The sequence below is a fragment of the Calonectris borealis genome, chromosome 3, assembly GCF_964195595.1.
Source record: "Calonectris borealis chromosome 3, bCalBor7.hap1.2, whole genome shotgun sequence".
Taxonomy (NCBI): Eukaryota; Metazoa; Chordata; class Aves; order Procellariiformes; family Procellariidae; genus Calonectris; species Calonectris borealis.
Genome location: NC_134314.1, coordinates 53,524,964 through 53,657,894, shown reverse-complemented (window position 1 = coordinate 53,657,894; position 132,931 = coordinate 53,524,964). Strand labels below are relative to the sequence as shown.

At 40.9% G+C, this 132,931-nt stretch overlaps 1 protein-coding gene across 2 annotated transcripts; it reads left to right on the top strand.

Annotated features, from left to right (window-relative positions):
* The first annotated feature begins 28,995 nt into the window (after positions 1–28,995).
* On the top strand, positions 28,996–132,414 carry LAMA4 (laminin subunit alpha 4). 2 transcript variants are annotated; one of them, XM_075145694.1, is made up of 38 exons: positions 28,996–29,650; positions 52,730–52,831; positions 64,451–64,575; positions 68,594–68,674; positions 73,783–73,997; positions 78,063–78,158; positions 79,474–79,625; positions 79,767–79,877; positions 83,318–83,429; positions 86,683–86,850; positions 87,625–87,818; positions 89,774–89,890; positions 91,874–92,022; positions 94,075–94,216; positions 95,300–95,396; positions 96,186–96,302; positions 97,336–97,521; positions 102,388–102,527; positions 103,743–103,916; positions 104,980–105,122; positions 105,457–105,619; positions 107,722–107,855; positions 108,996–109,167; positions 111,286–111,417; positions 112,491–112,633; positions 115,806–115,941; positions 117,074–117,211; positions 118,742–118,875; positions 120,186–120,350; positions 121,035–121,188; positions 121,919–122,112; positions 123,572–123,761; positions 124,635–124,790; positions 125,627–125,786; positions 126,809–126,939; positions 129,271–129,364; positions 130,377–130,496; positions 131,953–132,414. In XM_075145694.1, exons 1-38 carry the CDS (start codon positions 29,450–29,452, stop codon positions 132,096–132,098), a joined length of 5,484 nt encoding a protein of 1,827 aa, XP_075001795.1. In that variant the 5' UTR covers positions 28,996–29,449; the 3' UTR covers positions 132,099–132,414. The 2 variants fall into 2 exon arrangements, with proteins under 2 accessions (XP_075001795.1, XP_075001794.1); XM_075145693.1 differs by having other exon boundaries at positions 96,186–96,305.
* The last annotated feature ends 517 nt before the right edge of the window (positions 132,415–132,931 follow it).

Genomic DNA, 132,931 nt, shown 5'->3' with positions numbered 1-132,931 from the left:
GCGCACACACCCCATGCAAGTTAGCATTTCACCCTGACGTGGGTGGCAGGTGAAGAAGGAGGCATTTCCTGCCCGTGCGGTAGCAGGCGAATGAAACTTGCCTGCCGGATGACTTCGCTGGTCGGCAGCCAGCGCTGGCTCCATGGCTTCGCTCTCACACACTCGCTGCAGAAAGGCAGACCGTCGGTGCGAATGATGGCTGTGCAGCCCCGGGCCAGCCCAGGAGGGGGTTTATAGCCTCATTTGGAGAAGCTGCCGGTCACTGGTGATTCCAAAGTTCTGCGGTTGCCATCAGCCCTCAGCCTTCCTCCACCTCCAGATACCCACAGCAAAATTAGTACTAACTCGCTGCCAAAACCAGAGCCTCACAGACTGCTGCCGTCAAAGCCGAGCAGTGGAAACTGCTGAGGGAGGCAATGATGTTTTACACACTTTGGTGCCAAAATTTGGGTGCCTAATATCTAGGATTGGGAACGTAGTCTCCGTTTTCTGCCACCTTGCAGAATTAGGCATCTCAAAAGGGCAGCCCCAAAAACCTATGTGCCCCTGCCTGGAGAGGATGCCTACCCAAGGGCTGTACTGTGGTTTTCATTCAACTGTCTCAGGGTAAATGAGCAAAGAGGCGAGGGGAAGCAGAGGCTACGGACCACAAAGAGACTACACAGCAGCGTCCCTTTCCCACCAGGCCCCCAAAGTCATACACTGTCAGCGATTTCTCCTTTTGGCTTCATGCATCCTCCCTTGCCTTCTGTATAATCATAAAGCACATTTGGATGTACAGCACAGACCTGCAACACCGTGCATCGGTAGCGCCACAGCATGGATATATGATCTTACCGCTTACGCTGCACCTTGCTTCTGTCTCCCTCAGCATGTGCAGAAGATTACACCTCCTGCAAGAAAGAAGTTATGGAGTAATGGCTATTTGTATTAACAGCTAAAAAAACAAAGCTGTGAGACTTTGCTTTGGCTCACATCAGGTTTTCCTCAACGTGTTCCCTTGTTGCAGAGAAGGTCAGCTTCTGTCACTAAGAAATTAACTCTACCACAACTTCAGCTGCAGGTTGTGGCCTAAGAACAACCACTGTAATTACTTAGGCTGTGATGCAAATTTAATGTCAAAAAGCCACCTCCATTCCGATACCTCCTATTCTTTAGTTCTGCTATTCTAGACATATTGCTGGCCCATCTTTCTATGCCGGTGCTGGGAAGTATGTCTAAAGACTGCTTTATATCCAGAAAACTTGAAACAAGTGAATTTTTCACAGTTTATATTTACTTAAGTTTGCTTCACTCATTTACTTTTTGTCTTTATAATCCCTTGTTTTTTAATTTGAAACTCAAAAGTGTTTATTTTCCGCCCTTTTTTAATGTGGTCACACCAGACCGTAGTGGAATACTGCCCCAGTTAGTTGCCACAAGATATGTATTATAGAAGATAGGACTATTGAATTTTCATCTGTCTGTGCATTTAGCGTCCACCTTCACTAACTTCCACTACTACTTCTCTTTTGCCAGGTCCCATGGACCACTGGCAGCTGCAGAACAGTAATACCTTGCTCTACCCACAGGAAAGCAAGATTTGGGGAGGAAAAGGGCAGTCTTTCAAGCATCACCGGGAAGCTTATGTCAGCTGTAACCCAGAGGTAAAACAGCTGACAGAACAAGGAGAGTTTACTTTAGAAATCCACTTAGACCTCTTCTGGATCTGTTCACTCCTGGCTCTTTGCTAAGACAGCTGGACAGCTGGCATCGGTATTTGACACTTTCCTCAATAGTTATAAAAATATTTCTGGATTATAAATGTCATAGGATACTGTTTTCAGAGATGTTTCTAAATCCATCCCTTTTGTACTTACCAGCCTGGGATGTCTTGCAAACACCTTTCCCTGTACAAAACACAATTTAGTTCTATATGGGAACTGCTAGCTATGAACAACTCAGTGTGACTGAAGAGCAGCTGGTTTTCATTACCAACATGAGCCTGATAAACACTCCAGTTAACCCTAGCACATGTGATCTATACAGGTCACAGTAGTTATCAGCAGTCTTTTTCATTTACAGAAATAATATGGCCTATCCATACTGCAATGGGTAGGATGTGAAATGAAATTCTCAGAAAAACCAACTCAGCTGTTCTCAAAACTGAATCTTTTATGAGTTTGAGAACTTAAAAAGAATAAATACAATATCAATTTTTAATAAGCAGCTCTCTCACTTTAAGTGAAAGGTGTTAGCTCTGACATGGGACATGCACATGCACAAGCTACGCTGAAACAACTTTTTAAGACTGCAAAGTCAAACGTGAGTCACCTGAATTCAGCGCATTTCTGCATATCTGTTAGGACACTGCTTCTAATTACAGAAGTGGATAACAAGCTTGTCTATGCTTGTCCAGTACACTGGAGGATGGTGTTCACTTAATGAGCGTCCCACTGATAATTTGTTTTCTCCTCATTCTTCACTATCTGGGCCTCAGTTTCATGTACAGCATGCTGTTCAGCTGTTCATTTTCCCGACGGGTTTTTCCACGGGCTTGGCACAGCATCGCAGTGATTCATAAGCAGCATCCTTACATGTTGTGGGAACGTGGCTGTATTTTACAAAGAGGAAGCTGAAACAGAAAGATACCACAGGAAAAGTACCCAATGATTTTGCAACATTTGTAATTGGAAGGTAGTTGCATAAGTAAATTTTTAATGACAAAATTCCCTAAGAATCAGGAGGCATCAAATGTTGCTGGTTGATGGCAGCAGCCCTTTGGCACAGGGCACTGTAGAAGCAAAAAATTAAGACAAGCTGAAAATTTGACCAGAAAAATTCAAGGAAGAAAAACCCATCGAGGACTATTTGATACAAAGATGACAACGCTGGCTCAGAAGATTGTTGAACACTAATTTTTGGAGACTGGGAAAATACCACAGAGAAGTATTACTACGTGACAATCTTGTTCCTATATGCTTTCCAACATGCCTGCTTTTGGCCACTGTCAGAGACAGGATACAGGAGGAGATGGATTATTGGTCCTGGTCTGGCACAGCCATTTCTATCTCTGCTCTTAAATAAAACCTGGCTTAACAACCATTCTGAGTTTGGCCTAAGACTCCATGTGGCTCCATAAAGCAGTATGAGCCTTTAGGAGGTTTTTAGCACACCCAGTAGCAATATGTTTGGCAGAAAGTGGATGTTGTATTTTAAGATGTCACTGGAATTCAAAGAGGTAGCCAAATACTTCTGGTTGTTAAGGTCTTAGCCTAAATGATGTAGGTGATTAACAGACTTTGACTTTCAGAGTTGCTCAGCTTCCCCAGTGACACTTCTAATTTTGAAAATATTAGCCATTGGCTTCCTACAAAATCCCATAAAAATGCAGTAGCTTTCAATCACATAACTGGAAAGAGAAACCAAAAAAGGTGTACATGAAAATGTCAGCAACTCTTCATGCTACCTGACACATCTTTTCAGCACTCCTAAGAAAATAAAATTAATGGATCTAACATATGTAGCTTCTTTTAGGTAGGTCATCCTTATCTCAAATTTTTCCTGTCAGAAGTCACTAGATTTTTTTTATTGTTATTATTTTTTATTTCTTCATTTGTATGCAGCAAACTCTTGTCATCTAGCTATCAGCATGAGTCACACAAGGAGCTGAGAATCCATCACCACATACTGGCAGAGTGATCTGTTGCCATTCTCTTTGAATGTCAGTGTGTTACCTCATGTTTAGGGAGAGATGATTTTGATGTTAAATTTCTCAGTCCATTTTGAAACATATATTTAGGAAAAACATCTGTGCATTTCTTTGTCATACATCCTTAGAGCCTTTGAAAAGCAAGGGCATCAGGAAAATTTTCCACAAATAGCTCTCTACTCTCTGCAGATTTATAAGTACAATGCAATAAAAGTCTGACTTGAAGTGATTTTCTAATGACTCGATGCTGTTTCTGTCATTGCTGGGAAATGTCACTGTCAAAAGCATGTTGATGGAAGGATTTGCTGGCTTCGAAAAAAAGTTAGTCAGAAAAGGTTTGTAAGATTCAGAATGGGATTTCGGGTCTGAGAAGTCTCCATCCCAGAACAACACTCTCCTGGGAGTGAGGAAAGGACAGTAAGGAGACAGTAAGGAGTAAGAACAGGAAAGGTCCCATATCCTGGGTAAGACCTTGGATGTGATTACTGCCTAATGCAGCCTTCTCTCCTTATAGCAGCTCCATACTGTAGAATCATTACATAAGCATGGGGCTGAGGAGGCAAGCAGACTTTACAGTTTGCTGGTTCCAACTCGGAGAACCCGTAGCAAGTCCCAGTTCCTGACCACAAAAGGGAAAACTACATCAAGGGCCTAAGCCTGGCATTTAGGTGGCCCAGATGAGTGCCCTGACTGGTAGCTTGTTGCTTGCTTGGGTTGATCTGAGTAAGGGAGAGAGGTTTTTGTGGAAAGGGGTTTGGGAAGAGTTGATTTCCTTTTACTTTTGAAAGCCTCTGAACTGTTTCTGTTTCATTTTTGCTCTGAATGGCAAACATTCAGAAACCACAAGAAGTCCTGCAAGATGAGAGAAGCATCCCCCCTTCCACCGGCCTCCCTTCTGCCAGATTTCCCCTTGCCTCCTGGGATCCAGCAGGACATGGCAGCTCCATGCTGGTTTGTACATACAGAAACCTCTTATTATTGCCTGTTCCGGTACACACGTTGTGGGTACACACACTAATTTCAGGTCAGGTTTTGAAATAAATTATAACCCAGTCTAGTATCTTTCACATAATTTCCACCTGAAAGGACGGATCGAGACATGGCTTTCTCCACCAGTAGGAAGAGTCTAACTTTCTCATGTTATAGCCAGCAACTCTTACATGTAAGTCGTTTTGGAACAAAGGCAAGAAACCAGGTCTCCTCAGCTGGGCACACTAATCCCCAAGGACTCATCTGTACTGGTAAAGCGAACAGGGCATGGACCCAGCCTCTGGAGCATGATCATTCATTCCCTTAAATGATTATAATGGTTCCTGGTCGATTTTGGCTCACTCGGCACAGTTTAGAGGATAGCACAAGATAAGGACTGTTTTCAATAAGAAGTTTTTGTGCAGTCTCCTTATTTAAAGGGAAAAGACAAGTCTGTGAATGCAAACTCTTCATTGTGCTACTTTGCTTTGGGGACAGGACTAAGACCTGGAGGGTTCTTTTTTGTCTAGAGATAGCCTGTGACCCATGTGATTTGGGGTGAGGGGAACAGTTGGCCTACAAAGTACTAAAATCTCTGCACCACCTGATAATTAAGGCATTCTCCTGCAAAGTGGGACCTTCAGATATGAGTCCCATCAGGTACAGGAAAGGTTTAAGCTTGGACCTGCTGTGAATTCCCTGACCAAGCCAGGGAGCCTGTGCACATACAACCCGTAGCTTCATTTCAAATATGTCCTGCAGTCACAACATTTGCATTGGATTGTGCCATGCTGAGCCTGAACGCAAGGGGGTTTGGCAAGCGCTCCCTCACGGAGCGGGCAGTATGGGATTAGGGCACACAGAGCTGGGGCAAAGACAAGTCTAAGTCAGGGCAATATAAATGTGTTAATGCCTCACTTTTACTGCCTACAACAGTGAATCTTTATTGGTGCTGGCGCCCAATGCTGTTGCATTATGACCGGACACTATCAGGCAATGATTTAATTTTCTGCCCACATTAGAGATCAGCGTGAATTGCTAAAACGGAGTATGTTACAACTCTGCTTATGAGCCCTATGTTCATTCTTCCCCAGCTTATCCTGACACTTGAACATAGTCTGAATATCCCGATACTTCTGAAATATGACATTTATAAACTCTGAAGAACCAAACTGTGGGCATAATTCCCCCACCTACTATGCTCTCACACACATGTTGGAGAAGAGCTTTCTTTGTGTTGGTACAATAATCGACTTCGCAATTACCAGCAGCACAGCAGGCTTGTCTAATTGAAGAGATAATGTCAGTGGAAGAGCTTCCTGATGTAAAATATTGTAAACAGAACTGCGTAGAGAAAATAGTCATTCTGACATTTTTTTAATGATAGCATTTTATGCCATAACTCTGCCACTGTTACATTAAAGCATCAGCATAAAGAAACAAAGACTAGATGATGCTGATTTGTTTTACAAATTGGCAATTTACTGAAATGCTGAATCTCTAATTAAAAAAAAAAATCAAATTATTTGTGTCAGTGGTATCCCTATCTCCAATAAATTTCATTTGGAGCAATAAGAAAATTCAGCAGAATAAGACTTTGGTACTGCAGAGCTTAAATATATGTCCTTATCTTACTTCTTTATTATCAATAGTGCTATTGAAATCAATAGTAATCAAGCTGAGCCCAGGCAAAAGCTTTTGCAGAATTGAGAATAAGGTACAATTTAAGGTACAGCTAGCAGTATCAGCCTGACTCTGAAAAAGCAGATGTCATCTGCTTTTATTAAGCTTTGGTAAATTGCCTCCCTTTCATTTTTGGAAGTTATTTTGACAAACTGACAATCTTCTCCTTAATTTCTGAGTTATGTCAAGCTTATGGAAACACACACTAATGCTGTCACTTTATGAAATTTTGTCTTCCTGAAAGTTTCATGTAATCCCAGTTTTACAAGATGTTACCCACTGCATTTCAAAAATAAATCAAGCTAATTCTGTACAATAGAGGCGTAGATCATAGAATCATAGAATAGTTTGGATTGGAAGGGACCTTTAAAGGTCGCCTAGTCCAATCCCCCTGCCATGGGCAGGGACATCTTCAATTAGATCAGGTTGCTCAGAGCCCCATCCAACCCAACCTTGAATGTTTTCAGGGATGGGGCAACTACCACCTCTCTGGGCAACCTGTTCCAGTGTTTCACCACCCTCATTGTAAAAAATTTCCTCCTTATATCTAGTCTAAATGTAACATCTAGTAGATGAAAGTTTGGTCTTTAATTATGTAAAAACACATTTATTTTATTGTTCACTAATTGTCCTTTTGCCATCTGCTTTCCCATCTACACATTTCTCTTTCTTTGTCAGGCATCTCAATTGCAGGTTCTCTGGGGTCAGTAGCTACAGACATTGGCCTCACAGGAAAAACACCATTTAATGATATACAAGCTTAAATGTACAAGCTGATCTCTATGGCTTTGTCCCTCTTCTTAGTAATGTAATCCATCAGTGACAGAGACTTCTGCTTATTGCAAAATATATGCATGTAATGCAGCAGATGAAAGATAAGAACCCATTTATTACCTATTGAGTGGGCGATGTTCTGAATGAAGAGGGCCTTGCTGTTCAGAAGAGAGGAAGACTAGCTGTTGCCCAGCTACCTCTCTTCAAGAGGAACAGTGGAAGGAAATGTTTACTTAGGTGTCTGTAACTCTTTCTTGCTGTTCTGCACCTGTTATGGTCACTGCCCTGCTGGGATTATACTTACAGTCATATTACTATTTATCTTTCCTAAAATAAAGGCCAGGTGCTGAAGCTGATCATTGCAAGGACCCTCTCCATACCCTTTTTCTGTGTGTGTGTGTATGTGTTCAGGTGCATACTTTCACGACAATACTGTAGAATCACATAATCACAGAATAATTAGGTCTTGAAGGGACCTCCAAAGGCTATCTATCTGGTCCAACCTCTGCTCAGCGCTAGGTTACCTACAAAGTTAGATCAGATAGCTAAGGGCCATGCCCAGTTGAGTTTGCAATATCCCCAAGGATGGAGATTCCACAACCTGTCCTGGCAACACCTCCCAGTGCTCAAACACCCTCATGTTGAAAAATGTTTTCCTTATGTATAATGGAATTTCCCTTGCTGCAGCCAGTGCCCACTGCCTCTCACTCCCACCACTGTGCACCTTTAGGAGGAGTCAGGCTCTGCCACCTCCCTAACCTCATTTTGGCAGTTGAAGACAGCAGCTTGCTTTCCCTGGCAGAACAAAACCTGCTCCCTCAGTCTTTTCTCATGCCACATACTCCTCCTAAACATCTTCCTCGGCTGGATTCGCTCCAGTTTGACAGTATCTTTCTTGTACTGGGAGCCCAAAACTGAATGCAATATTCCACATGCAGTCCCATGAATGTCAAATAGTGGAGAAGGGGTAGTAGTCATTCCACTCAATCTACAGCCTGTGGTAATGTAGCCCAAAATGCAGACAGCCTTCATTGTCGCGAAGGCTGACTCATGTTCAACTTCTTGTCCACCAGGACCCCAAGGTCTTTCACTGCAAAGCTGCTTTCCAGCCAGTAAGCTGCAGTCCCATCTCCTTGCAGCTCCATGAAGAGCTCAGCATTGCTTGATGTCGCTGAAGTTTTGAGTGACAGACCTGGGGAGTAGAGCCAAGATGAAACACTTGTTCCCCTTCTCCCTGCACCATAAGCAATATCACAGGAGAAGCCAGGAAAAATGTCTCCTTCTGTAGAAGATCACAGTGCTTTACAGAGGAAGACCATGGGAAGACCTGGTAAAAAGATTTCCTAGCACTGAGTTAGGAGGTCCTCAGATTCATGCAGGAAGGACCTGCTTCCCAGAATCCAGAGGTCTTGGGGGTGGGAGCTGACCAAATCTATATGAAGAAGCTGACACTTTTCAGCACTGACATCTCCGACACTTCTTAGGTGGTGAGGATGTCAGTAGACTATTTTGTAGCAGATGTGCATATGTGACTGCATATTACACATATTTGTAATGCAACACAGGTTTAAGAGAACAATATCGAACAAAACAAGAACAGCATAAGTTATTATCAATATACTATTGCAAGATGAGCATATTTAATTGTGATACATTGGAAAACAGAAAAAAGGTCATCGCCTTCTAAGAGGACTTATACCTTACTCTGATACTCCCTTTTTGTGCTCAGCCCAGGTTGCCACATACCCATCTGTGCAAGCTTGGGAATAGCCAGGGAAATCCCCACACTGTAAACTTCCACTTCCAATGTGCGGTGCTGCTGGACTTGCTGCTAGCATGTGCAGTAGCCGTGCTAATCACAAGAGGGAAATAAGACTGAGAAAGATTTTGCTGAGAGCTGTATGTTCTGCCAGGGAAGGACACTACTACCCCCACAAGGTAAGAGCCATATAGGTTTCCCAGCCTAAGGTATAATTAGTTTCAACTTTCTTATACTTGCAACAATCAAAGAAATGCTATGGCACTAAAAGGGACAGAAGACACAGCTGAAATAACTCATCTGAAGCCACACAAGACCAGAAAGGACAAAGAACTGAACCAGTGCCAGCCCATGTGCCAACCACTGCACCATCCTTCCTCCCAAATCCTTTTGCTTCCCTTCCACCAAGCTTCCATTTCTGTGTTTTGTGACTTGTTTTGTTCCTCAGGAGAAACAGTTGCATATGCTGATAGAAAAATGAGGGGGATGAGGTTTTTTTCTTCTTTTTTTCTCATTGACATTCTTTGATTTTTTTCTCCAAAAACTAAAAATCTTCTCTCACCTCTGCCTCCAAACCCAGAGAAGGTGAACAGAAACTGCAGTTGGTAATGCTCATTGCTTAATGCAGATCCTATTTCCATTTCTCTTTTCCTGTCTGAAATCAATCTCTTTTTATAGCTTCTGACTTCTGTGCAGCTTGAATTATCAGCACTAACCAATCACTGAAAATTTTCGAGTTGAAAGGTGCACACAAGATTTTTCACAATATTCATTTCACTGCAGCTTTGATATTGTCTGGTCCATTGAGCACTCACTTTCCTCAACAGAATGTTGATATAGTAAGTCCCCCAAAGCCCCTTTCTAGACTTCCTAACAAGCTAAATAAAGAAGGGGAAAAGTAGGAAGAACAAACAAGTCGCCTATGGTATCTCGTAGAGCTTTTCTCTCTAAGTCTTGAATTCTACTTGCTGACCAGTAGACCAGGAATATTGACCAGTTATGACAATAACGTCACCAGTTCAGAGTCAACCCCATTGCTTCAGGACGCTGCATATACAGAGTAAGAGCTATTCCTGACTTTGAAAAACTCATTTGCTCATTAGGAGCAAGAGGTAAGAGAAGGAAGAAGAAAGCAGTATCATCCTACTTTCTAGAGGCATATGGTTTGTACTTTTCGGAGAGTTTCTAAAGTACTAAAGAAATTTCTAAGAAATTAAGTACTAAATTTAGTTTCAAGTACTAAATATGGAGAGTTTCTGAGACATTCAAGAACTGAATCCATTTGGTTCCACAGCTGTACATACACCCCTTGGTGTCAGAGACCAGGGTGTGTAAGAGCTGGGGCGGGTTTGCATGCAGCCAGGGCGTAGGCTGCCACACAGCCAGGACTGAGCCACTGCGGCTGTGGCTGAAGCCCTCTCAGGCTGCCTGCTGAGGTGGTAGGGACAGCTTGTCTGTACACGTCGAGCAGTAATGTAGGGAAGGTATTTTGGTGATCATTCAGAGAGGTATGCTTGTCACAGGGCACATAGCTTGGTATTTCGGATGCAGCAGGTACACAGTTAGCTGCACAGTGGTGGGAACCGAGCAGCAGCATCCCGGGTCAGGCAGTCACCGTGGCTGTTGCACTAGCAAATGGCCTTCACGGTACAAATATATCACATGGGCATAGACACCGTGGGGACCTCACAGCAGCCACCTGCAAGCACCGTTGTGAGGCCAGTGCAATCCTTTCATATTATATATATCCTGGTAGTTGAAACACGAGAGAAACCACAAAGTGGCAGCTTTCAGTTCGTCGGGAAGTATTTACCCTTTGACTAGGAGCACATCACATCCACAGAAGGAATGTACCCTTTGCCTTTTGGGTCTGACCTCTGCCCACCCCTTTCATGGCTCTTCCCCAGGCCCCGCAATTGCAGGCAGCCCTTCCTCCAGGAGCAGAAAGGCATCTCAGGGCTGAAGTCTCCTTTTTGTGTGAAGCTAATGGAGTCTTTGTGCACGTAATCCCAGGGGTCTGAACGTCCACCAGCTGAGTAAGGAGCTCTCTACCAACACAGGAAAGAGAAGAGCCAACTCAAAGTCTGCTAACCTAGAAAAGAGAGACATAAACTTAGTGTGACCTTTGTCACTACCTTTGGGTGAACAAGGGCAAGTGCAGGTGCTCAGAGTTCATCCACGTGCATTTCTCCAATTGGGAAAGTGTTACAGAGGTGGTAGTGTGCTGATTAAGAGGCTGATTCACCCTCCAAACATTTCATAGCCAGCCAGGAAAAAGACTTTAGCCAAAGATACTGAAGGGAGAGCACTTTATATAGAGTTCATTTGTGCCAACAGAGTTTTTTCCAATGGTGTTGCTGTGCTTCTTTTGTCTCCAAATAAAAGTCTTCTCTTGTTTTATACAGGCCATTCTTGTGTTTTAGGCAGACTCTGTGCACAAAATCAGGGAAACTTGCCTGTTAAAGGTAATCAGTCGCCTTGGGGCCATTCTGGATAAAGTCTAAATTGGATGTGTTTTTTAATTTTAAGAGTAAACACAAGATATCTAAACCAAATGCTGATGCTGCCAGCACTTTCTTCTGTCAGAGTTAGACAAAGCAATGAGATCTGCATTACGCAAGGAAATAAACTAGCGAGTACATGCTATCTTTGTACATGTGTGAGCTTCTTTCCTTCCCTGCCTGTCTACCTCAAGCATGAAATACAGTACTTTAGCAAACATTTAATCAAAGATGTCTACAGTCAGTATATTTGAGTCCAAAGATTCCACAGTTTGCTTCTTACATGGCAAAAAAGAACTTTTGTATCCTTTAGCAGGATATATAAACCAACGTATTAGAGAACACCCTATAAATTTAGGTAGGTTTTCCTCTCCCTCACAATGCAAAGTAAATAATTAAGGAAATACTTGTCAACACATTCCTCATTTCGCTCTTCTTACTATAGACCATTTGAAATGAGGATCTTGTAGAGGATATTAAGAGACCTTTGCCAAGCAGAGACAAGAAAGAGCCAAACTACACTCAGCATCTAAAAGCCAGTCTGGAATTGCATCATCTTGGAGCTCAAAAATATTTGCCTATAGTACAATCACTTCCAGATTATTGTAGCATGCTGGTAGTCTCTGTGAATGGGTCAACATGTTTCCCTTCCACATCTCCACTCAACAGCAGGAAATGAATTCAGAAATACGCAGAAGGATGGTGGCTTGGGAGGAGTAATCTCTGTGTTTCCCATGGTCTAAGGAGTGTGATGGAATCACTTTTGACTGAGAGATGTGGGAAAGATGTTTCCAGCCAGTTACTGCTGCTTGTTACTGATAAAGTCCTATAAAGGACTGCAGCTCCATTGACTATAGTGAAGCCCATATCCCCTTCGTCCCATATCCCAGCATCACACATACATTTAATGATGGCCATTGAGGAGGAGACCTTCACTAAAAGGTGGTCAATTCCAGTTTCTTGCCAGATCTACTTTCTCTGAATTCATCAGGGACCAGAGAGGAGCAGCAGAAAAAGTCCTAACAATGAAGCTATCACTGCACTTGAAAATGCATCCAAATTCCAAGCCATGACGTGATCCCTCTTAAAAAACTTTAGAGACTGTTTCAAAGGTCATCATATGGGGGTAATTTGGGCCTTGAAAGAGCTATTGTGCTTCCAGACACATGACGTCTCTTTCTAGTCCAAATTAAATCCATAAATACATAGCATTTTTATGTGTTGACTTTTTCCTCTTCTTCCTCTTCCTCCTTTCACCCCCTCCCTTTTCTGGGGGAATTAAGTCACAATACTGTTGAAAGGGAGCGAACACATTCAGGTGGAGGGGGGAAAAGATGTAATCCCAGATCTCCATGATTCTGTACATGGAGCCTACTGTACAAGAAAAACAGCTGCCAAACACTAAGCCTTTTAAAACTGCAGTGTTGTGTACTGGCACAGTCTCTGGAGTGGATTAATATGGGGTGGAGACCAACAATACACCCTGCTAAGTACAGCCAGTGTTAAACACTGTCTTTCTCTTTTCTTTCTGGTTTTTTTTTGGTAGAATCACATGTATGCTGAGGCTCAGTTGTGCTCTGGCTTTCAGTCTTGACTACCAAACATCTTGTAGCTCTGAATCTTCCTCTTCTATTTCAGGTTATAGCTTTGACCTTTGAGAGCTTTTCCCAGATTAAGTGTTGAGAGATATTACTCATATTCAAATTGACACAGTTACTGAAAAGGTTGTTTTCCCTCTGCCCAAACAATCAATGCTGTGTCAGAATAATAGCCTGACCTTGACAATGTCCCATCTGAGAAAAGGATCAGCCACAATATCTGTGCTTGTAATCTTCTTACGCATCTTTGAATCTTTCAGTGACTTTTATGAACAAATAAATGCAAGAATACAGGAATGCAGCTTCTGGGCCTTCTCACCTATATAGTATTGTATCCCAGCAAATCACCTGGTATAGTCTCTCACTGAAACAGACAATTGATTTAGCAGGTAAAGAGTAACATTGGATGTTTCAAAGTGTCACAACTGCATATTGTATCAAAGCATACACTGAAAAATTAATATTTATTAAATTAAATTTATTAAGATTTATTAAGATTAATTAAATGCTTGCTAAAGCATTCCTTTCCTCCTAAACATCAATTGTTTTCTTGGACTTTATCTTGCAATGATAAATATATATATGGACAGTTCAATAGTTTCTGATTTGATACTAGAGGTTTATCCCCTCTTTTCTGTTTTAAATCCACATTGCGTTTCTGCACCTGTGAGCTCCCTTTTATATAAACACATATTTTTACATATTCAAATATGTGGCCACTGTAGATGCAGAGAGAGTAAATTCTATTTTCTGCTTTCTGTTGTAAGAGAAAAATCTTTGCAGTCGAATCCTGGTTCAAGTAAATCAAAAAACTCCTATGGATTCCAGAGGGGTCAAGACTTCACCTTATCTGCTCATTTGGCAGAACTGTGAAATGACGCAAATGACCTGGTTAACAAATTGCAATCTTGTTATATTTTGAAATATTCTACTTACTTACATTTTCTTACTGGCATGTGAATAATTCCTAGATCCATTAAGTCAGTTCAGTTATTTGTTTTGCATTTTATTTCATCAGGGTATGTCCTAATGAGTCACAACAAACTCTGCATTTGGGAAACAGGAAAGCAAGTTATCCTAGTAAGGAATTTGATGAATCCTGATTTATTTTAGCAAACTCCATTCAGAAGCCAGGGATCAGATAAGTTTTAGGATACCCAGCTCCTGAAGTACAGCTTTTTTTCCTAGAGTATTCATTGAACTCGCTAGCACTGCTGCTTGCTGATCTCTTAGCAATCAAGTGCAGGAAGCCAAACTGACTGAAAACAATTTGCTTTGTTTTGTAAGGTTAGTTTTCTTCCTCTTCAGCTCCCTGAACTGGCTAACCACAGGATCAGAAAAATGCCAGTGCTAGCCCATGGACTTAGATCAGCACAAATTGTCAGGGAGTTGGAAACTAAGGCTTAAGGCAGTTAGGTAGAAGAGTCAGAGCAGCACAGTAAGAGTCTGACTAAATTCACATTTGATGACTGCATTCCATGTTTCCTACTTATCACATTCATCGTTTTGGACAGCACTACTGGAGTAAAACAGCATGAATTGTCAATAGGCCTATTCAAATATGTACTAGGTTTGTCTGCAAATTACTCATGAAAAGACCTGCCAGAACAATTTCCCTTTCTTTTTAATGGTTTTGGGGACTTTTACTATTCCATATAATTCTATAAATGAGGTACAGTTCTATATGTCATTCTTTAAGAGGTTATAAAGAAGCCTATGGAAAGATTCTTTTTTTCTTTCATGACACCATTTTCTATTCCTGATGGCACCATTAAAACTACATGGCAAGTTTGCAATGAAACTTTAAGAGCTTGTTGGTTGGAATTTGCTTGTTTTTTTCCTGCTGCCTAGAGCAATAACTTCAGGTTGCCACAGCCAAATCCAGGATAGCCGAAATTCACCATCAACCAACAATAGGCAGGCAACCAGCAAGAGGTTCCAGAGCTGAGCTTCTAGTGCTAACCCACAAGTCCAAAAACTGTGAAATCTAGCCTAAAATATCTAGCCTAAAAATCTAGCCTAAAAAATTGGACAGCTCATACCAGATAATGACAGCCCCAACTCCATGAGCTTAAAATCTTAAAATATATAAACTTTCTGGTTTTGCTGCATCAAAGAGAGAGAGTTAAGGGAGCATCTTAGCACAGAATAATATCTTCAGATCAAAGCTGTCACATGCTGATATGTGAGGAGGTGAGAGGGCACGTACCACTGGCATCACAAGAAGGCGAAAGAATCAGAAACTAAAGGATATCTTGTATGATGAACAATGTGAAAATCATCTAATCTAAGAGAGGAGTCAGGCTGGAGAGTGTCAGCCCTGGAATCTGGCAAACATAAGATTTTTAGATACCTTGATTTCATCCACAGGAAAAACCTCCTCTGGCCCAGCAAGCACCGAGGACTCACAGTATGAGGCCAACAGCAATTATTTTTATCTTTCTGCAAATGCAACCAAAAAGGGAAATTTCCTTTGTTTAATTTGATGGTCTGTATGAACAATTGAGCTTTTCATGCAAATCCAGTGTTCATCAGGGGGTGTTTCCAAAGCAGTCAAGTGTGACGTTGGCTGCTATGGATACAATAAGTGCAGTCACTGCAGCAGCCATGAATTCTCCCATCACACAAATAAAATTTAAGAGACCACTGTGTCATCTGATTCAAGCATTTGCCAACCCTGATAGGGTCCGGAGCTAGGGAAAGAACATCATGAAAGATTGGCACAACAGAAAGCAATCTAAACCTCTACCTGTTCTTGTCAACTAAGGAAAACAGAGAGCAGAAAATAGGAGCTTAAAGACAGCTTTTGCAACTGCAAGTAAGAATAAAACCTAAATGGGAAGTAAAGAAAACTTTCTGGCAGCTAGCAGTAATTTCTCAGCTATGGAAACTAGTGATAGTCACTAAAGAAAGTGGTTGGTTTTCTTGGAAACCACAATGGGAATGGTGTCAAAGTGTTAGTGGGTTTACTGTTGTCTCCGTACCAGGAATTTTGACAGGGCGTATTTTTTACCATTAGATTAGTGGTAAGCAAAAATATATGAAGTGCTTTGTATCCTGCAGCTTTGGCAGGAGTTATGAGAATGATACTGGCTACACAAGCCTTGTTTGGACTTCTCATCCATTACCAGGGTAATGGGTGATGCTATGGAGACACAGTGTGTGTGCTGGAATGATATAGCAGACTCTGAGTCAGGAGTTGCTTTTGATATAAATATAGATCCTGAAAAGTCTGAGTATACCTCACTGTGCAGAATTAAATGACTGGTGAAGTGACTGGTTTGTTATTTCCTTGCCTCTGTATGGGTGAGTCAACTAGTCCTGACTGCATCTACACTGCAGATGGCAGCTTGACTGGATTGCTCCATTCACACAGCACATGGCAATGAGTTCTGTGGGAACAGAAGGGGAGCAGTGAAGCTGGAGTCCACGTGGCATCCATCCACACTCATCATACGTTATAAGGCTGTTATCCCAGCTGGCCAGTTACAGACCCACACGGCTGACCTTTTAATTAGGGTTGTTAAACACTTTCAGCCCAGAAACCAAGTCTTGTTACGTCCTTCACCTTAATTATGAAGAGCAGTGTCCCAAGAAGCTATTGTCAGCTTACCCAGAAGAATCATCTGAGCTTAGTGCAAAGCTTAGAAAAATCCAAGGAAACATTTCCAAAGCTGTCTAAACAGTCCACACTTTCTCCAAATGTCAGCTATCTAGCAGTGAGATGCACAATTAAGGAGATGTCACAGGGGCAGTTTTCCCCCAAAGCAACTCCCAACCCCCCAAAGCTTGTACCATCAACACAATCGTCAGCAATGTGCAGCAGATCTGCCTTTAAAACTCACCACGTCATATTTGTGATCATCCCGGTTGAAGTTAATAGCTTTCTACTACTCAGAAAAAGCCACCAAGTAAAGCTTCTGATTCTTGTTAAAGGCAGGCGGCTTTTCCAGTTTCAGATAAAGTCTGCCTAAGAGACCAGAGAAGAAACAGCTGCCTTTGGTCATCCACACAGCATGTGTACCTACGGGAAGTTGCCTCGTAGCACTGACCTGTTTGGAGTTTTACACAATGCCTGTCCACATGCGTACACATTCAGATCTCCAATTGCCTAATAAAAGTGGACAAAGCAACATGGATTTCCTCACAGCTATGAAAGGGAGCGTCTAAAATTGAAGGGACTAGCTTAATCTGGAGCTGCCTGACTGCACAGCTAACAGCTTGGCAATTAGGGAGCTACCAGGATTTGTTTGTACGTGTGGGTAGGCAACTAAATCAGCCAATTTTCAACATGCATGCACACTGCTCTGTCTGTTGGCTCCGTCGTGGCTGGCTGCTGTCGTAGCAAAACACTTTGTGCCAGCTGAAAGATGCTGGTCTCTCCTAAACGCTTTTTCATTCTGCTTCACCTGAAAACGCAGCATGGCTGATGTGTGTTACCGTCACATCACAGGCATAAGTGAGGGAAAGTCACTGCGGACAGAGCGTGACCCACACATTTGTAATGAAACTTTCTGAGGTGCAGGGTCTCTCTCAAAGCAGCTGACATCCCAAAGCTGCTGTTCTTTTTCCTCAGATCTGGACAGATCTGGGTAGCACTTACGCAATTCATTAGCCATCAAGACTCGCTATGGAGCCGGTTAGCGGCTGAAATGGTGTAGCTGTTGCTGTCAGCATTTCCTGGCAGTGGGACAGGGGCCAGCTGCTCAGCCTGCCCTGTTGCTAACAGACAACCCCGGTTAGCTGGTATTGTGCCTCCTGTCAAAGGGAATTGCTTTGGTATTCTATTGAATCCATCAGTTGGCCAGGGTGAAAATCACAAAAAAATACAAAAAATGAAACAAAAAAATCTGAAAACCAGTGTTTACTGTATGTGAAAGTGACTTTCAAACACCCTTGCTGTTAAGACAGGACATGAAAATCCTGCAAAACTGTGTGAGAATTTATTTTTTTGCCTTATTACAGGTCTTAGTTTCATACAAATACTTTCAGCTTATTATGCAAATTAAAGCTCTTTTTGATTGAAGTGAAATCAACAGTACAGTTATGTTCATTTGTGGTTGAGACTTAAATGTCAAGGACAAAGGGGAAGTATAATAAACACAACAATTTCAAAAAAAAATTTAATTAACTGTCTTAGTTCACTGCCTTTCTCATTTAGAGAGCTTCTATTATTCTGATGCCTTTGATTAAGTTCTTTTGGAAAAACCCAGAGAGCTCCAACTGTCCATCATAATCGACGAGCTCAGCTAATTGCATCATACTAGCCAGTACCCTTCATCAGATAGTCAAGATTTTCATGAGCATTTGTTTAGTGCCTGCAGACTTGACATGAACAAATTAAGCTGTCAGGAATACGGGTGGCATAGTGCAATCAAAATTTATTCCTCTTCTTTGCTTACTGGGCCATTCAGGAGAAGTAATTTTAGCATCCAAAACCACTAAGCTAAGACAGAGCACATTCACAGCTCCCTCCACTTAAACAAACGTAAATCAGTACTAGAGAAACCAAGGATTTGAAAAATGCCCCATCAGATCATACATCAATAAGTACGGTACAAAAAAATCTGGATTTATAAATGTTCTGAATCTGCCTTGCTGAACTGTTTATCTAACAGGACAACATTTCTCTTTCTCATCACAGTAGAGAAGTTTTTGAATGCATTTTAGGCTTGCTCTGCAAGCCAACTAAGGCTGTTTTCAAGCGCTGCTGGCACAGAGCAATGTTAAAACTGGTGCAATGCTTAAAAAGGGAATGACTGAGCAGACAGAGCTGGCTGGTGCTGGGATGCCCTCCTATGGGACATGCAGGGTTGGAAAAGATTGTTCTTGCAAGTCCAAATTGCTATCTCTCTGCTACATCTAGCACAAGGGGACATGTCAGGGTAAGCTCAGAGCTCAGTGGAGGCCACAAAACCCACCCAACTTGCCGGAAAACAAGCTTAGCTGCCCTGGTTAGACCGCTCGTGTTTTCAGTATTACTTCAGTTAGCTCCGTTAGATTACATTTTTGCTGTTAACTGTACGTGACATACTCCCTTCTGGCCACCAGCACGCCTTCGGAAAGCGTAGGATAAACTTGAAGGGATGTGAGACAATTTCTTCTTTGTGCTGACGTCGCAGGATCCAGGGGAAGCGTTTTGGCAGTGTGCTGGGCTATCTACTTCTGTGTGACTTCATATTCAAGGCTAAGTTAAGCACTGTCGGATTTGGGAGAGTTGTTAGCCAGTTTTCCAGGGTCTGGTTTTTTGGGTGGGGGTTTTTTTTTCAGTTTTGGAAAGCTGTTTTATGGGGACTTCTAGAGGGGATGTAAAGTTCAGTGTGGATTTTTCTGCAACTCGTTTTCTTTAGCCAATGTTCCGTTATTATGATCAAACAACGACTGATGAGGAAGGGTGGGGAAGCTTCCCTGGAGAGAGAATGGAGAATTAAATAAAATAGAGATATGTAACTTGAATTAGACAAACAAGTTGGGAAAGAAAGGGAAATGTCTGAAGACTCCAGACGGAGAGGAAAGCGGTCAGTGTGGGTCAAAGCATAATGCAACAGGAAATGCTGCACTGTGTAGGAATGCAATAACTAAATACACCAGTTTATCAGGGTGTGAGTACCAAAAGGAGATTGAGGATGAGTGGTTAGAAATAAAGCAATCAGGCTTTTTTTGCTTTCATCTTCTTTGCTGTTGTTGTTAAAGTAAAATCTTCCTGATTTGACCAGGAAGAGCAGTTAGCCCATTGTGCCCAGCATTTCAGTGAAGGACCCAAGCTAAAGTCAAGAAGAGAAATCTTTACACTAGGAGGGCAGCCTCACGAAGGAATTGCTGTAGCTTTGAGGACTCTCCAATAAAGGAATTTTCAGAGGCAGTAAGGACACGAGTGAAATCATGAAGGATTAACAAATTAAAAAGTATCCTACTGGAGATTTGGAGAAGATTTGCGAGGAGAATACCAAAAGGAAAAAAATATAAGGAAATTTGAGTTTGGGACAGGTCTCTACTTTAAGAGAAGGATTTATCTGAACTGGATCATTATTCACCTGCCATTAGTCTGAACATGGTTAACATGTGCAAAATTATTTATCTTTCCCTTATGTAGTCTTTTTCAGAAGTAAATGAGTACAAAATTCACAGTAGAAAAAATTCCACCATCCACATCCTAGACTTGCTGCTTTATGCTGTACTACCCAGTGATGATTTCAGTCTTCATTAATACCCACTGCAACTTCACTAATTATAACAAGACATCCGTTTCCCTATAAGGTCAAAATATGTGTCTGTCTAACAATTAATCTCTACCCTATGAATCTGACTTTGAAGCCTATCCCTATCGATTTCAAAACAAGCTGTTGAGACTTTGTTAGTCAGGGCCATCCACTCTCTTCTGTATTACGTGTTGCTGTTATCAATAAGATCTATTAATAACCCCAATAAACAGATATTTGCTATGCTACAATGTCCCGTCTTTCTTCATCAATGTATCTACTGATATTAAGCATCCTCATCATCTATGAGCAAAATATAGTTGTCCTATTCCCTTCTAATCATACTCCCTCCAGACTCACACAAACCTACAAATATATTTGATAAAATTAGGGAGATTTCCATTGTAGAAATAACATCTTATTTTTTTAAAATTTCTCACTTAACATTTTGTTTTGTTCTAGCACAAGGTAACACTTTCCTGGCTATAAGAGACTGAATTGATTTGACTTGGCTTATTTTATCTTAAAAGATAAGCAGACATGCCCAGGACTTATATGGAAGACCATCTGGAAATATCAGGTGCTGAATGTGCAAGCCAAGGTGTCAGAGCCAAACACTGGGTCACAAGAAAATGAATGATTGGAATATTACATTGGTCCTCTTGCTGCAGCTGAGATGGCATGAGAATTGTAACAGGAAATTAAAAGATTCAACTGTTCATCCACAGAAGACGGGAAGAACAGTCTCCATCCCTGCAAACACCTCTTCACCCTCATCTCTCCAGCCCCACCTCCTCTAGTTCACTCTAATTCACTTTTTAAGACCACTGAGTCTTTGCTATTTATGCAACACTATGAGTGACGGTGTTTTCTTTTTTCATGCACCCTTCTACAATGGGAGTTGGACTAACACCTCTTACCCCCCTCTCAGTAATTTGTGTAGAGAAGCTGTCTCAGAAGCAGACAGAACCTTAGGATCCATAAGGAATGAAGTAGATAATATCATTAATGGTACTTTAGCACCTCTGTAGTTCAGGCCATTCAACAGGCATAATGATATATCAAGAGTACCAGGGGGTTCAGATATGGGTGACAAAAATGACCAGAAGTACTGAAAGACTTTTATATTAAAAAGGTATGAAAATGTTACTGCTTATTGGTTACCATTGAGGAGAGGATACTGGATTGGGAAAACCACTATTCTAAATCCGACTGACTTTTAGCAGCCAGCATAGGTTGGATTTTTTAAGTAAATTTTCCAATATTACATGATGCTGTGGTTCATTTCTAGTCTTACGAGGTCTATGCTTTTAGCAGGACAGGCAGCTGTTTCCCTGTTACACTCTGGAGGTGAAAACCTTGAGAAATCTTTCTCAGTAAGCAAGCTTGCCTTTAATACTGTAGTACTAAAGAATAATGGCATTTTCATCAGACTTGCAAGATTTTGGCATGCTTAATTGAAGAGTTTTACAGAGGAAAAAATTAGGCAGTAACAAGTGTCAAGGCAGAAAAGAAACATTACAAGGTTAGTTGAAAGCAGCTTGGAATCAGCCAGATCCCAGTACTGCCAGTAACTAATAACATGAAGGATGAGCCAGTAACTAATAACATGAAGGATGAGCGTTGTTGGCTTTAAAGCGTTGTCACATGGAAAATCCATTAGATGATGCCCTTAACCACTATGGCAAAGAAGCAAAGAACATGCTTGTGCTTCCTCACACCAGATCTACAACTTGAAGGCTTTGAAGGTATGTTCTCCTTGAACCCTACAGCATAAATTCTATCTTCTACCTGCAAACTTAGACTTTTCCTAGTATGACATAATCCAAAACACATGAAATAAGTTAACAAAAGTGCCATTTTGCTTGCATAACTGAGATTTTATTAGCATCTCTCTCTGGCACAAACTATGACAGACAAATTATTGCTGTTGCCCCTCAGTTGACATAGGTTTCTAGTGCAGATTGTAGATTGCTAATTCATCTGATGATGCACAGATATACTGCCAACATCTTCCAACCTTTACAAAGGTACTTTGAACACTGGTTCCAAAACATTTTGGATCGCAAACATCAGTCATCAGTCAACATTTCCATTGGACCACCATGCAACATTATCAAATGTTTAACTGGTAACACTTGGCACTAGAGCTTGACAGACTGTTTGCAGATGTCCCACTGGGACCTGACAAACCACCAGTGGCCCACACACAACAGCTTGAGATTGGTTAATTTGGAATATGTTATTTGTAATAAGCCTTGCTCTGCATTCTTCCTTTTGTCTTTCACTAATCCTACTGTCTATCACAGTGAATCAAACCCAAATGTTAAAGAGGCAGGAAAGAACTCGTAAAAAGAACAGAAGATGATACTGTGAAAACAGAAGGAGAAACTCCTGTTTCTATACCCTGCCATATTGAAGAAGTCCCGTTCCAAATCTGAGACTGCTCGTCTCCGCCAAGGATAAAGAAACTGGAAGCCCATCACAGCATAAATTTACATTCAGAGACTCATGCTTTTATAAGCACCCTATGAACCATTTTCATTTTTCTGAATTTCTACATAAATCTGCAGTTTTTGAAAAGGAGTACAGTCTTTTAAAAGATTTAAATTTAAATGCAGGAAAAAACTTTTGTAAGCAGTTGTTTGTATGTGGTTGTTCAGCAAGTTATTCCAGTGATGCAAAGTATAGCAATATTTAGGCATATTAATATATATAATATTTTCTGCTCAAAAGATTTTGGTTATAATTTTTCTGGTATGGGACTAATATAATTCTGGAGAGATTTAGATCTTGTGAGCTGTGTCTTTCTTGATTTCTTGTATTTCTTAAGAATAAATTATTTATTGTTTAATAATGTTACCATTTGAAGTTATCTGTATTTCCTTCCTTATACAGACCAATAACGTGAGATTTTCCAGATTTTTTTATGCCTTGAGCCAGTCTGAGATTTTTTAAAGGATCTGATTTTCCAAAGATGTTAAGCAGGCATCTTCCTCCTTTTAAGACTTTGATCTTGAGAATAATTACAATCTTACCTCTCTCAAAGTGTTGTAAATTAGCATTGTGAACTCTTTTACAAGGGATATGAATATCTTTATTCCGACTTTACATAATGAGATGTGATGGGTAACAATGTTGTTTTCACTTGGTAACTTTTACCCCTTTCAACAATGGTATTTTCTGCTTTCTGTAAATGTGTCTTAGGATTTTTGCATTATTAATAACCTAATAACCTACTAAGAGGGAAGCCTTCATCATACACTGAGGTTCATTCTGTTACCTGCTGCATATGTGCAATAAAAATCAGGCTTTACTTGAAGAACTTACTTGTAATCTAAGAAATACCACTAATCTCTAGTCGTATTTCTTGCTCTGGTAAAGCAGATACATATGTGAAGAAGAAAGTCCCTCAGTGGAATGCACAAGGGTGCAGATGGTCAGTCTGCTGTGCTGAGCAAGGCTGATGAAGCTCCCAGTTGCTCTGGTTGAATAGATCTCATTCAGTACCTCATTCACAAGACTTCCATACTCACTACTGTCGCAGGCAAAAGAGTCTTGACTTAGGGCATTTCACATAATTTAATTTATTGGAAATAAATAAACAGAAATGTTTAATCACTCACTTAGGTATTGAGAAAAGAGCAAGAAAACAAATTATTAAATAAACACTCAGAGAAATACCTTCCTTCCCTATCCCCAGGCTCAACTTCTGTCCAACACCTTCCTAGCCCCTTCCTAAGTTTATCACTTGTGGAAGAAGGGGCAGGCAGCTCAAGAAGAGTACAGGGATCTCATTAGGTCATGCAGAGAGGAAATTAGAAAAGTAAAAGCCCGACTAGAACACAATCTGGCCACTGTCGTGAGAGACAACAAAAAATGTTTTTACAAATATATTAATGACAAAAGGAGAGCCAAGGAGAATCTCCATCCTTTATTGGATGCAGGGAGGGAACATTGCCACTGAGGATGAGGAAAAGGCTGAGGTACTTAATGCCTTCTTTGCCTCAGTCTTTAATAGTCAGAACAGTTATCCTCAGTGTAGTCAGCCCCCTGAGCTGGAAGACAGGAATGGCGAGCAGGATAAACCCCCCATAATCCAAGCGGAAGCAGTTAACAACCTTCTATGCCCCACCTGGATGCTCACAAGCCTATGGGGCCAGATGGGACCCACCCGAGGGTACTGGCGGAGGAGCTTGCCAAGCCACTCTCCATCATTTACCAGCAATCCTGGTTAACAGGGAAGGTCCCGGACGACTGGAGACTTGCCAATGTGGTGCCCATCTACAAGAAGGATCAGAAAGAGGATCCGGGGAACTACAGGCCAGTCAGCCTGACCTCGGTACCAGGGAAGATTATGGAGCGGTTCGTCTTGAGGGCACTCACAAGGCATGTGCAGGACAACCAGGGGATCAGGCCCAGTCAGCACGGGTTCATGGAAGGCAGGTCCTGCTTGACCAGCCTGATCTCCTTTTATGACCACATGACCCATTTAGTGGATGAGGGAAAGGCTGTACATGTGGTCTACCTGGACTTCAGTAAAGCCTTTGACACTGTCTCCCACAGCATTCTCATAGAGAAGCTGGTGGCTCACAGCTTAGACAGGTGCACTCTTCGCTGAGTAAAAAAGTGGCTGGATGGCCGAGCCCAGAGAGTTGTGGTGAACAGAGTTAAATCCAGTTGGCGGCCGGTCACGAGCGATGTTCCCCAGGGCTCTGTTTTGGGGCCGGTCTTGTTCAGTATCTTTATCAATGATCTGGATGAGGGGATCGAGTGCTCCCTCGGTAAGTTTGCAGATGACACCAAGTTGGGTGGGAGTGTTGATCTGCTGGAGGGTAGGAAGGCTCTGCAGAGGAACCTGGACAGGCTGGATCGATGGGCCGAGGACAATTGTGTGAGGTTTAACAAGGCCAAGTGCCGGGTCCTGCACTTTGGCCACAACAACCCCAGGCAACGCTACAGGCTTGGGGAAGAGTGGCTGGAAAGCTGCCCAGAGGAAAAGGACCTGGGGGTGCTGGTTGACAGCCAGCTGAACATGAGTCGGCAGTGTGCCCAGGTGGCCAAGAAGGCATCCTGGCCTGTATCAGAAATAGTGTGGCCAGCAGGAATAGGGAGGTGATCGTGCCCCTGTACTTGGCACTGGTGAGGCTGCACCTTGAATCCTGTGTTCAGTTTTGCGCCCCTCACTACAAGAAGGACATGGAGGTGCTGGAGCGTGTCCAGAGAAGGGCAACGAAGCTGGTGAAGGGCCTGGAGCACAAGTCTTATGAGGAGCGGCTGAGGGAACTGGGGCTGTTTAGCCTGGAGAAGAGGAGGCTGAGGGGAGACCTCATCACGCTCTACAACTACCTGAAAGGAGGTTGTAGTGAGGTGGGTGTTGGTCTCTTCTCCCAAGTAACTAGCGATAGGACAAGAGGAAATGGCCTCCAGTTGCCATTTAGGGGAGGTTTAGATTGGACATTAGGAAAAATTTCTTTACTGAAAGAGTGGTCAGGCCTTGGAACAGGCTGCCCAGGGAAGTGAGTGAGTCACCATCCCTGGAGGTATTTAAAAGACGTGTAGATGAGGCACTTAGGGACATGGTGTAGTGGGCATGGTGGTGTTGAGTTGATGGTTGGACTCGATGATCTTAGAGGTCTTTTCCAACCTTAACGATTCTATGATTCTATGATTCTAATCTACACCTTCAGAGGTGTCCCTGACCAGCATGGATCACACACAGGCTGCACTCCTTCAGGGTGTCCCTGCCCTGGTGTGGGTCACCTTCAGGTGGGGACCCTATCCAGCAACAAGTGTGTCCTTTGGAGACTGCATCACCAGCCAGCAACGTCTCCTCCATTTCGTTTCTCCAAATGCATCTCTTCACATTTCTCCTCATGAGTCTCCTTTTTGCATCCTCATATCTTTCCTTTTGTGTGTCCTCATTGCACCCCCATATCTTTCCTCCAGTATCTCCTGCCCCAGCAGCTACTGCCCTTTTTAGCATCTGTTTGAGTAGAGGAGCCATGTTTTGGGGCACTGTGGGCTGTTTCCATCTGTTGCCAAGCTAGCTGGACTGGCCCAGGGCATTCTGCAGCTGCTGCCCTCCAAACCCTGCTATTCGTTCCCAATACAACTGTTTAGTTAAGCCCAATTGTGCAAACACATAAGCCCTGAACTTTTCAAAGCCATTATGTGACTTATATACATAAGGATCTTGACCTAAATTAAGTGTGCATGAATACACTTCAACTTCTTTTCACCATCTCTGCAATAAAAAGACTTTTAAAAAAATCAGTTAAATTGTCAGGATTTAATAACTCAATTAATTTTAATTCCTTGAATTAATTAAATTGTCAAAACTATGAATCACTCAACATAATGACTAGTACCTACCAGAGATCTCCAATACCTCTTACATACTGATACTTCTTGTGACATACTCCCAGTCCTAAACTGTACCCAAACCATATCACTAGGCAGATGAAAAGACACAAAGAAGTCTTATACGCTCTGCAAATTACTTTTCTGAAAGGAGATCTTTTTTTAAAAAAAAAAAAAAGGCACAATCAATTGTAGAAAAACACCTTATTTTTGTTCCACTATAATTAGAAGTCTTGTTCTCCAGAGCCAAAACCATAACAGCTAATGACTTCCTAGGAAAACTGAAGTTCACAGAGCTAGGAAAACCCTCAACAAGCCATTTAACACAGTCCTCCATCTTGAACAATTTCACTTCTCAGATTTATCCTTTGAGAACTTTCTCTCTTTGATGGATATTGAAGCAAGGATCTCCCAAATCTTCCTCGCACAACTATTGTCTTTAAAATTACATCTCATTTTCTGCCTTTCAGCTTTCATTCGATATGTTCTTCCTGTGCTCAGATGTAGTCTCAGTTTTCACTTCCCACATGCTTCTTTCTTGAGCTTCAGGTTCAGAAAGAGCTCACCATGTGGCCAAGTCTTCTTGTCTTTCCCGTCTTTCTGGTTCTTTACAGACCACCTACTTTCTTCAATTCCTTTTTTCTATTAGGCAAGAGAACTTTCCTCCCAAGTCTCTGAATTTGTTGAAGACTGACTGCCAGAAATATGTAGATTTAATTTTCCTGTTCTTCCCATCCAAAGGTTTACAAATCTTAAGTAATTATTCCCCAAGTTATCTTTCTCTGTTGTTTTTTCAACAGTTCCTCCCTAATGCCTGGGAACAGATGTAGAAGATGCTCTGGTGGTTGCTTTTTCCAAAAAAAGTATCCAAAAAATTGTCTCACACATATTCCAGTAATTTGCTGCACAATTCACTGGGTAGTTTAAAATCTCCATTGCCACCACAGGATCGGTGATTTTCTCAGTTACTGTCAAGATGTTATATTCTCTTTCTTGCCCCTGCTTTAATGTTATATTTACACCTCAAGCTTGTCCCTATAGCAGGAGGCCTAATGGGAACCTCATGGGGTCCCTGCCTGGCTCCTCCCTGGTCTTCTGCTCCCTGAGCCTTCAGACCTGCTCCAGGCCGTTCCCAAGACTGCCATTAGCAGAAAGGGATGGAAAAGTCCTGGCAGCCCTCAATAACGTCTCACCCTCAGGCTCCTGGGAGGCTGTGTGCTTGCCACCATACCAGGTCCAGATGACAGCAAGATTTTTCCATTGCTCACAGGACAGAATTACCTGCAACCACCACTGCCATCTTTTATTTCCTCCTGCAAACCTTGGTCCTGAATCTCACAGCCTTGGGTCACACAGCTTTTTCTTCTCTGCTGGTGTAATACTTTGTCCCACAAGCTTGAGTGGCCTTGCCTGCTCAGCTACACCATTTCTGAATCAGGCAGAGTTTCTTGGTGGTTAACTTCTTTATAGTCCCTATATGACATCTGTACAGCATTTATGGGCCCAAAGCTGTGCCTACAGGTGTGTGGAAGTTAACAGACAGCCAAAGAGCTTTATTTTACCCTTAGTTCTCTATTGACTGCTTCCTTGGTTCATAAAATCTTCGGTCAGATAGGAAAGGGGGGAGGGAGGGAGAAAGAAGGAATCCGCTTCCAGAATGAAGCCCGATAAGCCAATTTCAGTCAAGATTTAAAAATGAAGCCTGACAAGCCAATGGTGCTACAAACCCTGGCACACAGGGCAGTTGAGGGATGGGGTGCTGACCCATTGGCTGGAACGGTGCACATTAGTATAATTAGTATAATTATACCCTGACTTTGTCCCAAAACCTAGCAAGGGTTACTGTGTTGTCTTTTTGAGATTGTAGTCATAAAATTAAGTCAGCTGTGGGCAATATATTCAGCTCGCTTTCATACACACACTGCAAGCCTTGTTACCAGGGCCTCACAAAGCATCTCTTGAAAAAGGAATACAAGATGCTCTTTGTAAATAAAAGTTCATGAGTCTGAGGAATGAAGTCATTTTCCAAAATCGCAGTGAACGATATTCTTTTTCACGAGCCGACGAGAAGCCGAGAGGTGGGCTTGAGGGAAAGGATCTGAATGAAGCATGTTAGAGAAACCACTTAGCCCTATTAGCCCATGGCACAGCCAGGCTGTCTCCCTCCTCCTCCTCCTCCTCCTCCTCCTCCTCCTCCTCCTCCTCCTCCGCCCGCCCACAGTCTCCCCTCCCCCATGCCAAAAGAAAAGGTTGGTCTGGCAGTTTTTTTAATAAATTTGGCACCTTTCTGCCTTCCACCGAATAAACTGGAGTTGTTAAAAAATAAACAGTCACGAGAGTCAATGCTTCACGTGGAGCGGTTGGATGGAGTTGTGGGGGGGTGGCGTGGGGGGAGGAAAGGGTGATCTCACTTTCTGAACGGCAAAGTTTGAGTGGGAGGGTCTCGACACGAAAGGTAAAAAAGGGAATGATGTGAACATGTGAAGGAAGCCAGAGCACCGAGCAGAGCGCCAGTCTGTATCCTGACAGGGGGAGATAAGGTGGCTGGGGAGCCAGCGGTGCTTTCCTGGAATACAATCTCTGTTTGACACTCTCTGCTTAAGCACTGCCCATCTGTATGTTATTGAGCTGGAGCCTCTGGGGAAAAAGAGGAGCCACAGGCACAGAGAGTGAACGAGGGAGGCAGCAAAAGCGCTTTTCTTCCTTTCTTTTCCTTTTTTTTTCTTTTTTTTTTTTCTTCTCTTTTAAATAAGGATCTGGTTAGACTGCCTTGAAGTGCCACATCTGGAAACTGAACGCTGAAAGAAAGTTAAAATAACTGAGGCACCATTGAGCCAAGGGGGGCTGATTGCAGAAGAGGGTAAACAATTACTGAGACGCCAGAAGACCACTGCTGGATGTAAGGGGAGGAAATGGCTTTGATCTCCGCCTGGCCCCTCATTTCTCCTATATTATTCTTTTTGAGATGCTTCTCCTCCAGCACAGCCTCGAGTGAGGGAGGCGTTTTTCAGTTTGACATTGAAGGTAGCTCAGCAGTCAGCGCGCAAGAAGCCACTGTTATCAGAGGGCAGCAGCAGGCAGTAGCTACTGGAAGTTGGGTGCCTTTTGCTGAGGTACAGTAACTCCCTTCTCTCTCTAGTGTCTGCGCTTTTCTGCTTTCATCTGTCTGTCTTGAAGCTCCCATCTGGTTAACGTTAGCTTAATCATTCGATCCTTAAAGCGATACCAGAGATTTTTTGCAGGAGGTCTGAGACGTTGCATTTCGGGACTGGAGAGATACAGTTCAGACTTCAAAATGTACACATGCCCTGCCTGCTGCGAGCAGACAGCTGCTGTACTTTGCAGTGAGGCTGGCTTAGCACGTCTCTGACTTTCCTGCCAACATAACTAAACAGGCCTGTCCAAACAGAGATATTTTACAAGGGTTAATTGTCACAACACTTTTCTGCTTGCCTTGTTGTAGTTCCTGGAATTGTAATTCACTTAAACTTCCAGAAAGAATCTGTCTTTTGATGGTAAACACTGTACTGTAGAAGTTTGTGCTTTTGTCTCTGAATGCCATTCGCCTCCAAAATCTGAAGTTCCTTTTCGCGGTGAGAGCGGGGATAATAAATCAAACACGTGTAGGAAACTGCCTGCAGAGAAAACACCTGCAGAGATTTTAAGACTTCCAAAAGGTATGAGGTTGGGATTATGGACAAATGGAATTAGAGAGATCCGAGAAGCAATTTGATGGTGGAAAATTTTCCTGCAACCCCTGTGTTTTGGGATTGGTTGATATTCCTCATTCTAGCAAGGCTGTGTCGGGAATGGACTACTCAAAAATACAGCTTGAGAAAACAATAAATTACTCCAGCATACACTGGGGGGGGGGACGACAGTAATGTCTCATGCGTGGGAGATGTGAAGTAGGAGGCAAATTGAGTTACATAAGGTCATGGGAAGGGAAAGAGTAGTTCTTCTAGCATAACATCCAAAAATGAGGTGAGATTAGCCCAGCCGTGTCACTGTGACAGTATCAAGATCGCAATCTCCTATATCACACAGCTAATTTTCCCCCTACACTCCAACTGCCAGACCTAACAGCCATGGAAATAAGTGCACAAGCCCTTCAGACAGCCGGGGTTGCCGCGGGGCTGGGCAGAGCTCGTCCCCCCGCTGCAGCGGCTCCAAGCAGCTGGGCAGCCTCGGGAAACGCCTGCCCACCCTGCCAGGGACTCGGCACGAAACATGACCTGTGTGAGAAAACTGGAGGCTAAAACCTGCTCTGCTCAGCATAGGGGCTCTCGGGAGCCGTCCCGGGCTTGGACGGGCTCCATGACGTGGGATGTACAGCTCTTTTCCTCTGGCCTGGGATCAGCCCCGGGAAGCTGCATTGCCACCTGTTGCTTACAACATGGAAAGTCCCTCAATGAAACGCCTGATTTAAGAGCTGGATGGGTTTTGTAGCTGCTTTTCACAGGATAATGAGCATAAGTGATTACTAGCCTTTCTCGATATGATTCTGTAGTATGGTTTTCCCAAAGACACAGTTCACATTGCTTCACTTTAATATATTAGACTTTACCTTGGGAAAGTGCTGTGAGATATATTGGACACTGAGGGGAATGACACTTTAATCTCCTTCACCCTTTTCAATCCTCCCTAAAGTTTCATTTGTACAGTCTGATCTAATAGACTCACTAACTGGCGTTTGCTCTGGCAGTTTACATCAGCCCCTGCAATGGCAGCATTTAGACTCTGGATCCCCTGTTACGAATGAATGATGCTGCCTGCTCTCGTCACGCCAAGGCCCTTGGCCGCAGGATGTTACGGTTTCATGAGGAAGGAGCCCTTTGCTAGCTGCAGATTCACCTTACTATTGCATTTCAGGGCCCACCTCCATGGCAATTTCCAAGGAGGCCCAGTAGGATGCTCTTTTGGGATAGGGTTGATGGCTCTGCAACAGTGAGAACAGTGTATTGATCCACATGCATAGTTGGTAACAGGAGCAGGGGAACCAGCTCTAAACCCGGATGTTGATGCAGGGGCCAGAGACTGAAGGTCTGGTAGTCTCTCAGCCAGGGAAGGAACGTTTCCTTTGGTTTTCCAGAGAGCTTCCCCCTCCCACAGCCCACCTCCCCTCCCTCAGCCCCGGGAACAGGGTTTATCCCAGAGGGCTTGAATTAGCCTCTTTCGAAGCCCGAGTTCTTAACCCGCAGCTCACAGCAAACCACAAAATAAACTCCCTTACACAGCGTGGTTTGATTCAGCTCCTTCATCTAAATATTGACTCAGCCCTATAGCTCTCCCAAGCAGACAGAGGCTGTTAGTCACGTTGAATAGTGCCAAATTATACAAAGGGGGCAGATTTACAGAGTTACAGAGCCGTGGATGGTGCTTCACGGACTATGGACGTGCACCACGGACTATGGTGCCAGTCAACCGCGACGTGAAACACGTCGCTGTGAAGCCAGAGCACAGATCAGGGTAGACAGAAATCACAATGTTTCAGCATGTGGGGCAGGTGCTGGACAGCATTTGCGCTACACATGGTTCTGCTCTACACAACATCTTCAGAAATTTGCAAGGTCTGAAACAGTGCTGGTGGGAATTTCCAAGCTATAACTGCTGGGATGCTTTTAAATCTTGGTAAGAGTTTGATATTATGCACCTATAGAAGAACAGGAGACTCCAATTAATGTAAATACATATTAGTTTACATTTCTGTTTTTCACTCCTCTTCCTTTCCAGTGTTTGGCAACCCTAAACTCAGAGGAACTGGAAGAAGTGGTTTAAAAATTCAGAATTAATGTTAACGTGGAGCTTTTCTGTGCCTTGGATTTGAATGAAAGCCTCTTGATGGCAGAAATAAGAGAACTAACTACATTTTCAATGCTATGCTACTATGCTATACCCACTCACAGAGCAGACCACGGGTTTGAGTTGGACCTCAGCAACACCTAGTAGCTTGGTGCCCTGGTTGTTAATCAATATGTGATCCAGTACACCCAAATTAGGCACATAAACTGTGCCTAAACATTTCAATCCAAATCAGGCACTGTCTTCAAATATAAACCCAAATTCCCCATGTGGTAATGGAGACACCAGGTTTTTTAAACCTCTGATTCCTAGCTGTTTTCCCTGGAGGCCCTCAAAGGGGCCTCTTCCTCTGTAAGGACTGTGTTGGGTATCCACTTCAGGACAGCTTTATTAATCGGCTAAAGGCTGGGGCACAAAATGTAAAGGTTTAAATTAACCAGATTAGATTTCATGTGTCATGGAATAATGTGTCTAGCTTTCTGCCTCTGTTTGAAGAAGAATGCTTATAAATTGATGAAAATGATTCAGAAAAGTATCATGAGAAGTATTACAGTGTTAGGAATTGGAAGATAGCTGCGACACTCTGCAATCCAATCTGCTTAGCTCAGAGGGAGGTTAAGAAAAAACTTTGAACTTATTGTGTAAGCACATACACAGGCAAAAAAAAATAATAATAGTCTCGCTAGTCTAACAAAAGAAGGTCTCATCACATGCAACATCTGGAAACTGAAGGTGACCCAGTTCAGACTACAAGTTAGTTACAAATTTTAATTTCAAAGATAACTAAGCACTGAAGACTTTATCTGGTTGTGTTGTGTTGTCTATCAAGAGGCGGATCAATATGAAAAGCACTCTCACGTACTCAGTTGCTTGTGTGCTGTTTAGGATGATTAAGTTCCTTGGCTCACAAAGACAATAAGGGGACGTGGGGGAGACGTTATGGTGCCGAATCCTGATGTGTATGGGGAGACAGTGAGAAACAGAAAGAGAATGAGCACAAAGTGCTCATCAGTATAACCCAACTGCAGTTGGCGGCATTAAGTCAGAGACTGATTTCTCCAAATACGGTTAGATTAAAATATTTTACAAGGAAGATTCATCAGATATGGAAGCAAAGGATTTAAAACTGACAGCCAGATATCAAATGAAAGCAAACAAGCAAGTGGCAAACATCAGAAATCATTGGTCCATGCCTTAGCTTGGACTTGGCAGAAGGAAAGGAGGTGGTGAGACACTTCCAGTTTTTGTGAGGCACAGAGTCAAAACCAGAGGTAACTTCTGAGAACAGTTATATCCCATTGTCAAACACATGCCTTTAAAATAAGAGGCAGGTCATACATTATCATTTGTGTCTGAAGCTTGCCACTGCCAACATTTGCGTTTGTAAATTCCACTGATTTTAATTATATAGATGTAGATTTTGTTCCTCAGTAGGAATAAAGTTCCTTGCAAACAGCAGAAAAGTACAGAGTCTAAGGTGAGCAAGAACAGTGGTACAAACCGTCAAATACTAGAGAATACGGCAAATGATTCCCTGTGATTCCTGCTGTGCAGTCACTCACGTTAATGCAAAATGAATGTAAGGTGATATTCAGAAGAAGATTCATTTCATTCTGATGTGAATGACTACATGAGCTCAAGAAAATAGTGAAGAGAGCCCAATATAGGAGATGAGTGTAGGAAGGATTAGTGGAAGAAAGGGAAGACAGACATTTTGTGGAGACACTTGCTAAGCAAGAAAAGAAGATTTCACATGTCCTCTATGGAAAGAAGAAGTGAAGCAAATAGTGGGAAAGGAAGCAAGCTAAAGCAGGAAGAAGACAAAGGAGAGGAAAAAAATTAGAGCAAGAATGAGATAATCAAAAGCCTTAAGGGTAAAGAAAAAAATGAAGTAGTTGGGACAGGGCAGGAAGCCAATTCCCAGAGTGAAGGAAGGCATGATATTGTTGGACGGATGGAAGAGGAAAACTGTTTCCAGCATCAGTGTTTTTGGCTCAGGGGAAGGGCAGAGAGGCAAAAGAAGTCCTTTAAAGGAAACAATTATCATAGTCAAGGCAAAAATAGCCATTTACTATAAGAGACCATAAGAGGCAGAAGTTATCTGATGGAGCTTGCATACTAAAATGACGTGTTTGACAATCAATTTTTTTCCCTCCTGACTTCTACCAGTTCCTGATCTAAATTTTCAAAAGCAAGAAACAATATTTGAGGTGCTTTCTTTCTGGTTCTCTAAAGCGATAAGCAATGATTAGCATGGGACCTGTGACAAACTCGCCTCTCTGAAGTGGCTTACCTAAAATATATAAAAGAGAGCAATCAAAAGTCCCAGCCACTTGTTAACCCAGACTCAAACTACCACCAAATTGCCTTCACCCCTTCCCACATAAAGGTTGGAACAGAAAGTCTTGCAGACTGTTTAGAGAAACCACAATTCGATCCTTACTTGTGGTATTAATCTGTTGAAAACAAACTAGCACTAAAAGAAGCAGCAGAAGACCTAATCCTGAGGTGTGAGCCAAAAAGGATTTTAGCTTGACAGAAACCTTTATATTCTTTTAAGCTAATGGGAACTGCATCTACCTTTAAAAAGATCTTTAAACGAATTAATTTCAGACTCTTGAGGTTATGTTAGGTTAACTCCCATAATGGGCAATTTGGATTTCTAGCTGCTGGTTTTTTCTGGTACAACAAGGTTATGTTCTGAGAAATGTCTAATAGTGGGGAGGAAGTTTTACTGCAGATGTTTGTGATTCCAGCTTAAGTTTCTCATCAAAGCTTTAATGAAAATCAGCTGCTTGGAGTAGAGCCACCAGACCCCAAACCTTTTAAATCATAGGAAGCTGAAGCAAATGGAAGCACAGGACAGAGCAGATGGATAGTGGGAAATGCTCTCCATTTCAAGAAGGTGCATAAAGCACCCACCAGAACAATGCAGTTTAAACTCCACTGCAGCGAGTTCCCACAAAGTTTTGGGCAAGTACCAGAAAAGTGCCCCAAAGCTTATTCAAGGCTGTATAAACCAATAAAAGGTATTTCATGCCCCCTCTTATTCATGACATGGGAAGCAAGGAAGGAATTAAAATTCCAGTTTTTTCCAGGGAGCATGAGAGGCAATGAAAGAATTGGTTTCTGAAGGAGAACTTGTCCTGATTTAAACTGATTACAATTACAGCTCCTAGTGTCCAAGAAAATAGGTCTAGTTTTTGAATAATATATAACCAGCCACTGATAATTTACAATTTGCTTCTGGACTTAGATTTCAAACACCAAAAGACCCTTGGGTTTTATATTTTAATTGGTTCTCTAGAACGTTTGGATCGGATCCCAGCTCATTTTCAGACACCACCATGAGCTGGGGATGTTTGGGTTATGCATCCTAATGCAAGATTCAACAATTGCTGAAGAGTATGGTATACAAAGCTGTTAGAGCTCCACAGTTTTTGAAATCTAATGCTTTGTCCTTAAATGATCTCAAAGAGATTTTCCTAACTATCAGTCAGGATGCATACAGTGTGTATTTGGCAATGCAAACAGAGATTGACTAAAATGCAGTAAATAAAATCTGGCTTTGTCGTTCCTGTTTAGCTGTATTGTGCAATTCTTTAGATGGTTATTTTCTTAAAATAAATACTTCAGAAATACTAGAACGGCTTTTTTTCTTTTAAGACAAACAAGCAAGAAACAGTGCTAAAACCCCAGCATTCAAGAGTTACTAAGATACCTAATATGAGCCAAAGAATAATAAAGGGTTGTGAAAAATAATTTAGAAATTACTATTCCAAGTTTACAAGACTGTAAGAAGAACTAAAATGTTGGTTTTTAAGTCATGACATATGGAAGCCAGGGACCATGGGAAGAACTGGCACACACTGAATGTTAATTTGAAACATAATTTAATAATTACTGAATAAAAACTCTACCTGCATGAACAACTTACAATATGATATGTAAAAATAGCCATTTTAGCTAAAACTGTAAGGCTCTGAATCATTGTTTGACTCTATCTTCCCAACAAAAACGAATAAAAATGAACTCATTCAACCTTTCACCATTGGAGTCAGGTGGAAGAAAAAGCACACGGAACCAGCAACTAAACCGGCTCATTTCTGGGCTGCGTGTACCCTGTTACCACCCTACGATGCCTCCTGTTACCATTGTATGAAAGGCCTTCTGAGCGGCAAGAGATGATCAGACTTCTTTTCTGCCAAGGCTAATGCAAGGCCCATATGTCCTAGGGTTTCCCACTGTGGTTTCCCACCTCTGAGCCTGGATGACAGCCTGTGGGGAGCCACCGAGAGCCTGCTGTTCATGACTCCCTTATGCTGTGCTCCCCACTCCTGGCTCCAGGGACCCTTCCTCGAAAGCACTCCATCGAAGAAAGCATTTGTCCAAAGAAAAGCTGCTCCAGCATCCAAACAAGAAAAAAAAATTAAAAAATAAAACAGCTGGCAGGGCAAAACATAACACAGCCTTCCCTACCCCAGCTATTAAAATCTTACATACCAAGGTGCCCCAGAGAAGCTAACACAGCCCTGCCCGCTGAGGGTTGGCAAGGCCTCCGGAGCAGCAGTACCTGGCACGGATCCCTTCGGGGGCAGGTGGGCAAGTGTTGAAGGTCTAGACATGGTGTAAGGTCAGAGGGGATTTGTGTGTCATACTCAGCTTTTTGCAGGTTTGTGGTTTTCTGTGGCTCCCTACTTCCCGTCATTGGCGAGGGTTGTCTGCAAAGGCTCAACAGAGGCTCCGAGGCACCAGTTAATTACTTTTAAGTCAGCTGGAAACAGGGGTTTGGGTGAGGGATTTTTGTGAGGGATGAGGAAAGAGATTGGGTTTTTTTTCTCTTGATGCATCTATTCTTCCCCCTTTTTGAGCCAACAAGAAACTGATTTCTTCATTATCAGACCATGCCTGGGATGAAACAAGCCACGGACTGAGAGGCAGTGAGAGATGGGGGCAGGTCATCCCTTCTCCTGAGCCCTGGCCTTTCCTCTCTCATTTCAGAGCACAGCCTCTGCCCACCACCATGCTGGACGTAAGGCTTGTGGCACACATTTAACCATGCTGAGCTGTCTCCCTTCCCTCCCTCACATTTGCAAAGCGCTGGTACCACCAAGGGGGAAACTGTTCTGGGAGAACAGCCCAGAAACGTGGCACCTTCCCAGCAGCCATCCCCAGCAGCTGCCTCTTTTGACCACAGCTGGGCCACCCTTGGGAGGGAGAGATGGTTGAAAGCTCTTTCTCTTCATCTTTCAAGTTTTTCACACTGTGGCTTGTGTTTCATGCTAACAGGCTTTTAAATTGATGCCTTGGCTATTGGCCAAGCAGACCACTATATGTCCCTACTGCGATTCCAACATTTCTAAGAGCTGCAAAATCAAACCAGGAAATACTAAAAATCTGGGGTGGGGGAAACTGCTGCAAAAGGGAAAGCAAAGAAAGCTTCAGATTTACCCTCTCAGTTTTAACAGTGTCCCACGAGCACAGTCATACCTTCTTTAAAGGTTACTTTCCTTTTTTATCCCCGAAAAATTTTGTCTCTATTTGGAAATCTCTCAGGTAGTGATTTAGTTTATCAACTGATTATGTCTCACTTATCTGGGGGACTCAAGAGGAGAAAGTATGACTCAGAAAGCACATTTCATGTGAGTGTTTTGTGGGGACTGGGTGGAGGGTGGTTAATGAGGAAACAATGCAGAATTATTTATCCCTTTTCCTGTAAATTGTTCTCCTTGAATAAACTCGTTTTCCAAAGTTATTTCAAACTTTGTTTGAAAGACGAAAATCAAATAGCTACTTTTCCAGCTGCAGATTTTCTATTTCCAACAGTGAGCATCTCTAAGAGTAAGGTTTTTACTTAGTGCCTGTAGTAATAAGTACATTAGAGCAGAGGCTGGTATTAATCTCTAATCCTTAGCCAGCTTGCAGGCAGCTAAAACATTTTAGCCCTCCCCCTTTTTGGGGGAGAATGCCTTTTAAGCAGAGGCTTTGTCTTTCCCACTGTATATGGAAAAAATAACTGTGCACTTCTATGGAGAATGCCTAGCTGAGAAATGTTTATCTTGGATCCAACCCCATCTCTGTTGCTGAATGGCATTTTGTTTTCCACTTGGACTGGGGAAGGGGTAACAGTCTGGAAACATTTTCAACACAGGAAATTTTTTTAAAATTAAATACAATTCCTTAGTCAAGGTAATAGATAATGTTGTTGCTCTGCATAAAGCCATCTGGCTTTCAGCTATTGCGTGTTTTTGCAGGAGTCATCGTTACTCTGTCACTATTACAAGGGAGGCATGCACAAGCCCACTCAAGGAACAAGAATATAGAGTGACAGTGGGCTGGGGAGGGGGTTCCTTGTCATTGTCCCTGTTGCCCATCGGTTTGGGGGTTACCCATGTGCAATCAGCCATATTCACTCTCGCTCCGACTGCTAGCTCTACTATGCAACAGGGAGAAATAGAGGTAACTTTTGTTCTGTATCTCCCCTGCCAGCAAGATTTTACCTAGAATTGGAGCAACCAGTTTCAGTCTTGCTAGTTTTAGTTTTAGCAGTCTCTAAGCTCTTTATCTAAAACTTCAGGAAGAGGATTTCCATCAGCATCATAATCTGTTCTTTATCATCATCAAAAATAAACTTCTGTTTTGGAAACTGATGAGTTGATAACTCTTCGGGTGATACATAAATATTCCCAATTGTCAGGGATAAACCAACAAGTGAAGTTTTCAAATCAGGCCGTTATTAAGTTAGGGCCTTGTCCTATCTCCCTTAAGGCAACCACAATTTTTTCAGCAAATTATGGGGAGAGCTCAACCCCTTTGTAGATATAATTGATGGAGATCTTACAGTCTTAAGTTGTTGCTTAACACAGCAACAGTTGAAAAAATGGACTAAATTCAGTCATCATATATATTCTTTAGCAGCTGCAGACTGGCCAGACACTGCGTGCATGGCTCCAGACCAGCCACAGCTCTGTGCTCTTAGGCGGGGGCATCACTGGGGATGCAGACAAAAAGGGACAATATTGAGCTCCACACACAGGGGATGACAGAAAGGACACTAGTAGCAGAAAATAAGGCTTCATTTGTTTCATCACTCATTGAGGAGTTCGTTTACTGAAAAAGATTACAGATTCAAAAGCGGTGTCACTGCTTTATTTACTTTTTTTATGTTTGAAGATTCAAATTACTGAGCTTCACAAAAACACATCACTGCAGCTTTAATGAGCATTTCATATCACTTACCTAGAAAACCCCATTATTATATTAATTTGCCCAGATCTATGGCAAATGCACCCAGTGAGGCTTTAATTCTCATTGAACCTATCTCATCTTAGAATTTAATTTAAAAAATAAGAATATGCAACAGTATTGGGGGTTTTCACTGAATGACTATTTCAGCAAGAAAGAATTTGCTTTTACATTTGCAAGCTAAATAATAAAGCAGCAAGCTTGTTATTGTGTAATTCACATAATTGCTTTAGTTTGTAATCTCATTAAACACAACTATAACTGAGGTACCTGTCAAGATAAGTGGATAAAAAAAGATTACCAGCATTGTGCCCAAAAATCTTCACCAAATTCTGGTTAATTCCTAATTTACAACATCAGTGGAGCACTGGAAGCAATAAATATTTCACAGTTAACAATGTCAGAAATTTAAAAGAACAATACAGAAGTGTAATGTACTACACCAGGGTGCTTATTATAAAACTATCATGAATATTGATTTAGAGACTAAGGTAAAAAATGTATTCCTCTCAGAAATGTTTAAAATTTTAAAAATAAATTTGAAATTGCAAATGACTAATTTGCATGAGGTTCCTGCCCTTGAAATGGTAAACATTGCAGAGTGGCTTTTTGCATGCAGACAGTTCTCTAACAGCTGTAGTGTCCTATTCAATGGGGTAATTAACTGTCTAGCTATGATGTCACAAACTGAATTAATTTCTCCAGTAATAATAGTTAGAATGTGACCTTTCTAGTTCAGAAGAATTTGATACTCTAGACCAGAGGTAATGAAGGCTTATAGAAATTATAAATAGAGCTTGGAGGCCTAAGGGGAAGCCAGGGAGAAAACTTATGCGTTTTTAATTCTCTAGGTTTGTGAGGCTTCAAAGCTCAGATAAATTTAGCAAAAATCAATGGAGAAGAAATAAAATTGCAGAGCAGATGTCTGCTTTTGTCTGCATGTTGTGGAGTACCTCACGGTGTAGAGCAGGACTTCTGTCCATCTCTCTGTACGATGACTTTGATGGTAAAGCATGTCTGGCCAACAGGTCAGTTACTAACTTCTGAGAGCCTCATTCTGCAGAGGAAGACAAAGATCCCTCTGAAATGTCACTTCACAGGGATTTATAGGTTCAACTACAAAGACAGTCTTGAATTTGCTATTACTTAAGGCCTGGGAATTTGAAATCCATTTATTTCTTCAAATGATAAGTTAAAGTGAAGTATGACAGCTCTTGGAAAGGGCATCACCAAGGCATTTTATTTTTAAAATTAGTTATAGTTTAACTCAGTGATGGAAGAACTCATAGCAACCTCTTCCATAGCCAAGACCTGGTCTAGGAAGATACATGTAGCAAATGAAGAGAAATGAACAGGACAGGTTAAAAGGGGAAGTTACCAGCAGAACTAATGATGTTATTTGTACCTTCAGTAAGAGCTCCAGCTCTTCATTTGTTTTTTCAAGAAGAGGAAAACATTTTAATCATTGTATCTAATAAAAACAAATGCCCTGAAAGATATTTTAACAAAAACAACTTCTATATCAAATAATTTTTCCATGTTCGTATTTCCTTCCTCTTATGAATTGAAGAAAACAGATTTCCCTTAAATATCTTAAAAGCTCTCCTACAAAGTTAGTTTCAACTTTTCATGTGAAATTTTAATACCAAAATGTAACTCTCTTTCTTTCTCCCTACCCTCTTTGACTAATCCTTTTCATATACCTGGTATGCTTTGCTAGTAAATCCTCGCAGGTCACTCATAAAAGTTGCCCTCAAATACCAAAGTGTGGTCTATCCCTTAGAAAGGATGGAGAAAAAAAATGGGAAAGATGGCACAATGCCAAGCAGTGCTGCGTACATATGCAAATGGCTTTAAAGTATGGCTGTTTAGCTGGAAGCCAAAAAAGTTCTTTCAGCACTGGATTAAAAAGACTGTAAGTCTTGGGTCCAGCGGCAGATTTATATTCACTGCAGGCATCTGAAACAAGCAAATCGTGACTACCAGAAATGCCTGCCCATGTGGGGATATCATTATTCCTAGTGGTTCTGACTAGTTCTCTTAAAAGACATGAAGTTGTTGACTCGTGTCACTGCTGCGGATTACATTGGGTACATCTGGGCACGGTTCCAGGCAACCAGCTCTAGGTGGCCCTGCATGTGCAGGGCGGTTGGACCAGGTGACCTCCAGAGTTCCCTTCCAACCTCAACCATTCTTTGTTTCTGTGATTTTGTGATTCTGTGATTCTGTGTGACCATGGTTATTATTCCATTTTACACATGGAGAAACTGAGTGAAAAAGTAATGTTCACAGTCACACAAGAGATGAGCTGAAGAATGTGTTTTCCTGAGTCCCAATATCCTTATGAACGTAGTTAGGGACAGAGGAGCTCATGCACAGAAACCAGGTGATGAGTTTCTCATCTGTTCAGGGAGAAGGAATATTTTTCCCTATGTTAATTTCAAACAACACAATGAAACCATTGCTGTGAAGATGTCAGTAGACTAGAGCTGAAGGGTATGTCACGAAGTGGGTGAGTGACTAGAACCAGGTGCAGGAAAAGGCAAAGTGGAGGAGTAGGAGGACAAATGGAAAGCAGGACAGGGAGGACACGAGCACGAGCAGAGAACAAGGCAGCAGCAGAAGGGCTGTGGGAGCCAATGGGGGGCAGGTGGAGATCCACAGCTCGTAAGAGTAATGTTCAGATGCTCCATTAATAGAAACAGTCCAAGAGAAGTACAGAGGCCTCCCCCAAGAAAGGCCAATGAACGACCATCTCATCTGGTTGGCATTTACTGTAAGACTGTTTAAATTACATTCAAGCCTCGTTGCCAACAAGAGACATATAATATAGACAAGACTAATCTATAAATAAAATCTAGAGTGAATGTGTGCTATAAATATAAACTGAGGAGCCATGGATTTAACCAATGCCTCACTATATATAAACGGACCTACTGGAACATGCTGTCTGCAGCAAACCCCGCATTGCTACAAGTACTCACTACGCTTTTGAGGAAATTGTAACTACACAAATCTCTATCTATATGATTATACTTTCTCCTTTGGCAAATTGAAATCCATCCAAATTTTGGGGACACGAGAGCTAGAAGAAATTGATAAACAAATGATTTGCAACTGTATAGTTATGATTGTAAAAAAGTGGCAGGAATATGAGTGACTGTTAGGACAATACCAGAGCTGTCATCAAATACTTGTTTATAAAGAGCCCAAGGACGCCTTCTAGAAATATTTTTCTCTCTCCTGCCTCAAAAAATCAAAACAAAACAAAGCAGAGAGAATTTAATTAGACAAATTTTACCCAAGTCATACACTTCACATAGGATCCATCAGATCACCAGATCCTTTGTCCACGTGGCCTACCGTAGTTAGATCAAATGTAGTTGTAGAGATGGATCCTTTTGGCAGGTTGGAGGAGTAACGAAAATCAAAGTGTTTAAATACAGCCATCTGTTATGTCAACCGTTTCAGCTGTTGAGAGACAGAGACCACCCTCTCAAGCTTCTCCCATAGTAGGTATTATGGGAAAAAATGCTGAGACTTGCTCCACATTTCTTGATTACACATTGCTGGCGATCTTGTGAACAGTCTAGTGATCATGTGTGGAACAGATGAAGATAAAAGCTGTGAGGAAGAGGAGCAATGCCAAATAATATCCAAAGCAGCAAATACTATTAAAAGCACTGTTTTAATGCAGTTATCGCTGGCTGTCCTACCCTTTTGGAAAACATGGATCAGGAGTGTGATCATACAGAGGCATTTGGGAGCATCTGGTGCTGGGTTCAGGGATTTGTTATCTCCTAGTTATGAAGTGTAGCAAGACAGTCTTTCATGGTTAGCTAAACCAAATAGGAAAGGCAGATTACCTGCTAATGCACACTTCTTAGATATCTTACATGAGCTACTGTACCTGTAAAATATGTACCGTTTCCTTGGGACAGACAAAACCAGCATAGTTCTAACCTTTATCAGTCAAATTCATCCCAAGACTTACATAACTGTGTTTCTCAGCTGTAGTCAATATTTGGCACAAAAGTGTTTCCAGCAAGAGCTGGTGAGCTAGCACCAGTGGGTTCCTCACCCACAAAAGTGGAAAAGGCTGGGTGTGAAGTATACCAGAGCATCACACACCATCTGGATGGGCAGAGTATGGGCTGGATGAGATGTGAGATGGGGATAAAAGCTTTTGGCAGTTCATCCCCTGCCAGAAATAGGGCTCCATCTCCATAACTTAAAGTCATGTCCATGTAGACCATTCAAACCAGAGCATTAATTAATAAACATCCTATTAGTCTGGTAAACCCAGTCTCTGATGGGCCCAGTGCAGCTGCCTGTGCATTCAGAAAAGAGGGAAATGCGTGCAGGCTTTCCTATCTGCTGACTCTACACAGCAAGTGCAGTTCACAGGTTTTCTAGTGAACACGCGAGTCCAGCCAGTTCGCTGGGACCAAGGCAGCAACCAGCATGGCTGAGTCAACACCAGGATCCTACAGAGCAAATATAGCTATATCCTTTCCCCCTGCTTAACTCTCATCCATCCGCGTGTACGCACATACTTTTGAGACCCCCTGCAGTCACAAGTTATTCCTAAATACTACACATGCTGAATGCTTGAGCCAGAGTGTAACCTCCAGCAGCTAAACACCATTTCCACAGTCAGTAAAGTGCTTTGGTGGCTGTGTAAGAGAGCAATGAGCCCAGGGCTCCTGAGTGCGCTGCCCACCAGTAGCAAGTGCCGGCACCGAGCTGCAGTTGCACACTGTACTGTACTGTAGTGCGTACTGTAGATCTGCTGGATTTTGTGTTTGGGCAACAAATGGAGAAGGGTTTCTCCTGCAGGTCACCAAAGGCAGGAAGGTCAGGACAGTGGGGCGCAGTGCCATTGTAGCTCTTTTTGTCTGCATAAAGTTTCCCAGTGGACTGAAGAAGAACTAACTCTTCATGTCTATGCTTATGAATAACACATTTTTGACCTGCGGAATTTTAAACGTCTGTTACTTTGCTCCCAGGGAGCAAGAAATGGTCAACTGTCCATCAGTCTACAACTGGCAGTCTGGATTGTAAAAGTCCACGTTTAAACGTACTGGAAGTCAATTATGTCCTGAGCTGAAAAGCAGATGTAGAAGTCATGTTAGTGCCTTCAGTACTTTCTTGCTGAATGAAACACCAGAAGTAGAGTCATGTATCTACCCGAGGTAAAGAAGATGATTGCTTTGTAGTTAATGCTTTCCAGGCATGATAAGCCATACAATTTGTGCCTACCCAGAGTGGTTTTAAGCTAGGATGTCCACGGAGTCAAACACTTTGTTTATTTACATCCCAGATTGGCAAAGCAGTATTTTTAGTGCAGCAAAAAGTGTGCATTTTGGAGGGAACCACAAGGTGTCCTTAGAATGGGGTTATGCTCCTTTCTATGCTAGAGCTTCACTGCGTAGTTATTCAGGGAGTTTTACTCAAGTCACTAGCTCTGGAGATTCTCAAAGTCACTCACAGAATCAGAGCTCTTCTTCCCAGCTGTATCTACAGTGCTTAATTGCAACTTGAGCCAGCAATGAACATGACAGCACTAACATGATGGCAGGGGTCAGTTTTGCTCTTTGTAAAACGGGATAATCTTGTATCTCACAGGCATGTGTTAGAACTAAAGTCACTGTTTGCAGTGAGCACCAAATATTTCAGATGACAATACAAAGTCTTAATAATAATTTCTTACAGATTTCTTTCCTAAATATGTTCTATGCTGTACAAAGCCATCAAGTTGAAGTGGGACTGAGCTACTAGCAGCGATAAAATTAATTTCCAGATAGCAAATGTCCAGTGGCATTTTAAAATTCTTTCTAAGAATTACAGCTTTACCAAAGGTGCTAGAGTATATGTATGCTTTGTGCCCCCCAAAGAAGAAAAACATATCTCAGAGATGGGCTGAAAAGATTTTGTTTGCAGATTTTTGAACGCACAAGTATTCAGTGAGGAAGGTGGCACCAGGGCAGGGTAATATAATACATGGAGAGCTAGCTGTAAATATCAGAGGAGACACTATCTGGAGAAAGGGAAATATCCCATGATCACACTCTGAACTCTGAACTGGCCAGAATCAGCCTAAACTCAAATGTAGAAACAGAATCGCTTGGCCCTGTTGGACACCAAGGTTTCCTTTAGATGCATCCACTTTCTCTACGTAAAGATACTGACTGGGGGAACAGACTGTTAGGAGCCTTTGCACTTCCCCAAAGGTACAGAGCATCCAACAGTTTGGCCAGGTCTGTGGCATAGCAGCCATAAACTGGACATTTCTACACAGCACAGCATAGCTGACGTGCAATAGGTTTCATCTCCCCAGACTTTGTATGCAGTACAGGTGCCTACACGTGAGCTAGTCCTCCAAGACCCCCTTCGCAGTCGGTAGAGAGCAACAGGCACAACTGACCTACTTGAGACGCATTTTAGCATAGAAGGAATTAAACCATACAAGGAGTGTCTAGCTGGCTTCTTCCCATGTGGATGTCTCCACGCTGATGACTCCCAGCCTGCTGTGGTTTGGGCTTCCAACACACGCAGTCCCGCCGCCCAGCTGTGGAGGCTGCTGGCCAGGATGCCCCCGCACTAGCACGGCCACAGCTGTGTTAGCACAGCACTGCACCTGGGGCACGGCGGTCCTCTGGGGTCCAACCAGTGACTCTCTTCATGGCTGACTTAGACATGTCAGGTGGGACCTGCGGAATGCTGAAAATTTGGCGTGCTTTCTGTGAGCGCTTGGCTGGAGATTAAGTATTTCTGAACGTGAAGACCCTATTTAGGTGAGAAAGACCAGGAATCTCTTGGAAAAAAGTCCTCCCTATTCTGAGGAGACCGGAGAAATTGGAATAGCATCAAATGTACAGTAGAGGATGCTTTCTCAGACTTACTTCTCTAATGTTCTTATTTCTAATAAATAATTACATAAATGAAAGCAGGAAAACATCTTTATTTTTAGGAAGGGCAGTAGGCTATTTATCTCAAGTTGGCCTAAGCAAACAATCTTCAAAAAAGCCTCAGAACTGTGGCTGCCAATTCCAAACACTGCTCATAAAAAAAATAAACAAAAGCAAGCATGTTTGGGTTGGGTTTGGAAATGTCCCCAAGGAGCAGAGGGCTGTTGTTTCCATGGCAATGCCATGCACTTCCAGCAGACTGGACTCTCTTTTAGATCCACAGATTTTAAAACGAGTGGAGGATGTTTAGAGTATTCATTCACCACTGTATAGCAAAAGATGGAGAGTTTCAGGGATATAGTATTATGTTGAGTCCTAAACTTCTGTTTGGCTAAACCGTTCCTTCCAGAAAAACATTAAACCTTGATGGGAAACTGTCAAGAAGGGAAGAATCCATTGCTCCACTCAATTTGTTGGATTGTTTTCATCAACGCATTAAAAACTTGGGCTTTATTTACTCACTTTGACAGGTATCTATGGCTGATATGATGCCTGTTATATCAGACAGAGGAGCAACATTTTTCTATTTTCTTTTCCCTGGGCTCTGAGGTGAAGCTTGATAATGTTCAAGTAGAGTTTCTTTTCTTTTATCCTTTTCTTTCACTCCAAAAGAGACACTGAGGACTTTTGAGAGTCCCACAGTTCTGAAACTGTTGATCAATCGATGTCAAGTGATAAATATTATTATGCAAATAATTCACAATATGTGTCACAATTCTCCATAGATGTTTCAGTTGAGAGAGTGCCTATCACACCAGACTTCACAGTTCTCAGACTGACTCTCTTAAGTATATGTCTTCTGACAATATTTTTACCACCTTTACAGAACAGGTCAGACTGAAGAAAAATGGAAACTCAAATGCACAAAAATCTTTTCAAAATGAAACTATATGTCCAATGAACTTGCTACACCATCAAGATAAAGCAGGCGAACAAGCTGTGGTATGTCAGCTTAGCCAGAGGTAACTATCTATGTATGTTCTTGACCATCACCAGATGAAAGGTAATGAGAATTAATCTAATTCTCTTCCACTGAAGGCTAAAAGAGCATGATCAGCAACAGTTACCGTGACTTGGGCAGCATATCGTAAATTATGCTACAGTCATTTGTCTAGCCTCTTGGCATACGAAGAAGTAATGTGGGGGGGGCTGCCAGAAACTAAAAAAATGTGCACTTTTGCCTTTTGGCATCAAAAACCACCCTTCTATACAAAATACAGGTGTTTATGTCACAGGATAGAACTTCTTCGTATTTTTGCAGGTAGATTTGGGATATTAGGTTAATTAAGCTAATTTTCATTTCATCACAAGCCCATGAGCTTACAGGACTCAACTGTGCCCAGGCTGCACTCACTTTTATTATCCTGAACAGACCTCTGAAAGTGAGAATCTACTAAGTAATACCATAATATTTCATCTTTGCCATCATGTCTGAACATCCATGTAGCCCATTGAGGACCCTTCTCAGACCTGAAAGGAAGCACGCCTTTTGACTCTATCGCCAGCAGCAAAGAGCGTAACACTGCTGGCCAGCTACAACCAAGTCTCAGTTGACACTAAACTTAGCAGTGACTCGGCAGCTGATGTGCCATGACTGCTACTTTGAGTGCTGTTCTTCAGCTTCAGTTCCCCAAGTGCTGTCCCCTCTTTTACAATGGTCTTGGAGGCAAGCACCATCTTTTTCTTCTGGGTTTGTTTTGGATCAAATGTAACGAGATTCCTGGCCCAAGACTGGTAGGCATGAGTATAATGAATATAACAAAGGCTGAAATCTCTTAATGTAGACCATTTAACCCTGAATCACATCCCTTCATGTACCCCAACACTCAAGAGAAAACTCTGGAAATAACAAACACTGGTGTGGATCCAAGGGAGCGTTTTATTGTGGAAGAAAGAGACCCTTTGTGCTTTTACATATTCACAGGGAAGTCACAAGTTCCAGTACTAACTAAAGAAACATGCCATGTTTTCTTACCATTAGATGAGAGAGTCAATGTCTACATCGGAATTACCGATTAAAGCAGTGTTGGGGACCTCCTAGTCAAGTAGCATAACACAGCCCATGTCCATGTGCTGCAGCTCTCTCCATGTTTGCCCAGAAAAGAACAATCCCATACAGACTGCCTTGTGGGAACACATCCTACCAGATACCTTGCTCTCCGCTGTGCCTGGACATTGTCGGGAAAATCACAATCTGTCAAAGAGCAAAATCAAGGCAGAAAATGAACCGTCAGACAGCATGGATGATCATAAGCCTTGCCCTTCTTCAGGTGGCTGATGCAGATGTAACCACAGAGAACACTCTGTGCATGTTACCAGCACAGCACTCTTCTTTTGGGAAAAGCAAGCCAGAAGAGGCAGGGTCGGAGCAAACATACCTACCCCAGCTCGGCTGCACCACTGCTGCTAGCTGGCAGCAGGGAAGGAACGGGGACCTGCTTCTGCCCTCAGTTATGCAGGCGCAGATCAGGAGCAGCTGCAATGAAATTGGTGGAACTGCTTGAATATAATATGGGAGTAAACTCAAACCCTGTGTACGTGGATTGTCTTCCACCTTCAGTCACATCTTGCACCCATACCAGCAGAAAGGTCTGAAGAAACAGAATATGACTACAGGCTCCACAGCGCTTTCAGCACTGCAGCTGGTTCTTAAGAAATGTAATAATTAAATCCAGATGCGAGGGAGGGGGGGAATAAATGCACCGTGGGTGTAAAAGGTTTTCGAGAGCTCAGCAAGATCCACTTTAGGTTGGACTTTTCAGCTTGAACTGGAACAAACATTGTCCCTCGGGCAAAAAAAAATCTAATAATTGTGAAGACATAATTACTAATGCAGACTTAGCATTTTGGCCTACTGATTGTCCACCATTCAGAAACAGACAGTGGACGGAAACGTTCCTCACTCAATTGCCTACATAATGATTTTTCAGGGAGGGTATTTCCATTTTGTTCCAGACCTGTTTGTGCTTTGCGTGCAATTATTTTGTGCTCCCAGAACATTCAGCCATTTGAATCCCTCAATTAGCTCAACACTCTTACACTTCTTTTTATAAATACGATGTTGGCTCACGCTCTGGAACAACTAACCGATCACTCCATTATCACTAGTAGGGCAAGGAGCAACAAAAATATATCAGAATAATTGAGAATGCCTGAGAAAACTTCTGAACCCAAAGGAAACAATCTGGATCCCATTTTCCCCTCATTCCCACTTCCCTCATAGCATTGATTGTCAATACCTCATTTCTGGTTTAAATTGATGCAACTCATGGTTTAAAATACTGTATTAAAACAGTGAGCATCAGCACCTTCCAAGTTTTTGTGATTCATTGAATAACGTGGGGAAAAAATGTTGCCAAAAAATACCCAGGTGACTTAGGACCCTGCATCTCATTTTCAAGAGAGGCTCTGACAGCGAGAATAGCAGAGGCACACAAAACTGAGGCAGATGTCCTGAGGAACTGAGAAATGTGTCTGCTCCAGAATAGGGGGCAAACTGGTTCCCAGTGGACTTCAGCAAAGACTGTACAACCAGTGGAACCAGTGACGTCGCACTGAACTGCACCTAACTTGTTACTGCTGGTGGGTGGACTAGATGAAAGCTCACTCATGGCTGCAGTGCAGGCATACCCTTAGGGCTTTATGGCTGACTGGAGGATTTGCATAGACACCTTTACACACACTCATATATTTCCATTGTCCATATTCACCATTGTAAGTAAAAAATGATTCTGCTTAGACCTGCAAAACCCGAAAGCTTTTGGGCAGACACTAATGGACCAGGTAGGACCACCCACCAGTTGAGGGGCATCAGAGAATATAACATGCCTTAGATCTGTATGGGTGGAGAGAAATATTGCCAAGACAGACACTGGGATAAGAATCTGTTTTCAATTTAGAAACTAACTGTCTCCCTTCCACAGTGTGTGGCGTAATGATTCAGCTGAAATCCTTAGTCTGGTAGGAGCCAGTCCTACAGCTCTGTGTTAAGACTAAACAACTGAAAGAAACAAGCAGTACAAATAGATAGTATTTCTGCAGTCCCAAAGTGGCTATGGTATGAAGGCTTTTCCTCCTAGGAGCTATTATCTAAGAAAGTGTTTCCAAAGCAAACCAGATAAAACATTGCATGTAAGAATGGCAAAGGCAACTGAGTTTTCCATTTATGTTCATCTCAGATTCTCAGAGCTCTCTGGGATAAGATTGGATTAATGAGTCATTTGTAAACCTCATTTTTAAAGGTTGTAGTTAGTCATCTCGTACGATACATCATTTTCTAAACAAGCAGCTTATCTGGCTGGATAGAAGTATCTACGCATCCTTGAGAATGGAAGCTAACACGCAGATGAATCTTGGGATTGCTGGCTCTTGCTAGCCAGTGCTCCACAGCCGTATCTACAGCACCATGCAGACATACAGGTTCAGGTCCCAGAAGCAACACGGCCATAGCACTGTGCCAGGGTTAATTAGCCACAGCCACCAGCAGAGCTAGTTAGCAATATCACTCCCAGGCTAGTTTTTGCAGCTAGTGGAGGTATTGCTGTGCCGTGCTGTATTCGATATTGTAGACCTGCTGTTCATGTCATCGCTTACGGTGGGCATGAGAAGCAATGGTTAGGCCAATGCAAAAAAGAAACGATCCTTTATGTCAGGGCAACCCAGGAAAATGAGGAAGAGGGAGATACAAAGGAAATCGAATCCCAATTAGATCAGTACGGTATAATAAGAAGCCTCATACCTCATAAAATGCAAGCTATGCAAGACCATACCCTTCTGATTCGCTTGAACCTCCCACTTTTCCCACTTTTTGCAAGAGTAAGTGACCTCAAGAGTCACAGAATACGCAAAGTGCTCTAGAGGCAGCCACAAAAAATATTCCGGCAGAGCCCGGCATATCTCACGCTCTGACAGCCACCTCAGGGATAGTGTTCATAAATGCTAGCAGAAACAGGGTGTGGTAAGTAGTTTCTGGAGATCTAAATGGCGTGCTAGGGCCTTCACATCAGCTCTGCAACAACATTGCAAGAATTAGGCCAGGGTAAGAGACTTAGGATCCAAAAATTCATGAGTCTGCATGGATCTAACATAACACATGTGACTCAGGGAGACACTGGGTGACCAGGTGCTGCCTGAGTAACAGAGGTTGCTCCAGAGGTCAACCTGTGCATGATTCACCAGCTTTGCAGAATAAGGTAGAAGTTCCTCAGTGGAGAACAAGAATTTACACATAACACATCAAATGAAAGCTATCCTCTTTCATTTTCTTTTTATTTTCCAGTCTTAGAGGGGCATCTTAATAGCTTTGTTTGTGTTTCTGATTCCTTATATTATTGCTCTAATTAGTATTTAAAAGAAAGTGATTTAGATATTTAAAATCTTCCGTTTAATTTTGGCAAGCTTTGGTAAGTTATCAAAAGTACTAAATTATATACACCAGGCACAGCCACACATTTAAGAAATAACAAGAAAATTTTACCTTTCATGCAATCTCCCCCGATTTATTTGTTATGTCACATGAAGAATGATCGAAGATCATTCGTTGTATCTCCCAGGGACTGATTACTTCCTGGACTGACACCGGGTTATCGCTGGCACATCTCACCAGCCTCACAGACAGACAGACAGACAGACAGCCCTGCTTTGGTAGCCTTTCACAGCAGCCAGCCAGCTTTCATTCAGAAGGGCATTGATCTTTGTAGATATGTTTCTGTCTCCTCTAGGCTCTTCGTCCGAAGCTCATCAAAGCTTCGATGTAAAGTAAACTTTCTAAAGCTTTTCTTTTTTAAGTAAAATCTATTCCTTTCCTATAAGTGCACCTTCTTTACCAAATAAGTATCATAATTTCTAGTTAACTCATCCTCTAGTACAAAGCACAGTAAGAATCTGCCACCTTCTCACCCACAGGCAGGCACCCGCTGCTGGCCAGGGGCAGGACACCGGCAGGAATGCTGACAGCTTACATACTGTAAGGCAAAAAAGCAAGCACCGGGGCAGGGAGTGAACAAACAGACTCGAGTTCAGCAGCATGTGTGTGGTCTGCTACGATGGGGTTGTGCAGTGGGCTCTGGGGAGACCTGGTGGTTGTAATTCTTGCTTTCCCCTGCCTCTCAGCCAAACCTACCTCTCCGAATATGTATGCATAGGAAATACTTTATTTTTATTTTTTCATTGCAGGGATGCCAAGAAGGATTTTACCGTACCAGCTCAGGAAAATGCTCTCCTTGCAACTGTAATGGTAATGCAAACAGATGCCTTGACGGATCTGGAATCTGTGTGGTAAGGAATTCCTGTCTTCTCTACTGGTCCCTCACCGAATAACAGTACCATTTTTTTTTTTTTTTAATGATAACATGAACCCTTTCAACTTCTTTCACTCTTGCATGAGACTTCACGTGAAGGAAATATTTCCCAGGCAAACCCAAGAAACCATGGTCTGACTCTTCTATTAACACCAGTGCTCAATTTCAATACACTGCAAAAGCAGTGTCTGTACCACAGGAGCTTTTTGCTGAAGGGCAATCATAAGTAGGGCCAAGATCAATACACTAATAAGATTATCCTAGCGAAATTTCATTCTCACTTACTTAAATTATCTCTGCAGATTCAAAACACTTCCTGCATGCAGTATTTGTAAGAGTCAGTATGCTGAGGAAAATTTTCAGTCCATCAGAAACGTGGAAAGAGTTTTGTATACCCCTAGAGAAAAATGTATAAATTCAAACACATTTCATTCTCCCCTTTATGAATACAGTGCTGTGTATCATATAAACAATTTACAATGGTGAGTGACCCCTGTGAGCGTATATACATGTGTTATCCATAGTAATTCTGCCACATGGCAGCCTCCTGCTGTGAAGGAACAACATGAGGAGGTTGAAATAATACACCGAGGGAAGAGCATGTTGAACTCCGAGGTAGTATTACAATTTCCCATATGTTCGGTCTTACTCAGTATCAACTCGTACAGAAAGCTGTGAGTTAATATTAGTAGTTGATCACTTGTGGCTCCAGAGCAAAAATCAATCTGGTAAAACTTACCCCAATTGCTAGTGGGCAATCAGAGCAGTAATGGACTTAAAAAAGGATAGAAGTTAATAGTGTAATGTATCTAAACTACATAGCAAGAGCTAGGCACAACTATTTACAGGCTTGTAAAGCAGGAGTAGAGCCCACAGCTCCTTGCTCTGTCATGTGTTACTTTTGACAAGTCATAAACCTTTGCCCTCAGTTTGTCTCTTCATAAAATGGCCTGATAATATTCGCATACTTCGCATCGTTGCAGCCTCTATTAAATTTTCAGTTATACAGATACATAGAGCCATGCTCCATGGCATATTTCCTACCATTTTTATTCCCGTGGGAGGAAGACAGTGCAGCTGACAATTATTATGGCTTGGCCACTGTAGTGTGCTTAGGATTGGCTGGTTTCTGCAGAACATATGTTGGCTTAGTGGTTTAATATTAATTTTTTAAAAGTGGTTTTACATTGCCAGGCATTCCCAGCTATTCTCTTTCCCATGTACATGGCTTTTGCTCATGGGATCATTGTCCCCTTAGTGTCGGGTGACAATGATGACAAGCGGAAACTTCCGATGGAAGACTTGAAAACAAGAGAGAGAGCTTGACAAACGATGACTCTGGTGACCAGAGATTTTCTGGAGTAGAATATATGAGGTAGGGAAGTGATTAGATCTCAATTTACAAACACAACAGAAGACTTGTTTCCTATCTGCTACAAAAATAAGGCCGATGTCAACGGTTGGGGAAAAAAAACAAACAAAAACAAAGTTACTGTATCAGCAGGAAATAATCTGAAAGTATACATGTATTCTTTTCTCTGGGATACTAAACTCTTGGAACTGATCAAGTAGTAAAGAACAAAACTAAGAGCTAAACCCCAGTTTACTGCTTGAGTTCAAGTAAGCCATTTGATGGCTTATCTGAATGATTTAATAAGCCCTTAAGCTCAGGCCATTTACTTCTGAATAAAGAGGAACCGCGAAAAGGCTTAAGTGAAATAAGAGGGAAAGGGAGAGGGAAAGAGCATGGTGCAAGGAAAGAGCAGAATGAAAAGGGGTTTTGAAGGTTTGATAGCATAAAAAGAACCAGAGATGCCCATGGGGACTGCAATAACAGGACTTTCCTGAGGATTTGGAAATTTCTAGGGAAGATCAGAAGACTGATGAAACTGGTAAACTGCAAAATGGGACTGAGAAAGCCCGGGAGAAGAAAAGCTTAGAGAAAGAAAGATGTAACCTGAATTACAGCAGGAAGAAGCATGTTAGATGAATGAATGCAAGTAATTTGGGAAAAGGAGACTTGATGGTTGATAATGTGATTTGTATTAGAATCAGTGGACAAAGCAGCCTTTCCTAAGGACCATTCTGGAGAAGCACAGAACTGGATCTGGCCAAAGCCTGCTGGGGGCTGAGGCTGGATAAGAGAGGAGTGGGTACCTATATGGCTGGGAGTTTCTGCAAAGAGATAGGACCACATGGTATTGAGTCATCGCTATTTTCTCTGTCCTCAAAATTTTAGGCAAATTACTCCAATAATTCTTGCAGTGGTAACCACCACACCTGATAGTAAGACATAAGACTTTCTGCATTCAGTTGGTTTTTAATAGGCTGTTAAAGAAAAAAAAAAAAAAAGACATTCTGTATTTATCCCATATTATTATAATTGTCATCCTCCGTTGCTATCAGTATAAACCTGCTATCTCCCTGCTCCTGAGATGCAAGAGTGTTCTAAAATTTTATCACTAATGGACTCTCCACTGGCACCACACGTTACCCTAACCATGAGTCATAGATGTTACGGAATGTCCTTAGCAGAAGATCTTTAGAAGAACTGATGTTCCGCAAAGTTAAAAGTTTCTATGTCTACATGTTTATTCGCACAATGGAATGATTTAAATATGAAAAAAAAATACCATTTTTTAAAGTTAACTTTACTAACAGTGACAGAAGATAACATAAAGTAATAATAATACTGTGTTCAGTTGGTAGGTAATTTTTTAGATAAATAAAAACTTTGTAGTTTAAGTAATAACTATGCTATAAGAACTGGGCAGTATGAAAATGAAAAGTACTCTACTTCAAAAGGGATGAAATATGAGGGTCAGACTCCATACAATGCTCTAAGACCATCATATTATGCAAATCCTCCAAATCAATTTGGCGAATGTAGCTCCCACAGCATACAAATTAATGAAATTTTCATTGGCCTCTGCCCTGAATTTGAAATAAAATAAAATTCAACTCTATTAACGATGCCTTAGGGTAAAGTACTCACATCTTTAATTTCTGCTGACATAAGTATCTATCTTAGGGCTCTGTTTCAAAACTCTCTCAGCTTATTCATAGAGTGTAAATCAAATCCATGAGTCTTTAAAAGCTTATTGAATGACACAATCAATGAATCAACAATCTCATTAGGTAACCAGACAGAAGAAATTATTGCAGACAGAGCCTTTCTTGCGTAGATGTCCACATAAAACTGGTGCAGAAATCAATCACGTTCTCCTGTGATTAAAACTGAAGAGCCACTCAGTCCATTTTTTTGGTATAGAAAATCACCCAAGTGTTAGAAGAAGAGCAGCCAGCACAGTGTAAGCTCCATTTCTGATATAATACAATACAGATGTCAAATAATGCTTCATTTCAAAGACATTATCTGGCGACACATGTAAGGCTAGCAGAGGAAGAAACACCAATTCTTTGTACTGATTTCAGACTTTGGACTTTTAACGTAACCTTCTCAATCCTAGCTAAAAGAAGAAGAGGAAGTCGCTTGTAGAACCCTTTAGCTTTTGATTTTGGAAACATGCATATATGTGATGTTAACTGGGTGAAACTGTAACAGCTGCAAGTGACAGTATGCAGACAGAGTGATGTGCATTTCTCTTGCATAAAGCCCAAGCAATTGGGTTTTGCTGCTAATAAGATATGAAGATATGCGGGGAGTGTTTTGCCTCCTTCACCATCCCCAGACCTTACCCCACCAGCAACCCACAGCTGAGCTAGTTCTTTAGAGTGCCTCTGCTGAGGGTTCAACATTTGAAAATTCAGACACAGGAGTGGGCTTCAAATGACTTGACAGCTGAGCAGAATGTCACAGTGGCCGTGATGGTCAGCTCTGAAACAAGTGGCAGATGGAGGTGAAACAGCTTGTCTAAAGCAAAGAGCTCTCATACCATATGCAAGTAATATAATGGGCAGGGCTTTACCATACTAAAAAATTTGATTGCATACACTAGGGAAGGAAGTCACTTAAGGTGGCTGCAATGTAGTATGGCAATGACTCCAGACGAACACAGTAAAATGGATTGGAAGGTTGAAATGATTTAAAAATTACAAAGCTGGATATCCAGACAAAATTTTTGCTGGACTGGGTTATCAGTGTCCTTTCTGAGGTTACTACTATTAATGGGGTTCATAAATGCATGAAAATGCATAAAGCAGAGGAGCAAGTCTGGAGAGAGCACTATAGCAGAAGGTAAAGGGTAAATTTGTTGGCGTCTACCTAAAAATCCCTAAGTGCTTTATTATCATCTCAGTCCCATATATTTGATCAGTATGTATATAAGGCATCCAAAGATTACTAAAAATAAATAAATAAATAAATATTACCTTTTTGGAACAAGAAAGACCAAAGAATCATAATGGTGGAGAGGATAAATTCGCTGGTATCCTTTCCAGCCTTTTATGGAATTTTTTACAATAGAACGTATTGTCGTGTAAGTGATTTGTGTTTAAGCGTTTGGGTTTACAGCTGAGTGGAAAGGTTGGAATGGATTTGGCAGTTCTGCCCGAGAGGATAATATGTTCCACATGATTGCCAAGGCAGGTCTGGAGAATCGCCAGTGGATCTACAACCATCCATCAAGCATGAGCAAAAAGCAGCAGGGAGCTAGCAAAACTCTCCAGCTTATTAGGTACTGCTGCCTTCACAAAGAGCCTTGCAGCTTACAGCTCGCTGTTTCTTTCTATAAAGATGGACTACATCAATCTGTAATGACCTTGGTGATACATGTTTGGAAAGCCAACCAAAACTATAACAGTCTGGTGCTGAAATGCAGCCCTTCTCTTCTCCAAAGGATTTTGGTATGCAGCAGCTGCCAAAAGCATGAGTGTTAATAGTCTCAGTGTCTCAGATGTAGGTATTTCCCTCCCTTTCAGCTATGTTTTAATTTAGTAGTTGTTGTCCTAACTGTTCTACGATTGAAAACTTGCAACCGTGACCCCAACATGCGACCACTTTGTGTCCATTCCCTATGCAGCCTGTACAAGAGGCACGTAGGAAGCCCGGCCGAGACTGCGAGGAAGGGCTGCCGTTGCTCTCACGCCTGCTCAGCCGCATTTCCCACAGTAAGCTAAGACAAGTGATGGGCTGAGAAAGTAGAGGGCCAGGTGGTTTTGGCAAGACATCAACTCCTACTTCACTCACTAATACAGGACAAGTTCTACAAACCAAAACTTTGACATAGAGGGGGTATGATCCAAACTGGATCAGGAATGGAGTTTCATTGCTGTTATTTTAGGTTGACAGTTGTCTTTACTTTAGTAGAAGTTGCACAATACTTAGTGTTTCTTTTTAGTGCCTCATCTCCTTCTTCCATAAGAAATTCTGAAAACTAATACTGCATCTCATCCACAGTGGCTGCAGAGAGAAGGCTTGAAATCATAAAGGTCAGAGGAGAAAAAGTGAAAACATGTAAATCTCCTGGCTTTCAAGTCACTATGCTGAAGTACTTTTTTTACTACTATTATTTTGGGACAGCAGTAAGTTCTGGCATGCTGGCATGGGCAATGCTATGCAGTTCTGTAACTTCAGATATGAGGGCATCTCCCAGATTTGAGGAAGTCTAAATCTACATCCAGATATTATACCTCAGGCCAATCTCTACTGGCCCAGCAATGGATACAGATAGGCTGCACAGCAATGTAAACGACTTGCATCTCTTTACCTATATAATTTATTTATTCTTATGCAATCTTTCAACATTAACAATTGTTACAATTCTGTTTGCTTTCTCTCAGAAGAACAAGAAATAAGGGGGGAGGGGGAACAGTTCCTGCTATATTGTAAGAAAGACTGGTTTCAGCTGTAAAGTAATATTCAGAATTCCTAACCAGGGTCTGAGGACACTTCCAGATTTCACAAACAATATTTCAGACCCTAGGATATTTTTTTGTTTTTTTGTTGTACTAACTTCACAAGAAGCAGGGCTGGGTATTAGGTTTTTTGCCCTGAAGAATCCCCATACCATCCAGCATTAGGTGCCTAGCACAGGTGCTCTGCACCACTCTGTACCATGTCCTGTCTTTCTCCTTTAACTCCAGAGGGTAGACAGAAAACCGGTCTGCTATCTTAGTTTCCTAGGGAGGAGGTCCAGCCTGCTAAATTGCACTAAGTGTTAGCCACCCAATGAAATAATCTCCCTAAAATAGCTGCCTAAATGGCACATTTATGAAGCTGGTGCCTTTGAAGACCATTAGAAGGAGCTCTTCTCTCTTAAGTTCAGGTTCCTAAATTAAGGTGGGGCAGATTCCCACCTCTTAGATTTTCAGTTATATTCATTTACAGAAAAACATGTTTGATTTTTTTTGCCGGGAAACTGCCTGAAGAGAATCAACAAACTTTTCATTACTATTTGTGCACAAGCATATTTACTGAGCAGAACTGCATCACACAAAGTGCTCTATGGTCTCAGAGCAGTGGTTCCAGCTTTCCAAGCAGATGAGTGCAGGAGCTCAGTGCTGACAACCCTTCCCCAGTATCCCCCCATAGCACCTTTTCATGTACTTTTTATGTGTGTACAGTATAGATAGTTACAGCAAGGGCCAGGTAGAAATGCTCACCCTGATTGATGATACTGGGTGAGAGCAGAGTAGTAGGACCAGCTAAGGCTAACATAGGAAAATACACTCCAGCCACTCTGTCATCTGACAAGCTGCTGGTGATGTACCGACGGATGAATGATTGTATGCTGTATCCTCGTACAGAAGCTTTTAGAAGCCAGGCTGCTATCACATTGGATTACTTCCTCTGAAGCTGAGGTCCATGAAGAAGGGACACCTCTGCCTTGACTTTTGCTTTATGAAAATAAAGGTTGTATTAACATGAAAATAATTAATAATTATTAATATAAATATTAATTATATTATAAATATTAATAATTAATATGGAAATAATTTAGCTTAGAATTTTCACTTACTGTAATTTAAAACATAGTTTATCAAAAGTAGAGTATTATAACACCTAGCTGCAATACTTTTAACTGCATGGTTGTATCTGTTTTCATGACCTTTACCATGTCTCACTCTGTTCTGTAGAAAGACAGGCAGCAATTTTCTGTAAGCTTCAGTGTTTGATGTCCTAAGATACATATCACTGCATATTTTCTAGAGATTTTTCCTTCAGTCTTCCTTGTTTTTCAAAGGAAACCAAAACAAAAACTATATACTGTTTCTTTATTTAAAAAAGTAGACACCAATATCAGTAAACATATTTCTACAATTTTGTGAGTATGTTTGAATGAGCCACTGAGACAGGGAAGGCCGTGAGCAATCCCACACATAGTCTGATTTATAGCATCAACCATAAATGATGCCTTTCATTCGAAAGCATGTATGACCAAGAGTAGCAACTCTTACAGCAAAGCACTTCTTTAAAATCCAATTTCACAAAAATCGCCATAAATGGAATTCCATTTTTTTCCTCATCATTATTTCTCTGTCAGAAGTGATCCATTTAGAAGCAAAACACTTTTCTCAAACTAACAAGCCAGTGCCACCCAGCACTGAGAATCAGCCGTGAGCTGCAGGGAGGGTGTCCTCCCTGCCTTCAGAGATGTCTCACAGGCTTCTTACAGTCAGCGGTTTTGCTGGAGATGCAAGCTAATGGAACATAAAATATAAGGACACTTTTTTTATCACTGTAAAAATATGATTCTAAATATCCACAGGGTTCTGACTTGTTAAATAAGATAAAGCCACCTTTACGTAATCACTAACCAGAGAAAAACTAGAAAAGTGCCTCAAGCACTCAGCTAACAGGGTCTTTGGGGTAAAAGGGCTTTTTAGCACTTCCCTTCGGTTTAGAAGATGAAAAACACTGCAGATTTAAGGAGCAACATCAGCTCCCCTGCTGCCCTGCTCTGTTCATCACAATCGTATCTGAGCTTTGGAAACCAATAATGGATTTATTCTGATAATACCCATGTGCTGTTTGGAGAGCTGAGGACAAGAGAGGTGAAGTGAATTGCTCAGAGCAAAAATGAAGAGCATGATGAAGGCTACAACCGAATGCAGCCCACCTGAGGCCTCCTCCAGTGCTTCAGATACAGGATTGCTCTTTCTCTTCGGACGCTCAGTGCCCACGCTCTCATCTCTCTCTTGTGGTACATTAAAATCACCTTTTCATTGAATAATGACAAATGCAAACTATTTTTAAAACTGTATTAGCCTTCCACTGCCTTCTGGCTCACACCGTGTGCCTCGTGGTTAGGGCATTCTTGCAAGAGAGGAGTGCGAGATCTGGCCGTCTCCCCAGCGGCTGCCTGCCACTCTGCCCTCCTTTGCTCTCAGTTTCTCTGCTCTCACCAAGATTCTTTCCTCCTCCTCTTCCTCCTAGTCAAGCTTTCTGCATTTTAGAGCCTTTTAGTTAAAATAATCTTCTGGTTTTCTGTATACTAAATACTCTCTTCTTTACAGCAAATATTACTATGAAAAAACACCTTTAGCTCTACAACTATTGGTGTTTAATCTATTTAAAGATCCATGGAAAAAAAAATTGACTTTTTTCCTTTCCATGTCATAGTCTACCTGCCATAGAGTTCTTTGGCCAAATCACAGCTTTGTAGAAATAGATAATTGCTGTGCAATAGGTTCTGTATGACTATAAAAGATACAGCAACATAAGCAAAGTCTTCTAGAATCAAAAAAGAATCTGAACTAAATTAATGAGTCCTAATGGGGGCTTTAATGGGATTCAAATGAGGAATATTGGCTAAAAAAAAAAACCCTTTCACAAGGGTGAGTGTCCTTTACTGAAATTACACTTTTCAATGCAGATTGATGATATCTGGACACAGACTTAGGAAAAAAAAAAAAAAAAAACAAACCAAAACATCAATGTTGCCAGGACAAAATTCTCCACTAAATCAAAGTTACAACACTCAGATACAAAACTCATTTAGCAATGCCTGTGCAAGTGAAACTTGACTATTTGTTTTCATTAAACATCTTCCCTAATCGCATTCCTCTTTTCTCATACTCTTTTCTTCAAAGAACACACCATGGTTGGAGTAGAAAGTGAGTTTCAAATCTGTAGGGACCGGCTCAGGTGAAAAATGGGTAAGCTACGCTCACCCACCCCCAGGTTGACGCTGCAGAAGCTCCAACCACAGAAAGGCCAAGGTGCCCCTTGCCCCATGCTGGGGAGCTCCCTCCTGCTGCGAGCGCTCCTGAAATCCCACACCCAGCTTCCCTGTTATTCCAGGGACTGCCAGCTACTGACAGCACAGTGACTTCTGTGATGGGATTAAATGACTACTGGAGAATAAACCGGGGCACCGCGGTCATTTCCCAGCACCTGCGCCAACTCTGAAGGTAGCACAAGAGGTCCCCAGCAGGGCCCAACCAAAGGTCTCTGCAGCCGTATTGGGTCTTCAGCAGTGGCGATAGGAGATGATGTTTGGGGAGGGCACCTAGCCTGGCCCGCTTCTGAAGTCTCTGCTTCGTACTCCACCAGCATCCTTCTCCTGAATCCTTTTCGCATCCATTTATGAATCTGTGGCCCATTAATTTCTCTAGGAAACTCCTTTTCACCCCCACAAATACTCTCGCCTCCTGGCAGCAGCTTACAGAAGTTTCTTACCCTCTGTGTAGAGAAGTCTCTTTTCAAGTCTGTGCCCCTCAGCTCTTGTATTGCAGGATTCGGGCGAACTATTGTCCTGCACTCAGCTTATTTACCAACTTTGTGATTTTACATAACCCAAACACACGCTCCTGTCAGCCTTTCTCTCCCAGCTGAGCAGCCCTACCATTTTTGGTCTCTGTTTGTAGGACACTGGTGAATACTGAACAAAACTGGTCTCAGCACCAAGGCCTAGGTGATCCAAATAGTGACTCTTTCCCCTCTGAAAAGTGACCGTTACATCCTACCTATTGCTTCCTAGCCTTTATCAGCTTTCCGTTCATAAAAGAAACTTTCTTCAAGTCCCCTGACAACTTAGTTGCCTTTTTTGAAAGTCCAGATGTGTCATGTCCTCTGGTTCCCCTTCATACACTTGCTTATTTGCACCATTATACAGCAGGTTAGTGCAGCAGGAGTTCCTGACTGAGATGATGCTTAGTCATGTACTCAGAGATCTTCTTCTTTATTATAGACACTGTCATTTTACCAGGGACGGAAATCATATCCATCAGTCTGCAGTTTCCATGATCCACTGTTTGTAGGACAGAAAAGGAAAGAATCAAGCACGCTAACCCAAAACCACAGCAAACACGCACTGACAGAGCAGTTCTCCACATATTTCTGCCATGGAGCTGGCTCCTTGCTGCCGCAAGCCTTGCATAGCTGTTTGCATCTGTACTGTATCGGTACGAAGTGGTGTAACAGGAGAGCTCTGATTCAGGGACATTGCAAAATTCATTGCACAGTTGCAAGAAAGAAAAGTACTTCTGCACCCTTCCTACTCTTTTAAAATAATTCGGTGAGACAGTTAGAATTTGGAGGGTTGTGGGGTTTGGGTGGCAACTTCTGGGTACTTTGCTAAAGTGGAAAGAGGAACAGGAGCCTGCAGGAGTCCTGCAGCGTGCAGGAGCGCTGTTCATGCACCCTGCACTAGTCACCCACCGCCTTGCCATGCACCTAGGGGAAAGCCCACATAACCTGTGGCATCTAAGTGTTCCATTTGTAAACCAAAAGAAATAACAATGCTTACTTAAGCTAGCAGGACTTACAAATTCTATTTAGAATTATTTACAGCAACCCTTGACATTTTTTTGTGATTGAAAATATTATCTGAGAGGCACAATTTTGTACATAACGTCTTGAAATATTTTGGAATAAATATTCTGTATGAATTACCACAGCTTGATTTACTTCCATGGGGCCCCAACAATATCAGCTGGTGGCCGATTTGCTTCTGCATGAGGAAGCATATTTCCTCACAAACATTAAACTGTGGAGATGAAACTTGCTTATAAAGTGAGTGACATTTCGCACAGTTGCTCTGTATTTTATTGAAAGGCCACTTATAGAAGACTCCTGCTTCTTCCCTCCATTAAGTGGACCTCCTTTAAGGCTGAGAACAAGGTGTAGTGATAGCACATTCCTTCATGCTGTAACACTCTTCATCTCAGAAGAAAAACATCAGAGCCACTGGTGTATGTGCAGGCAGATTCCCCTGATGCTCTTTTCCAGTCATCGAGTCCAAGAAGCAGCCTTGCTGAAATCTGTATCTAGACTGAAATCTGTTGATAGTATTTACCAGCAGATATTTTTCATTTTGTTTTGGTGTCAGTAAAGGGGATTTTTTCCTACTGGCACATGTAACTCAAAACAGGGCTGCCAGCTACACCTGAGTACCCCTGACATCTCTGACGACAGGCAGTGCTGCTTCTGCTCCAGCACCTGGCAGGCACGTATGTCTGTTTTGTCCTGTACCACACCTTGCCAACACTTCCTGGCTGGCCAGTGTAATCATTTATAGCATTTTTATTTGTAGCGGTGCTAGCTGATTTGGCTTCATCTCTCAGTGCCTTGAAGGGTCGGGGTCTGGCATCTGCCCTATTCTGCTTGGCCGGGTCTTCAGCTAAATAATTTCTTTCTGAATTAGGCAGCACGTCTGTTTAACTTTCACCACTCTCTCTCTTTCCACTGAAGGACTGCCAGAGAAACACAACAGGACAGCATTGCGAGCAATGTCTGGATGGCTTCATCGGTGATGTTGTCAGAGGGGTGCCCACGTTCTGCCAGCCCTGCCCCTGCCCCCTGCCAGCACTTGCCAAGTACGTAAAGAGTCTCTGCTTCTCTTTGATTTGGGCTGGCTTTGGCCCTTTCCAAGGTGGGGTCAGCATCCCTTCCTGGATGCAGGAGACAAAGGCTGCTGCCCTTGCCAACCGGGGGAAAATAAGAGGACTTCCAGCTGCTCACATTTATAACCACAGGAAACAGCATTTCATTTAGAAGGTGTAAAATAGCCTTAAGTGCTCATATCAATTCTTACCAAGAGGGAGGAGAAAATACTTGAGCAAATTCGAGTTCTCCCTCTTTTATGTAGGCGAGATTAATCAGCTGTATGTTTACTTCTAAGAATCCCTCAAAGACAAATTCCCTAGGAAGGTGGCATCAGGGATGTATGCGGCTGAGGCAGACAGAAAGACAGAAAGATGACCTCTGGATGGTAAAACCAACCATGAAAAAGCACAACCAGGCAGACCCCTGAGCAAACAGTGGCTGGATCTGGTTAGTACAGGAATAGTTAAAAGGAAAGGGCTGGAGGACCCTGTGACAGGTACGGTGCCCTTCAGCACAGGTCCAGCTACCTTTGGGTAAGAAACTCTGAAGCCTGACAGAAAACCAAGCCAAAGAGCTCCAGCTGCTAGCCACTTTGTGCCTTCAGAAGAAACAAATAACTACAAACCATGACCAGCTATTAGAAGCTGTTAGTGGTACATCAGTAATGCAGATGAAAGAAATTATCAGCTTCCTCTTGCTTGAGGTTCGTGCTCTAAGGGAGAGGCACCTATGCAAATCCCACTACAGTGCACAGAGGAGATGCCAGTAAATACTTGCCAATGGGTTAAAGCTATTTTTTAGCGAGATACTTACTCCCCTTCTGTTGTTTCCCATTCCGCTTTCAGCAGGGCTTCTCAGCAAAGGGGAATTTCCTCACTGTATTTGTTTGCGGTTACTATAGGATTACTCAGACAGCCTCAAGGTGGGATGAGCTGCATTTTGCTCAGCTGCTCAGTGGCACAGGCTCAAAATGGCAATGGAGCAAAATCGCTCCGGCCAAACTGCCGCAGATCACCTCTTGGCTTTCGCAGCGAGCTGCAGACATGTGTGGAGGGCCGTGGGGTGGAGAACAGCTGTTGTTGAAAAACTGCAGCTTTGCCTGGTTTAGAGAGAAAATCCTCTAGAGACAGGGGAAGAACCTGGCTTTGCTGACATTTAAAAAGGCTTAGGAGTGAGCGAGCTCACAGACGAAGCAGACCGCTTCCTCCAGTTTCAGTAGTGGCTCTAATGCCAGAAATATTAGAAATACAACAGTCGGAAGCAGTGCTTTTTCCTTAGCAAAGGAAAGTGATTTTTTTTTTTAACCTGTTGGGCACTGAGCAGCCACTTTGGTGTAAGGAGCAGCTCTCTCAACCACAACCTGGGCTGCACACGCCGGAGGCACTACCGCATGATGAGACCCAGTCTCTACCGAGCACAGCCAGTCAAGCAAACGTCTAGGCTGTCCTCCCTCTGGTGCGATTTGACAGAGCGTGGCCGGGCCTGCATTCATCGAGTCCTGCAGCCCACCGGGCTCTGCAGCAGTGCCCCCCGACCGCAGGGAGCCAGCCGGCCCACCAGCCCAGCAGGGCTTGGTGCAGTGGGACCAGCAGGGACCTGAGCTACAGGCTGTCTCTGCCAGTGCTATGGGAGATGGGCGCAGAGGCCAAGGAGCATTCCCTGCTTCAACACGCTCTTTAGCCCTTCTGCTGGGGACATACACCTCTTCTATTCCAGACCACTAGAGATAAAGGAGCCCTGAACCCAAAAGGACAGCAGCATGGAACTGGGAAGAGAGAACAAAAGTTGCAAGGAGCCTGAATGCAGAGGCTTCAACATTAGCAGCAATATAGGTCTTAGATTTGATGATCCTCATGGGTCCCTTCCACCTCAGGATATTCTATGTTCTATGGTAGGTCATCCCTTTAAAACTACCTCAGTAAAAATCCACTTCAATTTTTCAGGGTTTTCCCTTGGAAAAGCCCTGAAGGCAATAGTTAAAGGAATATCCAATCCCAATTTGCCTCATACCACTATTTACATAACATGCAGAAATTGCCTGTTCAGCTTCTTGCATGAGAGAGATCTGACCACAGCAATAGCCTTCAGCTGGGGCTGGAACAGGCAAGTCATGATTGAGCAACATTCAGCCTTGCATAACTAAACACAAAGAACAACCGTTTGTTGTTTGGTTGTTTTTTTTTTTATTTTTCCCCCATTAATCCTACTCCATTTATATTAAGGCAAAGCAGTAACTACCAGAAAGCAGAGAACATTAAATGGCATCCATGCCAAAGGATGTTGTTTTGTTCTCAGTTTTACTTTGAATTCATAATCCTTAGACGAAGTGACCAAATCTGTAAACTGACAGACTCATCAGATAGATACATATTTTTTCTTGGGATTCATCTGTGTGTCTCTAGATTTTCTGGCCAGACTATCTTCATATCTGCTATCCTGGGAACTTTTGGAATAACTTTTGGACATTACACATGAAGTGTAATGTCATCTCTTTGGAATAAAAAAAACGGAGGAGGGAGTTTGCTTCACAGCAGATGTTACTTCTTTTCAAACCTGAGGGAATTTTACAAACTTTTTTTCTCCAAAAGATCACAAAAAATATAAAACCTTGGGAAGGCTTCAGTCTTATTTCATAACTTAAATCCACAATGTGTTTTTTCAACTACATGAAGGAATTAGCCTCTGTAAAAGAAGAGGAAGGCTGCCAAACTGTTATGATTTTCTCGATATGTTCTCAAAAAAGCTTTACTGAAGTTAATTTGTGAATTCTGTGAGAAGGATCTCATTTTATGTTCTCTCTGGTTATATGAAATGTTTTGAGACAGCACAGATCCAGACACAGATTTATTTGACCCTGGTTGTCCCACCAGCTGAGAAATGCTGGAGGGAACTGAAATTATGCAGGAATTCTTGTCACCTTTCAATGCTGCTCATTCCTGGAACAAGCAGTGCATGGATCATGCTCTTTCCCATTGCTCCGAGTCTTTTGTCCTTCTGTGCAAAAGGGATGCAACCCGGCCACAGCTGCCCGGCACTGTACGACTCAGGACCTGCGTTTTAGAAACCATGGGCCTGCAGCTGGCAACTGCTGCCACTCACTAGTCTGGTCGCACTCCAGTGCTGGCAGGCATTTATTCACACATATTGCAAACTAACTGGAAACATCTTTAGGACTGTATGTCTTTTTCCTGTAAATGTATTTAAGCCATGTCCATCACTGTGTTTGAAGTGTATACAATTTGTACTTTCCACATCTGGCTGCTGCTGTTCCTTGGGTCTCATATCTAGTTATACATTTGTTAAATCCTGAAAACATAAGAAAGCAAAGGAATCCATGATTTAGAATCACGGCAGTGAGAATTACAGCCTCAGCCATTACTGCAATCAGTATCACTACGTGGCATGTCGGTCTCAAAAGAGGCCCCAGACTCTTTCCATCTTACTCAGAAAGATGGTAGAGCAGCCTCGGTTACTGTAAATGAGGAGAGCATCACTGAGTTTAGTTTTCACCATTCAGTATTTCCAGATTGGATCTGAGGAAAACTGTAGGATTTGCATAGGAAACTGCTGCACCCATTCCAGAGACTACATTCCTGAAGTGCTTTCTGCGGTGTCTTTTATAAGGAATATTTCACCCCTTAGAATAAGAGACAGGAAGCAATTAGGTTCGCCTGACATATACATTTATCCTAAGCCCTTTATCTAAAATGTGTGTATCAAAACCTGCAGGTTTGTCTGATCTACACTGCAAGACAGGAACTTATATATATCTGCATTTATATAGGTCCATAGTGCTAGACACTAATTAGTGCTTTCTACACTAATTAAAAAGACTAAACAAGGGGTATAATGTGAATAACACAGAGAGCTTAAGAATAGCTATTCAGCAATGAGTAACCAAGAGCCAGAGCTCACACTGACAGCAAATGTCCACAATCTAGTTAAGAAATACTCCCAAGTGTTTGCCATTGCCTGCTATTCTAACTATCCATTTTAATGAAATTCCAGCTTTGCAGTCTCCTGTTACAGAAAAAGTGGAAGTGTGCGCTGTGTCTGTAAGGAAAACTATGCAGGACCCAACTGTGAAAGGTAAGAAACTAATGGGATGACTTACTGGTCAGCAATACTGAAGTCCAGAAGTCTTCAAGGGAATCTTCCCACACTGGGGAGAAACCTTGTGCATGTGTTTTCACCAGGTTGGATCACGTCTGTTACAGGATCTCATTCAGTTCCTACTAAAAACCATAAGAACTTGCTGTGGGTAAGACACGCCTTACCCTGTAAGGGTAAAACAGACATTTACATCTGATGTATTTTGATCGAGTTCTTGCACTTTGTGTACCTTCATGTGGCGATCTTCCTAAAAGGAAAACAATTTACAAATCAAAATACAAACACAAATCAGAAACAGCAGCTGAAGTGAAAATTAACCACCACGTAGATGCCTCTTGCAATTCACCACTCTAAAACATACAGCAGATTTCTACCAAATAAATTTTTCAAAAGCAAAGGAGAAAATGCATTATCTAGTCAAATTCTTAATGAGCAGATGCAGCTTTTTTAGTTAAATTTTAAATGTACTTCACACACATAATTCAATAAAGTCAAGCAAACAACCGTAGGCCAGTGCTGCTTTTCAACTTGCCCTTATGCCCATAAACAATTTCCAGTAAATATCTTCTAAATAACAAAGTACACAAATAAATGGAGCTATACAGCAGAAATATAACTTACTCTCCTATGACATAAAGGGCTATCTTACTCACTATGAACAAACATGGATGATGTTTCAATGAATGTCAGAAGCCTGATTATAATTCAGAAATTCTCCTTGAGCAGCCAGTATATTAGAACAGCTCTTACACAAAGACTGAGGGATATAGGATGGTTCAGACGCTGGCTTCCTGAACACCTCATTTTGTTTTTCCTTAAAGCCTCTGAAGTATTTAAACTTCAGTCCACTGCCATTAATGTGCAAGTTTTGAATTCAAATGATACTTGACATAACTATCAGAGAAGGGAGAAAGGGGATGCTTAAGATGCAAAGAGAAATCAAGATGAAAAACGTAAGATGAAAAAAAGAGTGAAGACTTTTGCCCTTACAGATGATGTAAAAACATCAGCGTATTACCTCCGCATCACTAACATGGCGGCAGCAATAGTGAAAGCCCTTTAGACAGATGGCACAAAAATAAAAAAAACCATCCTTGTTTCCAGGCCTACGGCTGTATTCTCTTGTTCTTCCAAAATGTCAGATATATACACAAAGGATAATGCAGACAATTAAAAGGTCAGTGAGGTTTCTTAATGGTTATTAAAATGTCAACCTAGACTACAAGCAAATCAAATCCTATGAAATGAGTAGCAGATGCATAGTAACAGCAGAAAATAGCATCAGCTTTGTTTTCTAACAGCCACTACCCAGCCTGACATAATGTATCTGTCTCAGGGAAGGCAAAGCTGCATAGATGGGTTAGAAAAAGCCACAGAAAGAGATCAGCTTGTCCCAGTCACCGTGTTAAGTCCTTGACTAACTGCTGGGGTAAGTGGCAAGCAGTGGGAAACGGGACTTTCCTTCTGGTAGGCTCCTGGTCCTACTCCCATCTGTGTCAGAAAGGATGAAAAGCGTTTCGAAGACTAATGAGAAATGCATTGCTCGTCCCTGTCAACTTGCTAAAGAGCAAGTCCCTGCCCCACATACGCTGCTGCTGGGCACTGCCACCACTCCCTGCTCCCGCCGTCAACATGCTGGCAGGAGGACTGGGGGATCCCAAACGAGAGAGGGCATTGCCCCTGCCCTTCCCTGCAGCCCAAATAGCAGCTCGTGTCCCCAGGGAGAGGAAGGCTACCTCCTGCTCACCGCCCTCCCTCCCAGTTCTCCGCAGCGGTCGGTGACGGGGCCACGGGGCAGCGAGCTGCAGGACGCCCCTTCACGGGCAGCACGTGGGATCTCTGGAGCAGCACACCGGGAGGCAATCTGCTCCCTTTCCTCCGGCATTCGTGTAGGAGGCTTTCTTGTGCTGCTCCAGGGGCTTGGCACAAACCTATCCAGTCTATGTTTGCCAGCAAACGGTGTTATGAAATGACAGAGGCCTTTGCTAGGAACTGGGAAAAACAGCTTCCCAATTTGAAATTTGAAATTTAGGAATGAATCATTTTGCTCCTGGACTCCAGCAATAAGGCATTAAGGTGGTAGCACATGAAGTCCAGGTTTTGTAAATGCCCAAATGTTAAAAAAGATAATCGAAGAAATTATACTTTAGTGTCCAAAGTGAATAGAGGAAAAAGTTCTTTTGGCATTGCCAGGGAAAAGGAAGTTAATTTCTTACTCACCAATAATTACAGGAAGCAAACACGGCTGTAAAACGAAACAAGGATAACTTAGCAGCTTTGTTATAGGAGAGGAAATATTCTTTGCTAGCAACAAAGAGCCATTTATTAATACAACGGCGGAAAAGACATGTACTGCAGGCCTCTACTTTTTCAGACCGTGAAGTGCAGAGATGGAACAATACGTTTCCATCCAGTGGCCTCTGCTCTTCTCATGGGCTACCAACGATTCAAAAGAGGCCAAGCGCAGTCCAGCCCTGTGAGATGCACTGAGTGGCAAACGGAAGGGGAAAGTGAAGGTGACACATTTATTTTCAGCTCTAAAAGTTTCTATTTGTTTTAGACAGCTACTCCAGATGAGGAGATATAGCTAATAAAAGTGAGTCAGATGGTCATAAAAAGCAGCACTTACAAAATATACCTGTGAGGATGTGAGGAACTGTCCACTACGTTTCTGGCAAGTGAACTGAATGGTATATTTCAGAAAAGAAAAAAAAAATCACCTTGCCCTGATGAGAGGGCAGCCATTGAGGGCCTGATGGGAATAGTACGTAGTCTTCAGTAGATGCTGGCTGAAAGCCAGAGCTGGACAGCAGAAAGCAAAATGCTGGTCTCACCCCCACACTGCTCAGTGGCTTCTGTGACTTGGTAGCCACATCAGACAGACAACCGTTTGGAAAATACCTAACTACAGTAACTAAAAAGAAATTCTGCAAGATTTTGAGAGTTCAGAATAAAGGAAAATATTTTTTTTTAAACCAAGAGGGTTTTTTTTTTGCTTCAAACTTCCTAAACATACTGAAATTTTGAAATATGAGAAAATACTACAATCTCAGATTGGCTGAAATATTAGAAAATTATAGCAAGACTTTTGGCATGACTAAATAGTAGCATTACCCATCACTGCCTACTCTAGCTCCCATGGGAATGGGGAGTGACTCCACCAAAGTCAGCTAAATCACACTCATTATGCTCCCTGCCGCTTTCACAGTTCTTCGAGGGGTGTATGGGACTCCAGGTCACATGTTTATTCTTTACATCTGGGTCACCCAAGTGATAAGATCTGCACCAAAGATTCTGGCAGTGCTGCAAAGAGACAAACAGAGTCTTTGCCATTGGCAAAAGCAGTATTTGAAGCAGCCAAGTGGTTTATATTAAGATGCTTAAAATTTTATGTGTTTTTACTGTGGGGGTTCAGGACTGGAACATGAACAAAGCAGCGCTGAGGAAATTACTTTCTTTATTTAAAAAAAAAAAACCAGCAAATGTAGGAACAGATCAAAACTGGAAGGTCTTATCAGATCTCTCGCATTTTCATTGTTCAGACATAGCAGAACCTGGATTTTACTATGTTCAGATTTTAGGAGACAACAGACCTCAGCTCAAGTCCCCAACCAGAAACCTGGGAAAATTAAACTAAACTGCCTGAGAGCTCACCCTCCCCATCCACAAACAGCAGAACAAACAGCATCTTAAAACAGGATTTTATGGATGGGAGAAAAGACAAGGACAACAGGATGAAATACAATAACTACTCTTTACTTAAATCACTGCAACAACTATTCTGTCCTCTGATTCTTTAGTAAGCAATTGCTACACCAGCTAGTTAACCCCCTCCCTGCAGTAATTCTTCATTCCCAGTTTGGGGGTACGAGTCCCTGATGGCTGTGCCCCAGGCTGCTGGGTCATGGACCCTCCTGCCACCCCGCAGTGACACCGTGAACGGCGTGGGCTGCCCCCGTCCTGCCAGTCGGCCCTTCCAGTCCATAAGCAGCTGCTCTGCGCTGCTCCAGCCGCCAGCTCCTCCAGCAATGCCCTTGCTCGAGGATTTGCTCCTGCAAGCTGCTCCATGCCCATTCCAGTGCTGGCTCTGTTCACCTCGCTGGTTGTTTTGCAAAGGTTCCTCAAGCTTGTAGGATTTAGCACACTTCCTGCTACTAGCCGAAACTCCTTTAACTGAAACCCTCTCCGGTCTTTCCAAATGATGACACCAAATCTGTTACCTCTTGTCTTAGCTTAGAGTCACTGGTCACACAGGAACGTTAGGTATCGCTGGTTTGTCTAGACTTTCAAAAACCACTACAGTTTCAACATCTCTTCCATTTTAAGATGTAGCAAGTTTTCCACAGAAACGTGACAAGACATGAAATTTGGACCCACTTCAGGCCTCCCCTAGCTTGCTTGTTACCCACCTCCCGCTCACCCTCTGCAAACCAACAGAGGAATCCTCCCCTCCTGGGCTGGTGGCTGCTCTCAGCCTTTTGCCCTCAGCAGCAGGTTAACATCGAACAAATTTGAAAAATGAAGGCTGGTTCAGTGCCTGTTTTGTTTTGCAAAAACCAGAAACCATCCCAGTGCCTCACCATAGAAGTATTTGTATAAACCTTTTCTGGTCAGTACTTTGTTATATGCATTATAATAAGAATAAGGTCTGAACTTCCTCTGAGTTTCAGCATCATAAAATGCAGTCTCTTAACCCAGTTTCCTATATAACACAATAAAGTTGGTGAGATCCAAAGCTGAAAGAGACCAAAATAAACACTAGAGCTGCCTCTCTGCCAAGGTCATTCTGTCATAGATTTTAAAACAATGGGGAACAAATCATTTTACTGCTAAAGACATACACAAAAAATAACGCAGACTGGTGTGATTGAGATACCAGGAGTGTGCAAGAAGGGAAAAATATATAACTGTACAGATTGTGATTAGAGCACAAAACAGCCTCTGCAGGAATACAGCTCCTAATTTGCCTTCTGTCCTTTAGTAGCTGCAGACCATCATCAATTCATGGTGACATAAATAAGGTCAGAGAAAAAACAGATGGGAATGTCATTGCTCGTCATCGCTGGGCTTGCTCTTCCTTTCAGGTGTGCCCCTGGTTACTATGGGAACCCTTTGCTAATTGGAAGCACTTGTAAAAAATGTGACTGCAGCGGCAACTCAGACCCAAACCTGATTTTTGAAGACTGTGATGAAGTGACCGGCCAGTGTCGCAACTGCCTGCGCCACACCACCGGGTTCAAGTGCGAACGATGCGCTCCGGGTTACTATGGAGATGCCAGATTCGCTAAAAACTGTACAGGTATTGTCTATAGTTTAGTAGAGCAGAGCAAAACGCAGCACAGCATGGTCTGTCGATGACCTCCCAGAGATGCCTGAATCAGTCATCAGACACCTGTGGCCCAGGGAGGCAGAGGGTGCTCCTGGCCGCCTACCCGGCAGGATAATTTGGATGCCTGTTTGACTGAGTCATCCCAGGCCCTCTTTCCATTGCCCACGAGGAAATCTCAAACCCCAGACCCCAACACCTCAAACGCCTGGGCAGGATGAATGTAGGCACTGTTGTGTCCTGCATCTTGTTTTAAATACGGGTCTCTAAGCTTTCCTTGGGCAGAGACTTCACCTTTGTGTATCTTCACACCACACGCTGCCCAGCATGACCACTCAGACTGATGGCACTTAAAGACTTGAAAGCAGTTTTTATGGGAACAGCATCGTCCTTCCTGTCCTGACCCAATCCCTGCTCATTTTCTGCTAGTTTTCATACTGATAATGTATTCTGCATTTCCCACGTGTCTGTGTAATCTTGCTCGTTACTGTATTTCCACTCCAGAGATGACTGTACTTCCAGGGTCTGGTAAAGTGCTACCCAGAGGATCTTACCAAAACTTACCTACACAGAGGGGTCACAGAGGTTTGTGTCCTCTAATATAATTATTCTCCTAATTTACATGGAGTTAGATCCAAATAAGACTTTGGGCTCATGCCCTTTGTCCTTGCTTTGGCTCTGGGAGGAGAGAGTACATCCTCTTTCAAAGCACCGAGGAATAAATACAGCTAAAGGTAAAATGGAGGTGCTCAGAGCAAGGACCTTAGACGTTCCTCCCAATCCCTTTGCCAGGGTCCCTCCCTCAAGGACCAGAACACAAATGGGGTAGATGGATCACTCCTAGCTCTTAGTTGACTTGAAGGTAAGACACAGCCAAACCACGCACTCAACCCAGACCTTTGAAGTGCTCCTGGGTCTCCAGGTACAGGGCTACAGGCCTCGGGGCTTTAGCAATGGCTTGATCAACCTACGTCCTTCTTGCAACTCACTGTACACTTCGACTTTGCTTTTTACTAGCTTACTGTAAAGTGCTAAGGTGCGTTTTGAGACTTGCAGGATGGAGGTTGTGAGGATGCTCTGTGCCCTTTGTCCTGCGGTTTTCATTTGTAGGGGACCACATATGATGCCACTAATGGTCCCTTCTGGTTTTATGTTCTGGTGACAGCTAGAAGTTGAGTGTCCATCTCCAGGACATAATTCACATCACTAAGTCACGTGCTTAAATTCCATTTACGTTGAATGGAAAGAGATTATGCCCTCACACAGTAATCCCAAAAGCCAATCCCAGGTATCCAAATCAGTCAAAAAGACAGCAGCTGTAGGGAACAGCGTGCCCCAAAACTTACCTCCTGCCTGGATTTGGGCACCCACGACGTGCCTGAAATTCAACATCTCTGTGATTTTGAGGTGCAAAAGCAAATCTTGTTTATGCCCTTCACTGCCTAATTCAGTTCACCAGAGATGACTTAACTGCAGTTCTTCCATAAAGAAGGACAGGATCTAGTTTGTGAGTCCTGAATGCCATGAGGCAGGAGAAACTCACCCAGCACTTTAAGTCAGCAAACTGCAGCAATCGTGCCCTGGTCATGTGCAAAAGCAGAGCTTTAAACAGCTAAGAGTAGCTTTGCCAGAAGTCTGAGGATTACAGGGCATTTCAAGTGTCTAAGTAGATTATGCAAGACATAATTTTGGAAGGCATCTCTGAACATGGAGTTTCTAAACTGAAATTAAGTCACACTTTCATCACCTCAGTATAGTTTTGGTTTGCACCCTTAAAGAGTTGCAGGAATTAGAGGCAGAATGCCTCGGTATTATTTATGCTTCTGAGATACAGTTTAAGTGGGATTTCGTGGTGCACAGGACTTCTCTATACAGGTTTTTCATGCAGACTATAAATCAGCTTGGTAATTCTCTTCATTAGCAGATTCTCTTGTAGTGTTTGATCTTTGCTAAAAATAAAAAGTGCCTTGGCACTTGAGTATGTTATGGGAGATATAGCATTTCTCTGTTCAGGGGTGAATTTAATCTTGTAGTTGACTCTAGCAGATCCTGATCTTCAAGTATTATGTTTCAGGGAATTACACACTTTTCGTTTCATCTTCATTTCTGCTAAACACCACGTGCTGTACTTGACAGTACTGTGTAGATTGCCCGCACCAATCAATACATCCATGATATCCAAACTATCCAGGTAGTTTACAATGCAAGTTTATACTTTGTTTGGCATTTTGGAGCAATTAGGAACTCTTATTTAGAAAAATACAGATTCAGAAATAAGACAAATACTTTCTTTAAAATACAAAAATACAAAAACGAAACTAGTGTAAGAAACAAGAGAGTCTGCGTACATAGTTTCCACAGAGCACCTCAAAGGCTATATAGAATAAAAAAATGCGAGAACACTAAACGAGCAAACAGCTCTATCCAACTAGGATCACCTTTTTTTCTTTCGAGCAAAACACAAAATCTGTGTAGCTGTGGATAGTAGTTTTCAGCTTCTTTTCAGTAAATTTTTTAATCACGTGTCCTTTAGCCATACTTCAAAGCTTTCCACAAACATCTCTCAGAAAGGTAAATTTAGAAGCTTTCTCCACCAGTAAACCATAATAGCACCGAAAGTCTAAATTCCCTACTAATAATGTGGTACCTCCTAACCAAGTAGATGAAAAATTGTCAGGACTGCTTTTGAAATTAATTTATAAGAAGCATTTGTGTAGCAAATTGAGAGCTATCCATTTAAATAAGAAGACACCATTTGATTCTCTTGAGCACCAATCTCATCCAAATTTTAATCTTGTAACTGAAATCTTGCCACCTGTTTTGGGGATAGCCTAGATCCTGTGATATAGGTAAAGAGAAATCTCTGCTTTCAACTGAGACTTTTCTTTCACTTCTTAACAAAAGAAAAAACAAATAAAAAAATTGTGGATCCATGAGCTGGGCGGCACCCAGTTCATACAGATTGTGATGAGGTCAGAATATTGATTGCCCCACAAAATTCATGACCAAATTCTGTTCTCACAATGGTACAAAAACTGAATAGTTCCACTAACACTGGTTCAGTTACACAGAATTATTCTAATGTTAGTGCATCATGCTGACTTCGAAGCTGTATTACACATTTTCCCTGATAATTCCTCAAATGTGCAGTGTGGAATGTAAATACAAGGGTAATTCATAGAGAACAATGAATAGGCTGCAATAAAATGGCAGTAAACAATTTTGTTATATGAGATTCTGCTGAAACCATGAATCACAAGAGCAAAATGAATTCCAGATAAGTCACTGCTGTTCTTATGTTCTGCTTGAGTTTTTGTTATTCTATCAAAGTGGTCCAAGAATATTTTTATCTTTAAAATAATATATTTTAAAAGGCTAATTAAATCTTGAAAGAGACACTTTAGATTAAAAATTATACTTTTTAAAAAGCCACTTGTGCTGGCAGTAAATATGTAGCTTACTCAAGTTTAAAAAAATGTAAAACCTCATTTATTCTTCATTGTAAGTGGTAGGAGATATTTACTTTTTGATATGCTCAAGCTGATGATGGAATTGGAGTCCACTATCAATCCCTGATAGCTGGAAAGCTTATTTAGTGGCAGCCTGACAGAGCATTGATAAATTCCACAAGTCTGTGGAGAGATTTGTAACTAATAATTAACTTTAGTTGTACTGCTTTCCTTAGCCTATCTCCTAAACGTCTCCCTCTCTAGATGGTGACGCACAATGGCCCAGCTGGGCAACTCTGGCCTCACTGCCTCTGCTTGTGACCAGCTGGGAAGCTTTGAACGAGGCGCTTCAGCACAGGCTTGCCGGTTCTGTTTCCTGTCTCATATTTTATCTGGTCCAATTCGACCGCAGTGCAAAGAACACCACCTTCTACACACTGAAGGAAAAATCAGTCCAAGAAGCTGTTGATTTTGATTTGACTATCCATGCACAATCCTACATACAATCATTTCACTAGTCTTGGGAGGGGAAAGGTGGGTTGTACATTTTGAAGATTCTTCTTTCAAAAATGCTTTCTTTTTCCCCCAGAATGTAACTGTGGAGGGAGAATGTGTGACAGCCAGACTGGAGAATGCCTCGCTGACAGTCCTGAAGTTTCTACTGGCACAGACTGTCCAACCATCAGTAAGATTATCATGAGAATACCAAAAATTAATATCGCTCTTGTATTTAGATGTTTACGAATACTAACTTAAGAGCTCAGTTCTCCAGTGGGCTCAGCACTTTGACCTTGGTCCCACAGGGCACTTAAACATGTGAATATGCATGATGCCCCACTGACTGAGTATTTAAACGTTCTCACTTGCTTGACTGAGTACATGCATATGTCCAACTCTGTGGTACAGACTGAATGTTTAGGTACAAACTGCGGAGCAGTAGGGAAGTATCACGAAAGCCACTTCTTTAGACTTTGAGATACAGTGCCTGCAAAATAATATTCTGGCCCTGAAAACTGCCATCACAACTTTATCTGTGCTGTCTTGCATATGATTTCTGGTTTTCTAGTTGTACACCTAATATAAATTGTTGCTGTTGACAATTTGACGTTATCCATCAGGCAGTTGCTTTTCCACTATCACCTCCCCTATTCCAACTATAGGAAGCCTGGGGAGTTTCCAGAAGTGGTTACTACTGGTAACCACTGATATTTTTTGAAATGTTAGTATGATTATGTCTGTAGTATAATGCTGCCCATGTAGCACAGATGGGTTCCTAAACTAACTGCCAATAAGAGGGGTTGTGTGCCTGGAAGCGCAACCAGAAGGAAAACGTTTGGGAGCTGCTGCCATCAAGAATACACACTATGCAATATCAAGCAGAAGTTTCTGTAGGAATCTGTGTTTCATGTTCACCTAAGTCTCTTGCATTTAGTGGTGGCACCAATGTCACTAAAAACAAGGTGGCATTGCAAGCATTCAGCAGGGACAAGGATATAGTTCTGCACAAGCGTATTCCAAACGTGTTATAACTGTGTTTTTAGAAGTTGCCTTTCTAATCAAATAAGCAGCCAAGAGCCCATCTGCTGGACATCCTTACTTCTCATATCACCAAATTTTATATACAGAGTTATGGGTTCTGACAGAATGAAGTTGTTTTTTTGACCCCCGTCTGTTGTTCTTCGGGCCACAAACGTGCAGAGCCTCTAGGGAATAGCCAGGAAATGCCTCCTCTCTCTCTCCCTACTGATTACGGTGCTGCTGCAGCAGCCTCTCGGAGTAGTCCCATCTGGTGCTGCTCAGCTGGAAGCATCATGACTGTACTGTGGGACCTTGGAAGTGGGCGGAAGAAAGTGAAAGAAAAATGGGTATCCATCAGCATCCATCAATGACAAAGAGAGGGAACGCCATGGGGAAAGAGCACTATAAAATGAATTTAAGATATCTGCTGTTCACTGACACAAACATTAAAGAAAAATGACACTCTCTTATTTTCTTATCAGGCTGCGATAAATGTATTTGGGATTTAACAGATGACATCCGATTAGCAGTTCTGGCTATCGATGAAAGCAAATCAACTTTACTGAGCATTTCTACAGGTGTTGCAGCTCAAAAGCGCTTGAATGACCTGAACCTCACTGCCACCCATCTCCAGGTACAAACGTTGATGACATTTTATTTTTTAATGTAATTCTAATCTACGCATTTCCATTCCATTCCTGTAGATTTTAACCCCTGCCCTCACTAAAGAAATAATTTGTTTTCAGATGCACTGACTTTTTTCCCACACACACAGGAGGCAATGTCCAAAAAAAAGAACCACGCTGTGCTCTGGACCATCCAGGTCGATGATACTGCAGACGAAATGAATGATCTCATGAGAGAGGCAGCAACACTTGATGAACAGGTTTGTTTATAGCCCCCTGCCAGAGCTCTGAGGGTTTGCGGTTTGTCATATTCACATGCTGGCATAAGAGGTTAGTATAGAGTAGTTCCAGTTGGAAGGGACCTACAATGATCATCTAGTCCAACTGCCTGACCATTTCAGGGCTGACCAAAAGGTAGAGCATGTTATTAAGGGCATTGTCCAAATGCCGCTTAAACACTGACAGACATGGGGCATCAACCACCTCTCTAGGAAACCCGTTCCAGTGTTTGACCACCCTCTTGGTAAAGAAACATTTCCTAACATCTAGTCTGAACTTCTACATTCACCAAACAAGAGTGGGAGTGCCCTGAAAGACAGTTGGGAGAACTTTCTATTTTCTATTTCTAGACTTTCTACGTTAGTTTTGCTCTGAATTACAAGCGTAAATGACCTATCAAGTCTTCTTGACTTGAAGGACGTAGGGCCAAAGTCTGTTGAATGTGGTCGGAGGTTTGTCACCAATTGCAAGAAGCCTCCCCTCAGGATCTGAGTTCCCACCTACCCCCCTACATATGTTTGATCTGAGATAGACACACTGCCTTTCTATTTCACATTTTGATTTTTAATTAAGCAAAGTAACCAACACTAAACTAATTCAAGTTTACTTTGGGAGTATTTGTACTATACCTATTTTACATGTATGCTCTCATAAAATTAAATTAGCCCCGACTAGACACTTCAAAACATGTTACAAACTGCCAGTTTAAAAGGTTTTTCATGTACCCACTGAGATGGGAGCCTGATCAGCACTCAAGACATGTTTTAACACAATTGTAATCATAAATGTTGTATCCACATTCAATTGCCAGGCTATAAAACTAAGGTTATCTGCTCTCAGCTCACATAACGCTTTCATTGCACCCTAGAAGAATACTGATATGATATGCTCAGAGAAGAAATAGGGTTCAAAATTGCTTCTCCTCTATTTTAAAGAGATATTATTAAACATCTTTCTGTTGCTAAGATATATATATTGGTGAGATACATCACTTTATTTTGTTCCCAGAGATAATCACAGCTGTAGTATGACTAGAGTATATTTCATGCTTACTGCAAAATGCCAGACCTTATATTCATTTACCAATTCCTTCAGAAGACAGATTAAAATTATACCTTAGACTAAAACTCAAATACAGGAGCAAGCAGGAGAAAAAACACAAAGGAAGAGGAGAAAGGACTGCATAGAGAGGTGGAAGAGAAAATTTGGGTTTGGGTGTTTTTAATCAGCACTTACTTAGCAGAAAGGGCACTGCAGAATTACACAGACTATGCCTGTGTTCAAAAGAGAGGTCTGATTAAATCAGCTCACATACTCCCCCACCTGTACCTGTGAAAATCTGGCAGTGCTTACATGCCTCAGTGTCCCTCTATATAGTTTGTAGGCAGGATGATTAAAGCATTACGTTTTCTAGGAATATTCAGTGAATTTTGATAATAATGTTTTTGTCATCTTCAGTACTACATGGGGATTTCTTACCTCATTCCTCAGTTTGACTGTCCCTGAACAAATATATTCAGCATTTCCTCTGGTCTCTTCTCCCCGGTTATTTCTAATGCTTGTTCCACATGAATACTTGTGATTGCTTGTAAAGGCAGGGAAATAATGGCCCCAGACTCTCACAGTGGAAGAAAGACCACAGTAATAACTCTGAATATATTGAACTTATTGCTCTTTCAAGGCACTTTTATGGAAAACAGGTGCTAGGGCCTTGAGTGGGTTTTGCGGAGATGTGCCGCATCTTCTGTTCAGAGCATTTCATGTGCACGTCCCCGTGTCTGAGGGGTTGCTGCAGATTCTGATCTAAACCCCAAAGGCAGGATGAATGCACCCACTGTAGGCAAATCCTCCTGCTAAATGAGAAAATTAAATGTGACCTGCAACTCCCTGAGCCTGCTTGGGAAGAGCGTAGAGTAAAACAGCACGTAGCTCGATCCTGAATGTTTGGCAGAGACTTGGGGGAGCCGAGTGCCTTTCCTTCCTGGGCTCTTAGCAAATTTCAGGATGAGCCTCTGTACATCAGTGGGAATTTGAGGGTCCCTAAGAGCAGCCCTCACTCATGCTGCTGTGTTTCCCATCAATCTCATGGCAATCAGTAAACCTGTCTCAGCAATTCCCCATGGGTTCGATAGTTAAGAAAAATCTGATGAGGGAAGAGTATTATGTAAAGGCAAGTGGGTGTAAAAACAGTAACAAGTTGCTTAAAATAAGCATGAAGTGGTGATGCTGAGCAACAGAACATCCACAAGAAACCCTGATAGCAATAAAGGAATACAAATAAAAAACATAGTGCTTAACCTTCAAAGACTAAAAACCCAAGTAAATAGGAATAAAATTAAAACCTTTCTACAAGCCCTCACACTTGGTTTGCCCGGGTGCCCATCCGCTGCTGCGGCACGGGCCACCCCGGCCCTGCCTTCAAGTGCCACCCGGTGCCTCTACAAACCCCGAGTGAAACCGCGTCCGTGGGTCACAGCTGCTGCTGGCACCGAACCCGCAGCCACAGTACGGCTTAGCCACATGGGGCTGGGAGACGGCCACAGAGTCCTCTGTGGTTCTTGCAGGATTAAGTGAGTATGAAGTGAGCACACCAACAGCCAAGTATTTTCTGGCTTATGAGGTGTCAGGCGACCCCAAATTTTTGCTGATGCAGCCCCAACAGGGACCATGAATCAAATGCTTTACCACTAGCAAGCGTGTGATACGGACTTACACGTGCATACACACACATACTCAGGGTCCAGGAAATGTCAATGGCACAGCAGTCATATTTTTTTCTCCTTCCTGGGAAATACCAGTGAAAAGCAAATCTAAGGGCTCCCAAAGTCAGTGACCTTCCAGGAAAGATGATAACTATGACATGGTAACTCTTCGTTTCCCTTACATGTAAGGGAACACGACGCAGAGTACAGCCTCCAACGTAATATAGTATAGGAATGTGGCTATGCTCTTCAGAGTATTTTGAATCCTCATGCTTCTTCTTAATTTTAACAAGTTGGAGAGCTGGGGACTTCACTTGAAGGAGACGCTGATCTAAAAATGGTTGTGAGCTTGACACCTTATTCTTCAGTCTATACGCTTACTCAGGAAACACCATACCCAGCAAAACGAGCCAGCCCTGCTGAATGCCTAGGACCCACAGCAGATGGTTTTTACAACTGTACATAATTTATGGCAACTTGATTGCAGCAAATGATGGATAAATATGGGACAGATTTTAACCTCTCACGCCGCAATTCTGAAAATACCGACAAGACAGGCCTTCACTTCAAACACCTGTGGAAATACCACTTTATATGATATATGGACTTTCACATGCTCATCAGGAGAAAGCAAAATGTGTGTTTACACTGCTCATCCTCACACATGCATATGGATCTGAAAAGAAATCTAATGTCTCGCTCACATGGTTTATTCATAGGGAAATGAAGCATCCAGCAGAGGCCTACTGGTACAGAAGGAAACCATGGCGACCAACAACCGTGCTACTCAGCTTGTGCAGCAGCTCAGTAATATGAGGGATAACATTCAAGGTAAATAGATTTCTTTCTGGTTCAGCTCAATGTCAAGCATGTATTAATGAAACCTCCAGCAAAAAAATGTCATAGCACCTGGGCACTCTCGCAAAGCAACCCATACATAAGGCTTTTGCAGCCTGCAATGCCGTGATGAAAAGCTGTCTCTCTTAAAAGACAGCTGACACCACGGGCTGACTTGGTCTGACACCCAGAACAAGAGCTTCTCTTTCTTTTTTCTCTCTTTGACAGAGCAAATTAATAATAAATAGGTTTACATGAAATACTTCAAGCTAATTAGCTTGTAGCCTTTGTTTGTTTGAATAGCTGCTCAAGGTATTTATATATAATTGTGGTAAAAAAAGAAGTCAGTATCAGAGTGGGGCTGGATGAAGCCACAAACACAAGCATAGGATGGGAGATGAGAGTGCTCCATGTCTTACTTGTCAGCAGATTCATACAAGTGCACTTTTCTCATCCTGCTGATAAGTAATGGAAGCCATATGAATAGCTAGACAGATTTTTTAAAATTATGCTTTCCCTTTTGAAGCCTGGCAGTCAGTTAGGTCTGACTAACTCTGATGATCCCACTGGTGAGTGTTACTTTAAATCCAGTTTTTGCCTTTTAGCAAACTGTTGCTGAGTGGGATTGTGCTGGTTCATACAACTTCATGTAGATGCTTCTAAAAAGAAAAGGAAGCTGAAGAGTAAATAATTCGGTGAACTTGCTGCTTCCCCAAGCTCAGCATGGGAAGTGGTGGTGATTTTCTCCTCAAGCTGCTTATTGCTTAATCTGACCAGAATTTCCAATTGAGTTTGGGTCCAGACATATCTACAGAGCATTACAGACTAGGTGTTGTCCTCTTGTTCTTTTTTTTGTGAAATACAGAAGAAGAATCAGAAAACTGCATTTTCATTTCCTCTTTTCCACAAAGAAGGCATGGCCTTTAGTAAAAGTGAAAGGCAGAACTGTAAACTGTGTGGCTGGTGCAGACCGTAAGAAATGGATATAGTGATGCTGATTCAAAGTAGGAGAGGTAAACATGATGATGATGATCTCCCAAAACTAGGAAAGAGTGAAACCTAGAGCTTTTTATGTTAAAATGTTGGGACAAACTCAGTGTCCTGCTCATCTGTCCATATGATGTGAAGGGATTCAGACAAAACTTATTAAGTTCATCTTTGGCCAACATGCTAGAGCAATAAAAGCATCTCCAGAACTAGCATAAATTTCAAAACATAACTTCTGTTCTGACTGTAAATGCATGTATTTTACACCTTTCCAGATGAAGATTTTTTTTTATTTAGAGCCTGTTAAATCTCCTGCATCTTCAAGAATTGTTACTATACTACATATCAAAGGATAAATGACAACAGTGAACCCCTTCCCAAACATAATTGCTCTTAAAAAAGTTTTCCTAGTCAGAGATTACTATCTTCATCTGGAATATCTATGACATATCATGGTCACGCTGATATAAAACTGAGATTAAACCAATTGCAGCCTCTTCTTCTGTACCTACAGAAAGCAATAAAACCCCAAGTGAACATACTCAGAAGCATCTCTGTCCGCTGTACACCTGCATCATGACAGCCTCCATCCTGCCATAGAGCACACTGATTTTTCCCAGTCCTTGGCAAAGCCAACAGGAAAGAAAGCTGTATATGGCACTAGAATAGAAAGGCTGACTGGCAGTTGAGGTTAAATGGTCCTTTTTCAATTAATAGGAATACTTTATTAACAGACCTGAGCAATTTTGTCTTCGAGCAATTACTGCAAGCTCTGTGGCAAGTTGTGTAAGGAAGAGCAGTTACATATCAACTGTTATCCTTGCTTATCCTTAACTCCATGGGTCCTTCAACCATTACTTTATTTCAACAAACATAGCTAAGTTAACATATCCTCACAGAAGAGGCAGGCTGAGACCAGGCTTATAGCATGTTACATTTGTTCTACCTTCTTACACCTGGGATGCTAGATCACCTTTGACTGTCTGACCATCCGTCACATCTTATTTCCACAGTTATTGAGAAAAAGTGTCAGCACGAGCTTCATTGTATATCACCAACAGTCACTGGCTGACCTCTGGGAATAGTCCTTTTATATTACTAATTGGTTTTGGGCAGGAAAGGAACCACAGAAGGCAAACATGTATCTAGTTTGGTGCACAAATACCACAGTCGGGTTGAGCTATGATAGAAGAAGCCACATCAATGGCTGTGAATAAAAAGAGTGCTTGTTCACCCAGAAAGCAGCTGGAGACAAGTGGGTGAAAATTATTTCCACCATGCTCAAAACTATTCTTCTACAGGGGCATTGCCACCTGTAGAAGGCAAGCCACTCTCTACTGAAGGGAAGGTGTACGTGCGCACACGTGCACATGCATGTCCCAGCATGAGAAGGAAAAAGAAATCCATGGAGCTGCTGGTGGTGATCGGTTACTGAGGCTTTAAAGTTTCACTAATTAGCTGAGCAGCCAGCCAGAAACTGCATACAGAGACACTCTGCCAAAGAATCAGTTGTGCCACGATTACACATCTATTTTTTATAAAAATCTTACAGATCAATAGTGCTGGCTTTGCCACCTCTGGTTATCCACAAAAGTAGTGATGAACGCAAGCCAAAGCTACTCGTGTCGTAGGGCATAAAAGAGGTGCTGGTATTCGAGGCCAGGGAGTGAGAAGTGGGTAAACTGTGTAATGCCTACACTGGGAATGGGTAAACTCAATTTCAGCTGCAGGGATCCAACAGTGTTTTTTGAACTGAGACCAAAACCTTGAAATAGTATCTATCTCCAAACCAGCTAGGCAGTATCAGGCCAGAAGCCATATGTTACCTCTTTAGGGTGCCTCAAACTTCTTCAGATGGAAGAAAGGTTACTTCAGTCTCCTTGCTGTTGTTGTTATTTAATAAACATAACATTTTTGCAGCAGCACTTAAAAACTATGATTCTGGACGAAAGCTCCAGCCACAGAAAGAATAAAATTATGATCCCGGTCTATAAGAACTGCCAAGCCAAATAATTCATACAACCCACGCCTGCTTAATCTCATCCTCTTCTGATGAGACCCTCACATATGCCAGAAAGTGTAATATATTTACAGATTTAAGACTGGATTAAACATAATAATTATCTACTATAGAGTTGAGAGATAATTAAAACTTTCTTTTGCCATCAGCATGATCTAGATTCACAAAAGTAAAAGTAGTCCACAGTATTTACTTCTCTGTAGCCATGCTGGATTGACCATCTGTTCCTTTTTCCCACAGAAATCAGCAGCAAGATGAAATACTATGCAATTCAACAAGAGCTGAGCCCTGAAGAAATTGCCCAGAAGCTGAGTGTGGCTGAGGAGATGCTGAAGGAGATCAAACGCCGTAAGCCTTTCACTAATCAGAGGCAACTTGCAGATGAGGAGGAAAACGCAGCAGAGGAGTGTGAGTTTTAAGTCTGTTTTCCATTCACCCACATGTCGATGTGCAGCTGGCACGGGCCAGACAGCTCTGGATGTATTGCTGAGCCCCTGGGGAGCACCAGCAGGCACTTGGCAAGCACCGACTGGTGTGCGGAAGATGCTGCTGCTTCCAAGTGCCTGCCCCAAGTCTCTGCTGGCACTTGCTGCCCCCGTGGCACAATGGGCAGAAAAATATACGTGTGTCTGTGTGTCTGTGTGTCTGTGTGTGCCTGTGCACTGCAGTACCTCAGTGATAGCTGTTTAGGAAGGTTCGTGACAGGGCTGGAATTGCTCATGTGAATGTCTCCCTTCCCCCCGCCAGCTCTGCCATGGGGAGAGCAAACTCCAGCAGGGAGAGAAAAACTGCTGGCATGGGAAAGAGCGGCAGCCTAATTCTCACAGCTCGGTGAATATGAGTCAAAGCCCCAGGACAATAAGGACTGTCTTCTCCAGAATAGCCTGGTTAGCTGTGACAATGAAAAACAAATGAGCATGGAAAGCCAAACCTAGTCTCTTTTAGCAAAAACTACTTGAGAGGGGGAATTAGTGGGATTAAAATGAGATACTAAAATGAGAGGCATCTTTCCTTTTCAAAAGACGAGGGAAAATTAAAATCTAGGTATATGATCTCTCAAGTGAGCTTTTAACAAATGTGTCTTACTGTCCCCTGAGTAACACAACAGAAATTGTTGCATAGGTAAGTTTTGCCAGAAATCAAAGCTTTGGATTAATCAGTGGCCTCTGATTTTTCTCCCAGTGCTACAGCAAGTTGAAGAGTTTCACGAGAGGTACAATGACACCAGATCTCTAGTATCTGATGTGCTGGAGCAGCTCAGCGAACAGGATGTGAAGCTGTCAGACCTGGAGGAGGCATTAGACCAGGCGTTTCACTATGTTATACAAACGGAGGATATAAATAAGGAAAACACAGTCAATCTTCAAAGGCGTGAGGTACTATGCAGTACATTTATCATAACTGTTGCCTGTGAACACTCCATCTCTGCCGGTGCTTAAAATAGTAGATTGCAAACAATTTAGATTCAGGAATCACCACACCAAAAAAGAATTTCTTGGACCACTTAGTGGGATGAGTTTGACTCTCCAGTTCTAAGAAAGAAGTTGTGGAAGTGCAAGGTACTATTATTTATTCATAGAGTGACAATACATGACAAGTTTTGGCATGGCATGTCTCAGCAGGCCAAGGAAGAGATGGATACTAATACCTAAACTAGGAAGACATATTACAACAAAACCCAAGAAGCTTAAAATTCCATGTAGCGTGGCTGCTATAAATATTGTGGTGGGATTGTTTCACCTGTTATGTACTGATTTATAATGTGGAAGGACTTCATGCTCTCAAAAGTAATTACATTCTATTAAAACAATTATTTATAAAGACTCTGCACTGCATTCATGCCCTGAGCTGTGAGTGCATTCATACTGCCTCGTCCAAACTTTCTCTCTGGTCCTTTTTAAACAAAATGAATCCCTGTTTTTTCAGGAAGAGCAGATGATTGTCCTTGCATCTTCAAGCACAAATCTATTCTCTAACTGCTCCACAACAGATACCTTGAAACTGGATTTCCTACTTGCTGAGTGAACAGCCTAGCTATAAGGCTACAGCAGTTTTCCCTTATGCTCTGTTCAATTGATAGTTTCAGTATTTTGGACAAAGTAATCCCTCCAGAGAAGAGCTCAGAGAAGACCTGTCCCCTATAGCACGGAAGGGGGGCATGTTTGCCTGTAAGTGGTGGTATTAGGTTCAAATCCCATCTGGCTGATGAGGAAATGGAATTTTCAGGTCTGTTATCCCAGAAAAGCACCCAATCCATCAGCCATACAAAAAGACTATTTTTTCTCCTTCCAGCAGTTTTGTGACTCTTTCTCTGTTTTCTTTAGTTTCCTTTAAGGGATGCAAAACCAGAACATCCTACCTAAAACTTTTCGTTTATTTTTTCATCAAGGAAGAAAATGACAAAGAGAACAATTTGGGACCATTTGAAGCAAACTGTTTTCATTTCAATAGCTGAAATTGTTTGGATTCTGGAGAGGGGTTTAGGGAGCAATTTTGTGATTTGAAGAACAATCTTGAAAATTCAGGCCAGCCTCTGGGTTTCATAGCATCAGTGGCTGAGTTTTGAGCTCTTGAAATTTGCAGCGCTAGAAGTTCATGCTGATGTGGAAGGTCTAATAATTCAATAGAGAAATCAGGCGTGCTGTTCTCATGAATTCTTCTACAAGCAGCTTGGGATCCTTATGTACAAAGCCTCTTCTGGTGTTCCATTGTCTCATAATTACAGTGCCAAGCTGCAGCTCGTCTCACATTTATGAAGCAAAGCCTGAAGTGTGTAGTCGCAATTGTTCATTGTTTTTAACCAGTTGGATCTTCATTATTCCTCACTACATGGCACAATAAAGGCAGATGCAAAAGAAATTGTTCACATTAGCTTCACTATTGACAAGGAAAAGAGATCTCTGTACTGTAGATTTAAAAAACCTCCAGAAAAAAACTAGTCTCCAGACCACTATGAAAAATCCACGTTTAATTTGTCTGTGCTGGCAGTGTACTGAATAATGCTTCATTCCAATAATTGCTCATGCTGTAATATAAAATGAAATTAATAAATTTAAAAAAAATGCAACATTTGTTTCACAAAGACAAGAAAATGCAGAGAATCACATTATAATATGCAGTTACATCCCAGAGATGTCTGGGAAAAACTTAAGACTTCAAATTTGTCTAAAATCTATTTAGTTCATCACTTTATCTTTTGAATTAACTTTAATAAATTTAACAAAAATGGTAACACTGTATTTTAACAATGCACAGACAGTTCTGGATGTGATTTGATTTTATTTTATTTTATTTTATTTTATTTTATTTTATTTTATTTTATTTTATGCAGAAACAACATGAGAAAATAAAAGAGCAAATAGATGAAGTGAACAGCATTCTGCTAAGTGCCACAACTATTTTGGCAGGACCACAAAAGGTCAACTCTGAGTTAAGTGAGGTAATAAAGGTAGGTGCCACAGTGACTTGTTTAAATGATATGTCCTTTTTTTTTTGACTTTTAAGTCATGTGTTTAGACCACTAAATAAAAACCTCTCCTTTTTTATACTGCTTCAATTAAATATTGATTAATATTCCCCCAAAAAAGTATAAATCTTCCTGAATGAAAAGCGCTGTAATTACATTTTACTGCTTTAGAAAAATAATTATATTATAAGGATACCTTACTGTAGGCAGAGCTGAATGAAGGATTTTGCTGCAGAGTTCTCAATCATTTCATTACAAGCAGCTGCCAAAAGATGCTCTGGTAAAAGACTGCACTATAAGCTAAATGCTTTTTCTCGTGCCTGCAAATGAGCACAGAAGAAGGCTAAAGATCCCAGATATTAGTGTTAAAACCAGCCACTGTCAGAGTGTAAAACATATATAAACAGATTGTCTTATAGAAATCCTTTTCTGGAACCGTAGACTAGTATCTAGTGTTTTGAATGAGACAAGGTGGTGTAGGAAATTTTTAGAAATTTTAGGTTTTTGGACTTTCTATGAAAAAATGAAGAAAATAAAACTGGGATTTTGCTAACTAAAATATTTAACAAAGCTGATTTTTTTTCATGTTTTGTTTTAAAATTTTGAGATAATTTAAGACAAATGAAAATTCTCCACAAACATTCATTTTGATCATAGTTGCCCACTTCTGTTTTTTTAACACAAAAGCAAATATCAAAAGTCATTAATTTTTCTTTGAAAAAGTAATTTGAGAAAACAGAAAGAAGACAGCTTGCTTTATAACTATCCCTGGGTGATCAAGCAGTATGATTTTTTTTCTCCTGTGTTTTGTGCAAAATAAATTGCTCTAGTTTATCATTTCGGGTTCCCCACTCCTGTGGATAAGTTTACACATAGGGGACGTTCACACCGCAGGGAAGGAAGTAGTATGCAACATCATACTACTTCCATCCTCATCAGCAATAAGCATTTTCATTCCTCACTCGTTCATCCTTTTTCTCTTTCTCCATTTCATACTTTTTTCATTATTTTGAGGCCACATTTATAATCCTCAAACATATCAGCAAGCTTGTGTATTGGAGAGAAGGTGAATGTAGGCCCATTTGGTCTTCCCCACAAGTGTTTCATACAAGGAAGAAGTATGGCTAAGGCAAAGCGATACTGCTTCTCCTTGCCTATACATACATATAGGTGGTATTTAGATGACTGATTCACAAATTAGACTAACCCAAGATGTCTTAGCATGAGGGATGGCTCTGTGCAAGGAGACAGAAAGGGGCCAGGGCCCATTTTCCACAACGTGGCACAGCTCACAGCCGTACAGCTGAACTCTCTGCCCCTTTCCAGCAATTGCCAAATTGTCGCCGGGGCACAGGCGCTGCCCCATGCTATTCCCCAGTGAGGCAGGTTTGGGAGAATGGCAGCTGTCCAGGGCCAAAACAGTGCCAGGGCCCATGCAGTAACGGGATGATGCATAAGCCACCCACTCCAGCACTATTTAGTTTACTCGTAGAGATATCATCTCGAAGTCCCAAAAACTAATTTCTGGCCTGCAGCCTTCACAGAGAAGAGGTAAAAAAAAAAAAAAATTGCAAAGATCTGGTTTAATTACTTCACCTATTAGCACTTCACTCTGAAAGACTTGTCATTGGTACCATTCCGGAGCAAACATAAAGGATAGAAAGACATTTCTCAACTGTCTTCCTTTGGTATTTTACACATCTCTCTCTAATATCTTTTTAAGGGATTCCTGGAATTTTGGTTGATTTTTATATTCCTGCATTTGTCTTGCCTTACTGACATTCACAGGACAGACTCTTTTTGATCTTTCCTCTTTTTTATCTGTTAAAAATATAACATCAAACAAATATAATATAAAACAACAAAATTATAATAATAAAAGGTAAAACAAATCATAAGAATCAAAATACAGACGAGATTTTTTACAATTTTCATCTTCTTTCCTTCCCCCCGTATTTTGTTCAGAATGTGTCAGGGTTCTACGCAGAAATAGATGGAGCGAAAAAGGAATTGCAAGAAAAACTAGCCAATCTGTCTCTGTTTGATGATGATTTTGTAGAAAAGGCTATGCATCATGCACACAACCTAAGAAGACTTGCTGATGAGCTGGACCGGTAAAATTTAACTTCAGCATACTTTGTTCATACAAGTGCTACTGATTGAACAGCTGAATAAACTAAAAGACAAGCAGAAACACAGTTACAATAGATATGCTGTCTGTAAATAGGCACTAAACAAATCACTGTTAAGTCATGTATGGAAGGACTTGTCAAGGTCCAGAAAGAACAGCTGAAGTTGAGCTAAGCAAAATCTATTAATCGTTTCAAAGAATAAACAAACATGTATCTTGCGTGTCATTCTCCCCTTTCTAATTTGGCTTGTTCTTCTCTTCCCACAGCAAGAGAACAGGAAAGGTAGCTTACTGAAAAGTAAAATAATCCAGGCAGATTAAATGGGGTTTGCAGAAACAGCTCATGTCAGTAAGTTCATTCACATTAAAAAATGTTTAGCATCATGGGCCAAAAAACGGGCTTTGGGATTTTTGTTCAAGAACTGATTTACAGATGTAGTTCTGATACTCAGTAGGTTGTGTCCCAGTGAAACTGGCCCACTCTAACACCAAAAAATTACTATAAGTCTTCCTAGTTTGCTGAAAGATACTAAATGCATCAACTTTCCCCCAGTTTACTAAAAAGCCACTTTTAGACAGATTTGAAATATGGCTTTATTTGCAATTGGGACTACCCATGGAAAAATCACTCCCGCAAATGAATTCTTAAATAAAATATTTCACCAAGCTCTACCTTAAGTAACATCATGGACATATGCTTTTGGAAGATAAACTTAAAGCTACTCTTCAAGTATATTATCTAAATACCAGTTGTTTCTTAATATTAGTATGCCCTAGATAGGAGATTAAAACAGAGAAAAAAATAACAGATGGTTTTCTTTTATACAATTGTATAAAGCTGACATATGAAACTCTGTTCTATAATGCCACACGAACTACAGACAGCCTAAAAAACAAACAGTATGTTTCGTCTGAGATCAGCAGATTCTGGGGGCAGCAGAATCACTTGAAAGAAAATACCCCATATGGCTAGCCTTCATCCCTTACCAAAATAATTTAAAAACGACTACCAAGTCCAACACATTAGGAATTTAATAGAAAGCAAACAGAAATAACTATGAAATATCCAGATGGAAATGTGCTGACTCTTTTATTTGTTGAGAAGATTGTCCTGCAGTGAAACTTTAATCGTTTAAAAAATTTAGCCTGTCTTCAAATAATTTTGGTTTTTATGGGTTTGTTTTATAAGCCTGTTAGGCTTTTATTTGGTAGAGTTTCTTCTTTTGTCTTGGGGGAATATAGCAGGAAATTCTTGCAACAACACTGAATCTGGAAACTTAATAAGCCCTCAGTGTGCAAACTCTTTAAAGTTAATATACACATGCATATATACATATTTAGAGTCTATATCTAACATATACTCTGAATTCTGTTTATCACAAAAATAGAAAAAAATAATATTTATTCAAAGTTGCTAACAGCTGAAGGTTGAGTCCTAAACCAACTGCTCTTTGGAATCTTCCCTGAAGACCAGTTATTGCCTAATATGCAAACCAAGCTCTACCATGCCAGCAAAGCTATCCTGTATTTTTGAAATCTAAGTTTTTGCAAAGTTTCATGATCATGGGCAGTTCTTCAACTGATCCTCCCCCTTTTCCCATCTACTTTTGGAAAGTATAAACAGCCCAGTGATACAGCTGTTCTGATCACTGGCACACACAGGTCTTTCCATTCACAGCCAGGATTTATCCCTAAAGAAGGACAACTGATAGATGTTATTCTGTTAATTTATGGAATATCCACTCTAGATTAAAAAAAGATAAAAGCTCAGTAGTGACTTGTTGCTGCTCACATAGACTTTAAGAGCAAAATTCCCAGAGTTATACCACCGGGAAGTACCTCCTATCCACATAGTTTTCATCTGCTTCAGACTGACATAAATGGTCGTACACAGTCAGGAAAATACTACTTAGACCAAGTATATTTATGTGCATGATTATGTAGTCAGAATTCACAGAATGTTAAGAAAATTAATCCATTTGAAACTACTTTGATTCAGTTTGGTTTCTTCCTCCTTTTACTCTCTTTTTAACAGGAATTTGTATGGTGTTGATACAAATGGGTTGGTACAAAGGGCAATAAATGCTTCAAATGTGTATGAAAACATTGCCGGTTATATTGAAGAAGCTAATAACGCTGCATTGCTGGCACTGAACACAACAAACCGGGTCAATGATGTAAGTAATTTTCATAATATCAGCTTTTACTTTGCAATGCTTCAGGGCTTTTGGACACCTAAGTATACAGAAGAAACAAGATTTAGCTTAACTGTCAGCATTGAACTTCTCACTGCACATTTTGCTTCATCCACTATTTCCTGAATTAAATCCTAGGTAGTTAATTATTCTGCTGGCCTAAAATCTCCCGGTATTCAAAAAGATGCAACAGGTTCTTCTGTCCCCAAGTACAGGGTGATGCTGCTCTGTGTTGTCACTCAAATTGAGGCATTTCTGTGAAAGTCCAGACAACTCCCTGGCCCTGTAGGAAACTGAGCTGGCATTTAGCGCTTGAGTCCTCCTACTCCACACAGCACCATGTGGCAGAAAAGGTGGTCAAGACATCTAACAGAAGCATCACTGTTTCTCATAGAAAGTCAAGATAAATGGGGCAAATAATATCCACTCACACACTCGGTGCAGGGATGAGGATGCTAATTTTGTCTCTGGCCTTGCTGTTCTAAAATATTTGATATGTATTTCTGTATGTATACAGTTTCCAACCTATATACATGCTACTTAACAGCAATTTATTAGTGGCCTAGAAAGAGGATTTGGCTGGATTACAGGGGCCTGAACCCCAGGGAGCTGTGGAATTTTGAGTCCAGCCCTCTGTTTCCAGCACGCTACTGGGGACCGCAAGGCAGCTCCCCATGCAGCGCAAGTGTTCATCACCCATCTGAGATGACAGTAGAAAATGAACAGTCACAGTGCCTAACAAACATGTAGCACGAGTATCAGGTTGACCATACTGGAGTTGATAAATTAAGAGGACTTCTGTGCTTTCTGCATCTTTGTTATTCAGTGTTGTTGTCTCGAAAAGCATACGTTTCTCTAAACTTTAATTGCAATCTACAGAAAATTTTGCTTTTCAGACTTTTTTCCTAAATCAACTGCCAGTCTTAGATGTTAACAAAGCAAATGAACTTGCAGTGACTTTGTAGTCACATTTATATGAGTAATATGTTGTCCACAATTAAACACAATAAAGAGGAACATTTGGTAAGCATTATTCTGACTTTCTTTTTTGGAACATACTTGTAGGCTGCAGTTGGAATTGATACTCAGATCATTTACCATAAAGGTAAAAGCGAAGAACTTCTCAACCAAGCCACAGAGCTACAACGGACAGCAGATGACAGTAAATATACATCCTTTCTACTTTCCCAGTCAGTTTATAAGCATGCACGTTAAAATAAATTTCAAAAGCACATCACTAAGGCAGAACTACTGCTGCAACAGAATAGTGTATTGATCGAAGTTACCACACAAAGTACTTGAAATGGCCACAGGCACAGTTTGAGTAGTTCATGTGTTGTCATCCTGCCAGATGCTGAAAATTTATTTCATTTACAAAAGGACCATTTCAGATACAACCACTGTTTAAATATGTGATCCTGCAAACAGTTGTTCACAGGTAAATATACTCAATCAAGTAGTTCAGATGAAATCAATTCACAATAGTTTAGGTGTTCAGAAAGCTGGATTTCACCACTGAAGGATAATAATAAATGTTAACGGATTTCGGCCTTTTTTCACAGAAAATGAAAGAAAGCTTTAAAATTACAGAAATTACCCCTTCAATTTTTCAGGACCTTTTGAGTTCTTTAAAATTTTTCCTGTATACTTGTTGCAGCTATTCTCAGCAGTCCTCGTAAAGCAAGGAGAGAGAGCACTGACTGAGACACAGGTCTCCAGATTTTTCTAAGAAGCCCTGTGGCAAGCAAATAATGGCTGGGACCTGCAAGGTTACTTTTTCCTTTAGATTATATGAAGTCCAGAGTGCTGGTATGCCCTATACTAAAAGAGGCTACAGTATACTGCCTATGGTGTATTAAATGCTTAGTAACATACCTCCACAGGACAAAATTTACCTTTTTAAATGCCACTTCAATGCCACTCAACTATATCTCCTATTTTCTCCCCACAGGTAACGATTTAACCATTGCAGACACTAGCCAGCAAGTTAATGGCACTCTTGCCAGAATGAATGCTCTGCGAAGCCAACTGATGAGAGCCATCACAAAAATGCAATCAGCAGAGCCCGGTTGTAAGAGGAACTTCATCTTTATGATGCTTTATCTTCATACATTTAAGAGCATATTTTATCTTTGCATATGGCCTATGAAGTTGGTATTAAGATTTCAGTCCCAGGGAGGCGTAAAGGAATTTGACTTGAAACTGCAAGACCTAGACAGCAAACATCCAGCTTTAACATATTCATAATGAAATTACATGCTTTGACATCTGAAATTATTAACATTCTTCTTGATCCTCCTTACTACAATTGTCCACTCCCATGTTACTCTTGATCTTCTCAGGGCTTGGAGAATCTACAAGTCTGTGGATTTATTGTATTGATACTCAAATTCTAATTCACACCTGGCAAGTAGAGTATTTGGGAGGTAATTACTGGCAGTCTTGATGACTGACAAAATCTCACCTTAGTTTTTCAGAAAAGAGACATCATAGAGCAGCCAGCAAGTATATCTGAAAGTGTTCAAAGTTGACATGGTCAAGATTTCTTCATTAACTTCAACTAAACATGGCTGGGTTTTACTGCCAAGACATTATCCTATGCAAAATGCCACAGGTTTTACAAATACAGCAGTCGGTAACTCAAAAAAAAAAAAAAAAACCCAAAATGCCAGGTATGAAGAAACAAAACCACTTCAGTGTCTTGCGTTTCTCTCCTTCAAAAATAACTTTCATTAAAAATGTTCAACAAATACATGCATTTTCTTTTAAAAACCTGATGAAAAACAATGTATTTTTTCACCTCTGTTCCAACTTCCTTGGCTGTATAACACCCATCAAAATCCAAGGACATTGAAAATTTCTAACAATCTAGAATGGAAATGAGAATTTGTTAAATTTTAAGAATTAGTAGAACTGTAGACCAACCATGGGAAGTTTTGAACATTCCCTGTGGAAACAAAGCGAAAACCAACCAAGCAAGGTTGGGTGCCCATTCTGCAGAAGGTAAAATCCCCTTAGCCTCACCACTTTCTAAGTACTGGTTATAGCTCGTTGAATCTTTGAAACAGTTCATTTCTCCTCACCCCCAATTTATTTTGTAGTGGAGGCCAGAGAGCGTTTGGAGCAAGCTAAACTGAAGACTGCAGAGGCCGTAAGTGCTACCATGACAGTAATGCAGGCTGCGACCCCCATGGATGAGAACGTGAGGTTGTGGTCTCAGAACCTGCAAGACTTCCAGCACAATTCAGCGGCGTATGACAGTGCTGTGCATTCAGCTGGGGATGCAGGTATGGTGACCTGAATTTTACCATTCCTTAGCATTAAAAGGTCAGGGAACCATCGCAACATCATCTTGTATGAATCATTTACATTGCATATTCATTGCATATGATCTTCTAGCATTTTACCTCCATGAAAACATTTCCAAAATTAGCAGTTGTCTAGAGACTTGACTGTACTTTAAAACTTTTGGATACTTGCGCATTTCCAAAAATTACTTACTGAAACACTTAAGGGCTGAAATCTTACGGGCTTTTAAGTTGTTTTATCAGGGTACCAAGGTCACACTGAACAATACACAGCTCGTTTAAATGCTTCTCGCTATTATGATTGGTGATTCAGTTGGTTTTTTTTAAACATTGGGAGCATTTGAAAACAGGGCCCTTTTGTCCTCAGTAGTACAAACATGGAGGATAAATGGTCCCTGACTTGATGAGCTTGTAGTCTAAACAAAGGGGGCAAAGAGGATTAGGGAGGAAATATAATATTTAAGCAGGTGATTGCTGGAAAAGCTTGTAAACATCATATTAATTCCACTTTTATTATCGGGGAGAGGAGGAAGAGTAGAGTAAAAACTGGAAGATTTGTTATGTAAAATTTAAGGTAAATAAAAAGACAAAAAAAAAAACTGAGGAAGGCTACAAAATTGAAATGAAGATGATAGGCAAGAGTGGAAAAAGAGACAGGGAGAGTGAAGATGAAATGAAGTGACTGGTGAAAGAAGGAAAAGAACAATTATGAAAGAAAAGAATCAACTTAGAAGCGAAAATATTCAGAACAAAAAATTGCTGACAAGCACCACTATTTATTGCTTGATATATTCCTGGCTCTACTCAGGAGGGTCACTAATCCCAAGTTATTCATGGCTAGGAAAGCTGGAAATCCAGAACAAGAAATTTCCTGCATATGTTTGATGATATGTACCATCACCTGCAGCACTGTTCAGTGATGTCTTGCCTCTGAAAGTGCCTCAGAGAAGGTCCATAACTCTTTTGACTCTATCTCCAGAAAGTCTGAATGTCAGATCAACTGCCCCAAATCCCTTCTCCTTCTGTCAGGAGCTTTGCAACTTGAGTATCATTTTACTGCAAATGGTGTTACGAGTACCAAACCCAACATTGCTTCTACTGCCCCAAATCCACACTCATCCCTCTAGACAGGGGAAACCCAAAGGTCATGTTACTTCCAGAATTCAGTAATGGATAAGACCCTCATACTAATATTTTTGGTTAAGTGAGTGCTCCCAAGAACTGGTATAAAAGTGGTTCCCTCTACAAGAAGAAATTCAGTACTATTCAATATCCTGACTTCTGGCTCCTGAACTGGAGGTAGCTCACATTTCTCTGAGCTTTTCATCCAAAGGAAACACTAAGCCATTCCCTCTGGGAACGGGTGAGCTCACTCTAGCTTATGGGGTTAGAGTTCCATAAGGGTGTAGTTAATGTAACAGTAGTATCGCATTGCTGTAAAATGTTTTTGATCACCACAGAGCTCAGTTTAGGCTGCAGGCTATGGGCTCCAACTCCCATTTAAGATAATGTAAATGTGGATATGATTGGCATCCAGGGAGGGAATGGTATGAGGAAAAACATCTAAGAGAAACAGTCTGCTATAGCTTACACATGAAGGTTATTGTTTTTATTCACCTTTACACTTGATTTACATTTAACATTTACCAGTGCCAGCTTAGTAGATAGAGCAGCAACACAAACTGCATTTGGCTCTTCATGCTCAAAACGTCAGTAGACATTCAGGATTTAAAAAATCTGCTCATACTAGCTGTTATACTGGAAGAAATATTTCCAGTAGCATTTGAGAGGCTCCATAAGAGTGGATAGACCTAAATGACCCAGCTCTCCTAGTCGGTTATGTTCCCAAAAAGGCACATGCACCATGAGTTGTAAAGAACAGCTCAGCTCCTATGTGATGTGCCCGGCAAAAATGTCTTCTCTGTGATAGTGAGTTGTGCAGGTAGGGAGTCACCTTGAAAGTATTGTGATCATATCAGAGTGCCTGGAGGGCCTGCTGATCACAAACTAACTGTTTGAGAGATGCTAATATGCAAACTACAGCAATGTGTGGCCTACTACATTTGTGGTGGCAGCTCTTCTATGGCATTTTTGGTTTGAAAGCATTTATTTTTTTGTTTTAAGGCACGATGATTTTTTTGCCAGAAAGATCAGGTGGAAATGCCTGAGAAGACAGATCAGTGCTACAAAGGAGGCTGGCATGGGTAGTGCTCCAGTCAGATGTGACTGTGATTCACAGCCTGGGAAGACAGATGTAGACGTGCCAGGGCACGGTGGAGTGCTCTCAGAGCAGCTGTGTATGTTGCCAGGAGAGGCTGATCTGGCAGGAGGAATGTCCATCAAAGTCCAAAAGAAAGTCACAAAAAATGTTCAGACAGGTGCCTGAAATACCAAAATACCTGATCATCATGCCAATAACACTACCATGGCCGCTGAAGCCTCTAAGCTGACATGTCTAGATTGCCTTTGAATAAAGCTTGCACTTGATTTTTGGAAGGGTGAGAGCATGTCTTGGCTGTGCAGTTCTCTGAGAATACTCCCTATGTCACCATTGTGCAGGGAACTGGTGGGCTTCAGCAGAGAACATGAAGGACAGTTTGGGAAGGAAAACACAAAAGGAAAAACTGTCTGAAAGGTTATAGTCAAGGTATTTCCTCCTTGACAGATTCCCTTGTATTCTTTTTTGTATTTTATCACTGGGTAAGACTAGTTATCCTTTTTCACCCTCACCTTCATCCCAAAGACTAAAATAAAAAATCAATATTCTTCTGTGTTGAAGAATGCCATTATAAAGGACTAGAGGAAGAGATTTATGGTGAGATTTTATAATAGTACTAGTAGTAATAGATGTTAGGTTTGTGTTTTCACATTACAGTTGTGTTTCAAATTCAATACCTCAAATTTCAAACAGATGAAAAGCCAGTTTTTCAAGATATCAGATGAGACACAATTCCAATTCAGTTGTTGATTATTAAAAAAAAAGAAAAGGTGGTTGAAATTTGCTAAATCACTTTCTGAGCTTGCAATTTTTTTACTTTAAGAATAACATGGGCTTTTTTCCAATGACGTGGAAATTTCATTTCAAACGGCAGAGAAAATTTTCTGTAAGTTGGTTATTACACTAGTTATTTTTTTTAAGTAGAAATTTTAATTAATGTGTTACCCAGAATTCATTGTAGTTCTTTGAGGATTTACTAAAATAATGGCACCTTACTGTACAGTAAGCTTTACATAGAATATCTGATTACTGACCCCCAGCACATAAGGTCTTTCAGGACTTAATGGGAATAACTGGAGAGTCTAAAGGCCTACATGGCCCACTACTGGACTTGGAAAGTAAAACACAAGTGAAAAGAGCCAAGCAGAGAAAGGGCAAGACTGTGGCAAATATAGCTTTTCACTCTGTCCAAAGAGAAGCAGGACTTGTAGGACTCTATGGGATCTTCTCATACTCTGGATTGCTCTGAGTGAGGCTGAGAGCTGCTTCAGTCTTTAGTCAGAACTGGAAGCACAGAAAAGTGATTGGAGGCTACTCTTCCTTCCTTCTTTCCCTTCTATACGGTCTCAGTATATCTGAAGATTAGCTCCTCTACCTGTCTCTCTGCTATCTTCTCAGACAAGAATAAAAATATGAGAGGAAGACACAAGAGCAGGCGGACACAAGTTGACAACCCCTAAAATATAACTGCAAACCCTACAAATCTGGTCTTAAGCTTTATAGTGAATCCATGTCATTAAAAATTAACTATGAATACTGGATCTTTCTTATATGCATGTAGCTTGTGGCTAAAATCACATTTCATTGTACTCAGCTAGTTGTACTTACACCTAATTAAAGATGAAAAATGATGTGATGTGTAAATATCCTTCAAAGGGCAGCATGTCATTGGAATCTGATGTGATTAAATTCAATTATAATTAGGGGGAGCTATTTTTCTTTCTCAGTAATTTTTCTGTCTGCTTATCTTTCTGGGAAAGGACCTCTCTCCCTATGAACACAACAAAGCACCCGCATTTCCCTTTGATAACAATCCTACTTGCACAGGTACCAGAAGACACAGCAGTGAAAGACCAAAGGTCCAAGACTGATTCATGACCCTGGCAGATGTAGGCAGGAAAGCTGAAGAGGCTACCACTCGCAAGGGCTGGGGCAGGTAGTAAGCACAGTTTAGGTGTACATGCACGATCAGCTAAGGCTTTCTACCGTTGTACATTACAGGCCTGTTACTGCAGTCTGAAAGCAGCGGTGTTTCTGTTAGCAGAGTGGGCAGTGAACCACATGCAGACACAACACCTGTGCAGCCATTGCTGCTATCTGGGTGATAACCTTTGGGAGAGATGCACAGCTGAGAGCTGAGGGAAACAACCTATTCATCTCCCCTAAAATCAATTTGAAGAGCTCCTAGATGCAGTTCCCAGGTCAGCCACAGATACCCAGTGAGATGCTGAACAAATAATTATTCTGCTCCAGTTGCCACATCTGTAAAATTGGGTTTAACATTTATCTGCCTCAAAGGAAGATGAAAAGTTTATCATGATTAACATTTGCAAAGCTCCTTAAGGAAAGTATTACAGACGTACAACACCACGGTAGTACCTAGGAGTCCCATGAAAAAGTAGCCTCCTTTGCGCAAACTTCTCTCCAAAAAATTTTGCAATACTAGATCCTGATAAATCACGACCCTTTCAGAAATCACTGCCTCTCACACACCACAGTTAGGATTTGTTCTTAAAGCAGAAGGATATAGGTGAGTTAACATAAGAGGGTAAGGAGAAATTTTCCTGGTGCAAAACCAGTGTTAAAAAGAGGGAAAAAACAAGCTGTCACTTCTTTTCTAACTGCAGTGAAGAAACTTACAGAAGTCTTCCCTCAACTCCTGGACAAACTGCGCAGAGTAGAACAGAAGGCACCAGCAAACAATATTTCTTCCAGCATTCAGCGAATCAGAAAATTAATTGCTCAAACCAGGAGTGTAGCAAGCAAGGTAAAACTTTTGGATGGGACTTTTGGTTACTAGTGCTAATAATCAAATGCATCTTACTTGGAGCTCCATTTTCTTGGGCTATGTCAGAAGCCCAAACCTTGACATTATCTCCTCCCAACAACTGGATAAACAAAGTACCATGGAAGTCATTAAAATCTTTACAGTTGCTATTTGCAAGCAATTAATATTACCATGGTATTCATGGTAGACTACTGCTACTGCAGTAGCAACTTTAATTAAGTAGTTGGCACAGTGTTAAAGACGGCCACAGTAACAAAACCATTTAAAGCTAAAATAATAGGTCATTACTCAGCTGGCAACATTAGTTACAAGCAGTAGTAATTACAGCAATTTAATGCAAACTTTTCTGAGATGTTTCTTTTGAATTAAATTTCTGCAGGGTAGGAGAATCTTTGGCTCATACATATTTAATAGAGAAAAATACTTTTATTATCATAAATAAATTATGAGGGATTTTTCTGTAACAAGAACTCTGAGGTCAAAAATTAAAACAGTATATTTAAATTCATTCAGAGAAATAAAAAATTCAGTGCATTATTGTATGTTGACAATGCTGGAATATGCTATCCACATACATTACTTCAAAAAAGAAAAGCAAAATTCAGTTAGTATGTGTGCAGTGCTTGACTGTTGTTTAAATGTATTTCGTCATTCAGGCATGTTGTGCTTAAACCTGAAAACATTATTTCAGTTACGTTGAAGGCATTTTGAGCTAAAATGAACATGTTTTAAAATTTTATTAGCATCTCATATATATTACTGTAACTTCAGTAATATAACAGGATTACTCGTGAACATAAAATTGGTCATACTACTCCCAAAGCAAAGAAATAAATTATGGTAAAAGTCTTACAACTATATAAGAATTTCATTATGTGCTGTACATAATGATGTAGCTCTGATTCAACTAAGCACACATCTATGTCCCACTGAAATTTAATTTACTTTATGAATATGCTTAAGCACAGTTAATTAGGAGCTTTAATGAATTTTAAAATTAATTTCCTTCATCTTCTTTACAGTGTCTTCCAGAAGTGATTGTTATAAACATACAATTTTGTATGGCACCTATATAGGTGCCAACTCCACTCTTGTAGTAAGCGAGGCTGCTGGCTAAGTATTCTTGCACATTTACCTTAAGTAATGTCCCCAGGCAGTAATAATGTGTCTCACTTAGCACACTTGCAACTGCAGGTCCAAGTTTCTATGATGTTTGGAGGCCAATCAGCTGTTGAAGTCAATCCAAAGATCAACGTGGAGGAACTGAAATCTTTCACTTCCATGAGCTTGTATATAAAGCTTCAGAAAGACAATCCACAACTGGCAGCATCTCCAGACAGATTTATTTTGTACCTTGGAAACAAAAATGTAAGAGAATAACCCAGTTAATTTTTATATATTAAAAAAAAAAAGAAAATTGAAATAGGTATGAAGTTTATTTGCCCTTGTTTTTTCCTCTCACTGTTTCTCCGTGTTTCACAATAAGGGGTGTCTACTATGTGACTGTCATTGATTTTGTGACAAGCAAAGACCAAGGGTTCCCAAGACCCCTGCCCTTGAAACTTCTCACCCCAAACAATGAAAGATTCTCTCTAAGAAGCAAATTAGACTGCCTATGCAGCGTGCTGCTGTGATTGTCACTGCTGCGAGCCATTCTTGCCATCTCCACTGCCGGTACTGAGCTGCTGTGAAGCAGTTAGTGTCATTCACCTGGCTTTTGTGGGCCACATTTCAATCAGGTTTATGCTGCTGACAGTGTCAATTCCAAATCTCTGAGGTCAGAGGCCCACAAGATAAGCAGGTTTCTTTGCCTGTGGCTTGTGCTGCTGTTGTACACTCTACGTCACTACTTTGAAACACCTAGACAGGGCATATACTCTCACCACCTATAAGTGTTGTGAAATTGTTCTTTAAATTGTGGTTCCTAAAAGAAGAAAAATCACACCTCACAAGCCAGGTATAATCCTGGCAAGCTGTTAGTTGGGAAGAGTAAAAAGGCAGACACTTCTTTTTAAGCTTTTCTAAAAAGAATGTCTACTGAATACAAATCAAGCGAAACCCCTCTTGGCAGAATATTTAATTGCAGCATAATACCTAGGCTTTGGACAAATGTTTCTTCCTATTTCCTACATACGACACTGCACGCTAAATACTGATGAACAGCTTCCCATGAAACATTACCAATTTACAGGCAGAAGACATTTCATGACCTTGTATTTACCTCAGTCAAAATGGATATGAGGTAAAAGATCAGAGATTTTTTCTGTGCAGTTCTATCTGGTGAAGGAAAGTAATTAGAGAATGAAGCATTTGTTTATCAGTTATATTTAAAAATGTCATTTAGTCTATCATAGCCCATCCTTTACTAATGTTCTGCATTAAATTTGTTTCAATGTTGTAGCTCTGACATCCTTCTCCATTGGTGTTTTAGGCAAAAAATTACATTGGCCTTGCAATTAAAAATGACAACCTTGTGTACATTTATAATTTGGGAGGCCAAGACGTGGAGATACCTCTGGACGCCAAGCCAGTCAGCACCTGGCCTTCTTACTTCAGCATCATCAAAATTGAGAGGTAAAGTGACAATGTACAATTCTCCAAAATCAAACAGTTAATAGAAAAAAAAAATCAAACAGAAAAGGCTGGGTCAGAACTGCTCATCACGAGTCTTCCATGCCTGGTTCTACTCCTGCTGAAATAAATGGAAATTCTCTTTGCTTTTAGAGAGCCAGGACCCAAAGGGCCACAGGGGGAAAGAGAAAGTGTCTGTTGTTTCTTCTTTCTTTCCCCACAGAGTACCAATCTTCTAGTGAAGAAATAAAAACCCTTTCTGAAGTTGGAGGCTTGCTTGTTCTTTTTTAAGTCTAGCCAACACAAAACTCTCTTCTCTTGCAATTCCCTTCTACAGGATTGGAAGACACGGCAAAATGTTTTTAACTGTGCCTAGTCTTAGCAGCACAGCTGAAGAAAAGTTCATCAAAAAGGGAGAGGTTCTTGGTCCTGGCTCTCTCCTGAATTTGGAACCTGAAAATACTGTTTTCTACGTTGGCGGAGTGCCTCCAGACTTCAAGGTTGGTCAGATAAATACTCTATATTCAGACTTAAATAATGCAAACCTATCTTGCTGGGCTTCTCTTTAAACACATAAATGGTTATAAATAAAATTCCCTTATTTAATCATTTATCAGCCTAGGACTCCATATTCTAGCCATGATGAAAACTACTGCTTTCTCTAGCAATATCTCATAAGACAATCAGATTCCTGTCAGCTGTCATTACAGTTTTCTGAAATGTAATAATAAGAAAAAAGCTTGCTGGCTGTTAAATAGTACATATAAATTAAGGCCTATTATCCCAGCCTAACAAAGTTTGCAAACTACCAGGTTTTTTTCAATGCTAATGAGTTCAATGCTTACAATTTCTCTTTTACAACTGTCACAAAAATGAAAAGTAATGTATTGTTAATATTAGGACAGTGTGACAAACTAGTAATACAATGATTTGTTTGAATTTAAATGATCCTTGGTTCAAATCCAGCCTTACAACGGCATGAAGACTTGCCTGTGCAAAACATGTCTGAGGACCTGCGTGAGACAGTTGCTTCAGTCTAGTTCCTAGTGAACAGTATCCATCTCGTCACAGTCAGCATGAATTAGCATCTCACTTACCTGCTTCTGTGAACACACCAGGTCCTCTTTTTGGATTTAGAAATTGTTATGAATTATCTTGGCTATGAAAATCACATGGCTGAATGAAAACATACTTAGAAAGGCTTTAAAGAATGCTAAATTCTTCAAGCTAACTGTAGTAGGTGCTAAAAACATCACCTACTGTTCCACAAGCAGCCCTCCCAATAATATAAAACCAAAGATTAACTCAATACACTTACATATTCCTGAGCTTTTGCATTGCTGTGACTACCAGATATATGTCATGGTTTGAATTTTAGATTACTGAGCCCCGGGTGCAAATTGCCTGGGAATAGGACTGATGACTGAATAATAGTTGCGCACACAAAAAAAAAGTAATCCAGCAAATGAACCCTTCAGGTTTCAGGCAGAGGAAAAGGAAAAGAGAAAAGTGAATGAAAATGGGAAGAGGAATGGGAAGAAAAGGATTCATGGAATTATTTTATAAGCATATGAGTCTCTTCCCTCTTAGGAATGGACACCTCACATTTTCATTTATTAACATATAGTCTCATTTGCTTAAAAATTTTGCTTTCCTATTATATATTTTGTAAATATGAAACATTCCACTTAACCATTAGAAGTCTCATACTTAACATGATTTAACAGAATAGTAGAAGAAACAAAAGAAAAAAAAGGAAAGATTATAATTTACAAAATGTATCATCTGTGCTACAGATAAGAATCTCATTTTCTCTTACAGCTACACACATTCTGCATTGCTGGTATTACCATCATTATTATAAGTAAAATGGAAATAATGAGAAGCCAGAGAAAAGTTACTGGCAGTGATCAGGCTCTGAAGTACAAGAGGTGTTATTAATATCACACCTGTCCCACAAGGCAGAGTATTTTAATACTAAAAGAATGATTCACTAGCTCTGTCAGCTTTATTCTTTGATATTTTTCCATTCACCAATGTGGCTATTTAAATTCCATTTGCAGTGACCTTTCTTAAAAGAAGGAGTTTCGCTATCCTGCTAACTGTTTAAAACAATACCTACTGAAGATTAGCCACTGGTACAGACTTTGAATCCAAGTCTCCTGGGTTTAAACTGCTCTCTTGTTTCTCTCTCTTTTGTCACAGTATGAAGTTGTTTTTCTGGCAGCGAAGGATGTCTATTAGACATGAAATATCTATTGAGAGATTCAAATACACTGAGCAAGATCTGTGATTAGTCAAATCCTAACCCTTTTCCTCTTTTCCAAGAGTGCTCCCTTCAAAACTACAAAAGAAGTTTTTGTTTGCAGCTGCCTTACCTGGTCTGTTGTTCTCACTGTGAGAACATTTATGTGCTCCATTTTAACTTACAGCACAATGGCCATATCATGATAAGGACAGCAAAGACTATTCCAAGGTAGCATCATCCCATTTGTTTCAAGATATGAAGAGCACAGAGACAAAACTGACTCCAGGCACAAATGCTTTCATGATACCTAAATAGAGAGTGTGACCTTTCTACTTTTCCTTGCTCTCTGCACAGCTCCCTCCTAGCTTAAACCTACCTGGCTTCATCGGCTGCCTGGAACTGGCTACCCTGAACGATGATGTCATCAGCCTATACAACTTCAAGCACGTCTATAACATCGACACCACCACATCGCCACCTTGTGCCAGGTAGGGGACAGTCCCACCGTTGCTCTGCTGCTCTGGTTTGTAGAAAGCGCCAGTCCTGGTGGTTCATTCCTGTTTCAGAATACAAACGTGAAGGTGATATTAAGTTATCCAGAAGGAACTTGGCCACTTTTAACTCCTAGTTGCATCAGCAAGTTAAACTTATATATTTGCTGTGTCTCCATTAACTCTCTCATAACCTTGCTCATGCCTTCAAAAAGGAAACGGAGTGTGTCCACCCTGCCATGTTCGCTAGGGCATGGTCCAGGCTCCCTCCGCACCCGTGCTGCTTGCCTAGGACAGGACTTTCCTGGATGGAATCTTGTCACTGCAAGTGACACAGCAACAGCCAGTTAGCTCCAGTGGGCCTGGTAAACTTGAGCACGCTCCCACCCCCAACTAACAAAGCCCGTACAAAAGTTATCTTTCTCTCTTAATCTCTTAAACCCACAACAGAAATTCCTCAGATAAGCCATTCACAAACTGGGAAATGCAGCCCCTAAAGTAGAAGTGAACATCCACCGCAGCATTCATTTAGCACAGACATAGCAGGCATTTTGTTCATACAACAGGCAGCTACAGTAGAACTTTTCTATACAAAGAATAGGAGAGAAACTGGCAGCTTTCACTGGGAAGAAATGCAGGAGGTGTTGGGACAGAGCAAATGATTGCTTCCCACACCATTCCCACAGGGAGCGCAAGCTGCTGCTCTCCAGGACAGTGCATGCGGGACACTCCTGGGCTCCCCAGCGGAGCCCATGCTCAGCTAAAGGCCTTGGAGAATTCAAATGGGTTTTGGCACAAACTGGGCAAGCTCTTAATAGAAATGTATGTGTACCTTTATAATAAGGAGGTGCGGCCTGCCACTTCACAAGGATGAGCAAAGAATTCTCCTGTCCTCTACATACAATACAGGATAAAAGCACGATCTAATGATGAAGGAATTAGATACACGTTCAAAGTTACACATTATTTTTCAGAAAAAATTCCCAGAAAGAAAACATCATCAGTCTCACTGCCATGAAGAAGCAGCAGTTCAGAACAATTATTTCAAGAAAGTATTTTAATTGCAAAGGCCTTTAAATTTCCCCAAATTAAAACGGGGATATGCCAAATATTGCTTCCCTGCTTGTCTTTTCATAGAAATAAGTTGGCTTTCACTCAGAGCCGGGCTGTGAGCTATTTCTTTGACGGCTCTGGCTATGCCTTGGCAAGAAACATTGAGAGAAGGGGAAGATTCAGCCAAGTGACTCGGTTTGACATAGAAGTTCGAACACCTACGGACAACGGATTGATCCTGCTGATGATTAATGGGGTGAGTACCAAATCCTACTGGTACCCTTTATCCATGAGCACCACAAGTTCTCCAGTACTTACAATATCAAAATGCTTACGTCCTTACATTTAACTTCTGGAAAGAGAAATACTTTGTGTTCGTCTGGTGCATGTATACATTAGGAGAGAACTGGAACGTGCTCTGCAAAGGCCCCAGGAAGCCAAGGACCTGAGCTGGACTCTGCTCTCATCCGGAGACAGTCAGGACTTCAGACCGGTCATACCCCTGTGATGACACTTTGAGAGAGACTCCAGTTAAGCCCAGTAGTTGCACCTTTATTTAAATGTGAATGCACAATCAAAGCGATAGGAAATTTCTGTGAAGTAAGTCCACGAAGCAGCCACTTCGTGGTAGCTGCCACTTTATAACTGTGTCTCAGGGTGTACTAGGGTTAAATATTTATTTAAGTTACTGTAAATAGAAAGTAGCCCAAATAAAAAGGCTTGATCCAAATATCACCAGCTTTTCAGAAGCTTGAGGGTGATGCAAACTCTGTAAGGCTTTGAAGAAAGTAGACTCCACATGCAAATATCCTCTGAAGACAAACTCAGGGTTTTTTTGTCTTTGGACGTCTCCACATCAAGCTCCCAAGTCCTGTGTGGATTACAACTTGGTAAAGCCACAGAAAATGTTTTAATATGTAGATGCAGTCCACAGACAAATGCTTGTCTAGACACCTGCATGTACCCACCGCACTGAGCATTTAGAAGAGAAAAAAATCCGCTCTCATTAGAAGAGCTACTCTCTAGTGTTTGCCTTTTAGGGTAACTTCCAGAGGAGAGTTGTCTGGAGCAATTTGCTCTGCAGCATAGCATGTCACCACTATCACCACTAACCTTCGCTCTTAGGAGGTTTTGGACTAAGCAACTGCTGTTAAAACTTTAACAGCCTCTATTGCAGAACAGTCATTTTTCTTCCAAGCAAAAGTGCCCAGAGATTTGTCGGAGATGTATGCACTTTGTATGTTACAGTGGAAACTGCAATCAAGTTGGATGTTAGCTGTGGAAGACCATGCCTGCTCAAAGGCACTTTTAGAAAGACTGTGCAAGCCAGCCCATTATGCAGTTCTGCAAAAACAGCTCATAAATATTCTGCATGTAATCCCCATTTCATTTTCAAATTTAAGCTGTTCAAGGCAAACCCAAGCTGCTGTTTCATTTAAAAGCACTAGATTAAAACCTACTTTCACTACTTTAAGTAATGACTTCTGAGGGTGGACTCATTTGTGTCAGAGGCAGCAGTTCTTGGCCTGCAGTAGTGTTTTGAGAATTATTGTTCTCATGTTTCCATTAGGCATGGGAACAACAGCATTAGCACTAGGAGAGAAGACAAACATTAGCATTAAAAGCATTAACCCAGATGCACAGTTGCTGTAAACTGTCCTTTCTGCTTCTTTATGTTCAGATTTGGAACAAGACTAATTCTATGGTACAGATCTTCATTTAAAGCACTCCCTAAAGATTTTCTAAAGTAGAGCTCCTGTTTATAAAGTTTAGGTCACCCAGCCACAGAACAGAAGCCAAACCATGAAGCAGGAATAGTCAGGAAATCCAGAAACCAAATACACAGTAAATAAATACACTCTAGGTATTGCTCAGCCTTCAGCAAATATATCAGTGCTGATCAGGGCTGTGAAAAGATGCAATCCTGAGCTATTACAGGCGTTGTGACAAAAGCTGCTAATGCAGATACAGCGATTCTAGCACATCGTTGCTTTTACCAGTATAACATCTTTCATTTGGGGCATGTGGTATTACTTTGACAGTAAATAGATGTGTTTGCATTAGGAATTCTTTGCTGGTAAAGAATATTGGCATTACTGTGCTACCAAATACTATTCCTACAGGGAAACAGTTCACCAAGTCTTCAAATAAGTGCTGTTTATCAAACAATTATGTGTGCATGTATAATATATATACACATATATTATATATATAAAAATAATCCAGAAACTGTGTTATAGTTTTGCAAATAAAAAGACCTTTTCCCAGCATGCTTTTCACAATATGTCAGACACTCTCATTAACACTGGTTTTTTTTTTTTAAATTGCTGCCACAATCATAGTGCTTTTCTGACTGCTGTTTTGTTTTATACAGAGTATGTTCTTCAGTCTAGAGATGCACAATGGTTTCTTGTACCTCCGCTATGACTTTGGCTTCAGCACCGGCCCTGTGCTGCTAGAGGACTCCATGAAGAAGGCTCAGATTAACGACGCTAAATTTCATGAGGTAGAGATGCGGTTACAATCACAGCCATTTGACCAACTATCCCAGCAGCTCCAAGGCAGCAATAATTTACTCCAACACCAATGAAAGGAGCAAAAGGATGAGGGGCCAGGTGGTGATGCAGTAAATCAGGCAGAAGAGTAGAGCACATGCCTGCCTTGCATGTGAAAGAGCACATGCAAGTCCTACCAGTACTGAGCAGTGGGAAGGGAAGGCTCTCCCTGTCTCCTGGTAAATCAGTGCTTGTGGACAGATTCTGCGTATTATTAGCCAAGGACAGGACAGTTCATGCGGGAGAAAAAGCATTATTAATTCAAAATGAAATTATATCTAGGACAACTATGTCCTTCAAATAGACAACTCTTCTCAACTAAAAATATGGCATTATGTTCACTTGACCACCTTAGTTGTTATGCATTGTATTAAGAGAAATATTGCATTTGCCATTTCATTTGAAGGGAGAATTAATTTGGTAGCAGTCTTTTATATATGCAGAGTATTTTAGGGACCTTGGCAGATCTAAAATATCTACTTGTATTTCGTTTAAGAGAATTTGCTTTAAGCCAGTGTAACTGTGACAGTGACCGTAGAAAAACCCTCTTAGTGGCTTGCTTCTCCTGCCATTTACTTCATGTAAATTCAAAGTCTGATTCCTGATCCACAGCTACAGCTACAGTTCTGTTCAACCTGTTTAAGCAGGTTTATGCTTTGACAATGAAATAAGTTTTTTAAGAAGTATGCCCTAACTTCTTGGATAAATCAATAAAGCACACTGAAGTTAATGGAGCTTATCTGTTTGCCACAGTGTAGAATTTGACATGGGGTACTTTCATGTGGATTTATTCATAAGTGAAATATCCTGGGTTTTCAATCATTAGAGAAATTGTGACATTGAAATAAGCTTCCTACTAGTAATTGTTGTCAGCCTCTCCTGATTTACAAACAACTTTTTTGATAAATGGGAGGAACTTTTCAAACAGAAAGATATAAAGACGCAATCAATTTTGCAAAATCACTACGACAACTTACAAAAGATGACATTTTGGACACTTTTAAGCACATGTTTTTCTTTTCAGATTTCTATTATATATCACAATTCTAAGAAGATGATCTTGGTAGTAGACAGGCGACATATAAAAAGTGTGGACAATGAAAGAACAGCAATGCCATTCACAGACATCTACATTGGAGGAGCACCTGCTGAGATCTTGCACTCCAGGTTGGTTTACAACTGGAATTCAATCATTATCTTCAAGTAATCACCGTATTTAAGTTATGTTGTATGACCTGTGCTGAAGGGCTTACAATAAAACATTTTTCCCAGCCTCAATACCTTACGTAAAACAACCCCTCAGACACTCTTCTAAGTGTCTCTCAGAGCTCTGTAGTGCCAAGGATTAGGCTTGATCCAGCACAGGAAAATTCTGCTGAAACTGGTCTAGTTTTAGTAAGGGTAACAGAAACTGTTGTCTTCTTAAAACAAAAAGGCAATTTCAAAGAACACATGAATGTATAGAATCGCTATTCCTCCTTGCTCTGCAAAAAGTGATCTTTGTAAAATAGCAATGCACTAGCTGAAGGATCAAAACCCTCTACCAACTGCATTTTCAAATCTAAAGATGATATTTTTCCTACTACGCACTTCAGTTCTGATCCATCTCAGTTTCTTTCTAGACCCAAGTCAGCTGGCTCTGTGTGGGCGTGGGAAGAAAAGAAAAAGTCTCATTTTCCCATCGTACCATTTGACAGAAACCCAGTTTAATCTCAGTAGACTGTATAACTCTCATTTCCTGTAGTGGGAATCTGCCGGACCAGAGTCACACTCTGGGAGAGAAGGCTGGCTGCTTGAAGAAGGGTATGCTCTTCTGACAGGCAATATTCATTCCCGGGTCAGACAGTAAGGCCAGCATTGTCAGAAGGGCTCCAGCTGCTGTTTTAAGTGTCACAACTGCTAACAGAAATACCATCGCTCTTTAAAATACCCTCTATGTTACAAAAAAAAAAAGGGGAGAAGATAGCAAATGTTGCACAATAGTTTCTAGGAATTAGTGGTAAATCTCCTGAAACCTTATTTTGTTGTCAGGAGAGCCTGCTGAATCGATAAATAACGTCTGAGATATAAAACACTTACAGATTAAGCTTTTAAGATAGGTACAAACTTCATGTAAAGGAAAATGATGCCTTTCAATCCCATTAATTATTTGAACATGCAAACAAAATGGTGGGCAAGGGAGAAACAGAATATATAATTTATCTGACCTTTCAAACACTTCTTACAAAGGTCTGTCACAAGGGCCTATTAAGAAACCTAGTGGGGTGAAAAGGGGAAAGGCTGCAGTGGATTAGAAAGCAGCTGGGAAAGAGAAAACTCTTTCAATTTTCACAGTATAAAAAGTCTACAGCACATGCCCAAAGGATCTCTCTTAGGGCTGGTATTAAATACATTAATGATCTAGAAACAAAGCACAAAAGGTTGGTGAAAATTACTTTGGTTAATCAAGCCTAGAGAACACTGAAAAAGCCCAGAAGGACCTAGAAATCCAGGCAATTGAGCAGCTCAATGGCAGATTAAACTTCTTCATAAATGTAGGGTACAAGATAAATCGCATGAATTATCCCACAGTTTTCTGAGTGAATTGTGGTTATGCTACAAAACACCTGGAAGGTACTGTCAAAGCAGGAAAAACAGCATCTCAATGAACAAGTCATATCAGAAAAAAATCCATAGGCATTGTAGAAATATGACCAATTATAATATTGAAAAATATATATTGAAATGATTTAAGCAGAGCTACAACTTTGCCTTGGATATTGTACCCAGCTTTGGTTCTCATGACAAGAGTAGACAGCAAAAAGTATGGTCCAAATGTGGCGGCATCTTTCCATTTTCATCAGGAGCATAAGCTGTTATTACCATTACATCTACTGATGATCTACTACTAACTATCTACTTCTGCTAGTATCTACTACTGATATTTATGGTTGCTTTTTCTAGGATGATTTACATTTGAGTGACATTGGGGGGCAGCAGCGGGAGGGGAGAAACGAGCTGTAGTCTTACAGAAGGAGTTTAATATTCTTTCAAAGCAGTATATTTTCATTCACTTCAACAGCACTTTCCTCTTTCAATTGCCTTTTTTCCCAAATAAATGAATCTGGAAGTACCATCATATGTTATTTTTCTCCCAACTCAATCACTGCATAAAGCAGAAAGCGAGAGGGAGGCAGGAGCACTGAGTGCTGGGAACTGTTAAGAAACAAACTCAGAAGCCTTTCTTTAGGTTAAAACCTATCATCTATAGTTCCTGTTGCTCCTAGGAAATGTTGTTAAATTAATGACATTTAACAGAAAGGCATATTCATGGCATCCAGCCAGTCACATGGTTAGTCAGAGTAGAGATTAAACTGGTTGACTGATACCCCACACTGATCCAAATCCCAGTGAGGATGGCAGGAGCTTTCCTGTTGATTTTGCCTTCCTGCTGGTTTCGCTGAGAAGCAGATTAAGCCCCTACAGCGCTCTCCTCTCACCTTATTTCAGAAATGTATATCTGCGGTACTTTACCTCATGGTCCATTTTTGCCAATGTAGAAAAATAAGCATTTTTAGAGTCTGATTAATTTGTCATGTTTCCAATGTCTACCTTACAATGAGATAACTCATAGACAACTAGAGCAGAAGCAGATGTCAACACTGTCAGTATCATCTCATATGAGGTGAGAAGAATCCCACTGCTAAGGTCCATCTTGTAGAAAGCACAAAGACCGTTTACAGGTAGCCAGGTCAAAACCAGATTTCACATTCACTCCTTCAGTGTATTTATTCTCTAGTTATCTCCTGGACTGGTACCCAACAGATCCCATGCCATTTCCTTGCCCTGTCACAGACCCTCTGGGATTTTAGGCAAATTTCTTCTTCATGCAATGTGAGTATTGTGAGGATAAATTCAATTATATTTGCCCTGTGCCGTAATGCTGTGATATCTTGATGAGAGGTGTAGCTGAAAAATTTAGAGCAGTGAGCAGGAGCAGTTGGGATACACTGCTGTGCTATCCACCTCAAATCTGACATAAAAAGGATCTTGGAAGCCCACCTGCTGCTCTCATTTACAACTATGTAAACCCACTCATCAGCAGTCAGGAGTTATTCTTACTTCCCTGACCTCTGTTACTATTATTTGTTAAGAAATAAAGATCCATTTGCTTCCCAAGACAAGAATGGAAAAGGAAGACAGGAAAACTAAAACAGAACTTCTCTAAAATGATAAAAATAGAGATAGAAATCCATTGATTGGCTCTTCCAAGTTTTTTTAGAACACCTTGGCAATAAAAGTCTGTTCAGAAAGGCAAGGGCTATCTAACTGCAGCTTGTTTGACATTGTTTTCCAACAGCATTAGTTCACATCTGGCAGGAAGTATTGGCTTTAAAGGCTGCATGAAGGGTTTCCAGTTCCAAAAGAAGGATTTCAACTTGTTAGAAGAACCAGGAACCCTGGGAATCAGCTATGGGTGCCCAGAGGATTCACTGGTAAGCATAACATCATTTGTGAGCTGATAACAACAACATTTTGGCAATGGATACAGCTGTGAGCTTGAGTTTTTTTCCAAACAATGGAAAGAAAGTCTTCAACCAAGGAAATGACAATGCATTCATTGACTGGCAGGGGTGGTCTCTGTGTGTGTGTGTGTGTATTAAGTCTACTGACATACTACCCAATTTTCACCCTGAATTACACAAGGTGTTTTACTTGATATTCTTATCATACGTGAGATTGCAGTGTGAAAGCTGGATCTGAAATAAATTGTGTGCTGTATTCTGAAAGGAAATATTCCAACATAGTTCGTTTTTTCTTAAAGAAACAAGAATTGTCCTCACATGCATCTAATACAGATGTATGAAATGAAAAAGACAGCAAGATATTCACCCTTCAAATGAGTTCTCCCCTTAAGTCAGGCCAGCTCTTCCCCCATGATACACAAACCAACTGCATCAGCATTAACACTGAGAAAATGCCATTTTGCTTCTAATCCCTTCCATTATTCATCTTTTGTTCATTACAATGCAAGGCTGGTAAATCTAAAGAATGGTTTTGGTCTTTATATTAGGGCCATGTCTATCCAAAGCCATGCTGCGAACCTGTGAAGGAGCCCATCACTTGTAGAACTCATCACACAGTCTCACCCTCTGCCAACATGGAAGCTAGCTGCAATTTGTCCTACCTCGGACCCAGTTTTCCTTCTCAGACTCAGAGGGTTATAGACTGCCATGGCCAGCCCCCCACACTCAGTGCAGCACGCAAACTAATATATCACATGTTGGGATGGTGACTCCGTGCCACACAGCTCTGACAGGAGCTTGAGCTCCCTCTGCTTCTAGTCTTCATGGTCACTAACACCAGCAGACTTAGGATGAGGCCAAGAATGCAGGAAACTGAGAACAATTTGGCTTACACCGTCTAAAATGGCTACACTTTCTCAAGATTTTCACAGCATGTGAGGGACAGCCTATATAAAGTAGATTAAGACATGCAAGAAAAGTTGAAGCTTATACCAAAGAACTGAACTGGCTACATCTTAAAAAAAAAGAAATAGCCTCATTCTTTTTAAGATTTGAATGTTTTCTGCAGCTTACTTGGAATTTTGTTTTATTTAATACACAGATGTCCCGCAAAGCATATTTCAATGGAGAGAGCTTCATTGCATCAAGCCACAAAGTGTCCCTCTTCAGTGAATTTGAAGGAGGCTTTAATTTCCGGACATTGCAGCCCAACGGGCTGCTGTTTTACTATTCTGAAGGAGTGAGTACATATTTCTTTACAGTTTGCTTTATTTTATCCTTGGATTGTTTCCCAGGAGAATACTAGGGGAATAATACAATTTCTCACTTCATCTTTTCATAATAGAGAAAGCAGTCCGCAATACAGAAACATTCATTGATGACCTCATTTTCACAGTTTGATCTACAGATGAAAACCAGAAATACTTAGACATTATTTTGATGTTGAGAAGAGGATTTGATCATATGCCTAGAATTAACGTGCATCCATTTGTGCTAGTCCTCAGGGCAGAAATGCACAGTGTATCTTGCTGTGCTCAGCAGCACTGCAATCCCTATTTGGACCTGTAGGTACTACCAAAGTACAAATAATATTAAGGGCCTGACATTTTCCATCCAGAGACAATCCCCTAGAAGCAAAGACAAAGTTTGTTTGAATTAGTGGGACGGTATTTTGAGCATTGCTGAGTTGACAGAAATCAGTCAGAAAGCTGCCTATATTCCCAGATGGTACTTAGACCTCCATGTGTGACTGGGGAAAGCTGTACTTGAGAATGGCTCCTTGCAGCTATGGGAAGCCAGGCTGCTCTAAATGCCCCCTCAGGGGTGTGACATGGGCAGAAATATGGACTTGCACTCCCAAAATGTTGTGTAAGCCTGAGTGATTTCAAGATCCTGCAGCAAGATCCTGCAGGCTCAGACTGACATCTGCAGCAAGCATGAGCTCCGATGATGGAATATTTGCAACCCCCCCCAAATGTCTGTTCTGCTATACTTGCAGAAGATCATCAGCAGTGCAGCAGGGAAGACTGTATGACACCGATAACCACTCCTGAACTTTTACATTTTACAGCCTAGAGTATTACTTTAAATGGGAATCAGTAACGATGTCAGTTATCCACATCATTTGCATAAATGAGGCCTTACACACACACAACTTCTGGTTTTAACTTAAAAGCTCTAATCCTATGAGGTGCCAAGCGGCGGTTCAGCTATTCAGCACTTGACAGAATGAGACAGGATGATTCCTACGAGTGCACAGTGGCACTGCTTGCTCTAATGGAACAGACAATATTCCTGCTTTGTGGCACAGTGATCCCGTATGCCTGACCCAGACTGCAGATCATATCTCTGAAACAATTTTGAGTGATTGAACAGGTCTAATCAGAGGGAATTAAGAAAAGAAAAAAAATTATTGGTCTTATGACAGCAGGAATCTTGCAGTAACAGCTACTTTATACAGTACGAGGGGTACCAGAAATATAAATGAAATGTAAACATCATACATCCATGCTAGGTGGAAGGAGCTCATGTGACAGATACATGAGACATAATCAGCAGCAGAATTCTCAAAATTCAGGCTTAAAAAACAGCAAGAATATAAATTCTAATGAGATCATCTCCTGTTTTGCTTCTCAGTATACCCTTCTGCAAACAAAGCACAAATGTGGAAAACAGCAGGAAGGAAAATAAATACAACAGGAAAATGCACAGAACTGTTAATTTTTCTGTGTTACACTTGCTTATGAAGATGGTTTTGTCTGTATTTCAGTCAGATGTATTATCCATCTCTATGGACAGAGGTGCTGTGGTTTTAAATGCAAGTGGAACCAAAATTCAATCACCAGACCGAAATTACAACGATGGAAAAACCCACTTCATCATTACTTCTGTCACCCCAGAAAGGTAAAGCTATCCAGCATCTTTTATTCCTACCTTTAGAATATAAATATTTCTTGTAAAGCACATTATCATTTAATATTCACTTTCAAACTGATGTTTAAGAGGGTTTTTTAAAGTTATATTTTCAACTGATAAATTCAGTTAAAAAAATACAAAGTCAAAAATCTATGTGATCAGAAACTGGTCAGCTTGGCCTGAGCATGACATGCTGGGAATTTTTAGTAAAACTAAAATAATAGTTTTTCTAAAAGCTTAGTCCTTTTTTGTCCTCAGGTATGAAAACATTTTAATATAATTTAAGACTAGCATGAGATTCATTTTTCAGCAGGATTGATTGTTCTGATTTGTTAAAGCAATCCCAAATTGACCCTGAAGTAATTGAGGCATCTTCACAAAAAGCATTCATTTGGGATGTATACAGTGGAACATGTTCAAATATTTTTAGCACTGATAGACACAAATTTAAGACTAAATACAGCAGTAGAGAGTAAGTCTCTCTATGTGCTGCTTAAAAAACTTGAAAGCATTGTTTTATTGGTAAGTTTTACTGTTGTTTTCTACGTTTAAAATTTTCCTGGAAGGGCAAATAATCAAAGCATCTTTCTTCAAGAATCTTGCCTACACAGATACAGTTCTGCATTCTCAGTTTTCTAATGGAAATGGACGTTTGTACATATGACACCCAAGAAACATAGTTTGAAAAGCTGAAGGCGCGAAAAGGTGCCTTGGAATAGTATTGGGGACTGTCATGTTTTCCTGAGTGCACTGAATTCTGAACTTGTCAAACAAAATCGATGTCTGATGCTTTAGTTATACTCAGTTTCTTATTAAAGCAATAGAATCCTTCCTGACTTCTGCAGCAATTAATGTGTTGCAAAATGAGATTAGGTAAAAAACATTGTATAAGCTCAAACGTCAATGTACTGTGATGAAAGAGAAGGAAAAAGGGATAAGGACATAAAGAAGGATTAGCATGTGCTTAGATCTTATTTTACATATACGGTGGCTCCATCCATTTATTAGCAATCCCTTAGTTTATCTGTCTTCACTGAGTGGACTGTATTTTTTTGGACTTCACAATTAGCCCCAGGATATTATGAAATCCATGGGTCTCTGGACTCAACTTTGCCAGTGGGTCAATTGCACTGCTATTTGTTGCACAGCTGGAAGCGAGAAGGTCTTCTCATGACTTTGAACACTACCATTCAGTGGTGTATACACAGCATGGAGCATTTTGGGTGTATGTAATATGCTAACCACTGGCATTGACGTTTCCAAAACTAGCCTACAAAATGGATGCTTTGCCTTTGCAGATATGAGCTGACTGTTGATGACAAGAAACAAAGCAAGAAGAACCCAGCAAAGGACAGAGCAGGGAAAAGCCCAGACAGCGTCAAGAAGTTTTATTTTGGCGGCTCTCCCCTCAGAACGCAGCAAGCCAACTTCACTGGCTGCATAAGCAACGCTTACTTCACTAGGTGCGTAGCATCCTCCAAAACACATTACCAGGCAGTCGCTGCCTGACAGCTCGGATAGTACTCAAGAGAACTGATTTATTGTCACAATAGAAATCCCTCTCTCATTTTGTGAGGCTAAACAGTATATGTGAATAAGTTTCCTACCTTACTTGCCATGGAATCCGTTGGCACAGACCTGCTAAGTTAAGATATTGTTAAAGTGGGAATAATTTGATGTAAATCAGCTTTCACTACTGCACCTGCTAATGCTGCTGGTGCAATGTATAATTTGCATAGCTGTAATTTACATTTATATTATGTAGCTTTCAGCTCTGCCTTTGAAACAAAATTATATTAAGGCATCTCACAGAAGCTAGGGAAGTTAGGAGTCTGGTCATGTGAAAATGGTCGGAATTTGTTGATCTTAATCGCTTTCTGAAATGTTCTTATATAGAAGATTCTAAAGTGAATGTGATGCTGCAGATTGAGACTCTCTGTTTATGGATACAACAGGCAGAGTAGTATAGGCTGCCCGCATTACTCAACATTGACTGATAAATCTGTACTTGTATCCATGATCCAAGACTGAATAAAAGCCCATCCAAACATCATTTAAACTATAAATGTAAAATTCTATGATTTTTATGAAGATAATTCCAACACTTGGGAAAAAAATGTTCTTGTCCTCCCCTCTTTGAAACACAGGTTGGATCGAGACGTTGAAGTGGAAGATTTCCAGCAGTATGCTGAAAAAGTTCAGACTTCTTTGTATGGATGCCCTGTTGAATCTCCTCCAGTTGCTCTTCTCCATAAGAAAGGAAAAAACTCATCAAAAGCCAAAGGAAACCGTAATAAAAAGGTTTGCTACAAATTGCCCCAGTACCAACTAGACTTTTCCAAAGTTGATACATACTGTGTCATGATTGGGAATTCTCCAAATCATTAATCCAAAATGTAAACCACATGAAGAGTATTTCAGATATATGAAGGAAAGGATCCTATTCCTTTACATATTCCATCACTGCAAATGATTGCCCTGACACGATCTATCTGGCCTACACTTGCATCATTCTCTCTTACTAGAATTGTAAAACGAAAATTATGACTATCTTCAAAAAAGTACTGCAGAAACAAGCCTTCTTGATTTCTTCTATATCCTAAAGGCAATAAGCTTGCTCCTGTTCTCAGCTACTTCTGTGTGGCTCTTTCTACTGAGTACAATTAGCATGCATTAATATAAATGTGAAAAAAACCTTCTTCCAGCATGCAGAACTTTTAGTCCAAGCATGTCATCTTATGCCTATAGTATAGCTGATATAATCAAAAGCAGAGAGGAAAAGATTCAATTAGGAAAACTGCAAAAGAATTGAATTGTAATTATGTTAGCGACACAAGTATTCTGTTTATCCCTTCTTCTGCTCTAAATCAGCATCTATAGTAGATCTGTTCATGGAAAATTTGACTTGGAACCATTCCTGGTATTTTTGTAAGAAAAAATATATTACTAGCTTATATAAAAATGATACTGTTGTTTTTATTATGTCCAATCTTAGTTAAAATTCCTGGTTAATGGCTCTCTTTCTATGAAGGTGGGAAGAGATAAAGACAAGATTTCACAGCCTTCAACAGGCCTCAAAAAATTGTATCAAGAAGTGAATATGCAAAGAGACCCTCAGTGCCACTTGCCCATGAATCCCAAGGCAACCGAACATGCATATCAGTTTGGAGGAACAGCAAATAGCCGGCAGGAATTTGATCACATACCAAAGGATTTCAGTGAAAGGTAAAGGGACCTTAAAAATAAAAATTAAATACACTGGGGAGGAGACAGATTTATTAAAAGGTGTTTCAGTTGAGTAAGAGCAATAAACAGAATGTGTTTCCAGTTACATCCCTTTTGTGAAGTCTTCATCTGCGTTGCATATTAACAAAATGCATCCTCTTGCCTATTTGTAGGCTGTTAGTTCTATACAAGCAATGCACCATTGGCCTCTTTATGCAAGAAGCAATGGCACTAGAGCAGAGCTGGAAAAGAACATGATAGTTCACCAAGAAATGAAGCTGTTATGTGTTGAGTGGACCTTGGTAGCTGTTTAATGGTTAGGAATCTACACAGTGCAGCAGGACTATGAAAACCATGTCCAATTCAAGCCATAATGGAAATACAAGTAATTAATAAGGAGTCTAGATATTGTGGACATTTAATTCTCAGGCTCCCACAGAATATGCTGTATGGTATGTTATGACCAACAAAGGATTTTGGTTTAATACTTTCCATGAAAGACTATAAATTCAACAACACAGTACTTCCTGGAACCATACCAGACCACTAACTCAGAAAAGAAGAGTGCTATTTCCTGACTTAAATAAAAAAAGCATTACATTCATTTTAATTCAATGGTGTTTTACTTAGGGCAGTCCTGATGGTGCCCATATGAAGGAAAACCCAAACTCTAATATGTCTCTTCATCCCTACACGACATATTTATTTTACAGCTGTTATTACAGCTTCATCACTGTAATGTGCATTTTAAAAAAAAACAATGACTTGTAATGTTTTAAAACAATTGATATTGGCAAGGGCCTAAGTGTGTGTGGAATGTACACACACATGCAATGGGAAACGTATAGATCTTTCAGGCAATATGAAAACTGGAAGCTAGGCTAGTCACCTGACATGAGAAGCAGGACCAGTCAGTTCTGGCACTGTCCTACACCAGTACAGCTTTGTCATTTTTTAGACCCAAAGTAATAATACCAATCACTCAAGAAATCTTCACTGTTGACAGTGTCAAACCAAGTCAGTATAACTTGCCATGTTTTCTTGGACTTCACAAGGAACTACAAGGAAGGAGAAGCTTAACAAGTGAGTCTGGAGTAACATTAAAGATTTGTGAACTGTCAGGCCTCCACGCCATCACAGTTAAAAAGTCCCCCAACATTGCTGTTCAACAGGAATGGAAATGTAGTGCATATACTGTCAGTTATTGGTGGTCTGTATTGATTTTATTCACTCCAGAGATTTTAATTTTTGAAAACAAGTTCCTTGCAAGGCAGCTGCTTCTCCAACTTTGACTTCTACTCCAAAAACCAGTACAGAGTGTTTCTCAGAAACATCACTTCCATTAAAGGAGATGTATATTCCTTTGGATGAGAGGAATATCTCAGTTGTCCTCTGCCTGCAGTTTGATTTAAGTTAATTATATCTGCTCTAATTTTAATACTGTGGTTTTTTGTGCCAGAGCTCAGTTCTCTATCAGTCTGAAAACTCACTCATCTCATGGAATGATTTTCTACGTCTCGGATCAAAAAGAGACCAACTTTATGGCCCTTTTCGTTGCTCATGGCCGACTCATTTTTATGTTTAATGCTGGTCCTCAGAAGATAAGGATTAAGAGCCAAGAGAAATACAATGATGGCCTTTGGCACAATGTAAGTAAAAGAAAGCAATCATTATGATGGCACATGCTATCAAGGCTGCAGTAAAAATACTGCTGATGTGACAGCTCAGGGAGTTTTCATTCATGTGTTCATAATGACACCTATACGTTGAGAAACTTCTGCGAATATTTTTAAATATTCGATGCGGCATTTTATCAAGTCATTAACTAGGGACAGGAAAGTGAATCAGCTATAAAAATCCAGCAATTCCCAATATTAACAGCTGAACAGAAGTGACAGAAACAGCCGAACAGTGAGGCAATTAAGAGTTAAGTTAGCTAGGAAAGGAAGGACTAGGATAATTGTGTTCAGCAAATTTCTTTGAAGTGCCTAAGGAAGGAGTACAGCTCTCTTAGGGTCCCTCTGTAGTCTATGAAAATAAAGACGATTTTAGGGGTCAAGGTGAATTTTCCTCTGTAGGTACCTCTCTCTCCTCACTGACCACAGAGGAAATCTACAGTTACTAAGCTCCTAACTTTGGGCACTTAACTGTTTAAAGTAAGCTGGGTCAATCCAGACCACAAAACTGGTGAAGACCATGAAAATGCTAACAGTGATAGCACTGTAGCAATGAATCATATATGCGAATATAAGATAGGCAGATCTCAGTAGACCTTGTGACACCTTGATTACCTCTGCCTTGTACACCAAAATGTAAAAGAGATAGCAGTTTTACTATCTAGTCTTTACATGAATGTGGAAAAAGAGGGTTGTCCAGCAACAAATATTGGCAGTTAATAAAACAGGTTTGTAGAGTATCACTTAGAAGATTTTCTTCTCAAACTACTTATCTTCTTCCACTGCACAGGAGTGTTCCCTCAACAGATGAAAGTAATCTTCCAAATTTTTTTCCTCCCTTTCTAGGTGATCTTTATTAGAGGCAAAAATATTGGTCGCTTGATAATTGATGGTCTCCGAGTACTGGAAGAACCTTTTGGCGGTAATGCTAATACCTGGCAAGTCACTGAACCACTCTATATTGGGGGTGTAGCTCCAGGAAAAGCTGTAAAAAATATCCAGGTAAAGCAGACACTTATTACGTCATCCCATACCTCTATGTACAGCTAATGCAAAAGCTGACTGTAGAGATGAGTTTAGGCAAAAACATATTATGATCTGAATCCTCATCATGCTGAGGAGTACACAGCTCAGTTCAAGAGGATAGCAAAGCTCCCACAGGGCTGCGCTAGCAGTAGCTGGGCTAGACTTCCATAGACTTGCAGCAACAACTGGAAAGACAGTGGTCTCTGAGGAACAGAGAAATCCTACTGACATCCAAGCTTAGATGGGACAGGTAAAGTTAGGTGAGAACAGTTCCATCCTAAGGTCTGAGATACAGATGAGTTTCAGAGAGATTTTACTGTTGTCTTAGTATCTCTATTTTAAGACAGTACCTAGAAGTCAGGACTCTGCTCTACATCTTGGATACTGAAGTATACAGAAAGGAGTGTTAAACCAAAAATGAACATAATCAAGACTCCTTCAAGGTAATCTTCAGTGTTACATGCCTAACAAGGTAGATACACTACTCAGAAAAAGTAGACCCCTGTCCTGCCTTGAGAGTGAGGTATGTGTAACACTGCCTTGCTCTAGTTGCACTTTGTTTCTCATGGTTCAGTAAGGATTATTTGAGAAACAACACAAACTGGAATTACCTTCAAGTCATCAGAGAGACATGAGAGGCTACAAAAAGCATCTGTCCTGCTTCTCTTCTCTGGAAACTGTTTTTTAATTCAAAACTGATGCACTAGACAAACTGAGCCTTACAGCTCATAAACAAGTACAAATAGGAACAGAAGAGTTTATTTCCTTCCACTCGCAGTTTATCTACTAATCATACTTTTTTTTCCCCTCAGATTAATTCTGTCTACAGTTTTAGTGGTTGTCTCAGCAATTTACAGCTCAATGGAAGACCAATTACTTCAGCTTCGCAGACATTTAGTGTAACGCCTTGCTTTGAAGGCCCATCAGAAGCAGGAACATACTTTTCATCAGAAGGAGGATATGTCGTCCTTGGTAATACACTACTAAACAAATGTATCCCATAATAAGACTGTAGCATTCACTGTGCTTCAGAATGGCATATTTCACTAAAGGGTGTGGTAATTTCTGAGGCTGTGAGCTGTATGATTATTAGATACAAATCATTATTGTGGTAAGCAGCTGATGTTGACAGGTCACAATGTCACCATGAAACTTAACAAGCTATTACATAAATACATCTGTATGTATTTCAAATAATTAGAATAATTTCACAAGAGAACAGATTATAATATGGTAAAAATTCTCTCAGACACATAGAAGTCAATGTGGTTAAGACCAAGTATACCAGCAAAAAGTCATCCCTTAGTTTTTTAATTAATAAAACAACATGTAATTCAAAAATCCTAAGGAAAGGCTTTCTGCATGTCTTGATAATGAACAGCAGGACAGAACACATCTTTTCTGTCATTTAGGCCTGCTGTGTTCCAGGAAGTGTTTTGTGAGGGGTTTTTGGTCACATAGGCTCTGATCTGAACAGGAAAGGAAACTGCACAACCCTATTCATTGGCAACACCAAGAAGAATTAGACAGTGTTTCTAATTTGCTCCCTGGCCTGCCACCAGATTGAAAAAGGGGGTTTCTTCTACTGAATCATCAAAGCTCAAATGAACTCCCACTCGCTGTATAAAGACTGCTGAATGTCTAGCAAATTGCACAATAAGAAACCGCCAAAAAATACAGATAATTTACTGTCTGCTGTCCACTTCATTGTTAAGAAATATTTTTTAAAAATACATTTTTTAAATAGTAAAAAAAATAAAGAAACCTTTATTAGTACTTCAAGCAAACACAACCAAAACAAAAGTTGAAATGGGTCATTGATGGCACAGCATGCCATCTCTTCAAGTATGTGTACTAGCACATGTTCCAATAGTTTTAAAGACAGAACAAGTAAGTTCCACCCTGGGGCTTTGAACTTCCCTTTTGACTTTGAGTAGATGTACAATTTCATCACCAACTCATACAAAAAGAATGTTATCCTTTTTCCCTCACAGATGAATCCTTCAGTTTAGGCCTGAAATTTGAAGTTGTTTTTGAAATACGTCCCCGAGGCAGCTCAGGAATTCTACTGCACGGTCACAGCGTGAATGGAGAGTACTTGAATATGCACATGAGAAATGGACAGGTATAATGAAGGTCACATTTCCTCCACTGCTTTGACTGGTTCCTCTCGTACCTACTTGGGCTCTGCTATATGCAGCTTTTGTCTTACAAATTTGCCATTAATTGATTCTTATTTCTCTCTTAACTATATTAACTGCTTAGATTAGGCAACCCAGATACTTCTTTTAAAATACAAAAAAAACCACCTAAGACAAAATCAGATCACTTTACTGATACCAACTATAAATATTTAATGAGCAGTTGAAAAGAAGCAAGAGCACTGACTCTTTGGTGCTGCTCTTTCATCCACACATTAAAAATGTGTAACAGTTACAAGTAAGGTAACTGTTGATGAATTTTTATTTCTTGTCTGTTAAAACAGAAGTCTGAGTTGTGCTCAGTCCTTCTTGCTTTACATTATGTGTGTGATGGGGAGAGTGAGGGATAGGGAAAGTTCTGATTGTCTGTTGATTTGGTTTCTAGAGCCTCTGGATTTTTGTAAAACTGTCAATTGAACGAGAGAGGTTTGAAATGAACTTACCAGATAGTTGTTGTTGTTGCTATTTTTTTATTATGTTCATCTCTAAAATCTGGATCCCATCATGCTACACATTGCAAGTATACAGTAATAAGTTGCAGTCTAAGTGGACAAAACAAGCAAAGGTTTAGAGCAGGGGCGGGGGAGGAAATCTCCTTTTTGCAGAAAAGAAACTCAGGGCATAGTCAAGAAGCTAAGCAGTGTGGATATTTTTTAACCACTGCGATGCACTACCCAGTATCTTACTGTCAACCAAAGTATTTAAGTGAGGCTGGCTGTACCCCAGTTAGAAATGCAACACCTGAGGAAACATGCTGTCACCTCTCTTACAAGAACAGGAACCTACAGTAGAGTGATTGAATGGACAGTTTAACATGGTGATTCATCCTATCCTAAAGCAGATGTCTAATGTAAGTGACTAAATGAGCTCTCATTCAGAGAATCTATTTTTCTGTATGGACTATAGAGGCACCTAACTTTTGACAGCTGATTAGGTAAGATAAAGCCCATTCTTACAGCTGTAGCTAGTCCTTGGTGAATTAACAAAGAAGTTCTTAAAGCATATTGCATTACTGTGTATCATGCCACACTTAAAGGTTGTTTCTGTATACAACTGGTCCAGCCTAGTACTTTTTACCTCACTTCCTGTATAACGCATATACAATTCCTAAACAAAATTCACCCTGGAAAAGCAGCTCTTCCCTGCTTGTCACTGCAACAGGTACGCCAGTTACCTTCTTAGTATGCATCTATGTTTTTTACTATTAACTATCTGCTCTCTTTGAATGCACTACTGAAGACCTGTTTTATGAAAACATTTTTGCTGGATAAATAAGAACAATCAGCACCTTTAATTAATTTTTTAAATGTGCGCATCTCTCTCTATCAGTACAGGTTGTCTGGGTGATTTATTAATGTATGCCTCTCTCATGATTCTGTATTTGCTTTAATCGCTCTTATATATTTTGTCCAAGGGTGGATAAAAGAGGACATGAGGATCATTTCATTTTTGTTTGCTGGTGCCCTTGTGGAAAAAAAGTTTTAAAATTTCTTAGTTACAACTATATCGAAACATAGATCCTCTAAAATTAAATGTAAGTTGTTTCCTTGCAACATTTTCAGTCAACAAGGTGTCAGCATTATCAGAGACAACTTAGACGTTTGAAAAGCCTGAGTGGCTGGACTCAGTGTTTGGAGTTCTCCAGCAATCGCCACTGGGAATCTTGTGCCCCGCAACAGGGACACGACATCGCTCTGCCGCTGCTGTAACATTTCCACATAACTAAAGCAGAGGTGCAAAATTCAGAATTAGGTTCACTTTCTAGCTCTGCCAGAGATTTGCTGGTAAGCTTGAACAAGTAACTTAAAAGTCATTCTTAAGTTCCCTATCTATTCCTTTCTCACATCTTGTCTGTTTGTTTATACTTGGGTTTTTCATGACTCTTTTCCTTATTAAGTGGCTAGCAAGATGCCAAAACATCATCTGATGCCTCTAAACACTAATTTACCACACAGGAAATTATAGAGTAGCAGTACTAGAAAATTTGAGTGAAATTAGCTGTTATTTTTTACTTTTTTTGAACTATTCCTTGAGTTCAAATCAGAAATGTTGCAGAACTATTGAATCTAAAAAAAAAAAACAACTCAATCTGTGAATTAGAAAGGCGCTTTATTTTAAAGAATTTCATGAAATCATGTTTTTCTTTCACTTACATACTAGACATGTTTTGAGTGAGGAATACAGCATTATTACAACAGAAGGAAAAAAGAGAACAGGAGGGGGTTTACAGTGACACCTACATTATTTTCCTCCAGGTTACTGTGAAACTGAATAATGGAATCAGGGATTTTTCAACTTCAGTGACACTGAAACAGAGTCTCTGCGATGGCAGGTGGCACCGAATTGCAGGTCAGTAAAATATGATCATCTCCTAAGTAAGGTGACAGAGCCCAGTTCTCCCTCCCCAGATATCCATCTCCATGGGCTAGTGCACTGGGAATAGGGTCATATTTTCAGTTCTTCCTTTTCATCTGTCAGGACACAAGTTTGTGTGAAAGACGCAGTCGTATTCATCCCTCAGATATAGGAACAGTAGAGCTTCCTGGGAGGACAAGCACAAGTTTCTACGAAGAACAAGTAGAAACAAGACAGAAGCTCCTTGTTCAAGGAACAAAAGACAGCCTAGCTGAACTGCTGGCAACCTTTCCTAAGTCGTATACCAGATGATATTCTTCTTTTCCCAATTAGAGGTTAAATAAGTTGGTAGAATGTAGTAGGCACAAGTATATGCTGCCCTTAAAGGTCAAATAACAGGACAGATCTGGGAAGCCCCTGCCCCACAGAAAGAGATGTCTACAGTCAGGATTTTGCCTCTGTGCCAGACAGCCATCCTTCTTTCCTGGGTTTGAAAGTCAAAAAGTACTTCTAAATCTCAGGTTCTTTGAACTCCCTTATCTTCCTGTTTAGATGCTCACTTGGGATGTCTCCCAGTGTCACATCCAGAAAAGATCTGAGTGTGCACCCTTTCCGCATGCATTCTGGTTTCCTTCTGAAGGAAACCCAGGCACACAAGCAAGGAGGAAATCTCACTGCATTCTAGTATGTCCCCTATTGGGAATGATTTGGCAAAGAGTTTTTCTAAGCCACATGCCATTGTATGCTCCTACCCTGCAGCCTAGACACAGCTGCCAGCAATCAAGAGCCCCACTCAGAAGCATCCTTGCTCCCACACTGTATCTTCCATTGGCCCTGCTCAATGCCAGAATCTGCCCACATACTGTCACTGGTACTGATGGCTCACACCCAATCTAGCAAACACTAAATCAAACTACTCAGGTCAAACAGAAAACACCTGTCTGTCACAGAAAACTCACGTGCTACTTCTTACAATCTTCTTGATCCCTGTTCCTTCTCCTTTCAGTTATTAGAGACGCTAATGTGGTGCAACTGGATGTAGACTCTGAAGTCAACCACGTGGTAGGGCCACTAAATCCAAAGGCAATTGACCACAGGGAGCCAGTGTTTATTGGAGGTGTACCAGGTAAGTTTTTGGCAGCTTTGTGGTACGTTGTTCTCAAATTTCAACACGGTTTCCAGAGATAGCACAGAGACTTAGTTTTCGTTTCAAAAAAGAACAAAACATATCTCATGTGAACAACCTGGTAAAGTTCAAAGGCTCAAGAGCTGATCAGAAATGTTCTGCCTCAAGTTCTCAAAGAAAAAAGTGCTGCTTCATTGAAATTAAAACATTCACAGTTGCTGGAGGGTCAGATACAGACTCAGTAGAGAAGACAGGTAGCTAGAAAAAAAAATCACTTTTTTTCCACCTTACTTTCCAGTATGGGCTACTGTTTTTTTAAGAAGTGATTGATTTATTTATCTATGGGATTGGAAACTCACTGTCACTGTAACTGGAGTCTCAAGATTTTGCTGGTAGGCTTCTTTCTTCTTCAAGCAATGGCATCTTGGAACACAAGACAAAACATGAAGATTCTTTTTCTGACTAGAGATTTCTATTGCACAGATGTCTGCTAATGTGAATTTGTGACTCATAGACCATCTGTGTAGCGTGGGCCAAGATTACTACATTTACTTCCCTTATTCAACAGACAGAGCTGCTCTGTTGGGGTTCATATACAAACTGTAATCAACACTACGTGATTCAATTTTTAAGTCACCTCCTGTACATTTCTCATTGAAAACATGCAGAATTATTTCTCTGTACCTTGCATGTCAATCATGAACAGCTCTAACTACAAAATTTATTATATTGCTTATCTTGGATTAGTGGCTTGAGTGCATGATGTTCTCATCCATCCCACACTACCAGGAGGAAAAATGAGCCTAAAGGGAATAATAAAATCTATGTGCAGATGCCTGTTCACTCTTTAAATCCAAACTGGAATTTTATTAGGACAGAACTCTTCCCAGAGAGGTAATATAAAGTGGTAATTGCAAATGCTGGTTCTGCTTCATAATAGAGTCTTCTATTTCTACATTAATTATAGAATACTAAAGCAATGACATACATTGGTTCTATAATGCTATTATCACCCTGGCACAGAAAAATCTTACAATGAACTTCACAACAACAAGCAAGATATAATACTAACTAATACCATGTAAATATAGTAAAAATGCAACCTAACAAATCAGACACAGATGACAATACATGTAATGTTAAAAGAAATTATAGACACGCACCCTGGGATTCATCTACTCTGTTACTTAAAAGAAAAGTGCCGTTGTTAAAAAATGCAAGATTGGGCCTCTATTGACTATGTAGTATCAAGAGTTTTACATAAATGTAGGTAACTCCTCATACCATAACTCTAATGGCCTCTAGGACACTGGCAGTAGGCCAGACATTTTAAAAGACCCACAGAAGATTCAGCAGAGCTGCAGTTAGTAGCAAATTGAAAAAATTCTGCCACCAAACTGATTATTTTGGTCATCATGAGCTCTAATTTTTTTTTTTTTAAATCTGCTTGTTCCAGAGTCTCTGCTAACATCCAGCCTGACTACACGCAACTCCTTCATTGGCTGCATTCGTAACTTCATGATTGATGAAAAACCAGTGAGTTTCAGTAAAGCAGCTTTGGTTAGTGGTGCTGTAAGCATCAACACATGTCCAGCAGCCTGATAGTGCACTGCATCAATCCTGTAAAGTTCCTTAGAACACAGAAAGAAAAACAGAACAAAAGAAACCATGTTCATCGAGAGAAGAATGAAAATATCAAGGATCTATCTACAGAAAGCAGTATGTTTAAGGGTCATTTCTAATGTTTATGTGCCAACAAAAATCACTGAAGAATAAAGGGCTGTTGCTTCTGCACTTCTCTTACTATACCACAAGAGTGAGCTTTACCATTTCTTATAGTGTACGTGTGGCCAGCCTGTTACATGAAAATGTGAGATTATAAAAGAAATGAAAATTATATTAAATATGTTACTTTCAAGATAGATCCTCCACATCATTTCATTTCATACCTTAGGTCACCCTTTGTTTCGCAGGAAAGGATCTGCTAATGCACATTAAAGAATAAAGCTAGATAATAGACTTACATGGCAAATAACTGTCTTCAAAGATATATTTTTTCTTTTAATTTTCCATTCAATTCATTTATATATTCCTCAATTAAAATGGCGCAGAGAGCATACCAATTATATAAGCTTACAATGAAAAACTAGAATTTTCATTCCACTTCTAGACTTCATGAATATGTTTTAGCACAACATGAAGATAGGATGTATATCTTTTAAGACAGACACTTTATATAACTGATCACTTACCTAAACTAGGTAATTTTAGAGCAATACTTGCCTTATGTAGGAAGGGAGAGAAGAGAGAAAATTCAAAATTTCAAGTTTTTTCTCTAAATTTTTAAATGCACTTACATACAAACACAGCACTAAATCCACAATCTGATTGTGATCTCATTTGCACTAATATAATACAAGTAAACACAAAGCATA

What these genes read in the sequence shown, in the direction of transcription:
- LAMA4 (XM_075145693.1), top strand. Translation starts at nt 29,450, where the DNA reads ATGGCTTTGATCTCCGCCTGGCCCCTCATTTCTCCTATATTATTCTTT. An exon ending in ATTCGCTAAAAACTGTACAG is followed by an intron (nt 73,998 to 78,062) that starts GTATTGTCTATA and finishes TTTTTCCCCCAG; the next exon opens with AATGTAACTGTGGAGGGAGA. An exon ending in TCCTGCTGATGATTAATGGG is followed by an intron (nt 109,168 to 111,285) that starts GTGAGTACCAAA and finishes TGTTTTATACAG; the next exon opens with AGTATGTTCTTCAGTCTAGA.